Source organism: Kogia breviceps, chromosome 5 (assembly GCF_026419965.1).
Source record: "Kogia breviceps isolate mKogBre1 chromosome 5, mKogBre1 haplotype 1, whole genome shotgun sequence".
NCBI lineage: Eukaryota > Metazoa > Chordata > Mammalia > Artiodactyla > Physeteridae > Kogia > Kogia breviceps.
Window position 1 is genome coordinate 40,111,972 of NC_081314.1, and position 144,179 is coordinate 40,256,150.

General features: G+C 42.0%; 1 protein-coding gene across 5 annotated transcripts; it reads left to right on the forward strand.

Annotated features, from left to right (window-relative positions):
- Window positions 1–10,765: 10,765 nt before the first annotated feature.
- On the forward strand, window positions 10,766–109,476 carry LRRC3B (leucine rich repeat containing 3B). 5 transcript variants are annotated; one of them, XM_067033893.1, is made up of 3 exons: window positions 35,970–36,076; window positions 52,566–52,616; window positions 108,217–109,476. In XM_067033893.1, exon 3 carries the CDS (start codon window positions 108,381–108,383, stop codon window positions 109,158–109,160), a length of 780 nt encoding a protein of 259 aa, XP_066889994.1. In that variant the 5' UTR covers window positions 35,970–36,076; window positions 52,566–52,616; window positions 108,217–108,380; the 3' UTR covers window positions 109,161–109,476. The 5 variants fall into 5 exon arrangements, with proteins under 5 accessions (XP_058921568.1, XP_058921567.1, XP_066889994.1 ...); XM_067033894.1 differs by lacking the exon at window positions 52,566–52,616 and adding an exon at window positions 90,140–90,350; XM_059065585.2 differs by lacking the exons at window positions 35,970–36,076; window positions 52,566–52,616 and adding an exon at window positions 10,766–10,847.
- Window positions 109,477–144,179: the final 34,703 nt, after the last annotated feature.

A 144,179-nucleotide genomic window follows, 5' to 3' on the forward strand; every position in this document is an offset into this window, starting at 1 on the left:
CAGCTTGGTGCTTTGTGACCACCTAGAGGGGTGGGATAGGGAGGGTGGGAGGGAGATGCAAGAGGGAGGGGATATGGGGATATATGTATACGTATAGCTGATTCACTTTGTTGTACAGCAGAAAACTAACACACCATTGTAAAGCAATTATAATCTAATAAAGATTATATCAGAAAAAAAAAAAAGTGGAGATGCCAGGCAGGATCCCAGTGAGAGGCACATGGGTTTGGGGCATTTGACCGAACCGTGAGCTGCTAAGCTTGGCTGGACCTAGAAGAAGGGGGAGCAGTAGAAGGTGAGGCTAATGAAAGAATCAGCAGATAATGAATTTGGAGGCTGTATGGGAAGTGAAGACTTTTATCATGAACCACTGAAGAATTTTGAGCATGGCATGTCACAGTCACATCTGCAGGCTAGAGGGTCACTCCAGCTGCTGTGCTGAGCAGGGAGGGAGGGGGAGATAGCCTTTCAGGAGGGAGTTCAGAGTTCAAGTGAGAAATGACCATGTTCCGAACCAAGACAGCAGCAGAGGGAGCCTGATAGCGCGGTGTAGACCACTGGTGAGCTATTTGGGAGGTACACTTGGTTCTGTTAGGTGATGCATATGCGAGAGAAGAATACGCCTTCCAGGTTCCTTCATTCTGAAGAGATCCCCCCTCGCTGGAATTACTGCATGACTTCTTGGGTACAAAGTTGTGTGCCAGACATATCCAGGAGCCTGTAACTGTAACTCAGGCTTGATTCCTGGTCAAACTCTCTAGCAAATGCCTCTCCCCGCTTAACTTAAGGAATTGAATACCATCACTCACAGAAGCAGAACACTGGCCACGTGTGAATATTGCACTTTTCCTCTTGGGTATGATCTCTATTTTTATTGAACAACTGTCAGTAGACCATGTAGCATTGCCAAAATCACACCGAAAATAGAATGAAGGCAATTACCTCAGCAAAGATTAACACAGAAAGTAAAATTACACTTATGTAATGCTCATCTTCCAGGTACCGAGACCAGCCTGCTGCTGGTTTCTGTGTGTCTGTTTCAGCATCGCAACAGCACCATCCCTGACCACGTCGGAGGGACCGACTCTCTCCACAATTCCCTCTTCCTGTGTTCTCTAAGCCTTTTCTCAGAGCAGACACCGGAACACTGAGTTGCTCCCAGGGATGAGTTCCCATCGAGACGCTTCAAACAGATAAGAGATAATATTAGCTAACAACATTTCAGCACTCCTATGGTGTTTGGCAACTACTTGTCAGTAAACTTCAGGAAAATACTTGTTTTTTTGGAGAACGTCAGGCCTGAGAGGAACTTTGCAGACGACTTAGGCCAATCCTCTCATTTTCCAGAGGAAATCACTGAAGCCTAGGGGATTAAGTGACTTGACTGTGACTTCCTTTGTCCCTTGAGTTTAGAGAGAGGACTGAAATCTCAGCCTCCAACCCAACAAGGGCATTTCCCCTACACCCCTGGCTTCTTGCAAAGAAGCAGGGATGATAGGAAAAGCTTCCCTGTCAAATCCCTAACACCCCCAGTGGGTGGAGAAAACTTTAATACAAAAGAAGGAAATCAACCCCATAATTAGATACAGCACCGACTCCAGACCAACTAGCAGAAATATTGTGCTGGCTTCCATGAGAGCTACAGAAAGAGAAAAGAAAGCCCGATCAACCACTAGAGCCTCACATGTGGGTCTGCTGGAATGATCCCATTTTCATAAAATCCAGCTAATAACAAAAATAGCTACAACTAATTGCTAAGGAGGGCCACTTGGGCACCTATTGTTAAGGTCACCCTGCTTTTTTCCCCCCCAAATCTCTGGCATTGCAAACAGCTGGCTCATTGCAGTCTATTAAACTGTAGTCATAAAATGATTAACCTCACTGCTGGAACTCTGATCACACCTTGTCAGGCCAAATCTTATAGCAGAAAAGTAACCGGGGGACATGGAAGATAATGGAGATCTTAGGAACAAATGGGATACCTGAGACACAGTGATGATTCTGTCCTATGCACCTAGGTCCCTATTATTTTAGTTAGAGAGAGAGAGAGACTATTTGCCAAATACATTGATGTCATATACACTATCTCTTGATGTCATATACACTACCTCAATTAATTCTTAAAACTGCCATATGAGAGGATTATTAGAAAATGTTGTCCCTTATAAGCAGAAAAACTGAGTCAGAAAGGTTTTGAACCTCCCCAAGTTTGGACCTTCTCAAGTTTAGACCCAGTTAAAAAAACTATTCTGCAATCATTTCATATTTACAGAAGAGTTGCAAGTTTAGTCCAGAGCACTCTCATAGACCTTTTACCCAGCTTCCCCTAATCGTAACATTTAGCATCACCAGGTAGACCTAACTTTGACAGGTTTATTGAGATGTAACTCACATACCATATAATTCACCCATTTAAAGTGTACTGTTCGGGGCTTCCCTGGTGGCGCAGTGGTTGAGAATCCGCCTGCCGATGCAGGGGACACGGGTTCGAGCCCTGGTCTGGGAAGATCCCACGTGCCGCGGAGCAGCTGGGCCCGTGAGCCACAACTACTGAGCCTGCGCGTCCAGAACCTGTGCTCCGCGACAAGAGAGGCCGCGATAGTGAGAGGCCCGCGCATCGCGATGAAGAGTGGCCCCCGCTCGCCACAACTGGAGAAAGCCCTCGCACAGAAACGAAGACCCAACACAGCCAAAAATAAATAAATAAATTAAAAAAAAAAATAAAAAAATAAAGTGTACTGTTCAATGGGTTTTTTAGTACATTAACAGATATGGGTAACCACCACTAGAGTCAATTTTAGAACATTTTCATGACCTCAAAAAGAAACCCCATATTTTTAGCTATCACTTTCCTTCCCCATCCTCCACCCCAACCCTAAGCAACCACTAATCTGTTTTATGTCCCTATAGCTCTCTTGGACATTTCATATGAATATGATTATATAATATGTAGTCTTCTGTGACTGGATTCTTTCACTTACCATAATGTTTTCAAGGCCCATCCGTGCTGTAGCATGTACTAGTACTTTATTTCTTTTAATGGCCAAATAATAGTCCACTGTATGGATATAACATATTTTGTCTATTTGTCACTTGATGTATATTTGGGTTGTTTCCACCTTTTGGCTTTTATGAATCATGTGGACCTATTCTAGAATCAAACGTAGAATCAAAATGTCTACTGTATTGCTAACAAAGCTGATTGGAGAACATGATTTCAGATCTATAAGGACCTGGAGGGTGTCCTAATATATCACTTTTGAATTAAATTCACCTATCCATCCAGATGCTAATTAAAGACCTTTCCTTGAGAGCAAGTCCTCAAACACATGGCAGAGGGCAGTCCAAACACACATGGCCTATGGATTTACCATCACCAAAAGGGGGGAATGTAATGGATAATGCTCAGTTTCTTTCTTCAAGTTCATCAAGTCGGTAATTTGACCTTCTCAGGGGGAGGAAGAGGAGGGCTTCCATCCTGATGAGGAGACTTTCCAAGGAGACGTTGATTAGTGAATACGAGAGGCAGCACCTCCGACCTGCACTTATTCACCTGTAAAATGAGGACTCATTCTGTGTTCACTACACCCTTGATAATTGGGGCTGAAATCATTTATGAAGCAATATTCCAGTCCAACCCTACCCAGAAAATATTTCTGCCTATAGATAAATATGTTCATACGTAATTGTGGTGTGGTGGAGAGAGCACACATCTTGGAGACTCATATGCTCCTGGGCGCAAATCTTGACCCCAACATACATCATCTGTGTGCAAACTGAGTGAACAGTTTCGTCTCTGAGAACAAGTTACCTCAATGCAAAGTTGTCCCCCACTTTCTACTCTAAAGTCTGGTAACAAATTACATGAGATGCTTGATGACGTGTGGGACTGTGGCTGCTTTGTCATATGAGTTCAATAAGTAGTAGTTTTTCATACTTCTCACTGGGAGCAAGGAAGAAATACAACAAAGAAATACATGAACTCATTCAACAGATATTTATCAAACCCCTACTATGTGCAGAATTCTATTGTCATTACTGGGGAAAATGACAAAGAATTCAAACCTCTGGCCTCATGAAGCCACCATTCTAATAAATCACAAACACTCGGATCCTGTTTCTGTATGTCAGGTCCTATCTTTATTGCCTAGAAAAATAGGGTTCAATTTATGTTACTCACTGGGCTTTTAACTTCTCAAAACATAAGCTTCATACCAAAGTGTCCCCAAAACGTTCTCTCTCCAACATTTAATCAAATATATTCTAAGAATTGTTTCTCAAATATTTTTTATTTTGCATTGGTTGGAATCCTTTTGGTCCCAAGTGACAGAAACTTTGAGCTTGTTAAAGCAAGAGACAAATTTATTGAAAAGAGACGATGAATAAAAAGCTGTGGCTGGACCTCCAAACAGCTGGACCCAGGGACTCAATTGCTGTCCCTCTCATATCTGTCCCTGTGTGGTAGCTTTATGTCACACAGCAGTGTGGCTTTCTCCACATGGCAGACAGCATTCCTGCCCATGGCTTCTACAATTCACATCTTGTATCGTAAGCAACCAGAGAGTCTGACCGAATGCTCCCAGTTTACTAGTCTAACATTCTGATAATTTCAGCTTGGGACAGGGATTCTCTTGGGTCATTCAGCTTTGTAGTTACATGACATGTCCCATGGCAATTCTATGGCTGGGGGACTAAGAGGGCATATCACTCATATGTGTAATCTAATTTTGCAAAATGATACAACTGAACTATTTACAAAAGAGAAACAGAAACTTATGGTTACCAAAGGGGAAATGTGGCGGGGAGGGATAAATCAGGAGTTTGGGATGAACATACACACACTACTATGTATAAGATAGATAACCAACAGAGACCTACTGCATAGCACAGGGAACTCTGCTCAGTATTCTGTAATAACCTATATGGGAAACAAATCTGAAAAAGAATGGATATATGCATATGTAAAACAATCACTTTGATGTACACCTGAACTAGCACAGCATTGTAAATCAACTATACGCCAATAAATTTTTTTTTAAAAAATAGGGCACTCCTAGAACTCTATAGGTGCCCATACTACCTGTCAAGACATAGAATCCCCAGAAGGCTGATTCTTACATCATGGTCACCTTCCTGGCAGGAAGCATGTATAAATAGCTGCTCTGAAAGCTGGAGAGCTATTCAGTCCACATAAGGTGTCCATCGGTAGAAATGAGCCCACAATCCATTACTACCTGCAAATTTTTCTAGTATGTTCAAAGCAAACACATTAAAAAGGGATTACTCACCATTTATGTGTCAGGGAAGTGATAATAATGTCTTTATCACACATATTAATATTCTTGACTGCTTCAAAAGTACTGTGGAGGGGCTTCCCTGGTGGCACAGTGGTTGAGAGTTCGCCTGCCGATGTGGGGGACACGGGTTCGTGCCCCGGTCCGGGAAGATCCCACGTGCCGCGGAGCGGCTGGGCCCGTGAGCCATGGCCGCTGAGCCTGCGCGTCCAGAGCCTGTGCTCCGCAACGGGAGAGGCCACAGCAGTGAGAGGCCCGCGTACTGCAAAAAATAAAAAATTAAAAAAAAAAAAAAAAGTACTGTGGAACTTAAAAACATTTTCCAGTTTCAGAGAATTAATTAGCTTCCCTGTGGAACAGCTCACGAGCAGTATTGCCATCCTGGAGATGGAATGGTTGAGTTGGAAAGGCAAACGATGCTGAATTATTCATCTTTGCAATAAGGATATATCAGGCATCCACACCATGTGTGGCTCTGGGTTGAGGGTTGTGATGGTGTAAATAGATTGAAATAAAGTCCTTGCTCTCAAGGATCTTACAGTCTAGTTGGGGAGGTGACCTTGTCAACCTCTAGCTCTAATACAAATCAAAACAAGGGGCCCAGAAAGGACAGAGACATGAGAAGCTACAGGAGGCTATGAGGGTATGAGATAGGGCTGGGAAGAAAGTTAAATTGCAGAGGTTCATGAAAGCCATATTTAGGAATTTGGTCTTTCACTATGTGCAGCCACCATTAAATAAGTAAATAAATAAATATTATGAGTTCATTTAAATGGCTTATCTTAAAATTATTGTTATTTTTTTGGTACTAAACAATAAACTCATTACTGCCACCTCCACCAACACCTAAACCCCTGCCTCTGGTAACCACTAATGTGTTCTCTGTATCTATGAGTTTGGTTTTTTTGTTTGTTTGGTTTTGGTTTCAGTTTGTTTGTTTGGAGTCCACATGTGAGTTGAGCTCCTACAGCATTCGTCTTTCTCTGTCTAACTTATTTCAGTTCGCATAATACTTTTAAGATCCATCCATGTTGTCAACATGGCAGGATTTCCTTCTTTCTTTAATAGCTGAATAATATTCCATTATACATATATAAACTACGTTTTCTGTATCCATTCATCTGTTGCTAGACACTTAGGTTGTTTCCATATCTTAGCTATTGCAAATAATGCTGCAATGAACATGAGGGTATAGGTATCTTTTCAAGATAGTGATTTTGTTTCCTTCAAATAAATACCCAGAAGTAGGATTGCTGGGTCTTATGGTAGTTTTATTTTTAATTTTCTTGAGGAACCTCCATACTGTTTTCCATAGTGGCTGCACCAATTTACTTTCCTAGCTAGTCTTCCCATTCTTAATGAAATAATCTCAATACGTGGAATAAAAATGGATCCATTTGCCTAAATCTTTCAAATGATTGGTTTGCCTGGTGAGTTCTGGATGAAAACTTATAGTATCGTGTGAAGACTGGATTGTTTGTATAATGAGCGATTCTTAACATTTCAGATGTTCATTATCCATGGAAGTTCTGACTCCTATGCTCTCTTTGTGAACCATACTGCCACGAAGTGAGCAAATCTATGAGAAACTGTGGAGAGATGCACACAGAGGGGTCAACATGGAAAGAAAGTGAGGACACGGCCCTCAGTTCCTGCCGGATGCCGAGAGCCCAGTGCGGGCTGCCAGGCACGAGAGTGAGCCATTTGGGAAGTACTGAAACTTCCAGCTCTGCGTTCAGTGACCCTCAGCTGACCCAGAGCCGGCGGAAGTGAGCCTGCCTTCCCGAGAGCCTCGTCCAAATTCCAGATTCAGGATAATGAAGGATTGTTCATTTAAGCCAAGAAGTTCTATGGTGGTTCGTCATAAAGAACAGTTAACGGGAACACCTTCCACAAAAGACTCATGACAGTAACATCTTTTTGCTTTGATCCTGTTCACTCCTTGGACAGCAGGGTTTTAGACACCCCAACTATTCAGATTTCAGAAAAGGCTCAGAGAAATGTATTTCAATTTCTGTGGAGAGTTTCAAAGGGAGATAATTAAAAATTCAAGGAATTTCCTTGACATGCAAAATTACTGAAACATATTGCTTCTAAAACAATTGACCCCCTATTTCTAAAACAAGTGAAACTGAAAACACCAGTAAATGATGTTTGCCTCTGTATTTCTGTAACATTTGTAATATACACAGGCAACTTTTAGCAAAGCTCCACCTCTGACCCAGAGGGCCTACTATTGTAGATGTGAAGGTCACAGACTCCCATGGCCCTTCAGTGCCAGGCTTTCTTCTCTGATTCATTAATCAAAAGTTACGAATATAGCTTCTGATCCCTTCTCTCTCCTCTGCTTTTTTTTATTGGCTCTCAAGATAAGGCAGGGGCAGCAACCAGTCAGCTCTTCGTATTAAGCAGCATATTTTGCTGAGCTGGGACTTGACTCCTAGTTGCTACAAAACAAATCTAAGTTTATATGGAAGGTGACAAACTCCATGTCCTGTCATTTATTCTTTTTATAGCATGGGCGATACCAAGAGTCAGCAAGTCTTGTTGATTACATGAATGGACTAGAGCAGAAAGGATCCTAGTCTAGAGATTTCCTGTGTCAACAGTTAGAAATTGTTTGTTTTAATTAAGAGAAAACTAATTCCACTGCTTCTGATTACTACATACATTTTTACAAAGAAACCCATAATCCCAGTATTAACAGGGATTAAACACAGTTTATCCCTCTTAATACTGGAGTGCATATTACTCTAGAGGGGAGTCTAAATACATATAGATGTAATTTTAAAATGCATTATACTTTAAACTCATTTTTAAACATTTAACGATTGCCAAAGAAAAACATATGGAGATTTTACTATGCCCTAGGCACTGCACTAAGTTCTTCATTAATACTATTTCATTTAAAGCACAACACTATGAGATAAATAACATCAACCCAATTATTTGAGGTCACGGTCACAGCTGGCACATTGAAATGTCTGACTCTAAACAGAGATCTGCCCATTCCAGATTTTAATTTTCACTATTCTCATCCCTGCATCTGATTTTTTCAATTAAAATTGTATTATAACCATCATTCCTGACAATATTCACCTATCCACTACAACAACAGTTGAATTTCTGACTAATACTCCATTTATAGTTCTTCAAAATATTTAACCATTTCTCTCTTGTTAAGACATTTGAGTTTGGTTTTGTTTGTTTTTAATGTTCTACTAGTATCAATATAAACAATGGCAATAAATACCCTTGTAGATAAATCTTGTTGTACATCCTTAATGACTTCCTGAGGATGAATTTCTAGAAATAGAGTCATCGGGACAATGACTTACAAACATTTTATGCTTTCAATAGTAAAGTTTCCCTTTACCAAATTACACACCTGCCATTTATTTATCTGTGAATTCATTTAAAACAAAACAAAACAACCCAAATAAACAAACCTACAACCTTTCCTATCTCAGTATCATCTTGGAAATAGAAAATATCTTAGGAGTCTTTTTTTTTTTTCTAATCTCCTACACATTATGGACCTTTTTCACAGTACATACCTGGTCTGGGGTATCTGTCCTATAATTCATAGAAAGTGGAGACAGAAAAGAATGATTTAAAATAGCCCTAAACCAAAAAGCATAAACAGTCAGCAATGAAATACTGCTCTAACAGTTAAAAAATGCATCTAGAATAAGAGAGACTCATGGGGAAATGAGGAAATCTTGGCAGGATTCCAACATACTTGACACAGGTTACAAAATGATAAAAATTTTCTGGTCCTTCTCCACCTGGAATGGGTTTGCTCTAGGTTTTGGCAGTTGAGTATATACCACTTGCCATATGCAGTTGTGCAACAGCTTGGTTTTCTTGGCCTTTGGAAATTCCACAAACAGAGGTGGGGTCGTCAGTGGGAGAAGAAGATTGTTTAGAAACAAAAATGAATTAAATAGTGTTACATTTCTAGGTCATAGGGGCTGTGAGTTTAACTTTCTGTGTCTTCTTTTCCACCCAAACTCTGAAAAATTTCATCGCTGAGTCCCTTTAATTTTAGAGACACTGGGATTTAGCTATGTTTGAAGGAGAAAGTGACCTTCTGCTGGTTAAGCTTTCCTTGAGTACGCTACCCATTAGACACAAAACATTGCTGGATGTTGCAGTGGAAAAAAAAATACAGTCAGTGAAGCAATAGAAATCTATTAAAAAAATCTATAAAAAGTATGTAAATTCTGCAAATGATTGGCAAATACAACTGTGACGGCAAAGAGGAGGGAAAGATTAATTCTACCTGGTGAGGGGATGAGGATAGGGGTGGAAAAGAAAGTGGTATCTGTAGACTGTGGCAAGGCCAGGTCCTCTGGACCTTTTTTTTTTTTTTTTTCTTCTTTTGGTGTAGATCTGATAAAGAATTGAAATCATGAAACAATAACATTATGAAAATCAATAATTTGATTTAATCTTGCACACACTTTCTTCGGGGACATATAGACTCCATTTCGGCTGCACGTTCAAAGTCATCCTGGAAGAGGAAGGAAAAATTGAAATTTCTCACACCTCCTCTGCTTTGGGAAACTGGACTGGTTGGGGGTAGGGCTCAGGATCCAGGACTCAGTCCCAAAACTTTGGGCTTCAGGAGCTGCAGGGGACCATTCCGGGGTCTCATCTTGTAGTCTTCGGGGCGGGGGTATCCCACTTTATTCATCCTACCGCAAAATCGCCTAGTGCAATACTTAGCACCCAGTAAGCAATCGTTTGTCCAAAGGATTTCATGCATCAGCCTTTTTCCCCGTTAGAGGACCATCCCCCCATCAGCACGTTATGCTGCCTCTGCCAGCTCGGTTCATCTCCGATCTCCAGAGTTAGGAAAGCAGGAGAAAGCATCGGCCCGGAGTACCCTGAGAGTGGAGCTCTGCCGGGTGGCGGGGGGGCCTGGGGGGCGGAGGGAGGGCGGCGAAGGCGGTGGGCCAAGCGAACACTCCCACTTCAGCTCCCTCCCCCCGTAGCAATCGCCCAGCCCCCGCCCTCTCTCTCCATCCCGGACCACCGCCCGGGAGGCGGGAGAGCGGCGCCCGCACCGCCGAGGCTGGCCCCGGCGGTCACGTTCGTCCCCTGCAGCTTTTGCAGTCCCCTCCTCCCTCCTCTCCGGCCCGGGGCTGGAGACGATTCCCCTCTAGCGACTGAGCCGAGCGTTTCTGGGCGAGCGGCGCTTCGCCCCCTCCCGGCTTTGTCTCCTCCTCCGGCGAGGCTCGGAGCCCGGCGCAGGGTCTGCAGCGGCCGCCGCAGCGGCGGGAGCCCAGCGGTTTCTCCCGGCGCGGCCGCCCGGGGCCGCACCCTCTCTCGGCGGAGGCGCGGGAGGATAGCGGCCCAGCCACGCACCGGCCGCGTCCCGCGCACCAACGCCGCAGCCGCCGCGGGAGAACCAGCCCACCCGGCCGGCCGGGTCCGAGGCCGGCAGCCCCGCTGGCAGTCGGGTGGGGACGGCGGCTGCTACGGCTCTGGCAGTGCTCCCTGCGCTGCGAGGATGGAGCAGCCACCCCGGCCGCGGACCGGCGCAAGGTAAGGTGCAGCCGCCTGTTGCTTTTCGCAAAGCGCGGCATCGTCCCCTCGGCCCGGGCGCGTAGGCCATCCCTCCCGGCACCGGTAGAGGACAACTATCACCCCATTTCTGAGCCTTGTCCAACCACCCCTCCCGCCCGGTTCCCTGGCGCAGATCCTTGGAGAGACCCCCTCCTGAAGAGTTGGGGGCGGGGGTGGGTGGTCTACCCTCTTTGCTCGCGTGCCGCTGGCTGCAGTGCAACAGTCTGCACAAACTTTTGTGCCCCCTCCCTGTGTGGTGCTCAGCCAGTGCGGTGCAAGTTGCGTGTCCAGTTCTCGCTTGCGCCCTTCCCCCACTCCTCCCCCCACCTCACCCCGAACCTCCCCTCGCCCTAGGCATCTGCCTGTTTCTCCGTGCGTTCTTGCCAGTCGACTTTTCGCTCCCTGCAGCTCCCGCTAGAGAGGCGAGGGTTGGGGACCCAGCGGGGCGGATCCTGCCTGTAGGGCTTTAGTGGGAGCGGAGATGGAGAGGTAGTATAGGTGGGACGTGGGGGAAGGCTGCCCCCGCCCCTGGGGCTCCGTCCGGCGCGGCGGGAGTCGGCCCGCTCTTCCATTTGCCGCCTCCAGCTCGGGAATGAACCCCCTGGAGTAGCTCGAGGCTGTGCGCCGTGGGAAGGCAAGTGCAGCTGCGGGTGGGTGAAGTAAGTGGTTAGGGGAGGGACGGGGTGCTGGTGAGGCGGGGGAGGAAGCTGAGGATGGGGACGGATGTGGTTGAGGGTGGGACCAAAAGGCTCTGCTAAAGGGGGCGAGGGGCCGGCCCCGGGCCGCCTTCAGACATGGAGGAAAAGGAATTTGAGCCTGGCGCGGGGCGGGGGGCCGGGTGCGTACAGACAGATGGCGGAGGGGTTGATACCTGAGAAACTCAGAGGGGCAGACCCGAGCCCTGGAATGCCGGGCCCCGGCGGCCTTGGGAAGGCAGGCTTCTGGGTGCCTGGGATGGGGCGACCTTTCTCCCCGGGAGAAACAGACCTCCCGATTCTGTGTACGGTGGCATCTTGGGCGGTGACTGAGTGGTCAGATCAGGGACCAGGGGAGCTTTTCCCTGCTCGAAGAGGACCCCCGTGTCCCTTCCTTTCTCCGACACCGGCTTCCACACCCTTCCACTTCCCACGCCCACTCTCCCTGCCCCGCGCCGGGGAGTTAGGGATGTTTCCACGGCCGCAGGGTGGGAAGGGGATTCCGGTACTCCGGCGGCAGGCTTGGGCGCTGGGTTGGGAGAGTCCCAGCGCCTGGCGAGTAGACCTCGGTCCCAACTGGTTGGAGGACAGCGCAGGGGGCGGAGGCTGCAGTGGGAGCCCCCGCCCCCCTCTCCCGCCCCTCCCCACCTCGCACCTGGGCGGAGCGAGGGACCCGGGGAGCCCCAGACGCCCGGGAGGCTCGGGAGCGCGGCACTGGAGGGCGTGCGGCGAAACGCAGGGCGCTGGGCTAAGGAGTGTGGGCATCGGGTAAGGGGAGGCCTGGCTCCCAGACCCGGGGCCCCAGGCAGAGGTGCGTCTGCCCACCTCTCAGCCCCGCAGGTAGATCCTCTGGTTGTTGCAGACGCTTTGGCGGAAGCGGAAAGGCTAGGCGCTTTCCTCCTTTGCACCCCAGCAATCTGGAAGGGGGCCTAGACCGCTGTGGCGAGGCAAGGGCAGTCCCTGGGATCCACTGATGCTGGCGGGGAACACCCCGGGCTGTCAAAGGCCTGGAAGCACCTCATTTAACCCTTCTCTCTCTGAGGAGGTGCACGCCCCTCTCAAAGGGGCGCCTTGGGTTGAGAATCCAATTCCCGGTTGGTTCCTCCTGGCTCCATAGGAGGCGAATTTGGAGGTTGCGTGGGTCAGGAGCCCGGTAAATCCCTCTGGTCCTTCCTGTGCAGCTCTCCCACGTGCAGGCTTTGAGGGGCGCCACCGGCTCTGCGGTTGCCCTGCGGACATCTGCTCTCCGGACCCGAGCTGGGAGAAAGCAGAGCTCAGCGCAGTCCCCTTTTCTGGGCCCTACGCCCTGGCCAGACCCTTCCGGAAGAGACATCGACTGGCCAGGGCTCCGGAGGAATCCTGAGTTCGGTCACTCCCATCCGGGCCCCCGCTGCAGCCGCGAGCTCCCTGTCTCCCCACAGCAAGCTCCAGCCCCCAGGCAGCGGACAGGGGATGGCCTTGGAACAGGCTGGGTTGCACCTGCTGAGCGCAAACTCCACACCCTCCCAGGCCAGGCGTCGAGAGCGATAGAGCGTTGGCCTCCTCCGAATTCCCTGGATAACCGAGGTAGGATCCCAGGATTAAGTCCCTGACTTGGCACCACTGAACTTTGGACACCCCAGGACCTGATTCTTTCTGGGTGCTTGTCGCCCGGTTTTGTGCTCGGGCCACTTGCTTTGCCTGTAGAAGTAGGTTGGAACGTGTCCCTTGGCAACTCTTGAAGGAAGACTTAAAATCCACACCAAGGCAGGTTTTTTTTTTTTTTTTTTTTTTTTTTCAGGTTGCTGAGCTATTCTGGGGAGACAGGTAGTAATAATAACCATCAGCACTCTCATTTACTCTGTGCCAGGCTCAAAGATTTCACTCATGGGCACTAGTCCTCACAACAACCCTGGAAGGTAGCTATTACTCCCATTTTATTGGTGGGGAAACTAAGCTAGGGAGAAATTAATTTCTTTGCTCATTCTCACCCAGCCAGTAAGTGGTGGGACTGGTTAGGCTTGTGGGTAGAGAACACTGGTGTGTCCCCTTCTTTGAACCCCATTTGGTACCAAAGAACCTTTGTCCCAGGGAAGCATGGATGAGGCCCCCCCGTTTTCTACTCAAACCCCAGGCCATGCTGGCATCCTTGCCCTGGAGGCCCCTGTAGCTGTGACCCCGGGGAGACCAATGGTGCATATCCCCCCTCAGAGCCCCATAGGGCCCACCTCCAGAGGATGGGATCCTGGACCGGAAACAGATTTAGGGAATTGGCTGCTGGCACTGGATTTCTTTTCTGAATCTTTTGGAGGACATTCCCTTTGTAAACGTGAGGAGAAATGGAAGGGGGATCCGAATGTGAGCAGTGTGTGTCTAGGGACACACACTGTAGACACAGTATTCTGCAAATGAGTCCCTTTCTAGTGACCAAATCACAGAATATTAGAGTCGGCTCAGATATCACCCTTCCCAATCCAGAAGCCGGGAGGGTCCTTCTTGATGTGGTCAAGGCCACGCAGTGTGTTTCTGGTACCACTAGTACTAGAACCACTGTCTTCTGACCCATGGTCAAAATAAGCTCTGTTTATGCATGTATAGATTAGGTTCACTGTGGCTGTTTTTCAGCATCTTAAAATTAATTCATGAAAATTTAATTAGGGAAACGCTTGTTTATTTAAAAAGTAGACCATTTTGCTAATTTCTCATAAATGCCTCCATCTGCATAACCAGAAAAAGCCGCTATCATATAGTGGATAAACCACCACAAATGTGTGTCTTTTGCCAAACATTGCAGTATGCTACTGATAAGCCTTCCAATAAAAGATTAACTAACCATGCAACCCTTTAGATGATTCTAAATAATATTTAATGGATTCTCAACCATTTTAGCCAAGTCCTTCTGTCAAGTTGAGTGGCTCTGTCCTGCCCCAAACCCAATTATTTGTGAAAATAAGAAAATGTTGGACCTCAGAGGGAAAAATCCTTTTGCATCCAATGAGATGATTTGGTGTTATTTTTTCGGGATTTCTGACCATTGGGTTAAACTTTAGGCCGATGTCAATTTGAGGCAAAATCACATCTTTCTAGTGGACACACTTGAGGCTCAGAAAGGGGAAAATAATTCTTTGTCCTTTTCTCACTCGCTGAGTCCCTTTAACAAAGGGCACTTTCTCTAGCAGTTTAGGGATTCCATATGCCCCTAGGCATTCTTGTAGGACAGAATTCTGGTTTCTAAGAGCATCCCATGTCTTTTCTCTGTAGCTACAATACTAGGATGTTCTTCCCCTGGAGCTGAACCAACAAAAAGTCGGTAAACAGGGAGTGGAATTGGGAAAGGCTGTTTCTCAGAGTCACATTGTGTGTGTGTGTGTGTGTGTGTGTTTGGGGGGTGGGCGGTAGCTAAGGGTTACAGGCGGAGGGTGGAAATTTGGTGCCTTATATGTCACCTGGAACAAGATTTCCATCCCTGATGCTGTGCTAACCCAGGACGGAGGCCCTTGGGCAGTGATGAGTGGGGTTTTGGGGTGAAGGAGGAAGAGGTGAGGATGAGGGGGATGGAAAGGAGTCTTGGCTGATGAAGGGCCTTGGGGTGGCAGAGATGACCCCGGAGAGCCTGCACTGAGAGATGCTGTCCTTCCCCCTGCTTCCCCTCCTACCCACCTCCTCAGTCCACCATCTGTGTTGGGTTGACTGATCTGAATCCCAGCGTCCTCAGTGCATCCTCATTTATCTCAGGGGAAGCATTCACTTTCTAGAGAATTCATTAGAAACGCATATTGTTTTTATATAAGGAGGGGAAAATATGCACAGATGCCCCAGTCCTCAGGGAGAGCCCTGAACCTCAGATCATCACAGAAGGGTGATATTCCGAAGGTGGGGATACTGCTTTAGTTGGATTACTGCAGTGTTAGAGAATAAAAGATGTGGTATTGAAATCAGATGTGACAACATCCCAGAGAAATGGTTTGTGTTTTGCGAACCTCAGGAAGAAGAATTCTTTTGCACCTGGGCAGACATCCTGGTTTCCAATTACTAGCTTTTCAGGGGTGACAGGGAGTTAGCTGTATTCTTACCCCATGTGTGTGGTCCATACCCCCTCTACTTACTTACTTACTCATTCCTGTGTGACCCACATAACACTTCTAATGGGGCAATTCGTTGGGGGTATATTTATCTTAAATCATATAAATACACGTTTGTTGACAGAATAGCAATTATTAGCAAGCAACAGGCTCTGGGAAAAGGTTATCAAAAAAACCCTTTTTATTCAGAACACAATGAATAAATATTTGTATGCAATACAGAGTAAGAAGTATTGATAAAATTTTTGATTTTGGTGAGATACTTAAAACAGAATCAAGAACCAGAGCATCTGAACTTGACCAATTTTTAATAACAAGAGAAGCCAAATAATAAGGATCTGTGGAATTTGAAGAGGACAGCAGGGAGAAGAAAAGAAAAAGAAAACATAAGCAAGTAGAACCTGAGAAGCTATTCCCTCATGGATTTTATTTTAAATAAAAACATAATATCTTAATCTATGTTTAGATTTGAATAATCCATAGGATTAATAGCGTTAGTATTTTATCTTCAGATTGTGGCTTCCATGAGCTTTATTCTACAAGTGATCGGGAACCATGATGGCAGCCCTTGTACCTGCCATACTAGTATCTACCTACCTGTGCTTTGTAAAAACCTGGTGAATTAATACATCACAACATGACATATGAAGTGACCATTTGATATAAGAATGAAGTCTGCAACCTTCTCAAGAGCTGACAGGCCTGGAACATATTTTCCCAAAGTGAATAAGCTAAGAGTAAGGGCTGTATAATTCATTTAAAAAAAAAAAAAAAAAAAGGGCTTCCCTGGTGGCGCAGTGGTTGAGAGTCCGCCTGCCGATGCAGGGGACACGGGTTCGTTCCCCGGTCTGGGAAGATCCCTCATGCCGCGGAGCGGCTGGACCTGCGAGCCATGGCCGCTGAGCCTGCCTGTCTGGAGCCTGTGCTCCTCAACGGGAGAGGCCACAACAGTGAGAGGCCTGCGTTCTGCAAAAAAAAAAAAAAAAAAAAAGAATACATATCGAAAAAGAACCACTCGGATAAAAACAAGATCTTTCTCTTTCAGAGGATAAATTAACAGATAGTTAAGTTTATAAAATTTATGGTTTCAATTTCTCCTAAGCTCTCTGAGCTGCTTTTTAATTTAATACTTGTCCAGTGACAGTTTTTGAAAAAGGATTTATGCCTTTTAAAAATTTTTATTTTATTTATTTATTTTTGGCTGTGCTGGGTCTTCGTTTCTGCGCACGGGCTTTTAGTTGCTGTGAGCGGGGGCTACTCTTCATTGCAATGCACGTGCTTCTCATTGCGGTGGCTTCTCTTGTTGCAGAGCACGGGCTCTAGGCACGCGGGCTTCAGTAGTCGTGACACGTGGGCTCAGTAGTTGTGGCTCCTGGGTTCTAGAGCGCAGGCTCAGCAGTTGTGGGGCACGGGCTTAGTTGCTCTGCATAATGTGGGATCTTCCCGGACCAGGGATGGAACCCGTGTCCCCCGCGTTAGCAGGCAGATTCTTAACCACGGCGCCACCAGGGAAGCCCTGTGCCTTTTATTAGAAGTAAAATAGAAAACAAATATAAAAAATAAAATATTGTGAGTCATTCTCAAGTATGAAATAATACAAATTTAGATTGATTTCCTTCTCTTCTTTCTTTCTTTCTTCTTATTCCTTTTTTTTTAGGTCACTGATAGAATTTTCATTCTGCATGTAAATAATCAGTACCTTGCTGGCAGAGACTGCTGGACAAATATGTCCCCTGGTAGTAGCAGGAAGAAGGTACAGGGCACTTGTATATTTGTCCAGAACTAAAGCGCAAAAGTCCTGGCTTCTCCTCTAGTTTTTTAACCTCAGTTCTGGTCTAGAAAAGCAGTCCTTGCATAGGCCTGCATACAGAGGGCTCACCCTGGTAGCAGTGACTAAGCAGTATCCCTTCCTTGGCTACACTGGGAATTTATGCTCTGAGAAGAATCCTGGTCCAGCTTGCTGACCTTCCCTAGATATCTGGTCATGAGCAATTACCAAGCAGGAATGTTTCCCATCCTTTCTACATATTATATTTAAGCTTGGGTTGGCAAAGTTGCATCATCTCCTGCCATGGAGTGTTTTGTAGTCATTTATTTGGGTGGTCGGTCTGTTTTTTAGTTGCTTCTCAAAAACACTTCCTACCAACAAAATTAATACCCTTCCCTAACGAAAGGTATAATGTAGACTCTTGGTGCTCAAAGCATCTGCTACAAAACTCATGAGAGAGGGATGGCTGAGAGCCAGCCAGGTCAGGAGGCCCAGGAGAGAGGCCACAGAGAAGCAGTGGAGGAGGGAGGTTGGTAGGAGAGAAAGGGGGTAGGAGGGGCAAGCATCAGGGGAAACGGACCACCCAAAGGAAGAGGGCCCAGCGGTGAATACAGGAAGACTGAGAGAGATACTTGGTAAAAGCCAAACCCAAAGGATAAGGAAAAAAGGCATAAAAATAAGAGAAGATGAAGAAAGCTAATGGGTGTGATAAAGGCCTGAAGAAGAGGTGTACAAGTTATTAATAATGCACCTAAATAATTCCTCAAGGTCTAGATCAACCCAAAGGCAGGCTGAGACCTCAGCCAGAGGCCAGGCTGTTTTTCCCACACTCCCTGTCCTTGGTTAATGTGGCTTCTCCATCACCAGGCCAAGGGCTCTTAATCTTATTTATGCCATGGTGCCCTTTTGGCAGTCTTGACACATTTAGGGACCCTAGAACGATGTGTTTAGATATATAAATTGCAATACATAAGATTATAACACGAGCTGTATAAACCATTGTGACCTACTAGTGGACGTACAATAAGATCTGATGGTGGACCAGTGAGATAAGTATAATGCTGCTGTGGGTGCCTGCAGACCTGCACCGTGATAGGAAAACACCCCATCTGTATGTTTGTGTGGCAACATCACCGGTCCCGGTACTGTGCTTAAGGTTTGTGGCCTGTATTTGTAATAGAGTGAAATGCTAAATTGTAGTTCAACATTAGTCAACAAATTCATCACTTTTGTCCCATTGGGGTTCATGGATTGCTTGAATCCTGTTGATAGATGCCTTGGAGGTCTGCGACTGGGGTGACCATATCATTGATGACCGGGATACTTTTGACAATGAAAGGGACTATAGTTGTTCCTCTGAGAAGTGGGTGTGAATTGGGATGGGCCCAGGCAAATTGTAGCACAGGGTCCCTCAGCTGTGGAGACCTCCTTGGGGTCTCTTTTCCCAGATCAGTTTTCACTTCTCTGGCCCAAGGAATTGGCATCATCAGCCCTGTTCCTAGGGGTCACCCTTGTAGATGCTGATAGAGAACTACTCTAGCTGAAAAAAGCCACATGTCAGGGCCACAGCCGGGCGATGGGATGCCTTTGTGAAAACTGGAAAATGGGCTTCCTTGGAGCAGCCGCAGCTTCTGGCTCCTGGCTGGGTGAACACTGGCCTGCATTTCATTTCCCACTGGCTGCCTTGGCCACATGTCCTGAAACCTCAGCCAATTTCTCCTGAAGCGAGGTTGAATTATTAGACTACAGTGCATTTCAGCCCAAAGTTTCAACTTCTCCCAACAGTTTTTTTTTTTTTTTTTTTTTTTCAAAGCAGAGCTGCCACAATGGCTTTTCAAGGTTCACTTCCTGTCCCTACCCACTTCTTACTTATCAGGAAGTGGTCTCAGTGCGGGCAGGTGGATGGAGACCCATGGGAAGAGGCCAGGATCTGGAGAATTCTTAAACTGGATCATAAGGCCTCGAGAGACGGAGACGGACTGAGGTCACGGAGTGTTCCCTAAGCACGTGGCTCATATTGTCCTGTGCTGGGGGAAGATGACAGCAGGTCCCTGAGCCTGGGGATCACCGTGCATCGTCTGTACCGACTGGTGAAGTGGAACCTGCTTAGTAGAAAAAAAAAGTCTCTTCTAAGAAAGGCTTTGACTCTGCAGGGGGGATGCAGCATCTCAGGAACCTTGTCTCTATGTGCATGCAGAGTATTGGATCAGGAGCCGGGCAACCAGCTTGGTGGTGATGGGCTGGTTAGGATGACTGCCCTCTGCTGTCCTTCCTCAGACAGAGGATGCTTGGAAACCAGATGGTTTCTAAAGCCCCTTCCAGCGCGGTGGTCTGCAAGGGCATTGTTTTATTTATACTCCATTCGCTGGCCTTCCTCTTTAAGCGGGTCCAGGCTCACCTTCTTGCTTAGGGCTTCCGGACCTTACGCACCACAGATCCAACAATGACAGATGGAGACACTCTGCCATCCTTAGGGTCTGTGACTAGAGTGAGATGATGGGAGTGGGAAGGTGGAGCGAAGAGTAGCCGGGAGGCAAAGAGATAGAGTAGGAAAGGAGTGGACCAACTGATAACTTTCCTTCTGCAACAATAATAATCGCTCAGGAAAGATGGAGGAGTTCCTAAAATTTTGACTGTGTTTTCATCTGTGTCTAACTCTTTATAACCATGTAATCACGTCACTCCCTGCTAAAAACTTTTCAGTTACTCCTGGTCGTCTCCAGGAGGATGACATCCTTATGATGGTTTAATAGGTCCTTCGTCACCTGGTCCTGCCTGTCTCTCCATCTGTCATTTTCCTGGGCACACCTACGCCCTGGTGTGTTCGAGCTGGTGTGTTAGTACTAGTTAGTAGTGACAAGGCTTCTCATTTCTTCTCTGAAGCTCTGCCCTTGGTGATACCACAGGGCAGCCTGAAATCAGCTACGGCAGGGGCATCTACAACACAGAAACTGACAGGCATTATAAAGCAGTGCTGTTTTCCCAGAGAGTCTCCTGTTGAAGCTGACTAGCACGAACCACTGCCCCTGCCTCGCCCAAAGACGTGCACTTCCTGCCACAAAAGCTTCTCTTTCCCATCTCTCCACCTGCTCTTCCTGACTCCTGACAGCTCATCTGTCTTTCTTTCCTTCTCTCTTGCTTTCCCTTCTTCTTTCCCTCCCTCTCTTCCTTCTCAGTGTCCATCCACCTCCTCATCCAGAGGTTGCCAGACTCCATTCTCATCCCTCTTCCACCACTTCAGAGTTGAGTGAGTGAATCTGGCAGAATTTCCTAACTTTTAACAAGCCTCAGTTTTCTGTACGTAAAATGGGTATAATCATTGGTCATTGTGAGGCTTAAATGAGTTAATACATATAAGGTACTGTGAATAGTATATGATAAGTACTATTTAAAAGTCTTTGTTTCTAGTATTGATCACAACATTATGGATCGCTTGCTATGTACCGGGCACTGAATATTGCACATAGGAAGAGAGGTTCAACAAAACAAGCACAAGACAATGTTTAAGAGCCTTGAGCAAAGCCTGGTTAGTTCTTCCAGGCATATCAGAATGGACTTCATGGATCCAGGGGCATTTAAACTGAATCCTGAAAGACTGATGGCAAAAACCCACCAAACTGGCAAGACAGACAGGGGCATCTCAGGAGGAGGAGAGCCACATGAACACCTACACACAAGAGGGAAGAGCATGGTCTATTAAGTTTCTGTGTAGCTTAGCGTGAGAGCGTGGAGGGAGAGGGGCTCTGATCATACCTGGGTTGTGGTAACATCCACAGGGAAGTCAGCTGCAGTCTCCTCTTAGCTCTGCCTTTCTGTTGCCTGCAGCAGTGCGGGTCTGAGCTTCGGATTTGCCAAAAAAATGTCAGACATCCAGATTTGTCTTCGAAAGCTCCTAATGGTTAATGGTAGAACTCATTCAATTAAAAAATAAACAAAATTAACAAAACAAAGCCTATCCAGAGGCTGTATCCAGTCTCCTGTGGGAGAATGGGATTCTAGGTCCTCAAGCTGTGCCAGGATAAGGTCTGCGGTTGAATACCTGACTTCGAATGTGGTTCTGCTGGGCGCTGTGTGGCCCACAGGTGAGAGTGCCTCAAGGTCTCGGAGCCCTGGTTTTCTGCCAAACGGCCTTGCCCCAAAGAACCTTTTGGCTTATGGAGATAAAAGCCCTTGCAAAGAACCCGACACGTGTTAGAATTTTTCCCAGACCCCACAGTCTGTGGCAGAGATGTCCACTCAGTACAGCCCAAGACTGATCTCAGTCACCCAAAGATACCCGGAAAGCCTTACCTGCCTTTTTAATTTTAACAATAGATGGGGGAAGAGAAATGTAGGAGTATTTTTTCCCCCTTCATTCTGTTAAAAACATCACAAGGAGCTTGACATTCTACTTTGGAAGGCTGGATGTCACAGATCCCGCTGAGAGCTATTGATTCTGCTTGGATTTAAGATCCTGGGGAAAAGGTGCACTCAACTTCTATGTGGTGTGTGTTGATTGTTCCTTCGAGGCGGGGGAGATTGTCTGAGAAGCAGTCAGCTGCACCAGGTGTTAGTCGGGGTCCTGTCAAGATCTGCACTTAAACGTTTGTGAAATTTCCCCTCTTTTGAGTCCTTTCCATTCCAGGCTGGCTTTGATAGAGCAGGGGTTTTTTTGTTTTTTGTTTTTGTTTTTGTTTTTGTTTTTTTTGTGGTACGCGGGCCTCTCACTGCTGCGGCCTCTCCCCCTGCGGAGCACAGGCTCCGAACGCGCAGGCCCAGCGGCCACGGCTCACGGGCCCAGCCGCTCCGCGGCACGTGGGATCCTCCCGGACCAGGGCACAAACCCGCGTTCCCTGCATCGGCAGGCGGACTCCCAACCACTGCGCCACCAGGGAAGCCCGATAGAGCAGGTTTTAAGAAAATGGTCAAACCTTAGAAGAGTGGAATTATTTCTAGTTGAGGGAGCTTGGTGGATGCTGGCTTCCGTAAAGTAGAGAGGTGGCTACGCCACCAGCCTGCTTCATCAGGCTTGATGAAAAGCACTCTGTAATGGCAGCTTTGTGATGATAATACATTGAATCCTGGTGTTACTCTGATTTTGGGTTATCTGTATTTGTTTCTTTGTATTGCCTGATTGAACTTGATCATGAGAAGCTTCGGAGTTGCAGGCAGGCCTTGGAGTAAGGACACCTGACTTACAAAAGCACATCAGATCTGGATTCTGGCCTCACTGCAGAGCTCCTTCCATCTCTGCTCCAGGAGCTGATCTGAGCTTCAGAGTCTGTCTCACTCGCTTCCAAGCCCTAAGCCCCCTGGGCCCTCAGGACTGAGGTGTCTGGTGCTGCTGTAGCTCTCACCCCCTGTTGGTGTCTGGGGTTCTGTCCCATACCAACCACTTCAGGAACCAAACCCCAGAGAAACCAAGGTCCTACTCTTCTGAGGTGGATTTGAAACACTTAAGTTTATTGAGTTAACATTATGGGTCAGATAGCACATGTGCTGTGAAGGAGGTGTTGAAGGCCTAACGCCTAGTGTGATGGTGTTTAGAGACGGGGCCTTTGGGAGGTGATTAGGTTTGGGTGAGGTGAGGAGGGTAGGGCCAGACACCGGAGAGCTTGCTTCCTCTTTTCCAGGCACACATACCCAGGAAAGGCCACATCAGGATACAGCAAGAGCATGGCCTTCTGTAACCCAAGGAGAGGGCCCTCATCAGACCCTGACCATGCTGGCACCTTGATCTTGGACTCCAGTCACTAGAACTGAGAGAAATAAATTCCTGTTGCACCAGGTCTATGGAATTTATAGCAAAATTAACAGGCAGCCTGAGATGACTAATATAGGAGATTATTGTAATTTAGCCTGGCACCTAGCCACCTTGTGAAACATATCTGGGCAAAGATGTGCCTTTTTCATACCATGGTATCTGACGCTTACCACCAGCCTGGCACTTAGTAGGCACTCAGTAACTTCTTGTTGAATGAAAGAATGAGCAAACACTAGTGAATGGGGTGGGAAACATCCAATTTATAAACAAACATTTAGAAAACAGTTAATTTGAGTGTTGGAAATTTCCTGCAACTGTGGTTTGGAGATGAAGGCAACATAAATTCTTTTAGAGGAGAAGCTGTTAACACCCTGAACTTTTTACTAGTTCACCCCACATAGGGTGTCCTGGAGCAATTCTCCATAAAGAGTTGCTGAGTTGAGCTGCTGGCCTACCCAAAAAACATAATTAACTTAATTTTAGTAAAATAACAAAGAAAAGTCATTTCTTTATAAACGAGTCATAGAACCTCAACATTGGAAAGGACTTGTGAGGTCCTTTTTCATTTTAAATACCCAATGGGCAGGTTGCCATAGAAGGAAGTGATTTTTTTCTGACAAAATCGTGGCTTTCGGGGTCTTTTTTGTTCCTCTGAGAGAGCCTTCAGACACTAGGAGGACTTTGCTCCATGGCTTTTGCAATTTGAGAATGGAGATACTGTTTCCTCAAGATGCTATTCATCTTTATTCATATCTGGGTGCAGATGAGTTAAGAGTGTGTGGGTGTGGGATTTGAAGAGTCTGACGCGCTTAGGTAACAGTTGGCGTGCCAGTTGTATAATGAAGAATAAGTATTGACAGTGTTAAATTGTGGCTGAATCTTGGTTTTGGTGTTTAAAAAAAAAAACAGAATAAAATTTCTAAAAGTGACAGCGTTGTTTTTATGCCAGGGGTGTTTTCTGAATGTTGGGACAACAGTGCTGAGAAATGTGGGCCTCCCATACGTGTCACTTTCTTCTGCCTAGCCTGGTTTTACTACTACCCTGCATAACTTTCTTTTTAATTGGCAAGGGCTGTACTGTATCTAAATATACATTTGTGTTGTACTCGATGGATGGAGGGAAATAGCTTTGGAAATAACAGGTAAAATTTTAATTCACTTTTCATATTGAAGGTGGAAGAGCCAACTGGTTTCTCAGGAAAATTAATGGCATTTTATTGAGTTACTAGGTAGTTACTGTTTGCCTCCCCAGCTCCAAAAACTCTAAGTCTTCATCAGCTTCCAGAGCTTTCTCAGGTGAAGCTGTGCACCATTACTTCTTTAAGAAGCCATGTTCCTTTCTCCACCTTTTCTGTGTGCTGACAAGAATAGAGACAGAAATACAGAGACTTTTTGCTACTCACTTGTGGGTGGAGTAAGCAGTGTGAGTGTTACCTGACAGCACTAGGTAACGTTGTGGACTCTACTAGATACAGGTGCCTCTAGTTAAAAAACATGGATATTCAGAGTCCTGGATTAATAATGTAATGCTTAAGTCAGGCGAGTTTAACCATAACAACCTGCTATGTATCCTTTTGGCAGTCTAGTGAAACCTATGTATCTCTTCTTATTTTTTAAAAACTTTATTTAAACAAATTAATATTGGTTTAAATAAAATGTTTAATATTAATAAATATTAATATTAAAATTAATATTTTTAATTTGTTTAAATAAAATGTAAAAAAATTTTTAAATGTAAAAAGTGTGTAGGATTGGGCTTCCCTGGTGGCGCAGTGGTTGAGAGTCTGCCTGCCCATGCAGGGGACACGGGTTCATGCCCCGGTCCGAGAAGATCCCACATGCCGCGGAGCAGCTGGGCCTGTGAGCCATGGCTGTGGAGCCTGCGTGTCCGGAGCCTGTGCTCCACAATAGGAGAGGCCACAGCAGTGAGAGGCCTGTGTACCACAAAAAAAAAAAAAAATTAAATTATGTAGGATTACAAAGAACAAAAAAAAAAATACACAAACACAATGATTTTCACAGAGCTTACAAATATATGCGTGACCTATATCACTGCCCAATCTGTCAACAATATTTTTAAAATTACTTTAAGTAACACACTTTAATAGTTAGCTTAACCATCAGATGTGTCTGAACTTGCCTGTTATAGACCTGCAGCCCACATGCCTCTCATATTTCAAAAGACAGTGTTAACTTATGAAGAATTAAAAAGTTCTCATTTGAACGGTCCAGTTTTGTGAAACTCTAACAAATAATTTAAATAGCTGATTTCTTCCCACGTATTCATGAAGGACAAGCAAGTGTAGATACGTAAGACTAGAAAGCATCCTAGTTGTCTGGTCACTAGGTGGAGAATGCACCTTCCCTGTTTTGTAGCTGAACAATGACCAGATTAGAAATTGACTAAGAGTTGCCTCTGTATAGTATGAGGGGCTATAGTCAGGAAGAATTAACTACCATAAAGTTATGATGCACATAAACGATATTTCAGGATTTCTGGAACAACTGTGTTGTCATGTGGAAAAAAGCTGTGATTTTTTTACTGCTCATGTCACAGGTACCAATAATACTAATGTAGTTTGTTGCTTGCCTTGAAATTTGAAGGAAATGCTAAATTCCAGTTGGAGATCAGTGGAGAAAAAAAATCAGAAAAGACCTTCCACGGTTGTGGATCCCTTGTATTCTAGCTATGGCCACAATATAGGGAGGGATAGGGCATGGACCCTGAGTTAAAAACCTCTGTCTCAAGGTGTGAGTAAACACCTGATAACAAACAAAGCAGTTTTCAGATGGATGAGACCCATTAGAAGGGATTATAAAAGAGTGTCATTTTCTGTTTGGTAGTTTATTTAACAAACATGGCTAAGGAGTGTGGCTGGCCTCATAACTGGTCCCTGCAGAGAGACACGCCATTGATTGGATCTAAAATAGTGTTGGGTCTTCTTTGAGAGCAGGGAGTATAATATTTTGAATATTTTCATCAGTGTTAATTCTTAAACCGTTTGGGGGTGGTTTGAAATAAGCCAAAGTTGTTTGAAGTAAGGCTGTTGAATGCAGAGGGTGATCAAGGTGTGTAGACACCAGAGTGGGACTTGAAAATCCCAAAGTTTCTTTTCAGAGAGAACTCACCAGCTACCCTGAAGGCTGCTCCATCACAGGTAGAGGTGGGGTAGGGAGATCCAGAAAAGACTGTGTTTCTAAAATGATAGCATCTTTGGAGTCAGCCTTTGGTCCTCTGGGGTGACAACTTTACACATTCACTTCACTCTATAGAGTAACGTTCCAAGACGGTTTCAAAATATTGAGTGACAATATGCAGTGTCACTAAGTGTCATTGAATTGTGACAGTGACACTAAGACAGTTTACACAGTCTTGACTAGAACGGCACTGTCCAGCAGAAGCATAATGCTAGCTACCTATGCAATTTCACAGGTAGCTACACTACACTTGTAAAATATGCAATTTCAGCTTTCCACTAGCTACACCATACATGTAAAAAGAAAAAGGTGAAATTAGTTTGAATAATATATTTTACTTAACCCAGTATCTGCAAAAGTATCATTTAAACTTAAAACCAAATTAAAATTTATTAAATATTTTTCACACTGAGTCTTTGAAATCTCGTGTGTATTTTATACCCGCAGCACATTGCACTTTGGACACTGAATTTTCATCAGAAACACTTGACCTATATTTAGATTTCATAAAATGTACTGTTGAAAAATCAGATTTACATATCCAAGTTGTAGCAAATATACTTAAACATTTTCCAATAACTGAATGAGTATTCGTTTTTAAACTTTAAATAAATCACAATTAAAATTCAACCTTTAGCTTCTCAGTCTTGCAGGCCCATTTCCAGGGCTGAGTGGCCACACGTGACTGCTGGTTACCGTACTGGATGGCGCAGGTCAAGACTGTATGGGGCTATATATACAGTAGGACCTACTATATAGCACAGGGAACTCTACTCAATACTCTGTAATGGCCTATATGGGAAAAGAATCTAAAAAAAGTGGATATATGTACATGTATAACTGATTCACTTTGCTGTACACCGGAAACTAATACAACACTGTAAATTAACTATACTCCAATAAAAATTTTAAAAAAAAAACTGTATGGGACACCACTGGAGAGAAATCCATAGGCACCAAGCAGACAGTCAAAACTCATTGGCAGGGCTTCCCTGATGGCGCAGTGGTTGAGAGTCCGCCTGCCGATGCAGGGGACACGGGTTCGTGCCCCGGTCCGGGAAGATCCCACATGCCGCGGAGCAGCTGGGCCCGTGAGCCATGACCGCTGAGCCTGCGCGTCCGGAGCCTGTGCTCCGCAACGGGAGAGGCCACAACAGTGAGAGGCCCACGTACCGCAAAAAACAAAAACAAAACAAAACTCATTGGCAGATTTATGGAGAGAGGCTTGTCTTTGCAGTTGTCCGTCCTTTCTGTGAATCAGTCCTATTAGTCTTTTTGTTAATCCAGTATTTTTCCAGAAGCTCCTGATCTTTTCTTTAGAATCTTTCATATGACATGCCCCCACCCGCAAAAGGGTCTTTTCTTAGGACTATTGATCCCCTCCATCCAGGGGCATCCTATGGCTTCTGCCTCCTAGAAGGAAGGTTCAGGGTTCAGGGTTCAGGGTAGGTGATTAGCTGAAGACAGGAACCTCATGCCTCTGCCCCAGGTTCTCAAGACTGAGAGTACAGTTTTCTGACTCTGAGCCCCACTGGATGTCCAGTACCTCTGATTCTGATTCTGAAAAATTGGGGTGGAGCCCAGGAAACTGCGTTTTTATCCAGTCTTCCTTGCTCTCCCTACCTTCCCCCACCAGGTGACTCAGACAGCTTAATTTAAGAACTGCTGACCTAAGCATCCTTCCTCCCACATATTCTTTTTGCTGGTGGTTCATAATGTGTGTTCTGAGGACCCTCTTCATCAGAAGGCCCTGTGTCTCCTTAAACTGAAGAGTTGTAGGCCCTGCCCCAAACCAGCTAAATCAGAATATCTGAAGGTGTGACACTAGGAATTGGCATTTTTAACAAGCTCCCCAAGTAATTATTATGCCTACTAAAGTTTAAAGACTTTAAACCTTATGCATTGTGACCACCTATAGGGGTGGGAGGGAGACACAAGAGGGAGGGGATATGGGGATATATGTATACACACAGCTGATTCACTTTGTTATACAGCAGCAAGGAACACACCATTGTAAAGCAATTATACTCCAATAAAGATGTAAACAAACAAACAAACAAACCTTATGCAGACCTTCCTGCTTAGAAATTTGGAATTCTTCAATTCCATCCTTTCTCATTCACCCTTCCCCAATGTCTGACCTTTAGAAACCCACTTGCCATATTTCTTCTACCTCCTCTGTGTTAGGGTTATTTAACGAATATGCATTTGTTCCAGGGACTGGGGAAAGAAAAATATAGATCGTGAGATCCTGTCTCTGACTGCAGAGAGCTTGTAGACGTAGGAGGGAGAGGCAGATTTATGGAAAACTGAGGTCATAAAGCACTACAGGTGGAGCGCCACATATATGTGCTGGGCACCTTGAGGACACGAAGAAGACAAGAGTCATATATGCACCTGGCTCGGGAGTTGATGAGAATGGCTTCAAAAGGGCTTCAGAGACCTGCTACCAACCACGGTTCTTGGCCTCCTTAATCAGTAGAAATTGATCAGAGGCCAGACAAGAAATCCAGGCAAGGCTTTACTGGGGCCCCTGCTGCAGCAGAGGGGAGTGAGAACAAGTAACAGCTTCCCTTGCTTGCTCCCCGACCGGGGTGGGGGGGGGAGGGGGGGGAAGGGGGGAGGGGGGGAGGGGGGGGGCTGGTTCCTTATATGGGGTGAGAGAGGGGCGTGTCCAGGGGTCGGGCCAGAGGTGTGGCTTAGGTGGTATGCCCACCCCCTTTTGGTGGTGTGGTGTGCAGGGGGCATGCACAGTGCCCTGCTTTTGCTCCTGGCTCTTCAGAAGTGGCAGTGGCTTTTGGGGATTTTTTTTTAGGTCTTTTTGTATCTTGTTGTTCATAATATTCCCCAACTGCACATGCCACAGAGCTGTCCAGTCTGATGCTGTGGCTTCACTTCCACTGCTATGGTTCACACAGATTTCTGCTCTGGTTGACCTTCACTTGAAACCCACAGGCAAGGGAACTCTGGCCAAACAAGGCCAAACAAAGCAAAGTCACTGCAGCTCCTTGGGACTGCTCTGCTGGGGTTGGCTCCATGCAGGAGGGAGTGGGGTGATGGGTGGGATGTCCAGCCTCAAGGGCCCTGCTAAATCCATAAGGACTTTACCTCTGGATAGCAATGGCTTATACATTGGAGGCGTGACCTGATAAATGAATTTTCTTTACGAGAATAACTCAGGCAGTGGTTCTCAAATTTCTAGCATCAGAAACATTTTAGACTCTCAACCATGATGGAGGATCCCAAAGAGTTTTTGTTTACATGGGTTATATTATCCATATTTACCAAATATGTGAAATTAGAAGTTAATACTGAGAAATTTTTTTAAAGTTTGCTAATTTATTAAAAATAACAATAGTAAGCACATTTTGTGTTAACATAAAAACAATTTTTTGTGAAAAATAATTTATTTTCCAAAACAAAAATTCAGTGAGGAGAGTGGCATCATGTTACGTTTCTGCACATCGCATTAATACCTGATTCCCACATCTGCTTCTATGTTCATTCTGTTGTGATAGCCCATGGTGGAAAACCCTAGTCCACTTGTGATAAGTGAAGAGTAGAAAAGACAAGTCATGTCTTTAGTGTCGTGTCTGTGGTATTATGGAAATATTCTATATCATAACTGGAGTCAAGTCATATCTACAGAATTATGGAAAGAATCTTATCCTCATCGGTCCCTGGGAAGGGCCTCAGGAACCCCCCAGGAGTCCCTGGACCATGTTTTGAGAGCCATTGGTGAGGAGGGTGTCTTGGAGAGCAGGCAGTATGACCAGGATACGGGGAGGAGACCTCGTAACAGTGTCAGGAGAGGTGAGGGAGGGCCTGCATCAAGGTGTATCAGCAGGGATGAGAAGGGAGGGTGAGGGAGAGATGCTAAGGAGACAGATGCCACAGAACCAACCACGTGGATATGGGGATGAAAGAGGGGAGAGGCTCTGAGGATGTCCTGGGTCAATGGAGATCCACTAGCTGCTGTATCCAGCCCTGAGCTGGCCAGGCCTCTGTTCCTCAGGATCACAGCTGAGGGGGAAGGGAGGTGTCAGGTCCAGCCCTAAAGTAATTGTCTGCAGGTCTAAAGCTGCCTTCTATGGTATGATTATACATTGGCAGGAATGTATCTTTTAGGATGGGCAGAGTTCCTGAAAGCCTTCCAGGCTGCGTGGTTCATGTATGCAGGGATACAGGGAGAGAAGGCTGTTTGGTGAGTAGCAAAGATGACAAGAGTTGAGGTTTGGGGAATGCCCTTCTCTTTGGGACTGAATGCATTTGTGGTGAAAGAGCATTCACAAGGCACTCAGGAAGCCATAACGTGGTTTTACACAATGTAAGTGTGTGTGCGCATGTGTATATGTGTACGTGTATACGTGTGTTCTATATATATGCGTATAAATATGGTTTTATATATGTATATGGTGTGTATGGTTTTATATATAAATAGCTATATAGGCTCAGGGAGCTGCATGGGGAATTCTGGGGGATGAAATGAACTGACCTGGGCATCTGAAACTGTGGATGAAGGTCTTGGTTTACCACCAACTCCCAGTGTGACCCTGGACAACCCACTAGGCATCTCAGGGTCTCGAGCTCCTTGTCTGGGAAACGTAGAGGGTGTGAAACGTAGGAATCGTGTGATCCAATCCTGGTATTTTACAGGCCACAAAGTGATCTTCTGGAGGACACAGCGATTCCATCAGTGTCAGCATTTGCTCAAGTAATGTTTTCCTGGCCCCGTTTTCAATCTCACCTGCTGAGGGGTTGGGAAATGAACAGAGAAGCAATCCATCTGGTGTCAAGGGACAGCAGCTGTGTCTCTCAGGAGCTGCAGGTCTTGTCATTGGTTTGAATGTGGTCCCCTGCTTGGCCTGGCAACCTAGCCCCCTCTTGTTTCCTTAGTCCTTGAGAAAGCCTTTTGTGCTACTTCTGTCCACACACGTGTGCACACAGAGCAGTTTGACCCTACTCTGCTCAGTGATTCCCCAAGTGTGCAATGGGAGGTGGTTTTAGATGTGCACAGATGGTATTTATGTATACTTTGATAGTATAGAAAAATAGAGCAAGCATAGCAAAACCATTTATATTGGTATTATTTCATAGGCTAAGAAAGAGTTTAAATAAGTAAATTGAATTTTAAAAAGATTGCATAAATGCTAATGCAGGAAAAACTTGAATGTACAAAATTCTTTTTTAAAAAATTTATTTATTTATTTATTTATTTTTGGCTGCGTTGGGTCTTTGTTGCTGCGTGCGGGCTTTCTCTAGTTGCGACGAGTGGGGGCTGCTCTTCGTTGTGGTGCGCGGGCTTCTCATTGCAGTGGCTTCTCTTGTTGCGGAGCACGGGCTCTAGGCGCCCAGGCTTCAGTAGTTGTGGCACACGGGCTCAGTAGTTGTGGCTCACACGCTCTAGAGCTCAGGCTCAGTAGTTGTGGCACACGGGCTTAGTTGCTTCACAGCATGTGGGATCTTCCCGGACCAGGGCTCGAACCTGTGTCCCCTGCATTGGCAGGTGGATTCTTAACCACTGTGCCACCAGGGAAACTCTGTAGCAAAATTCTTGAAGGTAGAATGTGAGTGACTAATATGTGAGTAACATTAACTTAATCATATTAATGAGGCTTTTAACAAATTCAGAAAAGGAGATGGTCTTATCAGGTGATCCCTGATCCTGATACCTGTGTTGGAAGTGTTTTTATTTTTCATGGATTTGATATTTCAGCCTAAAAATTCCTTCTGGGGACCTGAGCTTTTTATATCTACTTTATATTTGTCATGTTAGGTACTTAAAATGTTAGATTTTAACCTGGATTTAACTAAGGGAAAGAATCAGGCAAATTAAAATGAAGGGAAATTCTGTAAAACGACTGACCCTGTACTCTAGAAAAATGGCAATGTCAGAAACACCACGCCTCTCCAAAACAAGCAAAAAGAAAGCCATGGCTTGGGGACCATTCTAGACTAAAGGAAACTAGAGGTTTGACAACTAAATATAATGCGTGATCCTTGATTGGACCCTGGATCAAAAAATAAGAAGTTATAAAGGACATGTTGGGACACTTTGGGAAATTTGAAAATCAACTGCTTATTAGACAAGAATAGAATTATCGATTTTAAATTTCCCAAGTGTGATAATCGTCATATAGGGGACTATTCTTGGTCTTAGGGGACTCATGGTGAAGTACTAAGGGATGAAGTACATTAATGTCTACAACTAACTCTCAAGTAGTTCAAGCCAAAATATACATACATTCACATATACCCACATGCATACATAATGCCCATATACACACGCAGATACATACACACAAAAACACACGTGTACGTACAGACATAGACATGCAGACATACATGCCCATATACACACAGAGACACACTTATGCACACACATAGACATGGACATGTAGACATGCATGCCCAAATACACATAGATACAAAGACACACTTATGCACATACATAGACATAGACATACCTGCCCATATACATAGACATACATGCATACCCTAACACATACACACTCACATATGTGCAAGGAGAGGGAAAGCAAGTGTGACAGAAAATTAACAATTGGCTCATCCAAAGTGCCCATTGTGCAACTCTTGTACCCTTTTCATAGATTCAGACTTAAATTTTTTTCAAAATAAAAAGTTGCAGAAACTATTAGACTTTGTGAAGTAGAGAAATCTCAGCGATAATCTAAGACTTTCATCAAGTAGATCAAGACATAAGTGTTGAGAATGTGAATAACAGTTTCTAGAGCTTACTACTGTTACCAAACCAAACTTGGGTCCACTCCCCCGCACACAGTAAATCCAACCTACTGACACCAGGTTGTGGTGAAGAAAGTACAGCATTTATTGCAGGCACCAAGCAAGGAGAACAGGCAGCTCTTGTTCCAAAGACCTGAGCTCCCCAGTGGCTTTCACGGAAGGGGTTTTAAAGGCAGTGGGAGGGAGGGGGCTGTAGGTGCGTGATTAGCTTGTACCCAGTTCTCAGACTGGTTGGCATCAAGGTGAAGTTTCAAGAATCATTGACCTTCTGGTTTCAACCAGTCTGGGGTCTCTGTTCTTGCAGTCAGCAGTTTTCATCTGGTGGGTTCTGCTTCCTGTACAAACAACTTAGGAAGATGTGTCAGGCCTTTATCCATAGCTTTCAGGGAACTGGGAGTTCGGTGACTCTGCGAAGTGGCGGATTTATAGTCTAAAGCGTTACCAGTTCCCCAGACCAACAACTATTCTTTGTTTCTCCATCTTCACGTTTCCCATCATTAACTCTCGATTCAGCCTTTTACTTCAAAAGACAAGGAAACAGGGGCTTGTGCACGGTTTCACTAAGGAACGTGCTTCCATAGTGCATAGACCTACAGCTGCTCCACAGCTAAGATTCCCTCCTCTGAGTAACCGTTAGACATTGTTGGTCTCTGATCAGCAGAGCCAAGGGTGGTTCAGGGTGACTGCCTGGATTCTAGTTTGCACAGGCTTTACTATGACCGCTGATCAAACAACACTGTTACGTACAGAATAGCCTCTGGTATAATAAGAATTTTGTGAATTCAGAAGTCCTTCACTAAATACTCATCAAGGACTTCCATGCTCCAGGCATTGTTCCTCGGGGCTCATGGAAGACCTTTGAGACCCTGCTTCTCATGGAAATTGTGCTCTAGGTGGGAGGGATAGAAGTAGCTAAGCAAGGAATGAGATGGACTGGGTGATTTCAAAAATTGCTAAGTCTTGTAAAGAAAAAGACAATCATGAGGGTAACAGGACAGAGAGTGACGAGGCAGGTGTGACAGGATAGTCATGACATGAAGCCTTCTCCAAGGAGGTGACCCATCATCAAGCTCACGAGGAAAAATGTTTTATTTTACATGTCTCTGTTATTGACTCCTCATTCCGCCAGACTTCACGTTTGCCCTTGATGTGAAAGTCAAGGATCTTCTGAAACCTGAGTTCCTGCCGGGCTGCCATGGGGTCTGTTCCTCTGGTTTATCCATGCCAAGTGACTGCAGGGTGTGCTCGTTTCCTCGTTCTCTTGTTTGATGAAGGCGGATGTTCTCTGTGCACTTTTCATCTTTATGATGGACTTTTAAGGAAGTTAAATCTAAAAACCACAGAAAGCCCGTCGTTTGCTCACACTGACACATGGTGATGAAAGTGAGTTATTGTCCCCGAATAATGCTGCAGGAAGTCTTCAAACCAGCAGTTTTCAGGAACGCCGCACTGGCACCCCTCTGAATTACTAACTGCTTTTGCTAATTCACTATGACAGGTTTCTAAAGCAATTCAAGTTCATGTAAAAGCGGTGACAGAGAGATTATTCAAACTTGCGTAAAGGAGGGTGGAGGAAAAGAACTATATGACATTCTCCTTGTAGCACCAAGCAAGATCCATTGAGATTCATTTCCTGGAGGCATTAAATATGTTTTATTTTTTCCTTTTCAGCCACCTTTTCAGTTTCATCTGATAATTATATTCTATCTGCAGTGCTCGAATTTATCCCAGAGCATAGAACCAGTCAGCTGATTCTGTAGCCCGGAGGCCACCAAGGACAGGAAGTGAAGACAGTATTCCTTAGTATTAGAGAAATTCCAATTTTTAAAACTCAGGCCAAAATTATGTCCCTCATATAAAATCACTCAGGAGATAGGCTGGCAGGTAAAAAAGATCCTACGTAGGATTCAAGATATCTGTATTCCTTTATTTCCCGTTACCACCTAGGTGAACCAGAGCTGGCCTTCGGGATGGCAGGGTGTGGGCCATAGCACAACACATAAAGGATCTGGAGTCCAAGAACCTCGTCCGAGGTCCAGCCCCTCCACTTACAACTGTGAACTTGGCTTGAGGCCTGGCCCAGAGTAAACACTCAGCAGACATGAACCTGCTTCCCTCCCCTCCACCCCCCCACCGGCTTCTTTCTTTATGCCTGGTGGCTCACATTCCCACCCACCTTTCACCATCCACCCGCTCAGCCCCGGCCAGTCTGCTGGCCTTCCTTCCCATGCTTAGCTCTCAGCTCAGACGTCACCACTCAGAGCAGCTCCTATCCTCGATCACACCAACACATTACCCTGATGGGTTTTCCTTATGGCTTCTCTCCCTCTCCTAAGTTATCTTGATGCTTCTTTTGCTGGTTTTTATGATCTTTTCACCCTGAGCTCTGTGGGAGCAGTAGCCTTGACTACTGTGGGTGCACCAGCCCCTCCCTGGCATATACTAGTTGCTCACTAAATATTAGTTGCATGGGAGTTACGGGGGACTCCTTGCGAGGTGGAGGAGCCTCGTGGAGCCAGTCTGAAGGTCAGATGGTACGAGGTTTCTGAGAGGACTTTAGAAGTTATAAAACTCTATGCAAATAACACATCGTTCAGTCTTCCCTCCCATGGAAGCACCCCTTTCCCGTTGCCCCAAACTAAGGCATACTCTTCATATTCTTGCAGCATTTTCTGTAAAGATCTGGTATTTCTGACACATGCCTTAACTCCTGATACATCTCATTAGCAGGAGTTTCAAATGAAACTCGGAGGAATTTGAAGCAAGAGGAAAAATTCTCCGGCTTGGAAATTGGTCATCAGCAAGCCGTTCCCAGGTGCAGCTTCGGTGCCGGAGAGCACGCAGAGCCTGCAGCATTGCAGTGATACCCAGCATTCAAGCTCCACACAGCTTCCCTGTGCCAAGTTTGTCTTCACGATAACGGCATCCTGTGCCTGGCTTGGGGAGGAGGAGACAAATGCACAGATTTCAGCTCAGAGGTGAGCACAGCCCTTGTTCCTTGTGTTTCTTCAAGAAAGTAGTGCTGTGATCCAGGAAGGCAGCACTGATCATGAGTCTCTGTAAGCACATCCTGCCTGGGTGCAGTGTAAGGACTTTTTCTTCCCCATCTACCTACCTTTGTGGAAAATTTTCAACCTTTACCGTTTATAACCTTTTCAGGCTTCAATCAAGATGTAGTATTTAGATTCCATATATATGTGTTAGCATACGATATTTGTTTTTCTCTTTCTGACTTACTTCACTCTGTATGACAGACTCTAGGTCCAACCACGTCGAGACAAAGTGAGAGAGTGGCATGGACATATATACAGTACCAAATGTAAAATAGATAGCTAGTGCCAAGCAGCCTTATAACACAGGGAGACCAGCTCAGTGCTTTGTGACCACCTGGAGGGGTGGGATAGGGAGGGTGGGAGGGAGATGCAAGAGGGAGGAGATATGGGGATATATGTATACGAATAGCTGATTCACTTTGTTATATAACAGAAGCTAACGCACCACTGTAAAGCAATTATACTCCAATAAAGATGTTTAAAAAAAAATGTAGTATTCTGGCTTTGAAAGAGCTTCATTTAAATTGTGGAAGGAAAAGAAGGGGGTTTCAGAAATCTCAATCCATGATTCATGTTTAGAAAGATGTGTTGTTTTGGAAGTGTGAAAATCATTCTGAGAGAGACTGGGTCAGGCAGTGGACAGCGCTGATTTTGGATGGCCAAAGCCCTTGTAGACACAGTATGCAAGGGTCCTGTGCCTTTTTCTCTCCCCACTCCCTCTCAGGTTTTCCAGGAAATGAAAAGGGATTCAAGTTTCGGTGGAAATTGGAATCTCTAGTTTAAAAAAATGAAAACAAACCTTGAATTTGGGGAAAAAAATTACTTTATCTGTGGCTCTCAAGATGGATAGTCTCCCTCTTTATTGAAGTGTAAAGATTTTGGTAAACTGGGTCAGAAAAGGAAATTGCACATCCACTCTGTTCCTCTCCCCTCCCAGAGGACCAGATCCTGCCCACCTCCTGGGTCATGCGGTTTCTTTGTCAAACTCATCACATAAATGTCCATATCTACTGAAAAAAAAAAAAAGTATATAGCACAAGGATGTTGAGGCTTGATGCAAAAATATTTTAATTATATACTTTTAAATTTTTAATTAGAATGAACAATGCAACACAAAATTTCTTTTTTAGGCAAAAATTTCCCTAGCTTTATTGAGATATAACTGACATATAACATTGTGTAAGTTTAAGGTGTACATTATAATGATTCAATATATGTGCACATTGTGAAACGATTACCACAGCAAGTTTTGTTAACACATTCATCACTTCATATAGTTATAAAAGTTATTTTTGAGAACTTTTAAGATCTACTGTCTTAGCAACTTTTAAATATACAATACAGTATTGTTAACTATAGTCACCAGCTGTACGTTATATCCCCAGAATGTTTTCATCTTATAACTGGAAGTTTGTACCCTTTGAACACTTTCATCTATTTTCCCTATACAATGAGTAAACTTGAAGAATGGACAATATCTGTTCTTAGAATTGAACCTCGTTTTAACAACATCCTGAGCCTAACTTATCTGTAATAATTAACTGAGCATAGGAGAAGTGATTAAATTTTTTATCAGTATCTAGAAATAAATACTTGAAACTTTAAACTTTCTTGACAAGAGCCACACTTCATCTCCTACTAAGTAGAGGCTAAGACTATTACAGTTTACAGATTCTGTCTTACAAACATTACACCATTAGACAGGTAGACTGCCAGTGTTCATGAGAAGCTAAGAGAATCCAGGGACATTGAAGGTCATGGCCATGGCAACACCAAATTTGTAACATGGACTATGCCTTAAAATCAGCAAATTATCTGTAATAAGGATAAATATAGTGACTTTATAAACTCTCTTAAACTTACATTCCTCCCTTAAGTCAACTCATAAATAAGAATGGGGCACTTTTCTCTTCTGGAGAACTTAAGGGTTCTTATATGGAGCTTTAAAGAGGAAAGTTGAATTAATTAGCACAGAAGCCATCACAAATTAAAACAGCTCTGAAATACGGCTCATTCAGAGGATTAAAACACACCTCTTTTTTCAATTGAAATTACGTATGTTTTCAAGGAAAGAATTAGAAAGAGAAGGTAAATCCTAAATTCCTAAGGGACTAAGGGTTTCACATTATCTGACTCAAGGCCAGGTTGCCTTGGGTGAGGCCAACCACCAGATAGAATGTTCCTGAACACTGTGCAAGTGATTCTTTTGCTTGTTTGCTTGTTTTCGAGGATGGAAAGTTTTTTACTGGCTTTTGTGGAGAAACTAACATTTGAGCTCTAAAGCTCAAAGAAAATTCTTTGTTCCTCAGACGTCTCTGTATTGCTTCTTCGGGAACCTTTAGGTCAGAACATTTCATCTTTGATTCAGAATACTGCATCAATGAATCGAAAGGAACTTTCCTAGATGCCAGTTGTGGGACTATTTTCCCCATACCCTTATCTTCATGGTCTCCAAATTAAAAATAAATTCAGACTCTGAGTTTGAATTTGCGGTGTTTGATCCCTTGTCTAATGTCATATATTTCCATTCTATTTGAAGAAGAATTTCCTCAGTTTGGACCTTTACCACTTTTTGCCTTTATGTATCCAAATTTGCTCCTTCTTTCCCCCCTTCCTCAGCTCAGTTCTTACTTCATATTAACACCAGATTCGGGTTTTTTTTAAATACCACTTTGAGTGGGTTACCTCTTTGCTTAAAGCATTTGGTGACTCTCAGTTGTCTATATCGTCAGATTCCTAAACCTGGCATGCGAGGCCCCCGTGGCCCTATTTTACCCTCCTGATATATTTCATGGTGCATCTCATGTTGGACTGTCATCCAAACTGTCGTTTGACTCTTTAACACACTCTGCATCTTCTCTCTCCTCTTCCTCTTTACTTATCCAAAGCCATTGCATCCTTTTGAGACCTGGGTCAAACACTAATGCAGAAGTTTTCCTTCCCCACCCCTGATTAAAGTAATCCCTCCTTTTAAATAAACTTCTATCTCTTGAATTTATTTGCTCTATGTTTTTTGCCTTTCATAAGCTGTGTCCAAGACTATATGTCTTAGGGTCCCAGTCCATGTCTCATAACTTTGTGTACCCTTATTCACTACCTATCTCACCAACTTACACATTATAAGTATTCAGTAATATCTGTTATTTGCTCTCAAAAGTGAGGTAATGAATGCTCTTTCTAATAAACAGGAAGGCTGGGTGGCTTCCATTTTGAAGGAGTCCAATGAGCTTTTCTGTTGAGCTTCAGCAACCATGTCAGATCACTATACTCGCAGGATGCGGGCTGCTGTATTCCAGATTCTGAAAGGCCCATGAAGGAAAGTGTGAAACATATTTGGAAGAAGGGATCCTGCTAGATCTGGAAATGAGGAGAGAGGGGTCACGCATCTCAGCCCATCGGTGGCATCTCTAGGGGGCCAGTGGGAGTGGAACATCCTGGGGGCAGGTAATAATAGCAGGCACATAGAGAATTTAAAACTAATGTGAAATGGACTCAGTTGTTTTGTTTCTTTTTTTTTTTTTTTTTTTTTTTTGCGGTACGCGGGCCTCTCACTGTTGTGGCCTCTCCCGTTGCGGAGCACAGGCTCCGGACGCGCAGGCTCAGCAGCCATGGCTCATGGGCCCAGCCGCTCCGCGGCATGTGGGATCCTCCGGGACCGGGGCACGAACCCGCGTCCCCTGCATCGGCAGGCGGACTCTCAACCACTGCGCCACCAGGGAAGCCGCAGTTGTTTTATCATCACCAAACACTAGCGTATCTAAATAATGTCAGTGATAAAATACTCTTTCTTCCCCAAACTATGTTGTTGTGGTTACTGTTAAATTTTAATAATATATGTAAGCTCCAAATTAGCACATTGTTATTATTATTTAATAAACGCTGTAGTCTACGTGGAAGTTAATTCCAGGGAGAAGTCCCGGCTATGCAGACTGCTCCGGGTCATCCCGTGTGTCGCAGGACACGCCCGTTCTGGGACCTTTCTCCTGCTTCAGGCACAGCTCAGGTCTCCAGAACCTTTGATATTCTTGCATTTAAATAGTAGCTTTGGAATAAACTGCAAGAACACAATGATTATAAGAATGAATGAACCTTGAGTTACAGGCATTCTGTCATTCTCTGAGGCCATTTTTCATTTTTATTTGTGTTTATCGTTTGGATACTTCACGTATGTGATTTCGTTTGGTGAGGGCACATTTCATGATTATCACTGAAAATCACTTTTTCAGAGAGAGGAGGGGTATGTTAAAAACGAATTACTCTGAGAGTACTATATAGTAAGAATTTCTGTGTATCAGTTGTGCTCCTTTTACTGAAGAACAGTTTCCAAAGAGGTCTCCAGAGAAGGCTCTGCACAGATGTCAGAGAGGCCTTTTCTATCCAGCATCTGCAAATGTGATCACTCCTCTCCCCTCTCCTGCCCGATCTCTAGCATTCTTACCCCAGTGAGTTTTGCTCCATAGCACTTATCACCTCCTGATATATTATACATGAGTGTGTGTGTGTGTGTGTGTGTGTGTGTGTGTGTGTGTGTGTGTGTGTTCGCTTGTTAGTATTGTCGCCTCTGCTAGTCTCAGGTTCCATAGGGTCAGGAAATTTGTTTTATCGATGCAATATCACAGGCGCCTGTCAGATGGTGTGGCGTGTGGTCGATGCTCAATCCATATTTGCTGAGTGAATGAATAAATGAACGAATGAGAGAAGTGTCAGAATAAATCCCACAGAGGCCTTTCGTTTATTTTCTTCTCTCCGGAGCCCATCTGAAGTGGGGAGAATGAACAGAACTTCAGACGGGTTCCAGAAGTACCTTTTGCCGATCTTAAAGAACGTGGTTTTCTTGAGGTAGGTGGAAAATTGCCTCAGCTTCCCTCCTCATCCGTTTAACCTGTAAACTTAACTCAGAAGGTGGCAGTATAATAACTGATCCACTTTGTTGTAAAGCAGAAACTAACACACCATTGTAAAGCAATTATACTCCAATAAAGATGTTAAAAAAAATGACCATATATTGACAGTGTACTATAATTAGGCCCTTTAAAATGTCTTATCTCAATGAATTCTCAAAAAGCCATTGTATAGATGAGAAAATGACGCCACCAGCATGGTCCTCTGGGCCTGCCCGGTCCCCCCGTCCCCAGGACCAGGGACCGGGAAGGAAGAGCAGCTGGGGCCCGCGAGGCAGAGCCCGGCCCTTCGCAGGATCCTCTTCATCTCTCACAGCCTCTGCTGCTTTGGCACCTGCTCCCGCCAGCATATGCTACCGCGAAGTGTTAGGTATCACCGCACAGCTGGGAAGTGGGGCGGAAGAGAGAAGCAAAAGGAAGAGCGCAGCAGAGCCGGGGAGCGTAATGCAAGGCTTCAGAGAAGTGGGAGAGCGGTGTCAGCTCAAATCCTGCAAGACACAGAAGACGGTCCTCTGGGGAAGGATGTGTAAGGAAGCCTTTATTCCAGAGAGTCACTGTGCGCAAGGAAGACGGGCCATTTTCAAACATCCATGTACTAGATGAAGTCTGCCTCTGCAAAAGTTCTCGTTAATTCCTGTCTCACTCTTTGAATTCCTCACCCTAGAGCCCTGCTTTTTTTTTTTTTTAACACTCCATAAATGTTTTAGAGATAAGTCACTTTTTTAAAAAGTGCATGCTTTTTTAAATTCCAAAGTTGAAAATTCTACTAACAAAGTGATAACAGCACTAGGGAAAGTAAACAAAGCATCTACACACAGCACTACAAAAGATTTTCCATTTTTTCTGGGTCTTTTCCTTTCCAGTCATTGTCCATATGCACTCCTGCTTTTATTATGGCATATGCTTCTATCTTTAATGTGCTAGGATCTGTTTCCAGATGGAGTTGTTTCCACGGCTACCAGTACAAGCAAGGCATCACCAGGGCCAAGGATGAACTGAAGGGGTGAGAGCATCCTTGGTAGATTCACACTTAGGGAGAGGTCTCCCCCAAACCAGAGGCTGAGCTTGTGAGATAAAAGAATGAAGGAGGTATCAGAGAAGATTCTAAGGAAGAGAGAACAAAGGGCCTAAAAGACTGAATATAAAACATGGAACATAGGTGGGGACAGAGAAGAATGAGGGGAGGAGAACATATTAGTGGGAATTAATGAAAGAAAAATGACTTGCATCTCCCTGACATTTAGCTCGGCTGACTTGCACTAGCCACAGTCTCTATCTGGACAGTTTCTCTGTGAAATCTGGAATGTCTGTCATTTTTCTACAGGCAGAGTAATGAAAATGGCAAAGAATGATTTAAAATATTCTCAAAGATGCACTTGGATATACATGTGAGTTCAGATGTTGCAGACCTTGGTCTGTCATTAATAATGTTTTAGGAGAAACAGACATGCTATTTCTCACTGATTTCAGAACCTGGGAGGCTGAGAGAGATGGAGTATAAAACAAAACCTGTAAACTGTCAGAAGAACTCACAGAAGAAAAGCTGACAGTGTCTTTGAAACAACAGTAAGATAACCTGAAGTCTGGCAGAGATTGTGAGAGCTCTTGATCTTGATTTTAGGCTCTTAAATCATTTCTCTGGTTACAACTCATGGCCAGGTGTTAGATTTTACCATGACTTATAATGGCACCCATTTAAACTCATTCTGAACTGTTTCTTCTGGAGAACAGTCTATCCACACCTGTATTCCATGAGGGAGTTAGGCCCAGCCATACTGAGAGATGCCATATTAAAAACAATACTTTCTCTAATCTATAGCATTTAGTTTATAGAGGTGAATTATATCATGTGGAAATCGGAGAAAAAAAATTTAGTGTCCATACTTGGTGGCACCAGATGGCTATTGTTTTTTCCATGTTTAATTAACAACCTAAAATAGCCTGCATGATACTTTTCCTAGATGTGGAAGCAGTCCAATGCTTGGCTGAATTGTGCTGCCTTCCTGTTCCTGGTGATCTGTTTTTAATAATGTGTACAATAATGTAATAGAGTCATGATTGAAAAGCCATCAGAGATTTGGGTGTCCTGGAAGAAGACCAGGGTGGACTTAGTAAGCCCAGGCCCAGATGGGTTCAGGACACTGAAATGAATGCTCAAGCCTTTCTCGGCCATTCCATCCATGCCAAGGTGAGCAAATATGAGACTGACCATCCAGTTGTAGGGGCCTGGAGAAGATCACAAGTGTCTATAGCAATGGTTCTCAAACTTTGCTGCAGACTGGAGTCTGCTGCAGAGGTTCTACAGTCCTCCAAGGCCTGAGCTCTACTCTAGAAACCAGGATTTCTAAGGCTGGAGCTAAGGCATCAGTAGTTTAAAATATCTCCCAGGTGGTTCTGATACATGGCTATAAAATAAGGTAAGGTAGAATAATGCTCATGAGAAATGCAGATAGCTCAAGGAGTACTTCAAAGGGAAATAGCAAAGACTTCTTTGGCAGGGAGTAAGGTAGGGATGCTAGGTGGAAGGTACAACCTGGGCAAAAACAGAAATAAGAAAGCAGGTAGTGGGCCGGTGTGAAGTTCTTGTTGGCTAGAGCATGGAAGCGTAAAGGAAGAGCAGGGGAGAATGTCAGGGAGCATCAGAATATGCTGGAAAGGGGCTTGGATGCCAGGCTGATACCATCTTAGTGGAAAACTGGTATCACTATTCATACATAGAAGTTTAACCTTAGGAACCAGTACCATAAAAATAAAGTTGTTTCATGTTAGATACCATCACCTGCCAATGATTCTGTCTTTAACACCTTTAACTCTTCGCAAGAGGAGATTTGCAAGTGGTGTTAAAGATGGAATAGCACTGAGTGAGGTGGTGGCAGTGAGGATGGAGGGGAGGGGCCGGGGGTGAGACAGCTCAGGGACAGACACACCCAGGCTTTGGCCAGTGACCCTTGTTGGCTCTGCCCGGGTTGATGGGCATTTTGTCAGTGTTGCCCCAGAGAATCCAGAGTCTGCCGTGTGTCAGCTTGAATGCTGAGATACCTGCAAGGGGTTGGCTGAGAAACATGGTAAAAATCACAACAGCAAATCTCTGAAAGTGCTTTCAGATCTAATCATCAGCTTTTATTCTGCCTGCAGAAAAGGCAGCTCCCAATGGTTTGATAATCCCAGGAAGAATGTACTTGTTCTCACTGTGAATGAACTGAACTGGTAACATGTAATTTAACTCAACATACTTGGATTTAGAGAGTGTCATTTTTTAAATGCAATATTGAGTAACATAAGAATTTGAAATGTCATGGAATTTGAAAAACGTGTACTGCATGGCTCTTGTTTTATATGGGCACATTTTATTTTGGTGATGGTTGGATTAGGTTTGAAGCAATGGGAAAATTGTTGTGTCCATATGTGCGTGTGAGATGGTCACGAAGCACTAGGGTAAATGGGAATTTTCCAGAGTAAAGTTTTGAAATGACTAGCCAAAGAAAGTAATGAAAGAAATAAGCCTGCAGTCATAGAACAAATATTATGACCCTATCTTTAAAGTCAGTGGCCAAGAGTTAAGGAGATGTAATTCTCTCTAACCCTCTGGAGTTCTCTTAAGGACTCTGGGAGGTGTAATCATGTCTGTGTTTGGGTTACATGATGCTTTGATCACGTAGACTATTAGTAAAATCCAATGCACAGCCCCCTACGATGACGTGACTAAGTCATTTTGCTGATCGTAGATCTTACTTGGCAGGGTGACCTAGAATTGTTAGTGGAAGCTGGTAGTACTGACGACAAATACACTTCTGCTCATTTCACTAACTCATCTGTCCCAGTGGCATCAACAGCACTCACCTTTACCTTTTTAATTATCTTAACTGTCTTTGGTAGCTGCATCCTCTTTAGAATAACAAATGAAGAGCTGTAGTCTCTACTTCTCCACTATTAACCAACCATATTACCCTCAGCTACAATTCTACTGGTGTTGTGGTGACAGAAAAGCTCAGCAGTGCACAAGCTGAAGATGAATAATGCCTACTGGTGACCAAATATCCTTTATGTACCAGGGTCTGTGCCGAGCATGTCACTTAAGTCATGACATAGCTGAAAATTCACCATAACATTATTGCTGTTTAGTATTCTATGTTACAGATGAGGAAACCAAGACTCAGAGAGGCTATGGGAGCAGCCAGGATTTGCGTAGCTAATAAATGATAGAGCAGGACTTCAAACTGAGGTGTGTTCACAAAACCTGGTCTCTTCTGCTTCTCTACACTGCCTCCAAATGGCTCTGCCTGCTTGCTCGGATCCCCGAATGCCCTGAAGAATCACAGCAGGGATGGATTTGATAGTCTCTAAAGTAGAGGAGAAGGCATGGAGCTGCTGCCCCACTGAGCTGGCATTCACTACAGCTTGTGTATCACAGCCAAGAAAATCCATAACTGATCCACCAAAACATGTCATGACTCAACACAGTGAAAGTTTCTTAATCACGTGATTGTCCAATTTGAGGGCAATTTGAGGCTGGTGGTGAGGTGGGAAGGGGACTTTGCTCCATGCATTCAGGGACCGAGAGGGACTATGGCACTGTTATCATCAATACATAGCTTCCAAGTTTGTCACTGTTGTCTCCCTTGCACTCAGCCAGGAGCAGAGCAGGCTTAGAGGTGTGTACCTGGGAAACTTTTACGGACCAAGCCTTGGAGAGGCATACATGCCTTGCACTCCCATTTCATTGGCTAGAATTCGGTTGCATGGCTATCGCTAATTGCAAAGAAGGCTGTGAAATATAGTCAAGCCAGGTATGCAAGAAGAAGAGGAAATAGATTTTAGAGAGTATTCATACCAGGGAAGAAGACGAAAGCTCCTGTCAGGAATCCAAAGATTGAGGTTTCAGTCCTGATGACCCACTGTAGAGCCACTTGATAAGTTTTTCATCTGAAAATCAGAATCACTGTCCCCTGCTGCTTTCTACTGCATAGGATAATTTAAGATCGAAATTAGAATTAAATAAGATATGTGGGCATGCTTTATAAGCAACTTAAGACTTAGCATGGGTGAGTAGACAAAGTTCTAGACTGGAACATGGAATCCAAGTTGATATTCTTTTTTCCACTACTCCGTGGTCATGCCAGCATGACTCATTCATTTGAGGTCTCTGAGCTGGAAATCCTTTTCTGTTAAGTTAGAAGGAAAAGCACTTACCTTATCTTCTTTATAGGGATCCAGAGCATATACAAATCAGCAGCCTGTGCAAAAGTGTTTGAAAGTCATTAAATGTCAAATTTTTGTTTTTGATTATCACTGGGGACTATTTTACTTGGAGAGTGCTTTCTGAACCCAAACTCCCTGCTTTATCCTCTCCTGACTGAATGAAGTAGGACATTTATGCACAAAATATTTTTTTCAAAATATCAAAATAGATGTCTCAGCACACACCGTGAGTGACCATAAATTTCTGAGGGAACAGCCTGAATCACCTCCATGTTTGAAATTCCCATCATGCCAGGTGTGTATAGTCCCTGCCCAATTGATACTCACTGAATTACATCCAAGTTTCTTTCTTTTTCTCTTTTTATAAACAAGTCAAATGTAAATAGTGTGCATTTTTGGGTTTTTTTTTAATATATTGGAGTACAGCTGATTAACAATGTTGTGTTAGTTTCACGTGTTCAGCAAAGAGATTCAGTTTTACATATACATGTATCTATTCTTTTTCAAATTCTTTTCCCATTTAGGTGATTACAGAATATTGAGTAGAGTTCCCTGTGCTGTACAGTAGATCCTTGTTGGTTATCTATTTTGAATATAGTAGTGGGAATTTAAATTTTAAAAATTAAAAAATGATACAAATGAACTTATTTGTAAAACAGAAGCAAACTCACAGACTTAGTAAACAAACTTATGTTTACCAAAGGGGAAAGGTGGCGGGAGGGGGATAAATTGGGAGCTTGGGACTGATACATTCACGTTTCTTATTATTTATTTATTTATTTATTTATTTTTGGCTGTGCTGGGTCTTCATTGCTGTGTGCGGACTTTAGTTGCAGCGAGCGGGGGCTACTCTTCGTTGCGGTGCACAGTCTTCTCATTGCGGTGGCTTCTCTTGTTGTGGAGCATGGGCTCTAGGTGCGCAGGCTTCAGTAGTTGTGGTGCGCGGGCTCAGTAGTTGTGGCTCACGGGCTCTAGAGTGCAGGCTCAGTCGTTGTGGCACGCAGGCTCAGTAGTTGTGGCACGCAGGCTCAGTAGTTGTGGCGTGCGGGCTCAGTAGTTGTGGCTCACGGGCTCTAGAGTGCAGGCTCAGTCGTTGTGGTGCATGGGCCTGGCCGCTCCGCGGCATGTGGGATCTTCCCGGACCGAGGCTCGAACCCGTGTCCCCTGCATCGGCAGGCAGACTCTCAACCGCTGTGCCACCAGGGAAGCCCCTGAAGTTTCAAATAGACTATCTGGCAGAAGTCAAAGTGACCAAGGGGCCTGCACAGTAATAGTTAGTGACACTGGCAGTAATGTGAAGCTCTCCTGCTGCCATTCTGTCTTTGAAGGGAGGGTTTATCCTGACTGATCACATTCCAACTTTCTTATTTGCTAAGTCACTTCTCTGAATATGATAACAGTCACTTAAACAGACTCATTCTTTCTGCATTGAGTGGTTCCAGAATTAGAGTGATTCATTAAGTTATCTCCCTTTCCCTCTTTTATTTCTCTTGTTGGAGTCTCTTGAAACTTCTTAATTCCAGCCAAGGCACTGATTTCCTTCCAGGTTGCCTTCTGAGCCGAGTCGTGCAGAGAGATGATTGTCTGCCCTGCCTTCTCATTCACTTCTGGGCTCAGTCAGCTATGAACCGACAGGCAGAGCTTGCTCTGCTAATTGTGGCATGGGATGATTCACTCTTCCATTTTTCTGGGTTGTTGCAGGTGAGGCTGCATCTGCTTTTTTCAAGCTTTAATAAGTAACAAGAGACAGTAGAGAAAATCAGGAAAGGACTGGCTGCCTTCAGTTTTAGAATGGTTGCTGAAGTGTAGCACTGACAATCCAACTTAGGCTAATCTTGACTTTATCCATCCACGGAACAACTAGCAGCATGTCATTCTGTAAATGACCCCTCCAAGAAAAGAGAAATTGCAAATAAAGCACTTGCAGAGAGGGAACTCTGTACTTCTCAAACTTTCACGTGCACAGGAATCACCTGGGATTTTCCTACCATGAAGATCCTGATGCATTCGACCTGAGGTGGGACCAGGGGTTTGGCATTTCCAACAAGCTCCCCAGGGATGCTGCTGGTCCAGCTACCACACTTTGAGGAGGGGGAAGAGTGGTTGAGGAAGGGCCCATTCGTACCAAGGCCTCATTCTTCATACATATTTTCAGATGATGTAGTTTCTGTAATAAGGAGTAATATCCACGCTGCACTTGTAGAAACAGATAAGAAATTGCAATCAGGAGGAAAGTGGGATCTTTTATGTCTTTTCAATCTACAGTATTTTACACAGTTCCTCCTCTGGGTCATTGTGAATTTGCATAAGTTAGGCAGCGCCAATTCTAAGATTGCATTTACACTGACAGTGAACAGGAAGGTAACATCCCATTCCATCTGAGTGATGGTATGGGCGTCACTACTACTAATTACCCGGCAGAAGGGATCCTTAACTATAAAAGCAGGATGTATCAGGATCACAGGAAATTAAGGATCTGGGTTGGGCTCAGATGCTGACTTGCTAATAATTTTGCACAGACATTGGGAGTTTTGGGATATCCAAAAATAAATGTTGGGAACATGACTTTACAAATATATTTGTATGTTTAAAAGAGGAGGTGGAACCAGATACCTGTACTTTATTAATAACAGCCACATGTATGGTGCTTCCTGGGTGCCGAGCACTTTGCAAATATCAACTCATTTCATTCTGACAACAACCTTATGAAGTAGGTACTGTTATTGAGTCTATAGATAAAGAAATTGAGTCACAGAAAGGTTAAGTACATTCTCCAGGTCACCAGTGTTCAGGTTTTGAATCTGGGTAGACTGGCTCTTATCATGCTTTTCCTGGACCCACATACCATGAGGACATGTGAGTTCGAGTTCAGACTCTGCCATTTGTACTTGCCCTTGAATAAGCTCTCTAGTCTCTCTGTCCTCATGATGCCCTGGGAACCTCTCAGGACTGTTGGGAAGTTAAAATAAGACAATGCACTTGAAATGTTATAAATTATATACAACTGTACAGACAGATTCAAAGATTAGATGGATGCATTTGATTACTATTGTTATATTTTGAATAGTATTGTATAAATAACCAACTTATGTTTCTTTACTCTCTATGTTTATATTTCTGCTGCTTCCTCGGAAGAACTAGTTTTGCCGGGAATCTTAAACGAAAAGCAACAACAACAAAAATATTTTTGGATTTGTTTTCTTAGGTTTTCTGAAAATAGACTATTCTGTAGAGGCTAAAAACCAGTTGATGGCCTATCAGCTGATTTCATTCATTCCTATTTTGTGATATTATTCCCTGGAGGTACTTCTCCGAAGTGTTAGCCCATCTGGATTGAAATGATTTTCCAACGCCTCTTGCATTTACTTCTTCATTTGGAAAGGTGTTTTGTGATGAAATCAATTTCACCCTAGAATTTTGCACTTGGATGTGGATCATTATTTTTTTGTTACCTTGTCTCATTCCAGTATAGTTATCATTCTTCAAAAACCCTCACTTTTCTTATAGTTTTATGTTCCAGATGCACACATTTTTCTCCTTCTGAATCTTAGCGGGAATTAATATAGGGTTTCCCTCAGCCCAAGAATTCAAGGGACTTATGAAAATATGGAACTGTGAGAAGGAAGGATGACGGGGGTTTGCTTGTGTTGCTGGGGCCAGGATTTCTGTCTCTGGCTCCTCGATGCAGGTGATGGAAGTGCCTCCTAATTATTAAATTATGAAAATTATAATTAGAGATGAATTTCCTTTTCTTTTTGTCAGAAATCCATGGAAGTAAATTATTTTATTTTTAAAATTTTTATGTTGGAGTATAGTTGATTAACAATGTTGTGTTAGTTTCAGGTGTACAGGAAAGTGATTCAGTTACACATATAAGTATATCTATTATTTTTCAAATTTTTTCCCATTTAGGTGATTACAGAATATTGAGTAGAGTTCCCTGTGCTATACAGTAGTAGGTCCTTGTTGGTTATCTGTTTTCAATATAGTAGTATGCGCTTCCCTGGTGGTGCAGTGGTTGAGAGTCCGCCTGCCGATGCAGGGGACACGGGTTCGTGCCCCGGTCTGGGAGGATCCCACATGCCGCGGAGCGGCTGGGCCCGTGAGCCATGGCCGCTGAGCCTGCGCGTCCGGAGCCTGTGCTTCGCAACGGGAGAGGCCACAACAGTGAGAGGCCCGCATATCACACACACACACACACACACACACACACACACACACAAATATATATATATATATATATATATATATATATATATATAGTAGTATGTATATGTCAATCCCAAACTCCCAATTTATCCTTCCCCCATGAAAGCAAATAAAGTTTAAACCAGAACTTGATTCTATTTCATTCATTTTAGCCAGTCAGAATCTGTTTCCTTTTCGGCAAAAGATCATGATAAGTCTTTCAGAGTAAATATTAGAGCTGGATACAGTTAGCTCTCTTAAATAAATTAACAAATTCAAACCAGAACAAAGATGCAGTGAGTTTTATGCATGCAAATAGGTAACATTTTAAAGCTGATTTAATAAAAGGAGACGCGTCAGACAATTGCGTCATCATTTTCTTTCAACTGTGGCTTCTAAGATAGGGTTCATTTAGGTTTCTGGAGTGGCTGGTATAAGCAACTCCAGTAGTTAATACGTGTGTGTCTTCCAGAACGTTGCTTGTCTTCTCCAGTATGGTTCTAGAGCAAACATTGATAGAGAAGGATGGTCTGTGAGGACCAGCAACTTCCAGGATATCTAGGTCTGTATTTCTGGTATCAAAATATGCAGACAATATAGATTGTGGTCAAAGAGGCAGACCTTGAGGTCAGAGAGTATGCAGCTCCATTTCTTAGCTGTGTGACGCTGAGTGAGTCACGTATCTTGCCTAAGTGTCTGTTTCCTCATCCATACGAGGGGGATGATAGTAGTACCTACCTCAGGGCTTTGTGGTGTGTGACATATCATATATTTCTTAAAAAAGATGAGTTAACTCATCTTGTTAAGATGAGTTAATTTTGGAAAAGAATCTGAAAAAGAAAAGAATATACGTATGTGTATAACTGAGTCACTTTGCTGTACACCTGAAACTAACACAACATTGTAAATCAACTATACTCCAATAAAATTTTAAAAATGCTTCTTACTCCAGGGAGCCTATTCTTCTCTCCAAAAAAAAGTTAATTTTGATATGAATTTATCTTTGACCTACCATTAATGCATGTGGGATCCTACCAGCTCCAATAAATCTTCTTAGACTTTTGAACAATTTCAAAAACACCCTGAATGGATTATGAGTGTCTTTCAAACAAACCCATAGAAATGCTGACCCCAGAGCTGTGTGCATCTTTAATTGAAACCCCCTCACTACATACACACACACACACACACACACACACACACACACATACACACATATACCCACGTATATATTGGCCTTTGTTTAGGGGAAGGTCTTGTGCGAACAGCATGTGAAATGTTATAGCTTCTACTATGGAGCCAAAAGGGTAATTCCTCTCTGAAGGCTACACTTACTACCCACAGAACTAGTAGAAATTCCTACACTTCATCCAAAGCACACTACTGTTTTCAATTCATTTTGTTATTACATGGTTATTTAAAGTAAATTGGGAAAATACTAATAAAAAGGAGGATGAAGAAATGACACTCAAAATCTCAGTCCTCACCCCTGAATACTGTTAATATTTTGGTGATTTTTATGACTTTAGGTGGTTTTTTGTTTTTATTTGTGATCATACTATACAGGCAATTTTATATCTTTCCTTTAATTTATATATATAAATGCATTATTGCAAAGTTTTTATAACATAATTTTAATGGCTGTGTAACATCACCCTGTACGATGTGTTGTTGATTATCTAGCCAACTTTGTAAACGTTTATGCTTCCCCTGGTGATTGCTGTCATACACACTGCTGCCATGAATGTCACTGTAAATACCGATGCTGTGGCATTTATGGCAGTGGTCACCCGAGCCCTGTGTGCGCCAAACCTGTGACAGTCATCAGAGTTGGAACTTGTGAAGCCAAATCTGGCCCTTATATGCTGACGAATTGAATCTCAGAGACAGAGGTTTGGGTGAAGTAGAAAAGAATAGCTTTATTGCTTTACAAGGAAAAGGGGGCCACAGGTGTGCCCCCTTTGAGACGTGCCTTCAAAACTGTGTGTCCGAACTTGGAGGGGGTAGTGAGGAGTTTTATAACAATGGTTCAAAGAGGAGGGTGTGGTCAGCTCGTGGACATTCTTCTGATTGGTTGGTAGGGAGGTAAGCGGGAGTCAGCATCATCAACCTTCTTGTTCCAACAGGTCTGGGGTCTACATGCCTGTGTGCAGCATACCTTTAACTTCTCCCACCTGGTGAGTGTTTCAGTATCTGCAAAACAGCTCAAAGATATTGTGATGTGTATCCCTTGAGGGGGGACCAGCGCCCTGCCCTGCCCCAAGGCTGCACTGTTGTGTCTTGACTGCTGCTCCCTTGTCTCTGCATCCCCTCCCTTCCCTGATTAGCAACTGTTTGAACCTGCCCTTTGGAACTCAGGGGAGGTCATGTAGGCTGAATGAAACCTATTTCCTGCAAACAAGAAATGGGGGACACAGAAAGGCTTTTGTGCCCAGGAGCCCCACAGGGTCCTGCTCGGTTTCACCTGGTTGATGCAGCCACCATCAATTTCTTACACTGCATTTCCTGATATTCTTAGATTCCTCAGCCTCAAGATCAAAGTCCAGAGTGGATCTCAGACATTTCAGTTCTTTTGAAAGCCTGGAAGGTCAGGAAAGTGCAGAAAGGTTCAGAATGGTGAGAGGGTATTTATACCGCTCAGATAAATTGTGCTGATCACTATGTTCCTGGGGTTACAGGTGCTGTCCTTGTGACCCCCTCAGAAACTTCTAGTAATTATCTGAGGATCCTGTGGCTCCTCTGAGAAATGCTATTGTCCTTAACATATCTCCCCAGCATTCCCTTGTCTGTCCCAGCAAACAGTCATACTCACCTCACCTTGAAAGAAATAAACATTTCAGGTCTTTTCATGAAAGTCTTCCTTTATCCATCTCTTGAATTAGATAAGTCCTTTCTTCTAGCTATTAAAGTTAGCCTGTCCTATCTTTTTTTTTATACATCACTGTAGTCAGTTTAATTCATTACTGTTCTTAGACTCTCTGCCATGCCCTAATCATACTCCACATTCTGGGATTTATGGAGTTTAATACAAGGAAAACATTCTTGTTTGCTAGGACTGATTGTCATCTGATAGACATGGTACCAACATACCAATTGCTGAAATATTGAAATGCATTAGTACAGATTAATAGTTTCTGCCACTATGTCCCCTTAAAGGGCCCCCATTCACCCCTGAACTTCCTCCCACTCCCACTATGCCCTGGCAAAGCCCAGCCCCCTCTCTGAAATTTCTCTGCCATCCAGCTCCTCAGTGATGCTATACAGTAGGTCCCCTAATGCAAACCTTCAAGTTATGAACTTTCACAGATGTGAACATGAGTTCGCCTGTCCAATCACGTAAGTTAGTTCATATGTCTGGTGTATATTGTCACATGTGTGCATCCTCTACAAGTGGTTGTGCTTTTGTGTACTTTACCGAACAGTGCTGTAGAGAGTACAGTAGTACAGTGTCTTTATTTCAAGCCCAGAACCTGTGCCATCCACATCAGGCGTGAGTGACGCTGCAGCTTCCCCTCCGTCCCCTATTGCTAACGATCCTCACCTCTGCCATCTCACACCTCCCCTCCCTCCTCCAGCCAGTAACTCTTCTTCTTCTTCTTCTTCTTCTTCTTCTTCTTTTTTTTTTTTTGCATGCCTGGTCCTTATTTTCCAGCCCAATGGTCACTTCCTAATGAATACTTTAAAAATTTTTTTTAAATTTATTTATTTATTTTTTATATAGCAGGTTCTTATTAGTTCTCTATTTTATACATATTAGTATATACATGTCAATCCCAATCTCTCAATTCATCCCACACTCCCCATCACCACTTTCCCCCCTTGGTGTCCATAGGTTTGTCCCTACATCTGTGTCATTTCTGCCCTGCAAACTGGTTCATCTGTACCATTTTTCTAGATTCCACATACATGCGTTAATATACGATATTTGTTTTTCTCTTTCTGACTTACTTCACTCTGTATGACACTCTTTAGATCCATCCACGTCTCTACAAATGACCCAATTTTCTTCTTTTTTACAGCTGAGTAATATTCCATCGTATATATGTACCAAATCTTCTTTATCCATTTGTCTGTCGATGGACATTTAGGTTGCTTCCATGACCTGGCTATTGTAAATAGTGCTGCAATGAACACTGGGGTGCATGTGTCTTTTTGAATTTTTCTCTGGCTATATGCCCAGTAGTGGGATTTCTGGGTCATACGATAATTCTATGTTTAGGTTTTTAAGGAACCTCCATACTGTTCTACATAGTGGCTGTATCAATGTACATTCCCACCAACAGTGCAAGAGGGTTCCCTGTACTCCACACCCTCTCCAGCATTTGTTGTTTGTAGATTTTCTGATGATGCCCATTTTAACTGGTGTGAGGTGATACCTCATTGTAGTTTTGATTTGCATTTCTCTAATAATTAGTGGTGTTGAGCAGATTTTCATGTGATTCTTGGCGATCTGTATGTCCTCTTTGGAGAAATATCTATTTAGGTCTTCTACCCATTTTGTGATTGGGTTGTTTGTTCATTTTAATATTGAGCTGCATGAGCTGTTTATATATTTTGGAGATTAATCCTTTGACTGTTGATTCATTTGCAAATATTTTCTCACATTCTGAGGGTTCTTTTCATCTTGTTTATAGTTTCCTTTGCTGTGCCAAAGCTTTTAAGTTTCATTAGGTCCCATTTGTTTATTTTTGTTTTTATTTCCATTACTATAGGAGGTGGATCAAAAAAGATCTTGCTGTGATTTATGTCAAAGAGTGTTCTTCCTGTGTTTTCCTCTAACAGTTTTATAGTGTCCAGTCTTACATTTAGGTCTTTAATCCATTTTGAGTTTATTTTTTGTGTATGGTGTTATGGAGTGTTCTAATTTCATTCTTTTACATGTAGCTGTCCAATTTTCCCAGCACCACTTACTGAAGAGTTTGTCTTTTCTCCATTGTGTATCCTTGCCTCCTCTGTCATAGATTAGTTTACCACAGGTGCGTGGGTTTCTCTCTGGGCTTTCTATCCTGTTCCATTGATCTATATTTCTGTTTTTGTGCCAGTACCATATTTTCTTGATTACTGTAGCTTTATAGTATAGTCTGAAGTCAGGGAGTCTGATTCCTCCAGCTCCGTTTTTTTTCCCTCAAGACTGCTTTGGCTATTTGGGATCTTTTGTGTCTCCATACAAATTTTAAGATTTTTTGTTCTAATTCTGTAAAAAATGCCACTGGTAATTTGATAGGGATTGCATTGAATCTGTAGATTGCTTTGGGTAGTATAGTTTATCACAATATTGATTCTTCCAATCCAAGAACATAGTATATCTCTCCATCTCTTTCTGTTATCTTTGATTTCTTTCATCAGTGTCTTATAGTTTTCTGAGTACAGGTCTTTTACCTCCTTAGGTAGGTTTATTCCTATGTATTTTATTCTTTTTGTTGCAAGGGTGAATGGGATTGTTTCCTTAATTTCTCTTTCTGATCTTTCATTGTTAGTGTATAAGAATGCAAGAGATTTCTGTGCATTAGTTTTGTATCCTGCAACTTTACCAGATTCATTGACTAGCTCTAGTAGTTTTCTGGTGGCATCTTTAGGATTCTCTATGTATAATATCATGTCATCTGCAAACTGTTACAGTTATACTGCTTCTTTTCCAATTCCTATTCCTTTTATTTCTTTTTCTTCTCTGATTGCCATGGCTAGGACTTCCAAAACTATGTGGAATAATAGTGGTGAGAGTGGACATCCTTGTCTTATTCTTGATCTTAGAGGAAACACTTTCAGTTTTTCACCATTGAGAATGATGTTTGCTGTGGGTTTCTCATATATGGTCTTTATTATGTTGAGGTAGGTTCCCTCTATGCCCACTTTCTGGAGAGTTTTTATCATAAATTGGTGTTGAATTTTGTCAAAAGCTTTTTCTGCATCTTTTGAGATGATCATATGTTTTTTATTCTTTGATTTGTTAATATGGTGTATCACATCATTTGATTTGCGTATATTGAAGAATCCTTGCATTCCTGGAATAAACCCCACTTGATCATGGTGTATGATCCTTGTAATGTGTTGTTAGATTCTGTTTGCTAGTATTTTTTGAGGATTTTTGCATCTATATTCATCAGTGATATTGGTCTGTAATTTTCTTTTTTTGTAGTATCTCTATCTGGTTTTGATATCAGAGTGATGGTGGCCTCATAGAATGAGTTTGGGATTGTTCCTTCCTCTGCAATTTTTTGGAAGAGTTTGAGAAGGATAGGTGTTAGCTCTTCTCTAAAAGTTTGATAGAATTCACCTGTGAAGCCCTCTGGTCCTGGACTTTTGTTTGTGGAATTTTTTTTTTTTCTTTTTTTTGTGGTACATGGGCCTCTCACTGTTGTGGCCTCTCCCACTGCAGAGCACAGGCTCCGGACGCGCAGGCTCAGTGGCCATGGCTCACGGGCCCAGCCGCTCTGCGGCATGTGGGATCCTCCCAGACTGGGGCACGAACCCGTGTCCCCTGCATCAGCAGGCAGATTCTCAACCACTGTGCCACCAGGGAAGCCCTGTTGGAATATTTTTAACCACAGTTTCAATTTCATTCCTTGTGATTGGTCTGTTCATATTTTCTATTTCTTCCTGGTTCAGTCTTGGAAGGTTATACCTTTCTAAGAATTTGTCCATTTCTTCCAGGTTGTCCACTTTATTGGCATAGAGTTGCTTGCATTAGTCTCTTAGGATGCTTTGTATTTCTGCAGTGTCTGTTGTAACTTCTCCTTTTTCATTTCTAATTTTATTGATTTGAGTCCTCTCCCTCGTTTTCTTGATCAGTCTGGCTAATGGCTTATCAATTTTGTTTATCTTCTCAAAGAACCAGCTTTTAGTTTTATTGATCTTTGCTATTGTTTCCTTTGTTTCTATTTCATTTATTTCTGCTCTGATCTTGATGATTTCTTTCCTTCTACTTACTTTGGGTTTTGTTCTTCTTTCTCTAGTTCCTTTAGGTGTAAGGTTAGGTTGTTTATTTGAGATTTTTCTTGTTTTGTGAGGTAGGATTGTATTGCTACAAACTTCCCTTTTAGCACTGCTTTTGCTGCATCCCATAGGTTTTGGATCATCATATTTTCATTGTAATTTTTCTCTAGGAACTTTCTGATTTCCTCTTTGATTTGTTCAGTGATCTCTTGGTTATTTAGTAACAGATTGTTTAGCCTCTGTGGGTTTGTGTTTTTTAAGTTTTTTTCCCCTGTGATTGATTTCTAATCTCATAGCATTGTGTTTGGAAAAGATGCTTGATATGATTTCAATTTTCTTAAATTTACTGAGGCTTGATTTGTGACCCAAGATGTGATCTATCCTGGAGAATGTTCCATGTGCACTTGAGAAGAAAGTGTAATCTGCTGTTTTTGGATGGAATGTCCTATAAACATCAATTAAATCTATCCGGTCTATTGTGCCATTTAAAGCTTGTGTTTCCTTATTAATTTTCTGTCTGGATGGTCTGTCCGTTGGTGTAAGTGAGGTGTTAAAGTTCCCCACTATTATTGTGTTACTGTTGATTTCCTCTTTTAGAGCTGTTAGCAGTTGCCTTATGTATTGAGGTTCTCCTATGTTGGGTGCATATATATTTATAATTGTCATATTTTCTTCTTGGACTGATCTCTTGATCATTATGTAGTGTCCTTCCTTGTCTCTTGTTACATTCTTTACTTTAAAGTCTATTTTATCTGATATGAGAATTGCTACTCCAGCTTTCTTTTGATTTCCATTTGCATGGAATATCTTTTTCCATCCCCTCACTTTCAGTCAGTGTGTGTCCCTAGGTCTGACTTGGGTCTCTTGTAGTCAGCATATATATGGGTCTTGTTTTTGTATCCATTCAGCAAGCCTGTGTCCTTTGGTTGGAGCATTTAAACCATTCACGTTTAAGGCAATTATTGATATGTATGTTCCTATTACCATTTTCTTAATTGTTATGAGTTTGTTTTTGTAGGTCCTTTTCTTCTCTTGTGTTTCCCATTTAAGAAGTTCCTTTAGCATTTGTTTTAGAGCTGGTTTGGTGGCACTGAATTCTCTTAGCTTTTGCTTGTCTGTAAAGCTTTTGATTTCTCCATCAAATCTGCTGAGATCCTTGCTGTGTAGAGTAATCTTGGTTGTAGGCTCTTCCCTTTCATCACTTTAAGTATATCATGACACTCCCTTTTGGCTTGTAGAGTTTCTGCTGAGAAATTAGCTGTTAACCTTATGGGAGTTCCCTTTTATGTTGTTGTTTCTCCCTTGCTGCTTTCAATAATTATTCTTTATCTTAATTTTTGTCAATTTGATTACTATGTGTCTTGGCATGTTTCTCCCTGGATTTATCCTGACTGGGACTCTCTGTGCTTCCTGGACTTGGGTGGCTATTTCCTTTCCCATGTTAAGGAAGTTTTTGACTGTAATCTCTTCAAATATTTTCTCGAGTCCTTTCTCTCTCTTCTCCTTCTGGGACCCCTATAATGTGAATGTTGTTGTGTTTAGTGTTGTCCCAGAGGTCTCTCAGGCTGTCTTCATTTCGTTTCATTCTTTTTTCTTTATTCTGTTCTGCGGCAGTGAATTCCACCATTCTGTCGTCCAGGTCACTTATCCATTCTTCTGCCTCAGTTATTCTGCTATTGATTCCTTCTAGTGTGTTTTTCATTTCAATTATTGTATTGTTCAACTCTGTTTTTTTGTTCTTTATTTCTTCTAGGTGTTTGTTCTTTAATTCTTCTAGGTCTTTGTTAAACATTTCTTGCATCTCCTCGATCTTTGCCTCCTTTCTTTTTCCGAGGTCCTGGATCATCTTTACTATCATTACTCTGAATTCTTTTTCTGGAAGGTTGCCTATCTCTTCTTCATTTAGTTGTTTTTCTGGGGTTTTATCTTGTTCCTTCATCTGGTATATAGTTCTCTGCCTTTTCATTTTGTATATCTTTCTGTGAATGTGATTTCTATCTCACAGGCTGCAGAACTGTAGTTCTTCTTGCTTCTCCAGTCAGTAATTCTTCTTGCCTGTTCACTCGGTGCCAGCCCTTGTATGCCAGCTGTTGTACTGCACTACTGTACCTTTCAAGGTACTGTACTGTAGGGTTAAATATGTCTTCTTTTTTTGTGTGTGTTTGTTTGTTTCTGTATTATTTGTGTGAAAACTGTTATAAAGCTGTTACAGTACAAGACTCTATAGCTGATTGTGTTAGTTGAGTACCTAGGCTAACTTTGTTGGACTTACAACCACATTGGACTTATGAACATGCTCTCGAAATGGAACTCATTTGTATGTAGGGGACTTACTGTAGCTATGACATTGTCCACACTGATTGGTTTCTGTCTCTGTCTTAAGATAAACAGACAGATGTGTGTGTGTGTGTGTGTGTGTGTGTGTGTGTGAATACCACCCTTTGCTTTATTCAAATTGGGATTTGAGTCTGTAACTATAAGTTTCTTGGAGAGAATCTACCTACTCTGGTGGTAGTGATATCATTGATTCCTACCACTTCCTCATGCTTTTACTCAATCCTTTACTGGAAGCCCTTTCTCAGATTGATGGTGGGTGATGAGGCCAATTGGCATCTCCATTATTTTTAGGAAAGCCTGAAACTGGTCTTTCCTGTTGATATTTCCCTCATTTTGGATACCAAATAGTTCAAGTCAAATAGAGCAGAAAGAAAGATGTGAGTGTGTGCATCTTTGTTACTCCAGTGGCCTTTCTAGGAATCAAGAGACAGAACAGTTGGGCAGAAGGGGAACTGGACTCTTGCTCTGGCTCTGCCATTCTGTCCCTTTTCCTCCCAGGGCATCAGGTGCAAGAGGACAGTGTAAACTGGGTTGTGCTGTGACCCCTCCAGGCACAGTGACATCAGTAAACAACCTCTTCCAAGCCATTTCCCCAGGCTTCCCCCTATTGGCAGCAGCTTTTGGCTTGATTGGGTTCTGTCTCTGACAAAGGGGCACATTTAATGGTTAGTCTTTATGAACCATAGTTAGGGTTAGGGCTAGGGTTAGGATTAAGGTTAGGGTTGTGTTTTGCTTCCATTCAAATAGGAATCTGTGGGACTCATTTTGCAGTTTGCTTGCTGACAGATCCCTCTGATTATGTTTTTGCTCCCCACCCATTACTGTTCATTGTACCGTTTCTTCTTCTAGTAAACTTCTGCATGTCTTTACATCTACTTTTATCAAGACTTAGAATTTCATTAATTAAATACTGAAAAATTTCATAAGCTTTCCATTTAAAGTGATCATCCGTAAATTGTGTTTAACTGAAAAGTCTTGTGTATTAATTGTGCCTGGTGTTTTGTTGATTAAGCAATTCTGTACCAGCACTAATCAGAGCTGCCTTATGTCTTTTGGCACTGATGAAGTTTGGCAAAATAGAAAAGATTATGACTCTAAGTTAATAGCAACACTCAAGCCAGAAACCTGGGTTTGTCCTGGTCTCACTCCTCCCTGTCATTCACTACTACATTTATTCAGTTGAAGTCCTGCCAGTTTCACCTCCTAAATCTTTCCTGGGTTCCACATTCTCCTCAAGTTCAGGCGCTTGTTATATCTTGCCTAGACTATCACTGTAGTCTTTGACTTGGTCTCCTTGCTGACAGATTGCCCTCTTAATTCAGCCAGGAGAATCCTTATGCTGAAAACCCATCAGCAATGCCCATCATGCACAGAATAAAGGCCCCACTAGTTAGCAGGGCATAGAAGTCTTTCTGTGTCTCTATTTTTTTCAACTTCATCACCTGCCGCTCTTCAATTTGAATTTAACACCAGAGGAATGCCAAGTGATGCATGGTTTTCTCTGTTCCTCACTTCCATGTTTTGGTCCATGACTTTGGCAAGAATATTTTGTTCACTTTCTGTATCCTAACTCACTGATCCTCAACCACACTTCAGCAGTTAGCTTGGCCTACTACCTCTTCCAGGAATTTTTGGGGAAATGTTTTCCCAGCACTGTTGAGAATTTCAATATTGTTCTATTGACAAGATCCATTCACGTGTATGCTCTGCACCATGACTCCACTAGCCCTAAGTGCTGTGGGGTCAGAGAGAGTTCTAACCTTGTTATCCTCAGACTCTATAGTTAGTACCTAGTCTAGAAAAAATTGCCAGGGCACCAGGCTGTAACCAATGAAGTTGAAGTTTTCACGGAAAGAGGTATGTTTGGTTTGGTTCCCTAGAAGCAGACTCTGAGCTGAAGATTCCTGTGAAATTGATTGATTAGGAAGTGGTCCTAGGAAAAGCTGGTGGGGGAGTGGGAAAGTGAGACAAGGAGTTGAAAGGAAGGAGGCCAGGTGAGGTTGTGCTGTTGAGTCTCACAGAGGGTAACTGTGGCTCAGTTCTGCAGGGTGTTCTGGAAACAGTCAGGGCCCTACCAGCAGTGAGGCAGAGGGGTGTTGATACACCCACTGTGCCAACATTGGCTCAGGTCTGTCTCTCCCCAAAATATAAACTCCCAGTCACTCAACTGCCCATGTAGATAGGTCAGTGGGGCTCAACATTTAGCATGTGTCAGAAAAACCTAGGGGGCTTATTAAAATACAGTTTGTGGCACTATTTCACCTTTTTATGGCTGAGTAATATTCCACTGTATATATGTGCCACATCATCTTTATCCATTCATCTGTCGATGGACACTTAAGTTGCTTCCATGTCCTGGCTATTGTAAATGGTGCTGCAGTGAACATTGGGGTGCATGTGTCTTTTTGAATTATTATTTTCTCCCAGTATATGCCCAGTAGTGGGATTGCTGGATCATATGGTAGTTCTATTTTTAGTTTTTTGAGGAACGTGCATACTGTTCTCCATAATGATTGTATCAATTTACATTCCCACCAACAGTGTAGGAGGGTTCCCTTTTCTCCACACCTTCTCCAGCATTTATTGTTTGTAGATTTTTTGATGATGGCCATTCTGACCAGTGTGAGGTGATACCTCATTGTAGTTTTGATTTGCATTTCTCTAGTAATTAGTGATGATGAGTATCTTTCCCTGTGTTTTTTGACCATCTGTATGTCTTCTTTGGAGAAATGTGTGTTTAGATCTTCTGTCTATTTTTTGATTTGCTTGTTTGTTTGTTCGATATTGAGCTGCATGAGTGTTTGTATATTTTGGAGATTAATCCCTTATCAGTTGCTTCATTTGCAAATATTTTCTCTCATTCTGAAGGTTGTCTTTTTGTCTTGTTTATGGTTTCCTTTGCTGTGTAAAAGGTTTTAAATTTCATTAGGTCCCATTAGTTTATTTTTGTTTTTATTTTCATTAATCTAGGAGGTGTGTCCAAAAAGATATTGCTGCAATTTATGTCAGAGAGTGTTCTGCCTATGTGTTCCTCCAAGAGTTTTATAGTGTCTGGCCTTACATTTAGCAACCCCACTCCTAGAGTTTCTGATTCAGTGGGTTTGGGTGGGATCCACGTTTGCATTTCTAATGAGTTCCCCCGTGATGTTGCTGCTGCTTGTCTGTGGATCACACTTTGAGGAGCACTAATTTAAGTTTACAGCAACCCAAGGGTCATCCTACAATAAATGTATGCATGCAGGCCCTTGGGAATGAAACACACCAGAAGCGGTCATCAAGGGATCCACAGAGACAAGGGTAGAGCGTCACCAGCACCTGCTTCTGGGGGTGGGCTCTGACTAATGTCCAAGAGGATTTGAGGTCTCGAGAGCAGAGAGCTGCTGGCCCCATTTATAATCCAAGTAACTCAGGTCCCAATTTACAGGACTGACTCAGCTGAGTATCCAAATTCAAACCAAACTTCACTTTGCCGTGCTTGAAAATCACACTTCCTAAACTATTTCTTTTTACCATCTTTGGTCATCTTTTATCCTTCCTCATTCAGTTCTGCTAAAAATATTTCCTGGAGGCACCACTGCTTTGTCTTATTGACATGTTTTTCTTCCCAGCTGAACCTTTGTGTGTTCTTTTATTATAATTGACCCAAATTTCAAAGTGTTGTTATTAGAAAAAGGTAGAGTTCAGTCCTGATAAGTATAGAAAAGAGAGTTGAGGCAATAAATCATGAAAATATGTACAGTGAAAGAAATAAATAGCCATCTACCAAAATTGCTAAATGAGCAAGAAAGAACCTAGAGGAACAAAACGTTGTTGATTTGTCAGACATTCTTTGAAAATAGGGAGGAATTTTTTGGCAATTGTGGGAATTATGGTCAAACCTTAAGGTATGTTTTTATTTTACTCAGAGAGTTTCCATCTCCTTTTCCTCCTGGTTGATTGAAAGAGTTCATGAAGCTCCCAGAGTCACCTAATGTTCACAAGAGGAGCTCATGCACTGGAAAACCTGTTTAACTTGGTGCTTTGAAATAAAGATGAAAGAGCTAAGTGTTTCGTGTTGTAATTAAATATAACATCATGCTGGAATGCTTGCAAAGGTAATAAATCATTTAAAAATCATGAAACGGTCCTTTCATTATACTTGATGTTCAGTAATTTAAGTCAAGTTCACAGAAACATACTGAGAACCTACTCGGTATAAAACTAATTCTGTCATGCCTAGAGTGTGGCCTTCCTTCATGGACCAGAAGGGAGGGAAGGGAGGGGGAATCCCCATGGAGAAAAGGAACTTTGTCCTTAGGACACTTCTTATGGGACTTCCTTGGTGGTGCAGTGGTTGAGAATCCGCCTGCCGATGCAGGGGACACGGGTTCTTGTCCCGGTCCGGGACGATCCCACGTGCCGCGGAGTGGCTGGGCCCGTGAGCCATGGCCGCTGAGCCTGCGCGTCCGGAGCCTGAGGCCACAACAGTGAGAGGCACGTGTACCGCAAAAAAAAAAAAAAAAAAAAAAAAAATCTGCCTGCCAATTTAGGGGACCACGGGTTTGAGCCCTGGTCTAGGAAGATCCCATATGCTGCAGAGTAACTAAGCCTGTATACCACAACTGCTGATCCTGTGCTGTAGAGCCTGCAAGCCACAACTACTGAGCCTGCATGTCTAGAGCCTGTGCTCTGCAACAAGAGAAGCCACCACAATGAGAAGCCTGTGCACTGCAATGAAGCGTAGCCCCTGCTTGCTGCAACTAGAGAAAGCCTGCTCACAGCAATGAAGACCCAACACAGCCAAAAATAAATAAACGATTAAAAAAAAAAGACACATTATGTGGATCCTAAATCTAGTCTATGTGTGGAAATTTGAAAGACTACAGAGAGAAACCTTCAAGGAAGTGTATGAGGAAAAGCTGACAACAAATACCTTAGTCATGGTGGAATAGGAAATGGCTGGAAAATATACAACCCATCTTCAAATTCGTGAAAGTTTATGACAAGAGTGTAAGTTGTTCAGCCAAGACAGAAGTACATGTCAAAGAATGTATCTGATAAGTTCAGTTAAATGATGAAATCGGTGGTTTAGTAGGATAGGTTAGTAGGTTAGTAGGATAGGATCAGGCAGTTTGGGTGACCATGGTGTTACCGGGCTTCCCTGGTGGCGCAGTGGTTGAGAGTCCGCCTACCGGTGCAGGGGACACGGGTTCGTGCCCCGGTCCGGGAAGATCCCACATGCCGCGGAGCAGCTGGGCCCGTGAGCCGTGGCCGCTGAGCCTGAGCGTCCGGAGCCTGTGCTCTGCGACGGGAGAGGCCACAACAGTGAGAGGCCCACGTACCGCAAAAAAAAAAAAGTTAATGGGGTGGAGCTTCCCTGGTGGCCCAGTGGTTGAGAGTCTGCCTGCGGATGCAGGGGACGCGGGTTCATGCCCCGGTCGGGGAGGATCTCACATGCCGCAGAGCGGCTGGGCCCATGATCCATGGCCGCTGAGCCTGCGCATCCGGAGCCTGTGCTCCGCAACGGGAGAGGCCACAACAGTGAGAGGCCTGCGTACAAAAAAAAAAAAAAAAAGTTAATGGGGTGAAGGACTTAAGCAGAAGCATGACAGGATTACTTGTGCAACGACAAGGTAGTTGTTCTTGCCAGAAACTTAGTTTTTGTGGAATATGTCATGATGGTAGAATGAACATTACAGTTTCCATAATTTCCTATGTCACTTTGTAGAAATGGGTCCCCCGGATGACTGGGAGCAGATATTAGGGACATTTTCCAAGAATCTGAGTTTTTGTTTTTTAAAAATTTTTATTGGAGTATAGTTGATTAAAAAATGTTGTGTTAGGGCTTCCCTGGTGGCACAGTGGTTGAGAATCCGCCTGCCGATGCAGGGGTCGCGGGTTCGTGCCCTGGTCCGGGAAGATCCCACGTGCCGCGGAGCGGCTGGGCCCGTGTGCCATGGCCGCTGGGCCTGTGCGTCCGGAGCCTGTGCTCCGCAACGGGAGAGGCCACGGCAGTGAGAGGCCCGCATACCGCAAAAAAAAAAAAAAAAAAAAAAAAAATGTTGTGTTAGTTTCAGGTGTACAGCAAAGTGATTCAGTTATACGTATACATGTATCTACTCTTTTTCAAATTCTTTTCCCATTTAGGTTGTTACATAATATTGAGCACAGTTCCCTGTGCTATAGAGTAGGTCCTTATTAGTTATCTATTGATATTTTATATATAGTAGTATGTATATGTTAATCACAACCTCCAAGTTTATCTCTCCCCCACCCCCAATAACCGTAAGTTTGTTTCCTACATCTGTGACTCTTATCTCTCTTTTGTTAAGTTTACAGACTACTGCTGGGGCCTTTCTGATCAAGTGGCATGGAGCCCTTTTGTTGTTTCTTTGTTTTGCTTTTTTGTTGTTTGTTGTAAGGGATGAATAATTATTCCTGAGAATTTGGAAAACACAGCAAAGCAAATAAACCTCCCTAAACTATTCTAGTCAGCAGTAAATGTTGTTCATTTCAGTGTGTGATATTCCGGTTCTCTATTAATGCATATAGGCTGCAAATTTTTGCAGGATAACATGCTGGAATACCTTCCAAAGTCTATTTTTAGACCATGGAGTCTTTAGTAGAAGAGAAAGGTTCAGTAGTTCTCATCTGGCAGCTGAAAATCCTGGGGAGGCATGGATTACTTTATAAGGGTCTTCAAATCCACACGCTTATCAAACATTGTCTGTAGATTGAACAACTTAATATGTTGCACACACATTCAACCATTGGGTAAACATACAAATATGCTATTCATTGAGATTAATACATGCAAATGCATTCACAAGCCCCACTGAATTTAGAGTAGCTTGTTGCCATTAGTTATTTCTTTCAGTCAATGAATATTAAATAACTTCAACGGTTTTATGGGTAACAGATGTGCTGATGTTCCAAAGGGGTTCTTGTGCTTATAAAGGTGAAAACAAAAATGCAATGAGGGAAGGAGTGCAGAGTCATTGCTGTTTCCACCATGTCATACTTCAGCCCACACTGGTCACATGTGCCCAGGACACCTCTTTTGCCTTGGATTTTCCCATTTAGATCCTTTCATTAAGAGGGAGCAAATTGCTCACATTGTTGGGTGATCCTTCTTCCAGTTGGATTAAATTTAACTGGCTTAGCTAAATCCAGAAAAAGAAAGATTTGATTATCAAAGCAAAAATATCATATAAATATACCATTAATTGTAAAATACGGAGATGGTGATTTTTACCTTTTTGCCCCACAGTGACCCCAAGGATACTATGGCTGAACCCCAACCTTTGCTACTTACTTGAAATGTAGTCTTAAGATTTACTCTCTTAGTACAATCTGTCCTATTTGAAGAGAGCAAACCAATAACTTGGAAAATGAAAGGGGTTTCCTATTTGCCATTCTAAAGAAAAAGTTATCTCACACTTCATTACTTTTCTTTCTCCAAAGTTGACTCTTACTTGAAATCATATGGTTGCTGGTGAAAGATGATTTCCTGAATATTCCATAAGCAGGATGTGTTAAAAGATACCCCTTCCCAGCCAATTATTTTAGTTTAGTTTGTTTTAGTTTGGCTTCTGTTACTTAGGGGCGGAAACTGGCCCTCAGGTGAAAGATAAAGCTCTCCTCTTCCACTCCAGTAAATTCCAACTTTAAGCGCATTTTTAAAAAACATCTTTATTGGAGTATAATTGCTTTACAATAGTGTGTTAGTTTCTGCTGTATAACAAAGTGAATCAGCTATACATATACATAGATCCCCATATCTCTTCCCTCTGCGTCTCCCTCCCACCCTCCCTATCCCACCCCTCTAGATGGTCACAAAGCACCGAGCTGATCACCCTGTGCTGTGCAGCTGCTTCCCACTAGCTATCTGTTTTACATTTGGTAGTGTATATATGTCCATGTCACTCTCTCACTTCGTCCCAGCTTTCCCTTCCCTCTCCCCAAGTCCTCAAGTCCATTCTGTACATCTGCGTCTTTATTCCTGTCCTACCTCTAGGTTTTTCAGAACCTTTTTTTTTTAAGATTCCATATATATGTATTAGCATATGGTATTTGTTTTTCTCTTTCTGACTTACTTCACTCTGTGTGACAGACTCTAGGTCCATCCACGTCACTACAAATAACTCAATTTCATTTCTTTTTATGGCTGAGTAATATTCCATTGTATATATGTGCCACATCTTCTTTATCCATTCATCTGTCGATGGACACGAATGTTGCTTCCATGTCCTGGCTATTGTAAATAGTGCTGCAGTGAACATTGTGGTACATGTCTCTTTTTGAATTATGGTTTTCTCAAGGTATATGCCCAGTAGTGGGATTGCTGGGTCGTATGCTAGTTCTATTTTTAGTTTCATTGTAGTTTTGATTTATATTTCTCTAATGATTAGTGATGTTGAGCATCCTTTCATGTGTTGGTTGGCAATCTGTATATCTTGCTTGGAGAAATGTCTATTTAGATCTTCTGCCCATTTTTGGATTGGGTTGTTTGTTTTTTTGATATTGAGCTGCATGAGCTGCTTGTATATTTTGGAGATTAATCCTTTGTCAGTTGCTTTGTTTGCAAATATTTTCTCCCATTCTGAGGGTTGTCTTTTTGTCTTGTTTATGCTTTCCTTTGGGTGCAAAAGCTTTTAAGTTTCATTAGGTCCCATTTATTTATTTTTTGTTTTTATTTCCATTTCTCTTGGAGATGGGTCAAAAATGATCTTGCTGTGATTTACGTCATAGAGTGTTCTGCCTATTTTTTCCTCTAAGAGTTTTATAGTGTCTGGCCTTACTTTTAGGTCTTTAATCCATTTTGAGTTTATTTTTGTGTATGGTGTTAGGGAGTGTTCTAATTTCATTCTTTTACATGTAGCTGTCCAGTTTTCCCAGCACCACTTATTGAAGAGGCAGTCTTTTCTACATTGTATATTTTTGCCTCCTTTATCAAAGATAAGGTGACCATATGTGTGTGGGTTTATCTCTGGGCTTTCTATCCTGTTCCATTGATCTATATTTCTGTTTTTGTGCCAGTACCATGCTGTCTTGATTACTCTAGCTTTGTACTATAGTCTGAAGTCAGGGAGCCTGATTCCTCCAGCTCCGTTTTTCTTTCTCAAGATTGCTTTGGCTATTCAGGGTCTTTTGTGTTTCCATACAAATTGTGAAGTTTTTTGTTCTACTTCTGTGAAAAATGCCATTGGTAGTTTATAGGAATTGCATTGAATCTGTAGATTGCTTTGAGTAATATAGTCATCTTCAGAATATTGATTCTTCCAATCCAAGAACATGGTATATCTCTCCATCTCTTTCTGTCGTCTTTCATTTCCTTCATCAGTGTCTTATACTTTTCTGCATACAGCTCTTTTGTCTCCTTAGGTATGCTTATTGCTACGTATTTTTATTCTTTATGTTGCAGTGATAAATGGGAGTGTTTCCTTAATTTCTCTTTCAGATTTTTCATCATTAGTGTATAGGAATGCAAGAGATTTCTGTAAATTAATTTTGCATCCTGCAACTTTACCAAATTCATGGATTAGCTCTGGTAGTTTTCTAGTAGCATCTTTAGGATTCTCTATGTATAGTATCATGTCATCTGTAAACAGTAACAGTTTTACTACTTCTTTTCCAATTTGGAATCTTTTTATTTCTTCTTCTTCTCTGATTTCTGTTGCTAAAACTTCCAAAACTATGTTGAACAATAGTGGTGAGAGTGGACAACCTTGTCTTGTTCCTGATCTTAGAGGAAATGCTTTCAGTTTTTCACCATTGAGAATGATGTTGGCTGTGGGTTTGTCAATATATGGCCTTTATTATGTTGAGGTAAGTTCCCTCTGTGCCTACTTTCTGGAGAGTTTTTATCATAAATTCGTGTTGAATTTTGTTGATAGCTTTTTCTGCATCTATTGAGATTCTCATATGATTTTTCTCCTACAATTTGTTAATATTGTGTATCACATTGATTGTTTTGCATATATTGAAGAATCCTTGCATTCTTATGATAAACCCCACTTGATCATAGTGTATGATCCTTTTAATGTGCTGTTGGCTTCTGTTTGCTAGTATTTTGTTGAGGATTTTTACATCCATATTCATCAGTGATATTGGCCTGTAGTTTTCTTTTTTTGTGACACCTTTGTTTGGTTTTGGTATCAGGTTAATGGTGGCCTCATAGAATGAGTTGTGGAGTGTTCCTCCCTCTGCTATATTTTGGTAGAGTTTGAGAAGGAAAGGTGTTAGCTCTTCTCAAAATGTTTGATAGAATTCACCTGTGAAGCCATCTGGTCCTGGGCTTTTGTTTGTTGGAAGATTTTAAATCACAGTTTCAATTTCAGTGCTTGTGATTGGTCTGTTTATATTTTCTATTTCTTCCTGGTTCAGTCTCAGAAGGTTGTGCTTTTCTAAGCATTTGTCCATTTCTTCCAGGTTGTCCATTTCATTGGCAAAGAGTTGCTTGTAGTAATCTCTCATGATCCTTTGTATTTCTGCAGTGTCAGTTGTTACTTTCTTTTTCATTTCTAATTCTGTTGATTTTAGTCTTCACCCTTTTTTTCTTGATGAGTCTGGCTAATGGTTTATCAATTTTGTTTACCTTTTCAAAAAACAAGCTTTTAGTTTTATTGATCTTGGCTATCATTTCCTTCATTTCCTTTTCATTTATTTCTGAACTAATCTTTAGGATTTCTTTCCTTCTGATAACTTTGGAGATTTTTTGTTCTTCTTTCTCTGATTGGTTTAGGTGTAAGGTCAAGTTTTTTATTTGAGATGTTTCTTGTTTCTTGAGGTAGGATTTTATTGCTATGAACTTCCCTCTTAAACTGCATCCCATAGGTTTTGGGTCGCCCTGTTTTCATTGTCATTTGTTTCTATGTATTTTTTGATTTCCTGTTTGATTTCTTCAGTGATCTCTTGGTTATTTAGTAGTGTATTGTTTAGCCCTCATGTGCTCATATTTTTTACAGTTTTTTTTCTTGTAATTGATATCTAGTCTCATAGCATTGTGGTCAGAAAAGATACTTGATACGATTTCAATTTTCTTAAATTTAACAATGCTTGATTTGTGACCCAAGATATGATCTATTCTGGAGGATGTTCCATGAGCGCTTGAGAAGAAAGTGTATTCTGTTGTTTTTGGATGGAATGTCATATATGTATCACTTAAATCCATATTGTTTAATGTATCATTTAAAACTTGTGTTTCCTTATTTATTTTCATTTTGGTTGATCTGTCCATTGGTGGAAGTGGGGTGTTAATGTCCCCTACTGTTATTGTGTTACTGTTGATTTCCCCTTTTATGGCTGTTAGCATTTGCCTTTTGTATTGAGGTGCTCCTATGTTGGGTGCATAAATATTTACAATTGTTATATCTTCTTCTTGGATTGATCCCTTGATCATTATGTAGTGTCATTCTTTGTGTCTTGTAATAGTCTTTATTTTCAAGTCTATTTTGTCTCATATGAGAATTGCTACTCTAGCTTTCTTCTGATTTCCATTTGCATGGAATATCTGTTTCCATCCCCTCACTTTCAGTCTCTATGTGTCCCTAGGTCTGAAGTGGGTCTCTTGCAGACAGTCTATATACAGGTCTTATTTTTGTATCCATTCAGCCTGTCTATGTCTTTTGGTTGTAGCATTTAATCCATTTACATTTAAGGTAATTATTGATATATATATTCCTATTACCATTTTCTTAATTGTCTTGGGTTTGTTATTGTAGGTCTTTTCCTTCCCTTGTGTTTTCTACCTAGTGAAATTCCTTTAGCATTTGTTGTAAAGCTGTTTTTGTGGTGCTGAATTCTCTTAGCTTTTGCCTGTCTGAAAAGGTTTTAATATCTCCATCTAATCTGAGTGAGATCCTTGCTGGATAGAATAATCTTGATTGTAGGTTTTTCCCTTTCATCACTTTAAATATATCCTGCCACTCCCTTCCGGCTTGCAGAGTTCCTGCTGAAAGATCAGCTTTTAACCCTATGGGGATTCCCTTGTATGTTATTTGTTGCTTTCCCCTTGCTGCTTTTAATATTTTTTCTTTATATTTAATTTTTGAATAGTTTGATTAATATGTGTCTTGGCATGTTTCTCCTTGGATTTATCTCTGCACTTCCTGGACTTGACTGACTATTTCTTTTCCCATATTAGGGAAGTTTTCAACTATAATCTCTTCAAATATTTTCTCAGTCTCTTTGTTTTTCTCTTCTTCTTATGGGACCCCTATAATTCGACTGTTGGTGTGTTTAATGTTGTCCCAGAGTTCTCTGAGACTGTCCTCAATTCTTTTCATTCTTTTTTCTTTATTATGCTCTGTGGTAGTTGTTTCCACTATTTTACCTTCCAGGTCACTTATCCGTTCTTCTGCCTCTGTTATTCTGTTATTGATTCCTTCTAGAGAATTTTAAATTTCACTTATTCTGTTGTTCATCATTGTTTGCTCTTTAGTTCTCCTAGGTCCTTGTTAAACGTTTCTTGTGTTTTCTCCATTCTATTTCCAAGATTTTGAATCATGTTTACTATCATTCCTCTGAATTATTTTTCAGGTAGCCTGCCTATTTCCTCTTCATTTGTTTGGTCCGGTGGGTTTTTACCTTGCTCCTTCATCTGCTGCATATTTCTCTGTCTTTTCTTTTTCTTAACTTACTGTGTTTGTGGTGTCCTTTTTGCAGGCTGCAGGTTCGTAGTTCCTATTGTTTTTGGTGTCTGCCCCCAGTGGGTAAAGTTGGTTCAGTGGATTGTGTAGGCTTCCTGGGGGAGGGGACTGGTGCCTGTGTTCTGGTGGATGAGGCTGGATGTTGTTTTTCTGGTGGGCAGGGCCATGTCCGGTGGTGTGTTTTGGTGTGTCTGTGAAATTAGTGTGATTTTAGGCAGCCTGTCTGCTAATGGGTGGCGTTGTGTTCCTGTCTTGCTAGTTGTTTGGCATGGAGTGTCCAGCACTGTAGCTTGCTAGTCATTGCATGGAGCTGGATCTTAGCGTTGAGATAAAGATCTCTGCGAGAGCTCTCACTGTTTGATATTATGTATGGCCGGGAGGCCTCTGGGGGTCCAATGTCCTGAACTCAGCTCTCCCACCTTAGAGGCTCAGGCCTGACACCCAGCTAGAGCACAAAGACCCTGTCAGCCACATGGCCAGGTACGTGGGGAGTTTCTTGCTTTTGGGGAAGCCTGAGGTCTTCTGCCATCACTCAGTAGGTGTTCTGTAGGTGTTGTTCCACATGTAGATGTATTTCTGATGTATTTGTGGGGAGGAAGGTGATCTCCATGTCTTAATCCTCTATCATCTTGAACATCCCTAAGCACATTTTTTAAGCTTAATAAAACGCTCTTTACCCCCTCTACACCTTGCTTAGCTTTCTCTTTGTAAATTACTTGAGTTAATATCCCTGACCCTCTCTGTGCCTGAGTTTGCTATCAGTTTAGAGCCTCATCCTCATCATTTCTCTCCTTTGACCCATTCATTTTTATTCTGCATGTGCTGTTCATTGCACATGCAATGAACATTGCACGTGCAATGTTCATTCTCCTGTGTTTCATCACAGGAGAAGTGAGGGTGGTTTAGAGAATGATGGACATTTCCTGGAGTATGCTCAGCTCCAAAGAGAAGTCATTTCATCCCTTTTACTTTCAGCATTTAGAGATGGGAAGCAGTCTCCTAAAATGTGGAGACACAGTGAGTTACTCAAAATAACTCAAGGGATTTGATTTTGAGGCCCATTCCCTCCTTCCTACTTGCTAGAGGGGCACAGTGGATGATACAGGGAATTTTCATTCTGTTATTATTCTGAAGGCTTGAAGTCTTGTTTCTTCTTTCTGAGCTTTTTTTTTTTTTTCCTTTGACCCCATGGCATATGTGGGAATCTTAGTTCCTTGACCAGGGATCAAACCTGGGATGCCCCTTGCATCGGAAACATGGAGTCTTAGCCACTGGACCTCCAGGGAAGTTCCTGAGTTTTGAGCTTTTTAACCTATAAAATGGAGCTAATGTTATTCCCAGGTTGTTTGGGTCATGAAATATCACACGTGCTATAAAAATATCAGGAATTCTTACTGCATCAAAGATTTTGTGAGAAAGCTGAAGGCAAAAGCCATTTATTTTATTTTATTTTATTGTTTTTTTTAATTTTTATTTTATATTGGACTATAGTTGATTTACAATGTTGTGCTAGCTACAGGTGTACAGTGAAGTGATTCAGTTATACATATACATATATCTATTCTTTTTCAAATTATTTTCCCATTTAGGTTGTTACAGAATATTGAGCAGTGTTCCTTGCGCTATACAGTATGTCCTTGTTGTTTATCTATTTTATATATAGTAGTGTGTATATGTTAATTCCAAACTCCCAATTTATCTCTCCCCCTCCACCTCTTCCCCTGGTAACCATAAGTTTGTTTTCTATGTCTATGAGTCTGTTTGTTTTGTAAATAAGTTCATTTGTATCTTTTTTTTTTTTTTAGATTCCACATATTATAAGCAATATCATATGGTATTTGTCTTTCTCTGTCTGACTTATTTCACTTAGTATGATAATCTCTACGTCCATCCATGTTACTGAAGTGGCATTATTTTGTTCCTTTTTATGCCTGAGTAATATTCCTTTGTATATACATACCATGCCTTATTTACCCACTCCTCTGTTGATGGACACTGAGGTTGCTTACATGTCTTGGCTATTGTGAATAGTGCTGCAATGAACATTGGGTTGCATGTATTCTTTCAAACCATGGTTTTCTCCAGATATATGCTCAAGAGTCGGATTTCTGGATCATATGGTAACTCTATTTTTAGTTTTTTTTTAATTAGTTTCTTCATTGTAGAAGGAGATCATGAGTCCGGGTATGGATTCCCAGCCATAGTAGCTAACTATATGACCTTGGGCAAGTTATTTGATCTCTTTGTATCTCAGTTTCCCTGAGCATAAAATAGAGATGATCATAGTAACTACCTCATTAGGTTAGGAGAGTGGAAAGCAACAATCCACATAAAGAGTTCAGTGTGGTATTGGGAGAATAGCAAGCTGCACTTGAGGTGAGGTGAGGATGCTGGGTGAGAGGTGAGCTAGTTACTCACTGTCCAAAACGTCCACTCACCCAGCCTCATAGCACTTGGGATTCCAATTCTAGCCTCAGCATCTGTCAATGTTGCCATGTGAAACAAACCTTAGTGATCACTCCTGAATTGTCCAAACAAAGGTGTGTTGTGGTGGTGAGCCATCATTTCTGCACGTATGTCAAATCAAAAAAAAAAAAAAAATCAAAGTGTTCATAGGTTGCTTTCATTTTTTTCCTAGAAGTCATAACTTAAAAAAAAACATTAAAAGAATGTGAATTGTCTAAAACTGAGCTTACACTCTCTTTTATTTCTCTTAGGCTAAGGTTTTCATTTCAAGCAGTAACTGCAGTGCTGTGTCTTTAGATGTACCTGTGTGAGATGAAAGCCCATCTACATGGAAGGGGGCTTGTGGAATTTGTAGATGGGGAGAAAAACTTGGCACCAGATTTGAGCCACAGTACAATGAAAGTCTCCTTTTGTTAAGGTTTTTCTCAGCTGCCTGGGGTGGTTTTGAGGGGCAGTCTTAGGAAATGGGGCAGCTCCATGGGGTGGGGTGGATACTCAGACCTACTAGTGAGTGCTTGCCTGTTCCATACCTGATTCCAGGCTGTAACACAGCAGAGAGAAGAACCCAGTGGTCCTGGTCCCCCAGTGTGGGGTGGGTGGGAGCAGTTCCCTCAGCCTTTCTTCCTGGTATGCGTCTCTCTGGCTTCTCTTCCTTCTATGGTGTCATAGGCCCTGTGAGGTCTTGGCCACCACCTCCCTGAGAATGTCCCCATCCCTGTTTCAGTCCTTGGATAGCATCCTTCTCAACCTTCTTAGTGAAGAGTTACCAGGTCTGACACCTGGGTGTCAGCCTAGACCAAGTTCTACCCATCGTCCCTCCTGACTATTTATAGGAGACTATGTGCTCAAATACAACTTAAAATGGATTCAGAGTAGTTTATATAGGCTCTTGTGTTGATGTCCCATGACTTGACTTGAAATAATTGGAAACATCCTGGGATTTCCCAAGCAGAAAGGACAAGAATCCTCCTCTCGTCATTTTCTAGCTTGGACGTATGTTTTCTGTGTCCTGTAGTACGATGCCTTCCCTATGGAGTGCTTTCCCACCTGATTTCAGATATAAAGGTGGATGAACTCTGCTAGTGCCAAAGGCGTTATCTAAACACAGCCACGTGACTTGGTGAGTGATACTCACCCTTCTCCACTTTACTCTTCTGAATTCCTTGTTCCTGGGTTGTGCACCACATCAGAAAGCTAAACAGGCTGCAAGAGACCCAGTTTCATCCCCTGGCCTTCTGTAGATGGTACATAACAAGTAATAATAAATAATAAACAAATAGATCTGCTGGTGAAGGGGTTCTGAACTAAGTCAACTTCATGATTTGAGAGAAGTCATATAAACCACTTGAATTTTTAGAGCAAGCATACTCTGCATTTTACAGGAGAGGTTACATTGAGTTAGTTTTTGAATTAATGGTGCAGCACTGTCAGAAATGTGGCTATGACGTTTACCATATCCCAAAGTTAATTGATGGAGATTTTTCTGAAGTCTGTGGGATGTTAAGTATCTCCAATTCAACAGGTTAACTATGCACATTTGGTCAATATATGTTGTCATGCTGTCACAGGACAAAAGCAAACACACGTACTGATGAATGAAAAATATTAAGATGGAATTAAATGGACCAAAATAAAATGTAAGCTCTTGACTAATGTAGCTAGATCAAAAGAAGAAAAGTAAAATGTGGGATTATGCAAATTACAGCACTTGGCTTCTATTTCTGTTTTCTCATAAAAAAAGAATGAAGGATGCTCTTTAAAATTTCCAAATGAATGGTATATTTTAAAACAAGTTTTCTCAAAGAATATAAAATGCTCTCAGTTACCTCAGAAATTATTGCTGTTAAAATCCAGATTCATTGTGAAAGCAGTGCCCATGTTCTTTCGTACCCATATACCTTGCACAGAGTTTGCCATTCAGTAAATATATATAATAAACATTTTTAGATAACTAGGTGGATTTATAAATGCATACCAGACCTCACAACCTGGAAGTCCCACAAGTACTTCAAACTGAGCGATTTTTAAAACTGAACTCAAATTTGCTCCTTTTTTATCTGCTCCTTCCATATTTTCTCAGTGAAGAGTCACCAGGTTTGACCTGAGTGTCAACATGGACTGATTCCTAGTCATTGGCCCTCCTGACTATTTCTCAAATAGCATGTGCTTAAATAGAATTTAAATAGGTTCAGAGTAGTTTTTTTGTTTTTGTTTGTTTGTTTGTTTTGGTACGCGAGCCTCTCACTGTTGTGGCCTCTCCCGTTGCGGAGCACAGGCTCTGGACGCGCAGGCTCAGCGGCCATGGCTCACGGGCCCAGCCGCTCCGCGGCATGTGGGATCCTCCCAGACCGGGGCACGAACCCATGTCCCCTGCATCGGCAGGCGGACTCTCAACCACTGTGCCACCAGGGAAGCGCCAGAGTAGTTTTATATTGGCTACTGTGTTTATGTTTCATGACCTGACTTGAAATAACTGGAAACACCCTGAGGTACCACAAGGAGAAAGGACAAGAATCCTCTTTAATGCTGATTTGTGTATGTTTTCTGTGTACACTAGGAGAATGTCTTATGTACAGAGTTCTTCCCCGATTTCTATTGCGTATAAGTAATAGGTTGGTAGATACCATTCAGGTAGAAAGAAACTTGTGTCATTTTCTTAAAATAAATGGCGACTTTCAGGTATAGCCTGGAAACAAAGCCAGAGATTCTCACAGTCAGGTCTGCAATGTGATACCGTGATCAATAACTTGCAGCTGACAGACTGGCAGGACTGTGAGTCTGGCTGGGGCTCTCAGCCCTGGGTCTTTGCAGTGGCTCTGGGTACCACATCCCCCTTCTTTCGGCATTTGCCACCTTCAGCCAGATACACAATCTGCCAACTACCCACCGCCTTCCTGGCGCTCCAGAAAGAGAGATGGTCAGAAAAGCAGCTAGTGGCATGGAATCGATTAATCCCCAAATTCGTTTGCCCAGAATATTCCAAGCTGTGTGAAGAAGCCCCAGTGAGGGTTGTTTCCATTTTTGCCAAACAGAAATGAGACTGGAGGTTTGATAATGATAAGCATAAAAGTAAAGTTAAATGGAATATTTTTCCTTACCTTGTTGAATATATATGTATATATATTATATGTACATATCTACAGGTACTGAGATTGACAATTAATAATTATATACAAAGCATACAGGAAAGTTATTTTAATTTTTCTGCATTTAAATTCAAAAATATAATTTATATTTTTAAAAATAGAGTGATATAAAATGCTTTCATGGTTGTTTCTTAGGAAGGGCTAAGCTCTTACTCTTAAGTGTTCCCCTTCTCATTTTCATGGTGAACACGTCACCTTTAGGAAATAATGGTGGTAACTGGCTAGGCAAAATGTAGCAACCCTATGTCAGTCCTTGGTCTGCTTCATTTCCAAATTGTACTCTGCTGTGAACAGTGGGCTAGAAGCATGGTTTTGAAAGGTGGTGGTCTAGGCTTCATTGTAGGCACTGCCCTGGATTCACGTGTGGAACGGAAATGTTTGCCACTCAGAATCACGGTATAAAGTAGGAGCTGGGTAAGGTGTCGGAGTAGACTAGGAATGACACTAGTCTAGGAGTCAGGGAGCATGGATCCTCATTCTCGCTCCATCACTGATTGGTCATGAGAAAAATGTATATTTTTCTTATCTCCCCATTAGAAACAAAATGAAAACTAGAATTCCTCTTCCATAAATTTGTGGGTGGACTTTCTATTGACAACATGTCTGCTGGCCTATAACAAGTCCAAATAGAGTTGATGAGAAAAGCTTTTAATGAATATGGGATAACATTGGATTCTTGGCCTTGGGGAGCCAAAATCTGGACCACTAGAACCATTCACTGGCATATGCATTCAGTCATCAAACATCTGAACAGGAAGGCACAAAGTCCTCAAGGATGGACATTCTGTGGTATTGTAGGTTTTTGTAGGAGAGATGATGGCAGGTGGTGGCCTTGGTGCGATCACAACAGCCAGCATGACTTTTCTAATGAATAAATCAGACCATCTTGCTTCTCTGTGTAAAATCCTACAATGGCTTTTTATCATGCTTAAGATAAACCCCAGCCCCCTCCATGTTCTGTGAGGACATCCGTGGTCTGGCCCCCTCCTGACCTCCCTAAACCTCACTACCACCCTGCCCCTGCCCACCTGGCTTCAGCCACACTGGGCTTCTCACTCTTCTCAAAGAAGCTGAGGGTGTCTCAGGATCTTAGCACATGCTGTTCCTTCTGCCTGGAACACTGTTCCCCCCACCAGCTTCATAAATCATTTCTCTGCTCAAAAGTTACCTTCTTGGAGAGGCTTCTACCAACCCTTCTATCTGAAATAGCACCCCAGAACACTCCTTTTATTCTGCTTTATTATTTTATGGAAGAAATGTCAAATATGCTTAAATAGCCCATATTTTTAAATTGAGAAAGGGATGCACAGAGCTTTAGTATTAACTGAAATTGATGGGGGAGCCTTAGGTTTTTTCCATAGGAATCTGAATCTCCTGGTTCTTACCATTTCAATTTTTTTCTTCTTATATGAGTCCAAAGTTATCAATAAATTGTGGCTATTGTCCCAAAGTTTCAAGAACTTTCCCAGTAAAAATATTCATGGAGAAAAAAATGACATGCATAAGTGCTCTTTTTGAAGTTTCTATGTTTAGGAATCCTGCTAAGTTGCATTTTGAAATGTATGTCTTCTTTATTTAGGGATTGACTATGTCTTTATTTCTCAAATAAATAAAAATAAGTTCTGATGGGAATTTCTCCTGGATGAGGTCTAATGCCATGGGCAGAGATTGTAAATTTCCCAATGGGTCTGGGACGTAGGATTTTACATTTTATTCGTTTGCTGGAAGGGTATCCCAGAAATGTCACACACACATAAGGTACTTCTGTAGTTTCCTTAAGCCTCTCTCACCCCAACTCACAAAAGTGCAGTTTCTACTCCACAGCTCGGAGCTGTTCAAACAATTGACCTTTTTACACCTTCAAAGCAAATGCCTGCCAAAAGCCTATGGGTAATATGCAAACATTCTTTGGGCTTTGCATTTGGTAGAGGAAACTATAGGCGGCTTCTCCCTCTTGGTTTCCAAGAACTTTTATTTCACTGTGATCAAAAGAATCAAAGTATGTTCCAGCCCAGAGAGAGAACCTATTTTTGCATATCTCAAAACACAGATTTCCAACAATTTCAGACAAGTATCCTAATCTAGAAAGATGACTTTATCTTTCCTACTTCATTATTAATCATCGAGTTTTCTTTTGGAAGCTAAAACCCAGAGGTAACATTGGACAGGTAAGAGAAAATCTGTTCTTTTGTTCTCTCAAAAATGTGTTTTTGGGCTTCCCTGGTGGCGCAGTGGTTGGGGGTCCGCCTGCCGATGCAGGGGGCGCGGGTTCGTGCTCCGGTCTGGGAGGATCCCACGTGCCGTGGAGCGGCTGGGCCCGTGAGCCATGGCCGCTGAGCCTGCGCGTCCAGAGCCTGTGCTCCGCGGCAGGAGAGGCCACGGCGGTGAGAAGCCCGCGTACCGCAAAAAAAAAAAAAAAATGTGTTTTTGTCACTTACATGCTACACAAGACAATTTAAATACTGTGGTCTAGATCAGGCTTTTAAAAAAATAGCTTTTAAGGGAGTGAGAAAGAAGTAGGGAAAGATTGGAAGGTGAGATATTAATATATAGTTTCTGTTCTCATTGGCATTTACTTGTTCTTTTTATTGTTCTTTTGTGTTTATGGAAGTTCTTTTTGACAGGTAATCTGAGATCACAGTAAATTGTGTTAACAAATGTAATTATAGGTGTTGATTTTATGGTTAAAAACGTAATATTGAATATGTAGTTTTAACAGGGAAAGCAATTTGAAAATGAAGGCTGAATTAAATGTACTTATGAGAACATGGTAGCACGTGAAATCTCTCTTCCTCACATCTATTCTTGCCTATTGGATATTGCCTATCCAATAGGCAAGAATAGATGTAAACCGCATCAATTCCACTCAGCAAGAGATGATATTCCATAATGTTGATGAACCCAAGATTATGGATTGGCAGATATGGGTCAAAATCAAGGCTGTGTCACTGACTCAAGCAAGCTTTTCTGAGCTTTCATTCCTTCATCTATGAAAGGGAAGACAGTCGTTCCCACCTCTCTGGGTAGCTCTGAGGGTGGGATAGGATGATGCAATGTGTATAGAGCATCTGGTCCAAAGTAAGGGCTAAATAACTGTCAGCCACCACAATTATAATCATCATTGTCATCACTATATTATCATTAATGTCAATCACTGTCTGATACTAGAGTAGAAACCAGCTGGCTGATGAACCTGGTATAAACAAAAGTATTTCTGAAATGGGCAAAGGCTCTTCAAAATGTAAACAAAATGATTCATTTAATAAACCAGTCTGTGCAATGTGTTTACCAGAGTTAGCAGTTAACCACACCCATTTTACACCATAGCCAAGTTATACAGTTAATACCGAATCCATTCTCACTCGGGACTTGGCAAAAGTTTTGTAACCACTCCTTCTTCTTTGTTCAACCCATTTATTTTATGTTCATTTTTTTTTCTCACATGCTACCTAGAATTTAGATCCCTCTGGACATTACCTGTATCCAAGTATCACCACCTTTCCCTTGCAAACTCTAAATGCATTCTCTTTCTCCTTTGCTCCCCTCCCAGTGCATACACACATGTCACCTGCAGAAGAGAACGTCTTTGGTTGCTCTCTAGTCACCTGGTTTTCTGCATGACTAAATTTCCTTTTGTTTTTTTTCCTGGTGGTGAGGAAGAGCTATTTATTTTCCCCCAGGAAGTCCTGTCCTTGAGATGGGAAAATACGCTTCCTGGCCGAGTACCTCTGGAAAGACAGTCCCCAGCCTGGAGAAGAAGCAGACACCCCCATTGGTGGTGGCACTGTTCACTCTAAAGCACCCCTGGGCCCGTGCACTGCCCCCACTCAGGACACTCACACCGGGGGCATTGCTACCCCAGTGGGGTGGGTCTCCCCTTCCATTGCAGTTGCACGTGGTGTCCACCCACAGAATGTCAGCATCAAAACCTTGCTGTTTTTCCTCCTTCTACATCAATTATTTCCTATTTCTCTTTTCCATTGTGTTTACCCCAAACAATGCAAAATCTGAGATTTCCTAATTGACACCCTGTGTTTCTCTACACAGGCGTTCTGCAGCGTGTACGAAGAGCGACACACTAAAACAATCCTGGCTGCATTTTTTTTTTTTTTTTAATACCAGTTCAACCTGGGCAACTCACTTTGGGGGATCTTTTATATTCTAGTCATACTTGGTTCCTAGGCATGCTGAGGAGTCAGCTACACCTTTGGGAAATGGGAGGAGAGTCGGAAAGACCAAGATCTGGGAAAGGGAAACTCAGGAGGCTCTGAGGCTTCCCTTGACCCATCCAGGAAGGGGACGGCAGTTCAGGCCACACCTATAATAGGGGCATGGCAGACACTGGATTGACACGGGGTGGCATTAGCGTCACAGCCATCTCGTCTGTTGGGTAAGTTGCAGCACAGGAGGCAGCTGGACTCTAACTGCTGGCAAAGCCAGATGTGAGCATTTGCAGCACCTCAGTTCCTGGGGACCCAGCAGAAGCTCTAGCAAGATCTAGAAATATGAAGAAGGGCAGTGACAAGAGTAATCCGGGGCTTGCATCCCCAAGGAGCAGGGAGGTTCCTGGCAGGGGTGCCCCAAGGCTTTGTAGAATGCAGATCAGGAATGAAAGCGCAGCCATTTTCAAAGGTCTGGTCCAACGTGGACGGGCTGTGGCTATGGGGACTCATGGGTGCCGGAGGCTTCTGCCTGTTGAAGCAGAGAATGCATTCCTGTCCAGCCCAGGGGTCATCAGTTCTTCTGGGCCAAGAGAGAAGCCACTCCGGCTTCCATTTTGTATCCTAACACTTATTTTACAGAGTTGGGATGCTCACTTTTACTAAAATACCTGCAACAGAATTTCTGGGGAATAAACCTCTGTTCTTACCTTATGACACTTTGCCAGACACATCTTGGTGCCGGCTCTTCGGGCTGTTTTCTGAGTGTCAGGCATGGTGAAGTCTGACAGAGGCTGAACCTCTGCCCACATGGCTTGTTCCTCTCAGCATTTTCTCAGGATCCTTCTAGCTGAAGCACCTGTCGTGGCCTTGCCCCATTTCTGCTGGTGAATCAGCCAATGTAGACAGTTTGCCTAAGTTATTCAGAGGGATCATGGCTGGACGAACAATTCCCTTAGGAGCTCCCGCCAACCTTTTAAAAAATAAAGTTGGGAAAGTGCCAGCCCTCTCTGTGAAGGCTTTGCATTTTCTGATGGTGGCCAAGGAACCAAAGGTGAAAGCAGATTGCTTGGAACTGGTCAGTGGAGCTGGTTCCCATGGCATCAAGTCAGAGAATCAGTCCACGTGCCGTTTAAAAGACCAGACAGTGTCAGGAATTGTGTGAGTTGGTAGGAAAATCTTGACGGTGTCCTGGCCTTGAGCATGACGTGTGCTGCATCCGTGCTGACAGTTTTCTATCTCTTTTCTGACAATTTCCAGTCCTTTGCTCCAGCTTTCTTACTGACATATTTAGTTCAGAATGAACTTGATATTCATGTGAAATTCAGAACTCTGATTTTCCCTGTCAGCAGCTCTCCATTCCCCACACTGGAATATTTACAGTGGCTCAAATGTACTCTTTTGCCTTCTTGACTTTGCTGGAGTGTGTGTGTGTGTGTGTGTGTGTGTGTGTGTGTGCTTCCTAAAATGATTCCTCTCCTGAGTCTCTGCTTGTCAAAGGGCTTCTCATCTTACTAGCCTGTATCCATGGACAAATCATTAAGCTTCTCTGAACCTTAGTTTCTTTAGCTGTAGAAGGAGGCTAAGCAATTTACAATGGTGAGGATGGGCTTGGTAATGCTGCATTAATAAATAATCCCCAGATCTCAGTGGTTTAAAAGGACAAAAGTTGGGGAATTCCCTGACAGTCCAATGGTTGGACTCTGAGCTTTCACTCCCCGGGGCACAGGTTCAATCCCTGGTCAGGGAACTAAGAACAAGCCACGTGGTGCAACAAAAAAATAAATAAGGACAAAAGTTTATTTCTCATTCATGCTATGTGTCCAGTATGTATCAGTGACAGGATCTGCTTTTCCCAGTTACTTATTGACCCAGGAAGGTGGAGGAGGGGATTAAAAGGGTCCTTAATTCTCATTGAAGTTCTGCTCAGAATTCATTCACCAAAGTGATCACATGGCCACAACTAACTGTAAAGAGGGTGGGGGCATGGAGCCCTCCCCCTCCCTCAAGGAGTGCTGACGATTTTCTGAAGCACTGTGATGACAGCACACCTCCATCAAGGCACATGGTAAACCCTAGAATATCATTCATACATCTGTCAGGCAGAGTCACTATACTTCCTCTTTGCAAGGGCCAGCATCAATCTGGAGATAAGAGAGAGACAGAGCATACACACACACACACACACACACACACACACACACACACACACACACACACACACAGACAAAGAAGTAGCTAGCGTGAATTCTACACCAGTTCAAATACTACCTTAACCAGTTACTAACTCTGTGATCTTGGGCAAATTAACGTCTCTGGGCGTCAATTTCTTCACCTGGCAAATGGGGACAGCAATTGTAAATTCCTCCAGAGGTGATTATACATGTTAAATGTTAGTGATTGTGGGCTTCCCTGGTGGCGCAGTGGTTGGGAGTCCGCCTGCCGGTGCGGGGGACGCGGGTTCGTGCCCTGGTCCGGGAGGATCCCACGTGCCGCGGAGCGGCTGGGCCCGTGAGCCATGGCCGCTGGGCCTGTGCGTCCGGAGCCTGTGCTCCGCGGCGGGAGAGGCCACAGCAGTGAGAGGCCCGCATACCGCAAAAAAAAAAAAAAAAAAAAAAAAAAAAAAGAAAATGTTAGTGATTGTGAAATTATCAGATAGAGTACCTGATGCCATATATGTATTTACTTATTAAATAGAATACAACTGGCTTTTTTTTCTTTTAATATTAAGATGTGGTAGACATATATATATATATTTCCGTGTGTATGTTTGTGCTTATATGTGTGTGTATTCATCTTGTTTTTAAACATAGCTACATACTATTCTGTTTTTTGGCCATATCTTAATTGCCGTTCAATTGATTAAAACTTCCTGTAGTACAATTCAAGAAGACCATGGTTTCATGCATCTCCATTCATTGACCTGTTTCCTGCCTTACCCCCCTCAGACGTAGGGTCTAAAGACTGTGTCTAATGCCATTTGGTGGGGAAGTATGTCCAGATTTACTGATAATTTAGTCCAGTCTCTCTGTTATGACATCTTTATCTGGTGGCAAACATTCCCTTATGGTTGTATTGCCAAAACTTCCCCCAAATAGAAAGTACCATGTTCTTAGGTTTGGCCCCAAATGGTCACTTTCCCATTAATGGACTCAGCTGTGGTGTAGGAGCCACACAGACTCTACCCCTTGCCCTCACCAGGTGAACGCCACGCTTGACCCCTTCGCTGTTCCTTGCAAAGCTTGGATCTGATCTGGGTGCCATAACATTTGCTGAATGATATAGCTGTGACTTCTTAGTGCTCCCTGTTCCTTAGGGTCACTTCACCTGCTTCTTTTAATTTTCAATTTGAAGGCCAATCTCATTATCCTGTTTCCATTTCACTCATGCATAGCCTTTTTCTCTCCTGCAACCCCCATCTCCCCAACTTATATTTCTTGTTTTATGTGCTTTATAGCTTCTCCTGTATACACCAATATCATAACCACAAGTAAATCTTTTAGCTCAGAAAAAAATGATCAGCTGTACATCCCAGGCAGGATGATCACTTGATGAGCTTTCAGGGGAGAAGACTCTGGAAATGGGACTCTATACTCAAGAGGTTTATTAAGAAGTACCTTTGGGCTCAACATTTGTGGATGAGATGGGATGGGCTGGAGAGAGGAAGAAGTTTAACTGTGATGCACGCCCTGCAGCAGCCTCAGCCAGCCCCATAGCTGCTCAGAACTGTCCCAGATTGGGCCACTGTGACCAGGACTTTCTCTCCTACATCGGTCAGTCATTGGATGTAGGCTCTTCCTGGAAGGCAAAGTCACTCTACCATGGACACAGTCCCCAAAGGGGAACCTGTCCATTGGCATCCCAGTAGCTGGGACAATCCCTCCATTGCAGGGCCGTGTGGGTGGCACATCACAGGGTCCACTGCAGAGCAGGACAGGACATTGGGAACCAGAGTCCAATCCCTTCCTCTTACATAAGCTCAGAGAGAAGAGGACATTCCCCGCCCTCTCCTGCCATCCTACCTGTGTGGGTGATAGCAGGGTTAAAGGTCTTACTGTGTTTTGCTTTCCTTTCATTAGCCTTTAAGGTTTTCATACAGTCCTTACTTGTTTCTGCTTTTGCTGTCCTTGCCATAATCTTTTCAGAATACTTTCTTTTTGTTGCTATGACAATCCATGCATCTTCTGTATTATAATTTCTCTCAGTATGGTCTCAGCATCCCTTTTCCTCTAGCTCTGAGGGGATAAGATGAGTCCAAACATGAGCTTGTTTAATAAAATTCGGGCTACTCTGTGTGACACCCTTTCCCTTTTCTTTGAAGAAGTTGCTTTTGGAGTGGGCGTTCCCCCTGTCTTTCTTCTGTCATCCCACAGATCATCTCCATCCTTCCCACTCAATATTGCCTGGCAGCAAGGGGGACGGGAATAGCACGGAGAATGGGAACCCACAGAAGAGCTGCAGCCTCCTCCCCCTTGTATACTTGCGAGCTGAGCTGCTAACAAGTGGCAGAATTGATTCATTTGAATTTCATCTTCTTTCATTTCCTCTGCCTTCCCTCTGGTGCTGGTGATAATAAGGGGTGAAAAATGACCTGGGACCCAGGAGGTAGATGAAAGAGAGAACCGGGGTTGAGAGAATCCAGAGTCTGACTAATCAAACATTAGCCCTTGGCTCCTGTACCCTCCCGCAGGTGTATCACCTTGTGGCCACGGAGCAGAGCCTCCAAACAACGAGACATTCCCAAAGCCGTCTCAGAAAGGATGCCTGTCAGGGTGTTAACGCTATAGAGACACCTCATTGAAGCTTCCATCCTGGTCACCGCAGAAAGAGGGTCAGGTACCCCAGGTCACCTGGGAAGACATAACATGGAAGTTTTGTGATAGATTAGGAGGAAAGAGGTCTTTAAAAATATGTCCACAAACAGACACCCAGGTATCTGCCCTTCTCAAGTCAGCAGATAAGAGTAGTTCTTCCCTGCAGAGGATAACAGACATATTTTTTATTTTTATTTATTTTATTTTATTTTTTTATTGAAGTATTGTTGATTTATAGTGTTGTGTTAATTACTGCTGTATAGCAAAGTTATACATATATATATATATACACACATATACATTCTTTATATATATATATTGTTTTCCGTTATGATTTATCACAGGATATTGAATATAGTTCTCTGTGCTATACAGTAGGACCTTGTTGTTTATCCATCCTATATATAATAGTTTGCATCTGCTAACCCCAAACTCCCACTTCATCCCTCACCCCTCCCCCTCCCCCTTGGTAACCACCAGTCTGTTCTCTATGTCCATGATTCTATTTCTGTTTTGTAGATAAGTTCATTTGTGTCATATTTTAGATTCCCCATATAAGTGATATCATATGATATTTTCTCGGTCTGACTTACTTCACTTAGTACGATAATCTCTAGGTCCATCCATGTTGCTGCACATGGCATTATTTCATTCTTTTTGATCCTGAGTAGTATTCCATTGTCTATATGTACCACATCTTCTTTATCCATTCCTCTGTGGATGGACATTTAGGTTGTTTCCACAGACATACATTTTAAATAAAGGATCACAGAAGGAAAGGTGCTTGCTGCTTTATTGTGCTGGGGGAAAAGTCAAGTCTCATCAGGGAATGTCTGCCAGCATCAGCAGAGAATAATGACCTTTTCCAAACCACCCCAATCATCACTGCTGAGAGTAGACTTTTCAGTCACTCTCTCCTACTTCTGCCTACAGAAAGGCAAGCACAGCCCCTGCCATATATAATTGCTGATCTGCTGGAACAGATCTACCTGGATCCCCAAAGAGATAAGAACCTACTACGTGGCTACTAGAAGAGTCAGCTCTTCCTGTGGTCAAGGCCTCGGTTTTCCCATCACGGGATGAGTGCCATCTGCTTCTGCAGCTGGAGAGAGCTCAGTGTCTCAGTCCTGCCAGGGTGGCCTTGATTCCGGGGAATTCCCTGCCGCTGAGCAAAAGAAGACCTCGTAGACTCATAGACCCTTCATCTCCCTCAGGGCCGATGATTAGGTGAGACACGGCACAGGCAAAGAGGGAAATGCTGCGAATTTGAAATGAAAAATACAGTTGGTACAGATTCAGTCTCTGTCTGCCACTGCTTCCCCAGAAATATTTTACCTTCGTGTTTTGACTATGTGTTTCCGAAACTCGTAGGCCAGGCCAATGTCACAGGCTTCATGACAGTGTGTCTGGGAGACTGGGCCCCATCTCGACGTGTTAAACACAGTGAGCCCTGCCAGGGCCCCACCTCCTGCGACTGTGGCCGTGCCTGGTTGTCGTCCTCCTGATCTTGCTAGATGCTGGTTTTCTTTTTTTTGTTGTTTGCTTTTGTTGTTGTTGTTTGTTTTTTTTTTGCGGTACGCGGGACTCTCACTGCCGTGGCCTCTCCTGTTGCGGAGCACAGGCTCCGGACGCGCAGGCTCAGCGGCCATGGCTCACGGGCCCAGCCGCTCCGCGGCATGTGGAATCTTCCCGGACCGGGGCACCAACCTGTGTCCCCTGCATCGGCAGGCGGACTCTCAACCACTGCGCCACCAGGGAAGCCCTTTTTTGTTTGTGTTTTTAACATCTTTATTGGAGTATAATTGCGTTACAATCGTGTGTTAGTTTCTGCTTTACAACAAAGTGAATCAGCTATACTTATACACATGTTCCCGTATCTCTTCCCTCTTGCGTCTCCCTCCCTCCCACTCTCCCTATCCCACCCCTCTAGGTGGTCACAAAGCACCGAGCTGATCTCCCTGTGCCATGCGGCTGCTTCCCACTAACTATCCACCTTACGTTTGGTAGTGTATATATGTCCATGCCACTCTCTCACTTCGTCCCAGCTTACCCTTCCCCCTCCCTGTGTCTTCAAGTCCATTCTCTATGTCTGCATCTTTATTCCTGTCCTGCCTCTAAGTTCCTCGGAACCTTTTTTTTTTTTTTTAGATTCCATATATATGTGTTAGAGGCTGGTTTTCTTGAATTGGTCACTGTCTTCTCCATTTCCTCAATGTGAAAAGCTACCTGTTTTCATTTTGAGCCTGACTGCAAGAGAAGCAGCTTACACTTAATGGTGCTCTCTCTCTTCCTGCGTTTCTACATGGGTTGCCATGTAGATGAAGGTGGGGGGGAGTCTGCACCCCATCAGGCTCTTAGGTTCTTGAGAAACTTCTGCTTTGTTTTCAGCCATTCAGCCCTTCACTGAGCAGAGAGGTCCTGAGCACCTTCTGTGTCATTGGCCCCAAGACAGCCCTGGGGATGATTACACCCACCCACGCCTGGGCATTTGCTCTACCCTGTCCACCCTCCCACCTGTTACTTTAGGAATTGCTGAGGTGGAAAGGGTAAAAAGGAAAGAAGTGCTTGGTATGTGGAGGGGGGGAGTGGTGTCCCCCTCATGCTTAGATCAACTGTTTCTATGTCAGGGAGTTGGGAGACCAGCCCAGACTCCCGTCCCTCCCACTCTTACATCCCGAGACCCTATGCAAAGCAAAAAGCCGCAGGTGGGGTAAAAAGAACACACTGTCACCTGACCAATCATTATTTCAGCTGAATATGTATAAAACTTGGTTTAATGCAATAGCAGTTTGGTCACAAGTCCTGAAACCGTCCTATAGGCAATGAAGTTTGTGACTGCAGCTTAATATTATGACGGTTTACATTTTTTAAACTGTGCAAGCATTTAGAGGAGACAAAATGGGAATTTGTTATCTTTTTCTGGGAGTGCCTTTCTCTTCTCTGCTTGACTTTCTTATCTTCGCCTGGACTGATTCTTACCTTTTTTACTTATGTTACCTGGCTGGCTGGTTGGCTCCCCAAGATAGAGTGAATGCTAGGATGGAGAACACAGATTCCGTTTCATTTACATTAGCATCTATGTCTAAGCGAGAGGAGATGGGGAAGTCTTACTGCATCCTTCAGACAATTACATGAGTTTGGAAAGTTTGCATTTGGTTTGTTGTTGACAAAAACTAAGTCCCTGGATGGCTGTTAATTTTTCTGGGAAACTGTAGAGGAAACTCCAGAGGAAACTCCAGAGGAAAACCAAGCCGACACAGAGCCCTACATTTCCCTATGGAACTTCGGTGAACTACGTAGTATGGCGATCTCCGTTCTGATTTCCGTTTTTTGTTTTGTTGAGTTTCCTTACGTAAAAGGAAGTTTTGGGGAAGAAACCTATGTTTAACTGAGAAGATAAAGGACTCAGGTGGAGAACAGGAAGAGGTAAGAACAATTCTAGACTAGATCCAACCCACTGATCTAAAAAGCACTGCTTCATTAACCCATTGGCGTAATTTCATAAACAGGAGGTGGTCTGTCTGATGATCTTTCTGTTAGGATTAAATTGTCATCAGTAATATCCGAGCAAGTTCTTTGTATGACTTTGCGGATATTGGTTGTTTTTTCCATTTTATCTTCTTCTTTAAGGAGGACTTAAGTTTTTTTTAATGCAGATTAGCATATTTATTTATTTTAAAAAAATTTAATTTTATATTGAAGTATAGTCAATTCACAATGTTGTGTTAGTTTCAGGTGTACAGCAAAGTAATTTAATTATACATATTCGTATATCTATTCTTTTGCAGATTCTTTTCCCACGTAGGTTATTACAGAGTACTGAGTAGAGTTCCCTCTGCTACACAGTAGAGGACTTAAGTTTTTTGAAAAACATGTATCACAGGATAAAATTAATGAGGAAAAGTTACATATTTGCATGATTCCCCGTGTGATCACTGAGAAGATGGAATTTGAAAGTAGGGTACTTAACAGAATGAAGACTCGAAGTCTGAAATCGAAGGCAAATCACATGAAGACTGAGGATGATTTATACACCACTTGGTTTTTGCTAACAGATTGGAGGGGTGGCAATTCTACTTGGTTTGACAGACAGTCATTCTGGAAAGGAAAAATTATTAGGTTCTAGAAGGAAGGATAATCTGAATGCAAACGAGTTCTCTGTTCACCTTAAATTGAAATCAGGGCTCAGGTGTCAGCCCCAGGGTATCAGCCTGGATTATTCGGTGACAATTTATGTGAAGTCACAGGTCTGGTCAGGCTTGCCGATGGGTGAATGGCCAACCTGAAATTGAAGAAAACAGTCCCTTGGGGTTCTACCTTCAGGTGTCTGTAATGGAGAGCAGGTTTCATTTGATGGGAACCTTTTACAAACAATAAGTGAGGATCTCAGAGTAACTACATGCTAGCAGTAGCTCCTGAATTAATAAAACATTATTTATTTCAGTTGTTTCATCACGATTGTTAAAACATGACATTTAAATTCTTCACTGAATTTCTAGAAACTTTGGTTTCCCTGTAGCTGTCTCTTTGATATTTGTCTCTGTGTCTGCATGCTAGTTTCTGAAGCCTGGCAGAACCAGCAAGCACTAGCATGGCTATAACACAAATGCCCAGAACTACAGGCTCCTTCTCCAGGAGTAGGTTTCAGGCAGAAATCACTCAACAAAGAGAAATAACTAACATCTATTGTGCACTGACTTTGTGCCAGGTACTATTTTAACTGCTTTGCCTAAATAGTCTCAATCCTCACTACAAATAGAAGTAACTATTGCTTTTATCCTCATTTACAAATGAGGAGACTGAGTCAGGCGAAGTCCTGGACAGAACTGGGGTTCCATCTCAGACAGTCTGACTCCTGAGTCCCTGCTTGTCGCCGTCAGGCTACACAGACAGAGCACTGACTTCATGCTGGCCACAGAGCCATAGGCACCAGGGATATGGGAGCAAACAGTATTTAGATGTATTATTCAGATTTGACCCTGGCATTGGATGGATATCTTTCATCAATGTATCGGTTTTCCTGGGCTACTGGGAGGATTCCATAACAATTTGGAACATTGTTAATGATCACGGTCAGCAGATAGAATTAAATAATTTGGTTTCTACTGATAATGTAACTGCTAATGTCCTTCAGCATTGAGCCATCACATTCTTTTTTTTTTTTTTTTTTTTTTTTTTTTTTTTCGGTATGCGGGCCTCTCACTGTTGTGGCCTCTCCCGTTGCGGAGCACAGGCTCCGGACGCACAGGCCTAGCAGCCATGGCTCACGGGCTTAGTTGCTCCATGGCATGTGGGATCTTCCCGGACCAGGGCACGAACCCGTGTCTCCTGCATCGGCAGGCGGATTCTCAACCACTGCGCCACCAGGGAAGCCCCACAACATTCTTGAATGAGGTTTCTATGAGACTTTAAGAAGTTTACTCTTCTAACAGTTGTTGGTATAAATCTGTTAAACATAAATCAGGCCTTGTGATGATTAACATAACTAATATGTTATGATTAACATAAATATTAACATAAATATGTTAGCTTTTTAAACGGTTAGAAACCCGTGAGATAGGTATTATTCTTATTGATAGTTGAGGAAACTGAGACTCCAAGCAGTTACTCTGTTTGCTCAAGATCCCCCAGCTGGTACCCAAACTGAAAGTTGACCCTAGTTTTATCTAACTTCAGGCCTAGGGTGTGTCCTGTAGCCTTTGCTGAGATTCAGAAAGTTTAAGTGACTTTTTAGGATGACTCAGCTCGTCAGAAGAGACACCATGTCTTACATACTTTTGTAGTCCCTGTAGCTCCTAAGAGAAAATATCTTCTCAGTCAGTACCTACAGGCCAATCCCCTTTTTTATTACCTAGTTATTATTATCCTCATGATTATGGCAAAAATTGCAATAGTAGAGAAAAGAATAAGATAAAAAGTAAAAATTCTCCATACCATCAGCTCCAGAACCATACTCTAAAGATAAGACTATTATCCATTTTGTATATGTTCTTCCATAACATTTTAATTATACAAGTGTGTGTGTGTGTGTGTGTGTGTGTGTGTGTGTGTGTATCCTTCTGTTTTGTTTTACACAGATGAGATCATATATGTACATTTTTCACTTAATATATCTTTGAAACCTTTTATTAAAATATAACTGATGGGGGCTTCCTTGGTGGTACAGTGGTTAAGAATCCACCTGCCAATGGAGGGGACACAGGTTCGATCCCTGGTCCGGGAAGATCCCACATGCCGTGGAGCAACTAAAAGCCCCTGCACCACGACTACTGAGCCTGCGCTCTAGAGCCTGTGAGCCACAACCACTGAGCCCAAGTGCTACAACTGCTGAAGCCCGTGTGCCTAGAGCCCGAGCTCCTCAACAAGAGAAGCCACCGCAATGAGAAGCCCACGCACCACAAAGAAGAGTAGCCCCGGCTCGCTGCAACTAGAGAAAGCCTGCGCACAGCAACAAAGACCCAACACAGCCCAAAATAAATAAATTAAATAAATAAATTTTGAAAAATATGTAATTGATGTGTAACATTATTTCAGATATACAACATTGATTTGATATTTGTATATATTGCAAAAAATTGTTACAAGTCTAGTTAACATCCATCATCATGTATAAATAAATTAATCAACTAGTTGATTTACAGTATTATATTAGTTTCAGGTATATAATATATTGATTCTATATTTTAATGGATTATACTCCATGCAAAGGTATTATAAAATATTGGCTATATTCCCTGTGCTGTCCATTACATCATTGTATCTTATTTTTTTTAATACCTAGTAGTTTGTTACCTCTTAATCCCCTTTCCCTATTTTGCCTCTTCTCCCACTCCTCTCTCCACTGTTAACAGTTTATTTTCTGTATCTGTGACACTGTTTCTGTTTTATTATACTCATTTGTTTGTTTCAATTTTTTAGATTTCACATACAAGTGAAAACACACAGTATTTGTCTCTCTCTGACTTACTTCACTATGCATAATACCCTCCAGGTCCATCTATGTTGTTTGAAAAGGCAAGATTTCATTCTTTTTTATGGCTGAATAATATTCCACTATCTATACATATACCACATTTTATTTATCCATCCTTTATGCAAGTGTTGATGGACACGTAGTTTGTTTCCACATCTTGGGTAGTCTAAATAATGCTGCTGTGAACACTGGGGTGCATGTAACCTTTCAAATTAGTGTTTTCATTTTCTTTGGATATATACCCAGGAGTGGAATTGCTGGTAGATTCCACTACCATATGGTAGTTCTATTTTTAGTTATATGAGGAACCTCCATACTGTTTTCCATAGTGACTGCACCAATTTACATTCCCACCAACAATGTACTAAGGTTCCTCTTCTCTAAATCCTTGCCAACATTTATTATTTATTTTTTGACAACAGCTATTCTGACAGGTGTGTGGTGATATCTCACTGTGGTTTTGACTTGCATTTCCCTGGTGTTGAGCATCTTTTCATGTGCCTGTTGGCCATCTATGTATCTTCTTTGGCAAAATGTCTATTCAAGTCTTCCCTGTTTTAATTGAGTTGTTTTTTTTTTTTTTGATATTGAGTTGTATGAGCTGTTTTTATGTGTTGAATATTTACCCCTTAATGGTCATATCATTTGCAAATATCTTCTCAAATTCAGTAGGTTGTCTTCTCATTTTGTTAATGGTTTCCTTCTCTGTGCAAATGCTTTTAAGTTTGATTAGGTCCCATTTGTTTACTTTTGTTTTTATTCCTTTTGCCTTAGGAGACAGATCATATATATATATATATATATATATATATATATATATATATATATATATATGGCTACTGTTTATGTCAAAGAGTGTTCTTTCTATGTTCTCTTCTAGGATTTTTATGGTTTCTGGTCTTACATTTAGGTCTTTAACCCATTCGGGGTTTTTTGTTTGTTTATCCTATGAGAAAATGTTCTAATCTCATTTTTTACATGTAGCTGTCCAGTTTCCCAGCACCACTTATTGAAGAGACTGTCTTTTCTTCATTGTATCTTCTTGCCTCCTTTGATGTAGATTAGTTGACCATAGGCACATGGGTTTATTTCTGGGCTCTCTACTCTGTTCTACTGAGCTATGTGTCTGTTTTTGTACCAGTACCATAGTGTTTTGATTGCTGTAGCTTTATAGTATAGTCTGAAGTCAGGGAGCATGATACCTCCAGCTTTGTTCTTTTTTCTCAAGATTGCTTTGGCTATTCAGGGTCTTTTGTGGCTCTATAGGAATTTTAAGACTATTTGTTCTAGTTCAGTGAAAAGTGTCATGGGTATTTTGATAGGGATTGCATTAAATATGTAGACTGATTTGGTTAACATGGATATTTTAACAATATTAATTCTTCCAATCCATTAACACAGGATATCTTTCCATTTCTTTGTATCATCTTCAATTTCCTTCATCAGAGTATAGTTTTCAGAGTATAGGTCTATAACCTCCTTGGTTAAGTTTATTCCTGGGTGTTTTATTCTTTTTGATGTGACTTTAAACTGGTTTGTTTTCTTGCTTTCTCTTTCTGCTAGTTCATTTTTAGTGTATAGAAATGCAACACATTTCTCTATGTTAATCTTGTATCCTGCAACAGTCCTTTGGTGGAGACTTTAGGGTTTTCTATATATAGTATCATGTCATCTGCAAATAATGACACAATATTTTTTCTTGGGAAGAGAACTTTTAAGATCTATTCTCTTAGCAATTCTTAAATGTATAATGCAGTGTTATTAACTATAATCACCATGCTATACACCCCAGGATTTATTTATTTTATAACTGAAAGTTTGTACCTTATTTGGCATCATTTTTGTCAGGATTTGTAGATTGTTTCTTTGTTTTGTATTGATGTACCATATTTATTTAATCAGCCTTTGTGTGATGGATTTTTAGGTTCCTTGTAGGTTTTTTATTTATTCATTTATTTATGTATATATTTATATATTTTTGCTATAATAAACAGTGCCTCAATGAAGAAACAATATTATACATATATCTTTGCACAGTTATGTTTTTAATGGAAAACAAAACAAAAAAAAATGCAGGGTACCATATCATAGAAAAATAGTGTACTATTGCCAAGAAAATATTATAGGAGCTGTAAATAAACAACGTTTTTTTAATACACAATTTTGACCAAAAATTAGTATCCTGTTTATCTGGTGGGCTGGGCTCTTACCAGGGAGCAAAATGACTGAGCCACTGGTCCCATTAGGTGCCTTTATGACCAAGATCAATGATGGCTAAATGAGGAGAAGGCAACTTAGCCTCCTGGAGCTGCTACCTTCTCCACTGGACGGCTCTGTATGGTTTGTTTTTGATGCTGTAGACACAGATGCCACATGCATTGGACAGATGTAACCAACTTTTTTTGTCATTTTAAAGACATTGCTCATTATGTAATGCAATGGCCCTTTCAATGATGTAGACCATGAACTGAATTCAGATGACAAGTTGAGAATCCTTTAACCCTATTAATTTCAACTCTAGGTATTTATCCAAAAGAGATAAATGCATTGATGCAAAACATTCTTTTCAATTCCACATTGTTTATGAGAACAAAAATGGGGACAAAATCCCAAAATATCTAACAAAATTATAATTAGCTCTTAGATTTAACATATAACCCCATTCACTGGGGCCTCTTTAGCTTCAAACATAAGGTGAAATTTAAAAGATAATATCCCTTATGCTGTATGGTAACCCTTTCACAGGACCTTCTAAAAATCCTGAAATTTGAAAAAGTTTATCTCTGCCAATAACCAGTCATCCTTCACTGTATTAGACAATTACCATTTTGTAACAACATTATTTATCTTCCTCTGGCTACCTGGAAACTCAGAGCTAAGCCAGGTACTTAGTTGCAGCAAAAGTCCTTAATCCAGTGTAATGGGGAGTCAGAAAGAATGGACTTCGAGTTCTGTTTCCCACTTACTCTACTGTATTGGTTTCCTATGGTTGCTGAACAAATTACCAACAACTTTGTGGTTTAAAAAAAACACATGTATCTTATAATTCTGGAGGCCATAATTTTGAATCAGTCTTTCTGGACCTAACTCAGTCTGTTGGCAGGGCCATATCTCCTCCAAAGGCTCTAGGGAAGAATCCATTCCCTGATGCTTCCAGCTTCTGGTGGCAGCCAGCATTCCTTGACTTATAGTCACATCACTCCAAGCTCTAACTCAGTAGATGTTATGCCTTCTCCTTTTCTGTGTCAACTGTCCCTCTGCCTCCTACTTAGAGGGTCACAAAGATTATTCAGGATAATCTCTCCATCTCAAGATCCCTAGCTCAGTCCCATCTGCAAAGTCCCTTTTTCCTAAAGTAACATTCATGGGTTCTAGGAATTAGGACCTAGATTTTGGGGGGGCATCTTTTAGCCATCTACAACCTACCTTATGGCCCCTGAAGATTTATATTCATCCCCATTCAAAATATATTTATTCTACTCCAACATTCCCCAAAGTCTCAATCCATTATACCATCAATTCAGAATCCAAAATCTCATCTAAATAGCATCAACTTTAAAGTCCCAAATGTCATCATCTAAATTATTCAAAGTAGATATGGGAGACTCCAGGTATGATCCACCCTGGGGCAAAATTCCTCTTTATTTTTAAAGTAAAGCATTTGGTTCAGTGCCTTGCATGTAGTAGAAATGTTAGCCACCATCAGAATTATTCCCTTCATTGCATTAAGGGGAGGGTAACTCTTGTAGCCTCCACATTGCCCTAGCAGAGAGAAGACAAGATATAAAATCATGATAATGATAACAATAACAGTAGTAGTAGCAGAAGTGGTGGTAACATAACTCTTGCTGAGAGTTTTTCATGCAACCGAAGGTTTAAGTTTTTTTTGTTTTTAATTTTTATTGGAGTATAGCTGCTTTACAATGTTGTTCTAGTTCCTGCTGTACAGCCAAGTGAATCAGTTATACATATACATATATCCTCTCCTTTTTGGATTTCCTTCCCATTTAGGTCACGACAGAGCACTGAATAGAGTTCCCTATGCTATACAGTAGGTTCTCATTAGTAATCTCTTTTATACATGGTATCAATAGTATATATATGTCAATCCCAATCTCCCAATTCGTTCCACCCACCCTTCCCCCCTTGGTATCTGTAAGTTTGTTCTCTACAACTGTGTCTGTATTTCTGCTTTGCAAATAAGTTAACCTGTACCATTTTTCTAGGATCCACATAGAAGAGATACCATATGGTATTTGTTTTTTACTTTCTGACTTACTTCACTCTCTATGACAGTCTCTAGGTCCATCCACATCTCTGCAAATGCACTATTTTGTTCCTTTTTATGGCTGAGTAATACACGTTATCTAAATTAATCCTCATGAAACCCCTTTAAGGTATGAACTATTATTACCCCCATGTTCATTTGAGAAAACTGTGGGTTAGAGAGGTTACATAATTAGTAAGGAGCCAAGCCATGATCTCCATGCTGCCCAATTAAAACTAGGTCCACCTGACACATGAGTCTTATGTCAGTGTACCCTCCTTTTTCTAGTCTTGATATTCATGAAATGCAATTTTAAAGAATCGCTGCTCCTTTTGCCTTGGGTTTCCATTTTGTGTATCTCTGAGGAGATAAGTCCAACTCTGATTAGCATTCCTAAGATTCTCCTGCTTTACCAGGAAGGGGTTTCTTCTCCTCTTGAAGTTCTTTTTTGTTGTTGTTTATTTTTAAAACATAGAATATCCCCTCTAAATTTTCATTTGGAAAAATTCAAAACTTTCAGATAAGTTGAAAAATTGGTATGATGAACACATTCGTCCCATCACTTTCCATTTACCAATTGTTAATCTTTTGCCACTTTTGTCTTTTTCTTTCTACATATAAATATAGTTTTGTTTTTGCTGGACAATGTGAAAGTTGCAGTTCTCATGACTCTTGACCCCCAAATCTTGTACCTTCTAAGAACAAGGACTCTCTCCTTTCTACTTACATCATGATAAAACAAAATAAATTTAAATTTGATACAATAATAGCTAACATTGTTTTTATACAAAATTTCTCCCAACCGTTCCAATAATGCCCTTTTGTAGCATTTTTTTTAATCCAGAAGTCAATCTCTCACAATGCCTTTGTTACCAAGGTTGTTGCCCCAGAATCATACCCCTACCCCTCCCTCGAATGGAAACCAATTACTCTTACTTAAGTTTAAGGAGGAAGCTGCAAAGAGGAAAAAGCAAGAACTGGTTGGAACCTCCTGGACCCAAGATGGCAGAGAATTTGACTTCCAGTGGGTCTTGAGCCTCATTATGTGCTCATTATATTAGCTAAATGACACTCCCACCAGCACCATGACAGTTGCCAGTTGTTATGACAACAGCCAGAAAAGCCCATATAAGGACTGAAAAGTAGTGTTGCCTCAGGTCTTAACCACACTCCTGTTCCCAGATAACTCACAAATATTCTTCCCTCTCTTTCCAAACCCCTCCCTTTAATGTGAATCTCCTATATATTTGCTGTCTCCAAATATACAGGAGAAGTTGACTTGCTAACTAAGTTCCTGCTCTCCATTCTTGGCCATTGAATAAAGCTTGTGCTGTTCCAGTCTCAGAACTACTTTTGTTATTGGCTGTGCAAATCTGATCAGAAAAAGAACCTCCTTGGCGGAGACAAAGGGACTCAGCCCAGGCTCGGACCCCAGTGTGGGTTCAGGCAACTAATTCAGTAACATTTTTAGTTGTCACATCTCTTTTTTCTTTAATCTAGAACAGTTCTTCATCCTGTTCTTATTTGATTTTGGTTTTGTTTGTTTGTTTGTTTTTTCCCTTCAGTGGCTCTTTGAAGAATCCTGATCAGTCACCCTGTAAAATGTCTCAAGTTCTGGATTGGTCAGGTCGTTTCCTCTTGATTAGATTCAGGTTAAATATATTTTGGCATACTGCATCTACTGAAAAAAAAAAAGCACAACCTAAAAGTTGAGATTTATGTTTTACTTGCGGACAACACTGAGGTCTTAAGCCCGGGAAACAGCCTTTCAGATCGTTCTGAGGGACTGCTGTGAAGAGGTCAGGGGGGAGCCAGGATATATAGAAGTTTTTGCAACAAACACCAGGTAGTTGGAACACCAAAAGATTACTGTTCATTAAAGAAGACCAGACATCTCAAGTTAAGGAATTTAGTGCTTTTCTATATATGGAAAGATGCAAGACTCTGGGCTTGTTGAAATCATTCCTTTGATATGCACCTCAGCTTTCTGGAACCAGTATCCTGTGTGTTCACATCCTGAGTCTTGTCAGGGTGCACAGTGTGTGTGTGGTGGGTGGGAGAGGGTGGCTGCAGCAGCTGGTGGCCTGATAGAAGTCATCCAGTTTCTATCCTGAGTTCCCTCAGGGCTCACCTGGCGGCTGTAATGTAATGGCTGCAGCATCCTTTGTTTACTGATATGGTAGCAACATTTTTTCATTGATAGCTGTATAAGTGATGTGAAAACGATTTCATCGTTGATTATGCTTAAGAAAAATAAATGTGAGGCTTTGGAAAAAATGATGATTGATATTTGAGATAAACAACTAAATACTAAAACTCATAATAGAGCATAATCTTTGAACAGTCATTGACAGTTTCTGAAGCACATTTCACATATATTTATTTTATTTTATCCTTATAATTATTAGACCAGTGAGGTGGATATTATTGGTCATAGTCCTAAGGCATCTAAGGCATGGGTGTGTAAGTGAGTCAGTAAATTCCTAGAATTCAAGGAAGCTGGACTTTGAATCTAGTTTCTGGACCTTGGGTTTGGATCTGAATCCTATACTTTTGCCACCAAGTCATTGGCTAGGGTGAAGTAGGATAAGTTTTTCAAAAATGGTAACAATCATTTACCCCACTCAGAAGTACAACTGAATACAGCATACGTTAGTGCTATCTAAAAGCAGCTTTCAAGTTGCCTCTGGACCCTGGAGCATCTTTGGGACCCTACATTTATGTACTTTATGTGTTAAGAGTTTGCAAAGCTCTCATGGTTGTACATGCCTTAGGCACTTACTGAGAGATAATAACAGAGAAGCAGAAGGAAACTGAGACAGATGGGTTCCCACTCAGCCTTCCTATAAACTTGCAGCATGTTGAATAATATATACAGATGTTAGCCAAGATGTAATCTTATCTTTAATCTTTGTTAGTACCCAGAGAGGGATAGATCCTGGGTTCAAAAAAAAGGTGCTGTTTATTTGTTAGTGTCAACTGGAAAAAAAACCAAACACAACCTAAAAGTTTCCAGTTAAGTTTTATTCGGGGACCTTACTGAGGACTATAGCCCAAGAGAGACATAGCCTCTCAGGTAGCTCTGAGGGACTGCTCAGAAGAGGTGAGGGAGGAGCCCAGATACATAGGAGGTTTTTGCTGAAAAAGAACGAAAAACAAACAAAAAAACCCCAGGTAGTCAATCAAAAGATTACTGTAGTCACAAACAAACAAAAAAACCAGACATCTCAAGATAAGGATTTTTAGTGCTTTTCTATATATGGGATATGGTTTGTGGTAGAAGAGAGGTTGTTGGGTGGGGTGGAAGGGTGAAAATGATTTTGCTTTTAGGGATGCCCAGTTTGAAGCCCCAGTGGAATCTTTTGGTGATAGATGTTACCGAGTCCGAGCTTGCTATGCTCACCGTGCAACAGGCCAAGAAATCAGGAGACGAGGTGTTGAGGCAAGGAATAGTGACTGTATTCGGAAAGCCAGGCATCTGAGAAGATGGTGGTCTAGTGTCCTAGAGTACTATCTTATTGGGGTCTGGATGCCAGTTTCTTTTATAGAGCAGAGAGCGGGAGGAGGTGAGGAAGTAAAGTAAAAAGGCCATGAATCTTGCAAAATATCTCCTGGTTTTGGCCAGCCTCAGGGAGGGGATGTGTTAATTTCTTCTTTTCTACAGCCATCCACAGGTGAGTGGGGTCTGGGGGTTTCCCTGTGACCTGAACAAAGGCATTTTGGTTTAACATTCAGGCAGAGGGGCAGGGTTCCCTGAGGCAGGCCATTATGTATGCCTATAGCTATAGACAGAACAAAAGCAATGGAAAGCAAAGGTCAAAGTAAAAGAAACAGATCCAACATGGGGCCAGATTTTCTTCTTCCCTGTTACAGTAGGTGGCTGTGGATGGAAACGTAGAACTGAAGTTCAAGGCAGGGCTCTGTGCTAAAGACGTGGAATAAGGAGTTGTACATACAAACATGGCCGCCAAGAGCAGTGGCGAAAACTACCTCTGCAGTTCATTCACCTGAATTATTCAGGTCCCAACTCACTTCCCCTAATTTTTGGTCAGGAATTATGAAGATTGATGGCATATGCAACCCATGCTTAGTTGATAGAGAATAAAGAAATTGGGATATAATTTCTCTAATAGGTTGGAAAGCTAATTTTGGAAATGTGGCATTGAAAATATCATGTACTCAAACGTTACTCTTTTGGAAACAAATGAAAACTGACCAGCTGAGAACAAGCAAAGGCTATTTATTCAGCACTTTCTATAGCTAGGGTGTCAACCACCATCTTCTGCATTTGGCAGAGATTCGAATGCAGGCAGGGGTGTGTAAAAGCTTTATAGTGGAAAAAAAGAAAACCTTCAAATATGCCCTGATTGGAGGCTCTTGGCGTGGGCAAGCTAGAGGTGGGCAAAATAGAACCAGAGCATCCTATGTGATTGGTTATGGGAGCAGATTTGGTTTTCCCTGGTTTGGTCCTACATTGGAAGCAGGGACAAAGATCAGGGAAGCTGGAATTATTGATCAAATACTGGCGATTTTTGTACAAACTACAGGTCGTAGTTTAACTTTCCAGGCTGGTTGCTGCAGGTTGTGGGTGAGGGTCCTCTTTTTATATAGGATTTCACCACTGTCCCTTTGTATATTCAGTCTTTCTTGTTGAAAAATGTTCAGCTTTTCAAAATTTATCATCTTCTCATTTGCCTATCCCTCTGGGCCACCACTGTTTTAACTCATGTGCTCAAAACTTGCTTTCAGAGGCATTACATTTGGATTGCTTTTTTCAGCTAACCCCTGGTCCTTTTGTATTCAATCAGTTAAATCTTTATTGTAAAACAAAAACAAAAGCAAACAAAACACCTTTATACCATAAGAAGTTAAAACTGTACAGAAGGGTATAAAACAAAAAACCAATTCCTCTTCACCCCCTGACAGCCCCTAAACTATTCAGAGTTAACCACTATTAATAGTTTCTTATACATCCTTTCAGAAATGATCTATGCATATGTAAATGTATAAATTATATACCTGTGGTTGCATATTTACCTCCTCTTTATAAAAACTTTACACAAATGCAATTATACTATAATCCCTTTTCTATTAACACTTTTTCAAGCTGTTTTTGGAGGTCATCTTTGGAGATCTTTACATCAGTACAAGTCAATCTAACTTGTTCTTAAATTTGAAATAGATATTCCTAAATTGCTCCTACAGAAAGAGTGCCCCATTTATTCCCTCATCAAGTGTCTGAGAGTGCTTTGTTCTTCACCCTTTCATTGACACTAGATAGTCTTCCTAATTTTAACCAAAATGAGAGGTACTTTAACTTGAATTCATTTTACTGTCAGTGAGATCAATAATCTTTTCATATAATTTATTGTCCATTTGTATATATTGTTTTTCTGTCCATTTTTCTATTGGATCCATTTCTTATTCCTCTGGGAAGACCTTCTTGTATATTAGAGAAATCAGCCTTTTGTTTTATCATTGGTCATTTCACTTTGTATATCTGCCATACTGAAGTTTTAATTTTAAGTACTTACTTTTATGGTTTTTTATTGGTTTGAATTTTATGTCCTAAATTGAAATACATTCCTATTTTTCTATTTTTAGCCTTTTAATCAAATCCTTCTGTTTGGTAGCAGAGTTGCATGGAAGGTAATTGAAAGAAATTGGTGTGTCTGGTATTTCTCTCTGAATCAAGGCATATAGATATCTCCAAAGAGTTCATGAAGCCCTGAGTGTCCCTGGGTATCCCCTAATGATGAGAAGAAAGAAAAAGGAAACAAGACAGCAGCCACTGAAAAAACAGTCTTCTCAGGCAGGCTGCCAAGTGCATTTTTTTTTCTTCTGGAAACAGTAGTTGATGGTTGACATCCAATCCCAGAATTAATTGCTGTAGCTCTGAAACTCGTGTGACAGGGAAATGGGAGCAAGACACGGATATAGGGATAAAATGGCCCTCTTTGGGGGCTCAGCTCAGACCTGAACAACACATCCAGAAATCCTGTAGCTTCCTGGTTGCCCCAGACATATTTGAAAGGAATGAGGGTATGAGGATAGGGTAGTATAGAAATTTAAAGGGGGAGTCAAGAGGTAGAAAAGATGCTGTTTAATTTGGGCCGTCCTCTTGGTGGGTTTTCTTCCTTTTCAGGAGGGCAGGCAGGAATTGCAGCCACCACTGTGGCATCACCAGTGTGACCCCAAGCCTTCACTGTGTTCCACCCGCTCATTCTGAAGTTAGCAGGGAGGCATTTTTTCCAATGGCTTGTTTGCTACTTTGGGTTTGCGGGTAGACCTGATGACAAACAGAGCAGAGCGAGCTTTAGGTTTTCAGTCTTCTCCTTAGCTCTGTCCTCTGCTGGATGATCACTGATGTCTGCAGAATGCCCGGTGTTTTACTCTGAGGCACATCTCCCCAGGGCTTCCTTTCCTAGGAATCACTGTTTCCCTTTCCAGTACTTTAAGGCAATGCCAAGCTGATAATCCCTTTGGAAAATAGTAATTCAGCACAATAGAGTAGAGAGGCAGCTCTTTAGTCCTTCCTGATGAAGATAACCTTGATTCGATGTATTTGGACATTTAAGGGCTCAGCTCTGTACATCCTGCATTTTTTGTCACTTTATACTGGATGAGAGTGGAGGCTCTAGAGGCTGTCATGGCAACCCAGTGATCCAGCCAATCCCAGAAGATTTTATTCCCTTTTTATGAATCATAGAGAGAAAATGAAATAGTTTGAGTCCAACCTCTTTGAACACAAGGAATATTCAGTATTTGTACACCCAATAGTCATTCCATCCAGTGTTCAGGTAGACCATTTGGGGCATGAAGGATTTCATCTCAAGAAACTTTGCACCATTTCTTGTCTGTGACCATGACCATTGGACTGATCATTCTGGAGAAACAATAGATTAAGTCTAGAGACATGTACTGGGAAAAAGTTCTATTCTTCAAATAGGAGTGTGCATTTGTGATTTTTCCAGAGGCCACCATTTTGACATGTAAAACCAACAGACATTTGATGAGCCAGTGCTTATGTTCGAAGTAATAAAAATAATTACCATAGGGAAGAAAAACCACAGCTAGATTGCTCAATACTTCATTGGTTCATTCATACAATAGATATTTATTTAGCCCTTCATACAGGCCAGGCACAATGCTAGGAGTTTGGAATGTATCTGGAATAATAATAATAACTCTAGCTAACAAATATTGTGCACTTAACTATCTATCAGGCATTGTGCTAAATGCTTTACATGGATTATCTCATATAATGTTCAAGTCAACATTGTTATTAGATGCTTTTATAATCTCTATATGAAGAGAAGGGGAGTGAGGTTTAGATAGCATAATGCTCATCAGGATTAGAGCTGAAATACAAACCCAGTGTACTTTTTACTTCTTAATTGTTTACTATTGTCTCTACACAAGGTAGAAACAAGTCCCTGCCCTCACAGAACTTAGAGTCTAAATTAGAGAACACTTTCCTCCAGATAGACTTGGAATCAGCCTCTAGAGAGATGTGGAGTGTCCTCCAGAGAAGGCTTTCCTTCTTTCAGCACATACTCAGGTGATGGAAATTGCTTGATGACAGGGACTCCCTTTGTTTTCTCTAATCACACTCATCTCTCCCATCTCCTGTGTCCTTCTCATGTCCTCCTCACAGCCACATTTGTCTTGTCCTACTGCCACACTCTTTCTTCTCTGAGTGTCCTCCCCTCCACACCTGTCCATGCTTTTTCTCTCCCATCTAGACAATTACTCAGTCCCCAAATGCCATGCGATGAAGTTTTGAAGGAAGGAAAACATGGAAGAGAGGTAAACTTTCACTGCAGATGAAATGAGCTGTTGACACACGGCCTAGTATGCCTAGGGGTTCATCTCTAGCATCTCTGGCATTGGAGGGACTCAGAATTCCAAAAGCACATTCATTGCATTCTGCTGTTGCTAATCTTATTTTTTCCATGATGAACAACCCAGTTCATTATGTTTTCAGCTCACATTAATCTTCCTTTCTGTGAGTTTGGTAACATTTGGAGTCATTTCCCTCTGTATTTATCCATCTGGGATCTTTAGAAAAGACAAGTTTGCAGAGAGTCATTTGTTGCTCACTGCTGTAAGAGGAATGAATGTTCTCCTTGCCTCTCAGATCCTGAGAGAGAATCCTCGGAAGTCAGGCACGGGTCCCCTCCACAAGGCAGAGGGCCCCCTTCCTGGGATCCGATGGGGTCCTCAATGTGGGATGGAACAGCAAAGGAATAGCATCAGAAGTTACAGAAATCCCTGGATTCTGTTTGCCCTCATGGAGCGGATGGAATTGGGAAAGAGGGGTAGTGGAAAGAATCGTGAGATTAATGAGTCAGAACAAAGTCTTTGGCTTGATTCCTGTCTCTACCACCTGCAAGCTATTTGACCTTGGACAAGTCACATAATCTGTCCAAGATCCACTTGCCTAACCTGTGAGGATGCCTGTCCTCTTTACATGAGAGAGTAGTTTTGAATGTTCACTTATGTTCTCATCTCCATTTTCGGGTAAGTTCATAACCTTTCTCATATCACTAAAGTTTTGCAATTACTTTTGGCCTCTTTCCAACACTAATACATGTATATATATATATATATATATACACACATGGATTACATGGATTATCTCATATAATGCTCAAGTCAACATTGTTATTAGATGCTTTTATAATCTCTATATGAATTTATATAATCTTTATATATAATATAATATATAATAATATTTACTATTTAATATTATATAATCTTATATATTATATTATATATAATATTATATAATATCTATATAATCTCTCTATATATATATGATTAGAAAGAAAAATAAGTTATTGAGGAAGTCTTAGAGCCTAGTATTTCTTTTTTGGGGGGGGTTAAATTTTTGTTTAATTTTAGAACATTTCCCTAGAACAGATTACTTGAAAGAAAATTACAATGTCAAAAGATATATATATATAGAGAGAGATGTATATGTATATAAAATTTAATGTTCTCAGTAGATATTGCCAAATTTCTTTCCAAAACATATTCTCAAAAGATGTGTTAATGAGGATGCTATATTATACTATTCTTATAAGCATATGGATGGTATTTTCAAAAATTATATTGATAGAAGAAAAACATTCATATCTCATTTTATAGTTGCATTTCTTTGGCTGCTAATTACATCATTTTTTTCCAGTTTCATTGACATATAATTTTCATACAGCACTGTATAAATTTATGGTGCACAGCATAATGATTTGACTTACGTACGTATAAGAGGCTAGTATTTCTTAATTCTCTTTTTATACTAAAAAAAAAGGCTTGGAGGTGTGTGTGTCATATTTAAAAATCTGTTGGAGAGGGGATACATTGTTTAGAAAACAGAGAGAATCCTTTGGAAATTCAGTTAAGGACATCCTTCTGGGTATAATGTAATCTTAAGAGGTCACAAAGGAGGCAACCCTTTTGGAGAGTCCATGCTGTAGGTCCTTAGCAACATTTTGTTGTGAAGGATGGAATGCACTCATATGTTCCGTAGTTCAAGTAAGAGATTCCTGTAGAGAAAATATTCCAAACTGGGCATCCATTCAAAAGCCATGAAAGATATTGTTATCTATGGTCATTAACTGTAAAATATCAGTATGATTTCTCACTGCTGCCCAAGTGAAGGGCTCAGTTGTCTTGATACCTCTGTTATAGTAGGAAGAAGCAAAGGTAATTAAATCTTATTGCTGTAAAATATACAAAGGGTTCAGGATGTGGTGAAGGCCAATGGAAATGAGAGAAATCTGGACTGTCTGCTCCAATTCTGCACAACGAACAACAAGTCAACATCCTTTGGAAATGTCATTTATTGACAGTCCTCTCCCCCAGGACCTAGGATTTGAGCAGGAGACTCCCATTACACAGATAACTCCCAGTGGTGTTGATGGAAATTACCTGCATAATCAACTCTCCTGCCCACATAAAAATGCCAGATGCCTGAGAGCATTTTTAATTGCAATGTACCTCCCTTTTGCAAAAGAGCTAATTGCATCTGCTTTCCTTTCCTTTAGGTACCCAAGCATGGACCGGAATAATGAAGAGATACGTGTATTAGCTGCAGCCCTTTGAACCACACAAGAAGGAAGTCAACAGTGTGGACAGGGCTGGAAGCGTTACCACACTTGTTTGTTGGACTAAATGAAGAATGGGCTTGTGATTATGCTGACATCCCAGCATGAATCTGGTGGACCTGTGGTTAACTCGTTCCCTCTCCATGTGTCTCCTCCTACAAAGTTTTGTTCTTATGATACTGTGCTTTCATTCCGCCAGTATGTGTCCCAAGGGCTGTCTTTGTTCTTCCTCTGGGGGTTTAAATGTCACCTGTAGCAATGCAAATCTCAAGGAAATACCTAGAGATCTTCCTCCTGAAACAGTCTTACTGTATCTGGACTCCAATCAGATCACATCCATCCCCAATGAGATTTTTAAGGACCTCCATCAACTAAGAGTTCTCAACCTGTCCAAAAATGGCATTGAGTTTATCGATGAGCATGCCTTCAAAGGAGTCGCTGAAACTCTGCAGACTCTGGACTTGTCTGACAACCGGATTCAGAGCGTGCACAAAAACGCTTTCAATAACCTGAAGGCCAGGGCCAGGATTGCCAACAACCCCTGGCACTGCGACTGTACGCTCCAGCAAGTTCTGAGGGGCATGGTGTCCAATCACGAGACAGCCCACAATGTGATCTGCAAGACCTCCGTGCTGGATGAACACGCCGGGAGACCATTCCTCAACGCTGCCAATGATGCTGACCTTTGTAACCTCCCTAAAAAAACGACTGATTATGCCATGCTGGTCACCATGTTTGGCTGGTTCACCATGGTGATCTCGTATGTGGTGTATTATGTGAGGCAAAATCAGGAAGATGCACGAAGACACCTTGAATACTTGAAATCCCTGCCGAGCAGGCAAAAGAAAGCCGATGAACCCGACGATATTAGTACAGTGGTGTAGTGTCCGAACTGACTGGCATGGAAAAAGAAATCCGTTTGGGATTGCAGTAGAATAAGTGGTTTACTTCTCTCATCCATTGTAAACATTTGAAACTTTGTATCTCGGTTTCTTTTGAATCATGCCATTGAACTTTTAACAAACATGACAGCATAAATCATTGTCGTTTAGGTGATCACCCCTCAGTTGTACTCCTGGTGGTATATTCCTGAGTCAGCTACTTCTCTGAACCTTAGTTCTATCCATCTCAGTATTTAATAATGAAATTTATTTTTTTAATTTGAAACCAAATAAAAGCCTAACTTTGAACCATGAAAAACAGAGTGACTTATTGGTCCAGAAAACAGTACAGTCCTTCCATTGCTTTAAAGAGAAACAGACAACTCTTGTGAACCTAAAGAATGATCACAGTGAGAGATGTTATTAAGTTCTACTGTACACTGGGGCACCATAGCTGAGTTATCAGCCAAGTAAAATATCTTTCAGACTTCAAAATACTAAGCCTTAGTAAACTTAAATGATAATACATAGTGTGGCAACCTGCAGAGGCATAAGTTGGGATGTCTCCAGGTGTTTGCTACCTAAAAGTCGGTGTGGGGCTTCCCTGGTGGCGCAGTGGTTGAGAGTCCGCCTGCCGATGCAGGGGACACGGGTTCGTGCCCCGGTCCGGGAAGATCCCACATGCCGCGGAGTGGCTGGGCCCATGGGCCGTGGCCGCTGGGCCTGTGCGTCCGGAGACTCTGCTCTGCAACGGGAGAGGCCACAACAGTGAGAGGCCCGCGTACCACAAAAAAAACAAAAACAAAACAAAACAAATAAATAAATAAAAGTCGGTGTGTTTAGCAAAACACACTACTTCTACTCTATGCTAGACACATGGAAAAAAAAAAAGGAGCACATATTCTGTCCTCAAGATTACCTTCCGGTGGACAGAGGTGTGTGACCAACATAGAAATAGCCATGCCAAAAAGGAAGGTCTTAATAATCATGTAGCATCAACTGTGTGCAAGCATGGTGCAAGGCATTTGTATACTATGTCTCCAAACTCTGACTCCCAGAGGAGAAAGTGACAACCACCCCATCTGCAGAGGAGGAAGCCATGCACGAAAGAAGTCCAGTGACCTGCCAAGTAGAAAGTATCAGAACTCGAACTTGAACCAAGTCTCCCTGACTCCAAAGACTGAGGTCTTCTCATTATATTCTAACTGGGTTGGCTGATAGAGGTATAACTTACATATTAAAAAATGCACCATGTTAAGTGTACAGTTCCATATATTTGACAAATGCAAACACCTGTGTATCAAGATAGTCTGTCCCTGATATTGTTCAGAGATAGGAGAAAGCTCATTTGGTGCATGGAGGAGGGAATTGTGTTTCTTAGGGTTTAAGCTGCAGTTAAAGGTCCTCCTTGAGACTTGGGTGGGATCTCATCAGATGCTGTAGGTGAGGAAGGTAAAGGAAGCAGAACACAGGGATAAAAGTAGGGAGGTGTGGGGGATGAAGGGGTCTATGTAACAGGAAGCGAGAGACAGGGCTGGAGCCACATCATGGGGACTCGACCCCAGACTCAGGAATAAAAGTAACTAATACTGTTTATGGAACACTTACTATACACCAAGCACTTTCTTTGGGTTGTCTTGGTTAATCCTACCATTACCCTATGAGATAGTCTTCTGTGAATGACGAGTCAGAGATGCAGGAGTTTAAGTAGTTAATTCAGGATGAGAATTATTATAGAGAAGTATTAAAGCTTGTAAGAAGTATTGCAGATATTGAAACCCAGTCAGTCAACTGCAGAACCAACGGACCTCTTAGCTGCTATACTGTATGCTTTGCAGCTGTAGACTTTTACCGCTTCAGGTTGCTGGTTCGCCAGACCTAGAGGTTTGCAGACTCCCAAGTGATGGTTTCATTAAGAAATAACAGCAAAAATAGCCCTTTGAGGGGATTAAGTAGGAAGGAAGGATCCTTTGCCATTTTGACCGACATAGCCTTCTCCAGCTCATATGAGGTTATCTTTGGGCCTTCAGGAATCACATTACTGCCCTTGGAAAGCACCATGGTTTCTATCCATAACAATAGTGTCTTGAAAAGTTTAGCAGTGTGAACCCTGAGGGTCTGACATTCAAAGCAGTATGGCTGGGCTCATGGCATGCACCACTTGGCCACCGGCTTTTCATGCCTGCGTTAGCCTTACTAAAAAGTATGAAGTCTCGTGTAGAAGCCTGAGATGTGAAATTCAGGATGTGAGCCCAAGAACTCCTGCATCCCCGTGAGAAGGAAGCCACATTGTCTGCCTGTGCTAACTGGATTTGAACGCCTTTCAGCAACACTGGAGCTTTGCTGAAGATTTAACTCCCCCTGGAGGACAACCTTATAATATATCTCTGTGAGCATTACCATAGAAAGATGCCTGACAGAAGATGCTTTTTTTCTCTCTAAAGAGTAGAAAAATCAAGGCTTTGCTAAGGTAACCTTTTAAAATAGTCAATAAATTAATTGTGTTTATCTGAGTGTGTGAATCACATTCAATTTCGAAAAGCTTTCATAAATCACATAATCCATTTCAGGTGGCTTCTTCCAAAATAATCTGTATATTCTTAGGAATAAGAGCTTATTTTCCTACTGCCCAATTACATGAGTCAAGTGAAAGTACCTGTCAAGGGAAAAAAACCTCTGAAATGTGTCTTGTCCAGATGTGGCCAAGTTCAATTCCCACATTTTAGTTTGTAATTCTCCACATACGTAGAGTTAAAAGTGCATCCTAGGTTAATCCCTTTCCCTGCCTGTATATTTCCAGTTAAGACTGCCATAAGCGCAAGTGCTTAAAAAAACCTAATGTTTTAAATTGCCATGAATTGGAATAGATAAGCCATTGGAGGAGAAAATTAATTCTTTTTTTTTTTTTAAACAAATAACAGGCTACAGGACCCCTTCAGGGCCAAAACTGGAAGGAAATACTCTTCCCATCAGCCTATAGGAATGAGGCCAGGGAGTACAAGGAGCTTCCTGAAGCTCTCGGCTGGCTATATAGAAAAAGGCCCAAAGTGCACACTCTGGTTTTGATCCCAATGTGCTCCTTAATTTCCAAACCCTTGCGCATGTTTACGTTACATGGAGAGCAACTTGTTTAAGGCTATAAGGTTTTTGAAACGAACTGTTATCTGAGGCACATGGCATCTTCCCATCTAAATACTCTACAAAACAGCTTCTTTGCTCAGCTCTCTCCTTTGGCATCACTCTTTTAACTTAAACCTTTATTTTATTTTTTTTTAATTTTTAAAAAAATTTTATTTTATATTGGAGTGTTGTTGATTAACAATGTTGTGTTAGTTTCAGGTGTACAGCAAAGTGATTCAGTTATACATATATAAGCATCTATTCTTTATACTCAACAAAATGCGTTGAGGAAAAAAAGGAGAGATTTGAGTTACACAGTTTTACAATGTACAGGGTTGGGAGTAACTCAGATCAAGTCAGAAAATTTACTTTCTATCATTAAATATCTGGAGTTTGTTGAATGAATGGACACTCTTTCCAAACCAAATTTCTTCCCAGAATTCAACTTAAACTAAGTGAATTACAACGTGAAGCTTTTCCTGAGGAGCTTGGTTAGTGTCTTGGAAGCTTGTTTGGTATTCAGGAAATACTTTTAAAAAATTCTTTTTATACAGCAGGTTCTTATTAGTTATCTATTTTATACATGTTAGTGGATATATGTCAATCCCAATCTCCCAATTCATCACAGCACCACCACCACCCTTCACCGCTTTCCCCCCTTGGTGTCCATACGTTTGTTCTCTACATCTGTGTCTCAATTTCTACCCTGCAAACCGGTTCATCTGTACTATTTTTCTAGGTTCCACATATATATGCAGGAAATACTTTTATTTCTCTCTTGCATCTGCCAGAGGAATGGGTTGACCACTCACAGGCCTTCATAGATCTGTCAAAGCTCATCTTGCCCAGGCTTAGAGACCCCCTTCCGTATGATCTTGGTCAGTCAGAGGTGGCCACCTAAAGGCTATCACAGCAGCAATGCAGCCAGCAGAGGCTACAGGGCAGGAACTCAGCCCCAGTCTCAGACAGTCCTAGACTGGAGCCCAGTGGTCTCTGAACCTCCTCCCAGGGTTTAACATGGGTTGAAACATCTGCAGCTGTTGAATAATAATGGTTATCTCAGCAGTTGTTGTCACAAAGTATCAATATATATGACAGAGATAAATATCTCAGTAGTTCTCAATGTCTGGTGGGAAACTTGAGAAAGTTACCCTCATGTATTTTTTTTTTAATTTTTATTGGAATATAGTTGATTTACAATGCTGTGTTAGTTTCAGGTGTACAGCAAAGTGGTTCAGTTATACATATACATGTACCTATTCTTTTTCAGATTCTTTTCCCTTTTGGGTTATTACAGAATATTGAATAGAGTTCCCTGTGCATACAGTAGGTCCTTGTTGGTTATCTGTTTTATATATAGTAGTGTGTATCTGCCGATCTCAGACTCCCAATTTACCCCTCTCTAACCTCAACCTTTTACATGAAAAAAATACCTGGGAATTTTAATCTAATCGTTGACAAAGTGCTTATCTCTGAAGCAAGGCAAATCATAAAACGCGCCAACCCGACTCAAACATTTTTCAGAAAGTGATAAAAAGTTATGTAATGGAAGATTTAACTTTCAAGAATGCACTGGCAACTCATAAGGCACTGATATACAAAGTCTGCCATGTACATGTTCTTTTTCATGTCCTTCTTTGATTACCCACAATAATTCTTGTTCTGACATCCACCAGCATAAGGCAGCCTGGGGTGTGGGTAGGTTTTTCTTATTGGCTCATACAGTGAGTTCTCTCATTTGTCTGGCACAGTTGGAGGGTGGAAAATTCTGCTTAATTAAATGTTCACGTTACTAGAGATAGGTGAACTCCTAGAATGTCAGGAATGGAAGAGTCCTAGAGATGATCTCATCCACTGCTTTCTCAGGTGTTGACATTGAAATCCCTACAGGCTTGGGGATTAGCGCTCACATCTCCAAATACCCGTGCAGTGTCCCTAATAGGACACTGGCTGCCTCTCCTGATAAACTGCTCCTCAGTCTTCAAAGAAACAGAACAACATAATATTACACACTGTGAAAACATCATTGGCTATCAGCAGGTTTCTCTGAGGATTTGGAAGTCACTTAAGGTTCCTCCTACATTGTCACAGAGTTGTAATAAAGAATATCTATGAATGTTAAGATATGATGAGAGGTGTATTTTCCCTTTCACAAATAGGCCCTGGATAATGCGCTGTGTGCTGTGCATGATCTTTCTTCCCCATAGAGAGATGGAGAAGATGATCTTGATGCACCTTCCTGGGTAGGGAGAGATGATTAACATTTGCTTCTTTGAGTAGCAGCATAAACCCAGGGTGGTCAAGTACAGCCCTGCCGGCAAAAGGGGAGTGATTGCCCTTATGTGACGTTCTACTCTGTTTCCAGAGCTGTTGTCAGCCTGGCTTCCCAAAGTGGTACCACTGATTCATCAAGGTGGCTGGGTCTGACCCAGACAAAGTGAACCCGAGGCTAATTCATTTACCACACATTTGCAAATGCCCTCCGCAACCCTTTCCAAATCCAAATAGGTGAAGTAGGATTTAGGGAAAAGGAAGACCTGAATTCCTCACCCCACATTTGCCCAGACTCATTATATGGATGGTCCCAAATACACCCAATGAATTAGTGGGTCACATAGACCCAGCAGGAGGCATTCCCCAAAGTCCACCTTTTCCGTCCAACCAAGAGAATTTATGATCTTGAGGCCACAAGACCACATAGAGACCTCATAGGGCCACATAGAGCCCTATGTTTCATGGGTGAGTGATAGTAAAAGGAAATCCATTTCTCTTTATGGTTCTAACTTCCTCAACATTAAAAGAACCGGAAGCTGGTGTAAATCGCTAAAGAAGTGTGCTCTCTCACACGTGCATGCATGCGTGCGTGTGTCCACTTGCACGTTGGGGTAATATGCGGAACTGGGTCCCAAAAGCATCGGGAAAAGAGATAGTGGGAGCAATGAAAACAAAACCTATCTGTCAGTCATTTGATCTAGAGATAGCCCAGGTTTGGGTTTTCTGGGGAAATTATTAGATGTATTTTCAAGACTGTCCCCACGTTCAGTGAAAACATTTACACTTGTCACTAATGGCAACTGAGTCGATCAAGTTTGTGAACCATACTCTTTCTTTAGCTGATGGATCACCTGCATTTGGTCACTATTTTCAAAAAAGAATCAATGCATTTACTTTCTTTGCCTGTGGCCATATGAGCTTCCAACTGACAAAAGTTTTCTGGATCTGACCTTGAAAGCTAAGCCTGAAATGAATACATTGTGGGTTTCTCTGGGGTTGGGACCAAAATTCTCTATTTTTCTTTTATATTTCATTTATTTTTTTTCCTCAGAGAAGCATTTGCAAAGTGAAAGGTGATCTAAAGTCTGGCTGTTGGGCTAAAGATGAACAAGCCAGCTATTGAGCTAATGGCATTGCTTGTTGAATAGATTTTAAAATGAAGTGGCTCATAGATAACCAACAAGGTTCTACTTATATAGCTCAGGGAACTCTACTCAATACCCTGTGATAACCTACATTAGAAAAGAATCTGAAAAAGAACGGATATATGTATACCTTTACATACATATATCTGTATCTGTACACCTGAAAATAACACAATTCTGTACATCAACTATACTCCAATAAAATTTAAAAAATAAGATAAAGTGGCTCATAGGGAGTAGGATGGAGTTAATTTACACAAATCCAGCTTCCTTAAGGTTGTCCACATTTCTCCTGGAAGAAAGATATAAGAAAGACGCTGGTCTGCTCTCAAAGTCTTTCATCCTCACCGACAGTCATGCTGATTACCTGGCTCTCTGAGAAACAAGCTGCAGTGACAAGAGGAAAATGAGAAGTGAAGAAAACTCGGGAAAGTTCTACCTGGAAGCAAGGCTCTGGGGGGACAAACAGGACGGACTTTAACTGACATTGACAAGACATTTCATCTTCATATTAAAACATGGACTGAGGAATCCCTGTGTTTAAGTCACAGATAAAGAACCTTATATAAAATAGGAGAACCCTTCATCAAATAGTTTTACCTTTCTCTCACTACACGTATCATTTACTCGGCATAGTACTAAGTTCTGTTTGTACCTTCCGTCGTTCTCACGACAGCCCTGCCAAGTAGATACTATCACTGTTCCCATGACACAGATGAGGAGACAGGTTCAGAATGACCAGGACCATTCAGCTGATGTGCAATAGCAGAGCCCAGGTCTAATCATCTAGCCACAGTGTTTAGTTATGCTGCATCCTTTCATTTTATGAAGTCTCACCTTAAATTTCATGAGGATAGATGGAGGAGAATAGAGCAAGAGATTTTTCTTAATTGGCACAAGGGAGAAAGGAAGTTCAAAAGAAAAGAAGCAAGCTTTTTCACTCAGCCGGTTAGCAGAGCCTGTGCTTGGGAACCGCATCGGTTCATCCACTTTTCACACCCATCCTTCCGTGCCCAGCCCTGAAATCGCAGGGACGCATAAAGGAAACCACGTTCTTGGCGGAACAGATGCATGTGTAGCTCTCAGTCCTGGGAACGAGGACCCTCAGTTACTGGGTTGCTGCTGGGACGGAGTTCAGGGAGGTGCTCAAGGCCCTGCTTTGTGGAGCCGCGTCTCCCTCGGTCCTACCATATTCATCTGCACCAGGCAAATTGCCCTGGAAGCTCTGGCAGGCATTCACCAGAGAGTTTTCTCTGGCTTCCACAGCACACTTTGCACTTACACAGAAGGTTGCAGGCACCAGGAAGCTGCCACCTTCTAGGAGTGGCCCACAAGCAACAACTCCTGGGGACTTGGTGGGTAAACACCCCGCCCCTCCCTCGCCAGAACGTGCGACCCACTCTGGGTCATCAGAGTTTGTGCTTCTCAAAACTTTGCTGCCACAAAAAGTCAACTTCTTTCCTGTCATGCAGAGTGTCATATGAGCCCATAATAAAGTTCTCCTTTCCGCTTCACATGCCAGGAAATTAAGAGAAAAAAAAGAAAGAAAATCCGTGCTGCTAATTTAGTAACTATAGAGGATCTCATAATCCATCTAGCTGCAGTTTAATCTCCTTTATTTTGACCTGCTGTTTCATGTAAGTTGTCATTTATTCTGACTGGTTTTAATTTATTATTTGCATGTTTTTATTTTAAGTATCTCCTTAAGACCCCTCAAACCCTTGATGTAATTAAACAGGGAAAACATTTATGTTTATTTCCCACCTTTTACATTTCTCTCAAATGTATAGATTGTTTTTTAGGCTTATTTCTTTCTCTTTTTAAATTGAAGTATAGTTGATTTACAATGTTGTATTAGTTACTGCTGTACAGCAAATCGATTCAGTTGTTCATATATATATATTCTTTTTTAATATTCTTTTCCATTTTATTATATGATATTGAATATAGTTCCCTGTGTTATACAGTAGGACCTCGTCTATCCATTCTATGTAGAAAAGCTGACATCTGCTAACCTCAACCTCCTACTCCATCCCTCACCCAATCCCCTCCCCCTTGGCAACAAGCAGTCTATTCTCTATTAGACTAATTTCTTATTCTGTGTTGCTTAAGTTCTAATTATTTTTATCATTTCTTTCCCCTTGCTTTCATGTCCCCCAAATGTGTGATACCCAATCATCCTTTGCTATGAAACTACATCTGCCCGTATCAACAAGATTCAGAATCAAACATAAGTTCACGCCTCACAAACTCACAGCCCCCAGATGGATTTTGTTCATATAATTCCCTCACCCTCCTTGGAGAGAAGGAGGTACAGGGTAGGAGAGCATTATTTTGCAAAGGAGGAAACTGAGACCTAGAGATGCTAAGTGACCTGCCAAGGTGTCTCCAGGTAAGAGAGCTGGGACTTGCAGGAAGCTCTATCCACCTCTCCTGAGCACCTTTGCAAGGAGAGGAGTAATGATCTGGTTCAAGAGAACACTTGACTTTTGGGGGGTTTTGAAAAAAGTCCATATTCATCTCTACTCAAAGTTGGTAGATCATATTGTCATTGTCACTGTTATTTTAAGACAACAAGTAATATTTTAGTGCTTTATTGTTTGTTTCCTCCCTTTGTGCTTTCCAACTGATGCCATATGTTATCAGCTGAGTGGTGTTCCCTCCAAAGTTATATGTTGAAGTCCTAACCCCCAGTATCTCAGAACGAGACTGCGGGGGTTTTTTTGTTTGTTTTTTGTTTTTTCGTCAATGCCATGCGCCTTGCAGGATCTTCGTTCCCTGACCAGGGACTGAACCCGGGCCCAGCAGTGAAAACGCCAAGTCCTAACCACTGGACCACCAGGGAATTTCCTGAATGCGACTGCATTTGGAAATAGGTCTTTAAAGAGATATTTAAGTTAAAATGAGGTCTTTAGGATGGGCTCTCATCAATCTGACTGTTGTCCTTGTAAGAAGAGGAGATCAGGACACACAGAGAGCAGGGATGCATGTGCAGAGAAAGACCACAAGAGGATGCAGAGAGAAGGCGCCGTCTGCAGTCAAGAAGACAAGTCTCAGGAGAAACCAACATGCTGGCACCTTGATCTTGGACTTGCAGCTCTGTGAGAAAATACACTTCTGTTGTTTAAGCCACCCACTCTACGGTACTTGGTTATGGCAGCCCTAATAAGCTAAGACATCACATTAACTCTTGATTCCCAGGGAGAATTTGAGGGTTTTCTTGAGAGGCACTCAGAGAAATTTGAAGAAATGCAATCAATCAATGTATGCCATCGCCTGTCTGGATCTTCCTGTGTTGCTCTTAGTTTTCAGGGAGAATTTGGTTTTTGAAATGGGTCTACCTCTGTCCTTTGGACATGCCGCAGGGCTGGAAAGTAAGTATAACAGCTCTAAGAAATGAGGACTTTCGTGTGGATGTGCAGGAACAAGAGACAGAGTAATATGTGACCAGGTTGTGCTGGCTTCATTTCCAGAAAACAAAGACTATTTTTAAAGGGGAAAATGGCCATAGGTGATAAAACAACTTAATTGGAAGAATGACATAATCATCTGTGTGTCCCCTATTTGATCACATCTGAATTCCACCTCCTGTCCAAGCTTCATTAGAAAATTTCCCCAGAGTTAAAAATCCCAGGCACTCCATTAAACTAGTTGTCCTTAAAAGCAGGGGCTGAAAAGTGGAAAGTTTTTTTGAGAAACTACAAGTCCTAGTGTATAGCACAGAGAACTATATTCAATAGCCTATGATAAACCCTAATGGAAAAGACTATAAAAAAAAGAATGTTTGGGCTTCCCTGGTGGCGCAGTGGTTGAGAGTCCGCCTGCCGATGCAGGGGACACGGGTTCGTGCCCCGGTCCGGGAAGATCCCACATGCCACGGAGCGGCTGGGCCCGTGAGCCATGACTGCTGAGCCTGCGCGTCCGGAGCCTGTGCTCCGCAGCAGGAGAGGCCACAACAATGAAAGGCCCGCGTACCGCAAAAAAACAAAAGAAAACAAAAAAAGAATGTGTCTCTGTGTGTGTGTGTAACTGAATCACTTTGCAGCAGCAATTAACACAACATTGTAAATCAATTATAGTTCGATTAAAAATATTGATTACAATAAAAAAACATTTAAAAATGGAAAGTTTTTTTGATCCATTCCTTTCCAGCCATTTTCAGGGTAGGCTGGCTCAGTTTACAACTTCAACGATCACGTCTTGATGAGGGGCTTAGAAAACTGCAACCAGTACTGTACATGAAGACCCTTACCTTTCACAGAGCAATACAGACACTGTCACTGGAGTTGGCTTACCTTTTGTCAGTGGTGCACACAGCCGGCACCAGTTAGCTACAGACTCAAAAGACTTTTCTATAGGCAAGAAACTTAGACACCAGGAAGCCCATTAGAAAACAGTTAATTGTGCCCCAGATTCAGGTGCTGTGAAGGCATAAAGAAGCAGAGAGGCCCAATTAAGCCAGTGTTTTAATTTGCCTTGTGGTATGGCAAAAAGGGCACAGGATTTATTTCGCTTACAAAATAAAAATAACTTGTGTTTAAACATCTGAGAAGACAATCATGTAGAAAATGAGAGCAGTATTAAAGAACATGAAGCAAAACGTATAAAGTAGTCCAAATCCCACCACTCAGAACTCCTGTTGATATTTTCAGCTTCCCTCTGGACCTCTCTGTCTGTACACATATGCAGGAAGGGGACATACTACGCTTGCTGTGCAGATGCATGTAGTGACTTCCTGTTTCCCCTCAACCATGGCAAGACCAGGCCCCTTAATGCTAACATGGCCCTTCCTGACCGCCTCTGTCCGGTTTTCCAGAATGATCTCTTGCCTCTATCCCCCAAACCCACTAGGCTTCTGCCTTTCCCATCTTGAAGTGCCTCTTGTGGGATCCTTTGGAGAGTTCAAGCCCAGATGAGAGGGTAGTCAATTTTTGCATTTCTGGAAGACACCTAGCAGAAGTGGTCAGGATGAATTGTCAGGAGTGGTGGGATGATTGCGGATGAGGGAGCACAGGTATTTATTGCACCAGATCCAGGTAGAACATGCTGATGAATTGGGCAGAGATGTGGCAGCGGAGATGGAGTTTCAGTGACTTGGAGAGAGGTTAGGGAGATGATCGTGGTCACCGTCATCATGGTCACTATCGTCATCAGAGTCGTTACTGCTGGGGTCGTGCTCCAACCCTAAAGTCGAATGAGTACACATGAAAATAGTGCAATCAATGAAGAGGCTTCATAAAACCAGCTTAATTATCCTAGCCGGGCCACATGTTTCACTGTCACGTTCAACCTGATGTAGCCAAAAATAGGTTTGATTTCAACTGCATTGCAGATTAAATGGTCTTACATTTTACCTTCTGGTTGTCATAAAAGGATGAAGTTCACTTCGTTTGAAGACCTCTTTTAATGAAGGCTTTAAATCAAGAGCTGTAACTGCTTGTCACCTTGCAGGGAGATGACTGAGCTCCGGCTGGTGCAGTTTATTAAATTCCTTATCTAACAAACACTTGACCTGAGAGCCGCAACCAGCTGGAATCTCTGTCTTTTTAGCTCCTCCCACACACGTGGGGACCTGCTTCTTGGGAGACCTGGGCAACCTCTATATTTCATTCAGGAGAGTAGAGTTCATGAGATGCCTATACCTTGAGCTCACCCACGCCACTCAAATGGCATCTCATGGAGTCTAAAAGGCCAATAAAAAAAAATGTTCTGTTATAAAGGTAATCCTAGTTGCCAAAAAATAAGATTCAGTGCAATGTTTTTGAGACTCAATATAAGAAAATTCTCCCCGGGACCCTTTTGTGTTGCAGAAATTTAACATCTACCATAAAGTAATGAAAATTTGTCACTGTCAGCTAATAACATTTATTAAACAATTATTATATGCTAGGTATCATGCTGAGCACTTCCTGGCCTTCCTTGGTTACTCTTCAGAGCAAGCTTCTGAAGTAAATACGATTTTTAAAAAAATTATTTATTTATTTATTTATGGCTGCATTGGGTCTTCGTTGCTGTGCGCAGGCTTTCTCTAGTTGCAGTGAACAGGGGCACTGTTGCGGTGTGTGGGTTTCTCTTTGCAGTGGCTTCTCTTGTTGCAGAGCAGGGGCTCTAGATGCGGGCTCAGTAGTTGTGTCACATGGGCTCAGTAGTTGTGACACATGGGCTTAGTTGTTCCAAGGCATGTGGGATCTTCCAGGACCAGGGCTCAAACCCATGTCCCCTGCATTGACAGGCGGATTCTTAACCACTGCGCCACCAGGAAAGTCCCTGAAGTAGAAACTAGTATGGTTCACATAATCGTTCACAACAGCAGCACGGAGAGAGCAATTAACACACTGAGGCCACGACTTCTCCAAGGTACAGCAGGGATTTCAGTACCATGATCGACTCCAGCGGCAGCCTCACAATACTGCTCCATGCCAGGCGAACACGTGTCTCCATGTTTGTCATCCTCATGATAATTAACACGTGGGTTAATTCATTTAAGCCTGAGAACCTTATATATAATTATTATCCTCATTCTCTACATAAGGATTTATACCCAATACCGTTTAGTGACTCACCAGGTCCCACGATTTAGTTAGGCAGAGTAGAGACCTTAACCACGGTCTTCTCATACACAGAGGGCTAGGCTGCCTCTTCTTGTATCAGTATACGTCATTCCAAGCCTGTGTTGTCACTCCTGGAATTAGCTACCGCCTGTCATGGGGAGGCCTTGCTGGACATTTTGTGAATTAAGCGACACTGGACTTTATCCAAGTTAACAATTTGTATGTCTTAACCAAGCTGCCAGGATTTAATAACTCTTGTCCATCATAAGGAACAGACTATACAATTTAATAGCTACAGGAATATTTGATTTTCACCTATATTATAGTACCTGTCAGTACTGAGAAAGTGCCAACCATTTTGAGAGTTGACAGCTGAAGTTAAGGTAAAAGGTCTTAAGATAATAAATTACAGTGGGTACATGCTGAATCCCAATTTATTAATGTTCCAATTGCTCTTCTCCGTGACAGATTGGGTGCTGTTAGCTATAACACACACTCTTTTCCTTGGGAAAGTATGCAGTAAATTTAGTTTCTCATTTTTCCTAAACAGGAGAGATATCATCAAAACACAACTTAGTGATCCATCTAAAAAAAATCAAAAGTAAGAAAAATAAGCCGTTTGGGGGATGAAGCAGTCCCTGTATGATTTTAATCTTCCTTTTCCTGGAGTTTTAGCTCTGCCTAAACTAAATGACACTTTGAAGTGGCCTTTCATATACATAATATATTATTCAGAAGGCACAATTTAAAAAACCAATAGGAAGAAAACAAATACTCCTGTGGTACATCGGACCATGCTACCGTCACATCTTATCTGCGGCCATGTGACGGGTACTACCTCTTTCTGGAAAGACTTAACAGTGTGCTGATTTAGAGTCTAGGCCTTAAAAGACATCAAATACTTGTGCTCACCCTCCTGTGCTCGGGCTACTCATCATGAGAAAAACATGCGTCAGGTAGCCACTGGCCCAAAGAAGATGAAAGACCCATGAAGCAGACTCCCTAAACTTCCTGAAGCAGATCATCCAGTAGCTTAAAGCAGAGTCACCCCTGCTGACTGTCGGAGATAAGAGCAAGAGAAATCAATGTTTCCTCCTTAATCTGTTCAGGCTGCTGTAACAGAACACCATGGACAGGTTGCCTTAAAAAACAAACACAGTTTGTTATTCCTCACAGTTCTGGACTCAAGGAAGTCCAAGATCAAGGTGCTAACAGAGTCAGTGTTTGGTGGGAACCCACTTCATGGTTCACAGATGGCCATCCTCTCATGGTATCCTCACATAGCAGAGAGCAGAGAGAAACAGGATCTTTCAGGATTCTTATAACAGCACTAATCCCATTCATGAGGGCTTGGCCCTCGTGATCTCATCTGATCCTATGTCCCAAAGGCCCTACCTCTTAATACCACCACATTGGTGCTTAGGGTTTCTACATATGGATTTTAAGGGGACAAAATTCAGTCCATAACTCTCCTTTAAGGCACAGATTTTTTGGTTGTTTGTTATGTGGTATTATGTCACTATAGCTGACTACTACAAACCCTAAGAAATAACCCTAAAAGTACACCAATAGGGATGAGCAAAAAGGTGCCCTCAAGGAATCTGCCTACTGCTATAGGTGAATGGTCCCCAAGATCAGTGGGGAGAAATAGGTCAGTCCTACTGTATTCTAAGACCGAGGACACACTTTATTTCAAGGGGAAATAAACTATGCATGTGTTGTGCATAGAAAAAAGTCATGCCCTTACTTTGTGAAATTCTTTGGGCAAACCTTTCATCAATATCAAAATGCCACTCTACTGTGTTCAATCTGATTCTCATATAAAAAGCAAATAACTGTAGGTATGAATATCAGTAAATATTTAGCTCATTTCCAAAATTCACCATAGATAAAGTTGATTAGAATCATTCCAAGTCACATGTCTACATTTTAAAGTGTCTCCCTGAGATTGGCCTGAAAACTTCATAAAACTCAGAGGACACTGAACCCATGGGGAATGGAATGGAGGTTTTATAAGATAATTAGCACTTTGCTTAAGGACCAAGGTATTCACTGTATCCAAAGGCGTCCCATCATTGGGGCTGCAGCTCATTGAGAAGACATTATGTACATGGCAGAAGCATCAAGAATCTCCCCTTCACTTTCTCGTTCACATCATGGTGTCAAAATGTGTTCTTAGTTGGAAGTATGGCCTGGTATTCTTTATTAGCAAAGAATCCCTCAAAGCTGTATTACTGCATATATCACAGCCATAGTGTAATATCTAGCTTTGAATCTTGGATTTTCCATTTCCCGAGAAGTCACCTGAGGTGACTTAAATTCTATGAACTTCAGTTCTTTACTGTAAAGTAAGAAATAAGAGTAACTGCAGGAGTTATTATGTAGGTTAAATGAGATATTGTGTGTCAAGCTATAATACTGAGATATAAGACCTAAGAATAAGTAAGTTTCAATATTATGTGCTGCTTTGACAGCTGGTGAAATTGGGAGGGACAACAAGCCAATCACTTCTTCCTGTGGGAAGCAGGGGTTCCCCACCTTCTTGGTGATAACGACCAGGATTCTTGGCCTCCTTAATCAATAGAAATTGATGAGGCCAGCCAAGAAATCCAGGCAAGGCTTTACTGGGGCCCCTGCTGCAGCAGGGGGGAACGAGAACAAACAACAGGTTCCTTTGCTCACTGCCCGAGCAGGGCGAGCTGGTTCCTTATATGGGGTGAGGGGAGGGGCGTGTCCAGGGTGGGGCCAGAGGTGTGGCTTAGGTGGTCTGCCCACCCCCTTTGGTGGTGTTGTGTGCATGGAGCATGCGCAGTGCCCTGCTTTTTCTTCCAGCTCCTCAGAAGTGCAAGTTGGGCTTTTGGGTCTTTTTGTATCTTGTTGTCCATAATTTGCCCCATCTGGACATGCACACAGTTATTTTTAGTCCCTTATAGTTTCTTTGTATTTTGTTGCTGGAGGAGACTTTGTCCACGTGCAAGCACTGCAGCCAAGGGGCCCAGGTCCCAGGTCCCAGCGTGTCTCACTGGTACCATAAAACCTGCCTCCACAGCCCTTGTCTGTTTACTCTGTTCTTCAGCGCAACCGCTATTTAACTCGGCACACAAGCAGTGTTTGCCTCCCTGGACTGTGAGTACATGTGACTAAGAAATATAGGTCAACCTGATCTGCCCATTGTCAGATGTCTTCTGTTTGGCCATCCCTACAAGGTAGGAATCTCTCTCCACAATGTGATAAAGAGGAGACAATGAAAACAAATACCTAGCACACTGCAAGTAATAAATGGTAAATAATGTCATAGTTTTTGAGAACAATAAACCCTAGAACTGCTCTCACCCTCTTAGAAACCTCTTTAATAAAGTTGCCCTTCTCTAAGACATAGAGGGGCTCATCCTCTATCTGTCATTACCCAGAGCTGACATTTGAATACTGGGGCCAAAGGAGAGGAGTGAGCACCACAATTGGGGAGAAATCAAGGTGCCTGCATGATTGATTCCTCCTCGACATGACCCATAATGTAAAGGACACAGGAATGAAAAGTCAGATTCCATCCATGAGAATTATCTCAACATTTCTAGGGTGTCTTGCCCCACTGTGATCTGATAGGACCACACCCACATGCCAGGCTGTGTCTCAGCATCCTGAGACCTTCTTGGTCTGTGAGCCTGAACTTATACCCCCCAGTGAAGCTTGAGTGTAAAGAGTTCTTAGAGGACAGAAGTGGAGATGGCACATCTTCTGTTGCTGGTTGCTACAGTTCCCTAAGGGATACTTCTTCCTGAAGTTTCAATCATTCTACTAAATAAGGTGTAGTGACTGTGCTGTCCCCTGTTGCCTTCACTGTACTTAGAGGAATGCCTCCCATTCAGAGGACTCTCCACAAACATGTGTTGAATGAGTTATTGATTCAATGAATGCAAAAGTCAACTGAATTTGCTATGTACCTAACACACTGTAAGAGTATGAGAATTGTGAAACAAGGTCCCTAAACTTCAGGAGACTACAGTCTATCTGAAGAGACAGTAACTGGGAAGGAAGAGCTGGTGATGACTCCTTGAAGAAGGTGGGGATTAGACTGAGTCTGAAAAGGGAAGGAGAGGAAAGCAAGGAGTCAGCCAGGAGTGAGGAGGGTGAACAAACTCCTATGCTATCTCATTGGAAGCTGGCCTCCACATTTTTTGCCCCCTGTTTCCAGAAGAAGGAAGCAAAAAATGTGACTGAATGGGTCTATGTTGTCATGCAGGAAATGCTTGTGTGCCTTTAAAACAAATTGTCATACTCAAAGAATGTAAATTAAATCAAAGGATTTCTTGTATAAAGAAAGAGACAGCAATTTTTTTCCCATTTAGCTTTCTTTTGAACAGAAACATTATCAATTTTCATTGTTCTCAGCTGTGGAATTTGCTGTACCCAGTGTACTACTAAAATATCATTGATATGATGTACATAAATTCCAGCCTCAGGACAAACTCATGGAAAGTGTCGATTCTCCCCTGATGTTTTTTTTTTTTTTCATTATGTACAGAATTAAAAGGGACCCATGGTGTAATGAAGGCTTGACAAATATCTGTGACATAAAATATGATCACTAGAAGATAATAATGGTACCTTTCAAACTTTCTCCCCCAAATCCCATTATAGAAATAGGAAACCAGGAGTCATGCTTTTAGGAAAAGAATTGAAGCCAAAATCTTTCTCTCCTATTCTGGGAGTGTGGTTCTATGTCAAAATATTAGAATTAGAAGTTGAAATATAGTCTCAAAAGCCTGGATTAATGGACAAAATCATATTACCAACCTAAAAAGACCTGCTAAATTTCAAAATAAAATAGTTACATTTTGAGATTTTATCCCAACTCTATTGTAGATAGGAAAGATATAGGCCATTTACTGATATTTTTTAAATGTTTTATGGATGATATAAATAGCTTCTGAGTATTAATGTTTAACATGCACAGACACAGAGCTCCTCAGTTATTATTTTGGAATAGAGGTTTCATTTTTAAGCCAAACTGACAATGTTATCTGCTTATGTCTGATGTGTTTGTGTCTCAGTATCTCACAATTTCCAAATAATCTGAAGCATGTGATTCCTTCCTTTAGTTAGAAACTCTAGATGACTAACATTCTGTGATGTTGACTGAGCATCTTCCAGGGCTTAGGTATTTGTGATTTGGGTTTAGAAAGTCTTATTGTCATGGTAATTTGGGATGCTTTTCAATAGAACTCAGGGAAACTGGTAAATGGTTTCTTCGGAATTATAAGGCCAAGCTATTAGTTCATAAGAAAGAAAGTCAAAGTTAATATGAGGAACAGTTGTGGGGTTTTTGTTTGGTTGGTTTTTTGGGTTTTGTTTTGTTTTGTTTCATGTTGTCCAGACTTGGGAATCCAGGAAGGAAATTAAACTTTGCAGTCATCTGATGTGTTTGAATTTAGATACTCCTGGAGAGAACCATCCATTTCTTGGAGAAGAACAACCTTCTCATTCTTTCCCTCCCCACTTCTGTACTTCCCCACCCTGAATGCATGGGAGCTGAAATCAACCTCTTCGCTGTGTGAGTCTTGGACATCAAGACCAGAGCAATAGAAACCAGGCAGAGGAGAAAAAGGACGGACAACCAATGTCCAAGATTATAAAACTTACAGGACATTAGGAGAGAGAGATGTGGGGAGAAGGGATAAATTAGGAGCTAGGATTAACATACACACACTACTATACATAAAATAGATAACCAACAAGGACCTACTGTATAGCACAGGGAACTGTACTCAGTATTCGGTAAGAACATAAATGGGAGAGGAATCTGAAAAATAATGAATATGTCTATGTGTATAACTGAATCACTTTGCTGTACACCTGAAACTAACACAATATTGTTAATCAACTATACCTCAATAAAATAAAATTTTTTAAAAAAGGAGAGAGAGATGGAGGCTAAGATTTCCCCATGTTCTTGGTAAATCTGGTGATTCCCCAAAGAAAAAATGGACAACGGGACATGAATGAAAAAGTGTGGGAAAAGTTTATGGGAAAAAGTTTAGGAAGTGGGAAGAAAAAAACAAACAAGTAACAAGGAGGTCCATGGCTGACACCTCCTTTCTGAGTCTTGCAGGGTATTAGCTATTTCATGTGCATTTCGCAGAAGTGGGTGTAGGATGGGTTGCCATACCCTCCATCCTCCTACCTCAGCTCTCTACTCCTTTGGGGTAATCCCCCAAACCCCTTCGGTTAAGGACGTTTTTAAGCCCTCTTTGGGATCTACTGAGTGGAGAAGCTATTCCCTTCCTTTCTGATCACTGGTGAGCAGATGTAACTCCCTAGACACAACATGGGAAAGGAAGGAGCTTCTATCTGAGACCAACTACCTGGTGTGAAACACACAAAGGCTGAGTCCCTACAACCTGCCAGCTTCTCCTCGCACAGATCGTAGCTAGAGAGCCTAACTGAGGGCAGAAAAACAGGAGCAAGACAGGGCTTCTTCTTCGGTTAATATTTCAGTTATGTTTTGCAGTTACAGAACTGACTGTATAGATATGAGACAGTAAATTAAAGAAAGAAATCTGGGCATGATGTGTAGGATGACCAAGAAGTCAAAGAGCTGGTGAGAACCATGCCTGGCAGCCAACGCCTTCCGTCAGGCCCCATGAACTGAGCGCCCAACTTACTCCCGATGGAGACAAAGTCTCTCTAGCAGTTTCTTCATTTGAGTCTGTCATGTCAGTCCCTGTGAAAATGTAGAAGGGGATGGAGATCGGTAAGAGGGAGTCAGGGAGGAGGGATGAGGGCAAATGATGTGAGCTCTGTGGCCTTTAGAATCTGGTCCAGGGAGGCCCTGTCTCAGCTGCACTTTACCAGTCACCTGGGAGGACATTAAACGTCCTGGTGTCTGTGCCTGGACCAAGTAGCTCAGCATCTTCACGGGTGGGACCCAGGCATCAGTATTTTTTAAGGTCCCCAGGTGATTCCAACATGCAGCCAAGATCGTGAATCACAGCACTGGTACATTTTCATGTCAGGAAGCTACCAGGAAGCACAGATTCAATCCCTCAGCAGCTTAGGAGTTTTGGGGACCCCCCTGTGGTAACGTGTAGGTCTACAGAAACTATGCTGTGGATGACAATGGTTCTCAAACTTTTCTGCACATGGGGGAGACTTCTTTTTTAAAAAAGTCCACTGGCCAGGTCACAGACCAAACAAATTAAGTCAGAATTGTATAGGGGCAGAACACAAGTATCAGTACTTTTTAAGCTTCTTGGGTTATTCCAGGTCCCATTTCTATAGCTTAATTTCTTAGCAGTTTTATAGGCAGGGAAATCACTGGTAGATGTTGACAGAATCAAGACTCGGGTTCAGCAGGTCTGGGCTGGAGCTCAGGCTTCTGCATTTCTCCCGAGCTCCCAGGTGATGCTAATGCTTCTGGCCATGGACAACACTTGGCTTTAGTCTATTTTCTTGTCAGGAAGCCACCAGGGGCACATATACAAGTCAGCAGCTGCCTTAGGAGTTTCAGAGAGGCCCCTGTGCTCTTGCCAGTGATGAGAGGGAGAGAGGGAGAAGGCAAAACCCCAAAGTCATCATTTCACAACATATACATTATCATATACAATATTATGTTTTACGCTTTAAACACTTATAAAGTTATATGTCAATTATATCTCAAGAAAAATGGGAAAAAAATCATGGCCTCTCTCAATACCACATTCTTTCATAACCAAGCCTAAATCCCCTGCTCACAGGAGAGAAAACATGCTCACAATTTTGTGGTCTGTGGGTCCTCATGACTTTTTTGCATTAGGTCTTACTTTTGCTAGTTATGCTGTGGCTAATAGAGCAACTTTCTACCTTTCCCTGACCATGCAACTCCAAGAGGTGAGTTTGGAACTCACCTTTAAGAAGGTGTTGTTTGTAGGTGCACAGGGAAAACATAAGGAAAAGGCAGGATTCCCAAGAGTGGGGATGAAGCTAATTCAATGAAAGACAATGCTGGGTTCTCCAGCTGTCAAATCGCCCCAGGAACACACTGCAATGTAACCTGTGTCAGGTCCTCCTTCCTTCAATGGAATGGTGGGGAAAGGGACACCATGAAGTAGCTAGCCCACAATTGTCCAGTCATTGAAAAGTGTGCAAGAATTCGGAAGCAAAAGACACAGTCCATTAGATCAAATCTAAAATGATAAACTGTAATGTAATAAATGGAATATTCCACACCTTAGGTCCAAGAAATCAATAGCCCAAGTTTGGGTTGAGGAGATCTGAAATAATAGGACTAATGAATATAAAATACGTACACATTTTAGCTGAAATGCAAGTGCAAATTCAGTCAATAGAGTAATGTTGCTGTTATATATTCATTCAATTATTCAGAAGAAATCTAGGTCAAGTCCAGTGTTAAACCCTATGCATACAGAAAATCAAACAGGATCTCTGTCCTTCATCAATTCATAATCTAGCCATGAGAAATGAAGCACAGAGTCTTGAGCCAAAGCCATATTTGCTCACTTCTTCTCTTCACAAGGAGCATGTTTGTTTCTGGAACAAATGCCTTAAGAGGAACATTGACAAAACCCGTATCTTTAGGAGGCTGTCATTAGAACAACACATCTACACATACAATAATGTTTGAAAAACAGGGGAAATTTTGCTATGATTTTCAAATATGGGAAGAGTGATTATTTAGAAGTGGGTTGAAACTTATTTCCTCAAGCTCCGGAAAGTCAGCTCAGCGCCAGGTGGTGACACTTACTGGGAGGCAGATCTGGCTCAGAAAAGAGCAGGCTCGGAGGGGACTCACAGCTCAGAGATCCCCGCACACACACTGAGTGTCGCTATGCAGAGCAAGTCCCTCATCCTCTCGGGGGCCTTCACATGGGCAGTAGGTGACACTTTGTCAGGGGAGATCTAGGAAGATCATGGCTGTAGGTAGGAGCACAGGATGACAGACTCAGGAGAACTTCCAAATCTGAACACTCATGGGTACATTACAGGCTACATGGTCATTGTCTTGTCTATGATGAAAAGAATAATTTAAAGGTGACTCCAGATTTCTCAGATCCTCTTTTCTCTATAAAGCCACACATCTAAATGGAGGCAGGGGCTGAATGCGCTCATCTAGAGACTGGGGTACAATTGACAGGAGTCACCCAGAGCCTTGGAGGTAAAACGTCCCAGGGACATTCAGAGAAACTGATAGGAAAGGATCACAATCAGGACTTAGGAATAAAAAGGAAGATTGAAGAAAGAAGTGGGCACTGAAAAATAAACTACAAGATGCAAAAATAAAGCCTTGGAAACATGATCAGTACCTCTCCCCCTCACCTCCAGGTCAGTAGACTGGAAGAGATGTGTAGAGGGTAGATTTGGGTAAATTACTTTGGATCAGACTGGACAGCTTTACATGTGGCCAGCCATGTGACTAAGATGCCCGCTGGTACTGGAGAACAAGACATGTTGCCTTAGCCCAGACCCTGGGACCACCAGCTGGGCTTCGTGTCCATTAAAATGTGACCAAGGTGAACTGGTTTTCTTGTGGTCCTTCCAGGGCAGGGCAGCAATTTCCTCCTTTAGTTATTCACAGGCTTGATGAATCTCAGCCAGATAACTAGGGCTGCTAACTAGAGCACACACCCTCCCAGTGTGCTACAGAGTGGACAGTAGTTAGTGCTGGCCTGGGTGGGAAAGGAGAATCAAGTTTTCTCATATTTCTAAAAATAGCATCTTTGAAAGAATTTTAAACTTTAACATCCTTTGTGTCATTTTTATGCTTCAGTCATTCTGTCCAAGTGAAGCTCAGCTTGAATTTCCTAATGATATCCTATTCCACGTTAGTTCTCATAACTATTACATGTGGGTCTCTAGTGATGCTATGAGACATTTGTAAAAAGTTAGTTTCCTTGAAATTACTGTAAAACTATTCTGGAAACAGTACTATTTTCACTAGAATTAATAATGAATCCCTCACTCAATCCACCAGACTTTTTTTTTTATTCTCATTGTAGCTCAGTTCTCACTGTAGCTGAGACTCAATGGCTGAGTCCCAGGCATTGAATTCTGCTCCTTAAGTCACCAATGGACAAACTTTATTTGATCATTCTAGGATTGGGGTTTAAACATTAGGTTTCATTTTTAAAAATAAGGATGAAATAAGAAACCATTCCTTGGCTCAGCGAGTTGGTTGCGGATAATTCGATTGCGAACCCTTCTGTTAGGTGCAGATTTGCAAACCTCAATCAACACAAAGGGAGCCTTTCATAAAAGCTTTCTCTGCCACAATGTTTTGCTACCTTTTTCTCAAAAAGCAAGCCTTCTATGAAGCTGCCTAACACATTACATGATTTAAAGTGTTTATTATCTCACTTAAAATATTGCTGCATTAAAAAATAAGATCAAGGAATAGTAGGTGTCACAGGGATAAGGTAATTTTAAAATTTGTCTTGGGGCTTCCCTAGTGGCGAGTGGTTGAGAGTCCACCTGACGATGCAGGGGACACGGGTTCGTGCCCTGGTCCGGGAGGATCTCACATGCCGCGGAGCTGCTGGGCCTGTGAGCCATGGCCGCTGAGCCTGCGCGTCCAGAGCCTGTGCTCTGCAGTGGGAGAGGCCACAACAGTGAGAGGCCCGCCTAGCACAAAAAAAAAAAAAAAAAAAAAAATTGTCTTATCCCTGTAATTACCGATTTACCCTATTACTTCCCTTCTTTGTGTTTGTCATCATCTTTTCATGTTTTCAGTTCTTATTCTTTGCTCTCTGTTTCATCAACCTTTCCTCCCTTTACCCCTTTTGCTTCCCAGGGCAGACCACCCTAACATATAAGCCATAGGACATTTCTAGAGAAATAGATTTTTCATGAATTTTCAAAGAGACAGATTCTTTTTATGCAATCATACCTCCTTTGCAACGGAAGGTGCAAGTGGGTTATAAGATGCTTCTAGACTTCTCAGCCTCTTTGGATCTGGAGATGAAGGGGGAGAAAAGTTTTCTATTTTTATCTGTGAAACTTTCACTTGACATCTACAGCTCTGCTTGTAGATGATTTTTATCACTTTAAAAGTTTAAAGAGGACAAAGACTGATCCACTTCTTTTCTAAAGAAAAAAACTACAGCAATTGTGATAATCTTGTAGAAATAATGCCCTCTCAAGGAAAAATTGTTTTCAACTGAGAGGTTTCTGGGATTCTACAGCATTCTTCTGGAAGAATGAGCAGGTGTCCAAAGGATGGAGATTTTTATAACTCAACTGGAGTTCATACACCAGGAAAAATAAGTGGTCAGCTCCAGAAAGATCCATCACTTTGGAATTTGGCAGATGACATCAGTTTAGCCAAGGGCTGTAGTTCAATTCAGGGTCAATATATAGCCAATCCACATGAATTCCTATTAATCCTACAAAACCCTACTTTTATTCTTATTTCTCCAGTGCTGAACTTAGAGCCTGGCTCAAACTAGGCTCTGAATAAATATTCGTTTTAAAAAAAAAGTAATAAATATTTGTTGAGTGAAGGCTTACTGGGACTCTTTTTACTGTGAAGGAATAAAGGGGGAACCATTCATATAAATACAAACTCTAGTGGTTCCCCATGGCAGTGACATTAGCTATGGTGGTCTTAGGTCCATCTCATGAGCAACTCTTTGAAGACACCCAAAGCCTTGTAAATCAGGAGGCTCAGGACCTTGTAAAATCCATCACTGACATAGATTTACATAGGTGGGTCATGGTCTCCAATATATGAAGTCAGAGCTGTCACTTTCTGATGGCTTTTTAGTAAAGTTATGTAAAATTTGAATTGTATAAAACACCTCAAGGCTAAAAAATACTAAGGAAACCTTTTTTTTTTTTTTTTTTGTATCCAGAAGTGTGGATCAAATGTCAGTACTGACAGGGTTTAAGCTCTCAAATAATATTGACAGAAAAATATACGACAACCACAGACAAATGGAAAACAAAAACATTAGTTATGATTCTTGTTGAGACTGATTTCTCTATATTGAGCATATTTATCATACATGTCATGGTGCTTTTGGAAGTGGGGAGGAAAAAACACAGGAGAAATAAAAATCAAGATGGCAGAGTAGAACAACGCTAAGCTCACCTCCCCTCATGAACACATCAAAAATACATCTACATGTGGAACAATTCTCACTGAAAACAAATTGGAGATTGGAAGAAAGACTCCTATACAGCCAAGGCTGTAAAGAAAGATTCACATGGAATCAGGGAGGGAGGGAAGAAAGCGATCAGGTCAGAACACACACAGAAGAGCAGGGGATACCCCAGGTTTGGGGATCCTCCCTGGGGAGCAAGGGGTTTAAACGGAGTATAATTTATAAAAACACTGAACCATCAATATGTTCCACACCTGAAACTAATATGATATTCTAAATCAACTATACTTCAATATAAATACATATATATATATACATATATAAACAAACAAAATTCCTGAAACAAAACAAAACTGACCTCACTTTTAAAAGCCTTCTTAAATAATACCTTGGATATTTATTTATTTTTTGTGTGTGGTACGCGGGCCTCTCACTGTCGTGGCCTCTCCCGTTGTGGGGCACAGGCTCTGGACGCGCAGCCTCAGCGGCCATGGCTCACGGGCCCAGCCGCTCCGCGGCATGTGGGATCTTCCCGGACCGGGGCACGAACCCGTGACCCCTGCATCGGCAGGCGGATTCTCAACCACTGTGCCACCAGGGAAGCCCCCAGCTTGGATATTTAATTACAAATCCATGTGGTAGGTAAGGGTGGGTGGATGAAGTACTAACTCTTTGGCTTTATGTCATTCATTTGTTCTTTTATTCACTTACACCATCGGTCATTTCAAAAATGACAGCTTTTCAAGCTTTCAAGGAAGCTTGAAAATATTTAGACAATACAGAAAAGTAATGTTTTATCTGTTTAACAATTTACTTTTGGGGTAAATCATTACATAGAAATAACTGAATGAGGTCACTAACCATCACACAGGAGGGATCTTTCCTGAAAATAGGTAGGGGAAAATAGCGTAAATGCTGTACATTGAAGAAAATGAAGGTAAATTTTGCCTCCCTTATTGAAAAGGAAATTTCTTTGGCTTTCTATCTAGCGTACAATTCCTCTTATAGCCAGGCAGCATCCTGTTACCACAGTTGTGGGTTCCCTTGTGTCCTGGGAAGGGCAGTTCATTGGAGACAAGATGGTAGGTGGAATGGATGGATGCTGCATGGGCCAAGCACTCAGAAGAGCAGGTCATGGGTTGAGGAGTATGAGATGGGCCCTCTTTCTCCTGTGATCCTACAAAACTCTAACAAACACAAGCTGGCTATCTTAAGAAGCTATCAGGACTGGCAGAGTGAAGAGTTCAGCAGCAAAACTAGAAGTAAGAGGTGTCTAAATTGAACATCTAAAATACAGGGTCAAAGTGGAGGGTGCCAGGAGGATTTGACTGGAAATCTTCAGAGGTCTCAGGACAGCCACATTTTTCAAAATCTCTGATGAAGTAAGGGCCTGGGTGACAGGTTCGGTATGGCTGCAGAGTCAACAGCAAGCCACCATCTGCCTTCTTCCCCTCTACTCCATTATTGCCCCATTCACATCATCATTCTTGCATCTTTGAGCCATTGATCGATGTTCTGGAAGATTACTATGTGATCCTTTCCTATTGACTTCATTCAGGGTCTTCTTACATTTGATTCACTGAAGCTAACACTTACTTAGCTTCAGTAAATTTATGCATCAGAATTCACCTACTGCTTAAAAATGTAATTGACTCTTCTCTTCCAGGGAGGAAATTTTTAATTGTGTTAAATTGTGTTAACTAGATACTTGTGTCTCATTGCTATTTCTCAATTTTGCCTGAAGGTCTCAGGTTGGTATTTCACTAAGTTCTATTTTTAATTCATTCTCCTTGAAGGAGATATACCCCTAGATGGGGTCACCCATGGGGCCAGAGCCCTGGGAGAAACGGAAGAACATAATATTCTACAGGCATAAAAGTCTCCCTTCAAACCAGCTTCAAGAACTGCCCTGGGAATTCCCTGGCAGTCCAGTGGTTAGGCCTCTACGCTTTTACTGCAGGTGCTGCAGGTTCAATCTCTGGTTGGGGAACTAAGATCCCCCAAGCTGCACAGCCAAAAGAAAAAAAAACTTCACCTTCACCAAAAACACAGAATCTCTGTGCTAAGGAGAATCCCCTCATCTAGTAGGGAGTAGCATCTTGATGTTCATGACAAATGGCATCATCTTTCTGTATCCACCTGGGTCACTTTGAGCTCAGGCCCAGCACCCTGCCCAACAATTCTCTGAGGCAAAGGGAAGTGGTACCTTCGGGTGATGAGAGCCCATTCGAGGCTCACTCGCGTGTTAGTCCATATGCTGGCTGTAGTCCTTGTTTGCTGTGACGGAATGTAGAAAGCAAATAAAATAAACAGACTATAATGGTGAGGAACCAGCTTTGTCTAGGTCACATTGCCCCTCATTGTAATTCTAGCTCCAACCCATCAGGCATTTGGGAATTAATGTGAACCATGTAGTACAGCAAGTCCAGAAATCAGAGGCCTGGGGTCCTACTCACTAGCGGGGTGGCCTCAGACAAACCATTGCCTTGTCTGTCAAGTAGTCCCTCAATGAAATAGAGACTGGGGCAAGATCATTCTGGGGGCTCCTTCCTTAGCAGAGGTCCTGGGGACTCCATTCACAAGTCCTATCTTCTTTCTGTGGTTTATGAAATAAAGTTCAAATGTATCAGCTTGGCTTTCCACGCCCTCAGTCCTCTGACCCCAACTTAGGCTCATGTCCTTTCCTCCATGCACACCCAATGCACAATACATTCTACAGAAGGTGGGAGAGGAGTGTGCTCAGCCTGAGCTTCACAAAGCCTGTGACATCTGTCGGCCTCCCCAGAGTGCCTCCCAGGAACTAAGCCTTTTTTCCCCTTCACTGAGTGCCCAAGCTAGCCCAGAACGTGGCCTCTTCTAATTGCTCAATAAACACTTGTAAAATGAAGGAATTCCATGTGTTGCTCTTCCCAAGGTGATTTGTTTTTCAAGTGGTGACGTGCAAAGGTTAAAATGGCTGATTTTCAAGTACCAGTAGCTAGTGAGCACATTTCTGAAGGATAGGGGAGTCTACTGATACCCTTGAGGGTTTATCTGGTAGGTGCCTATATACCCTATGTATCCCCCCACTTCTGTCCTTATTCTCAGTCCTTTTTTTTCATGCATTTTCTGGGTCCTGGCAGGGCTTTCTCGCTGCCTCTCATTTTTCCAAGCCCTGTACCACCTGTGAAGTGTTCTCAATCTCCAGGCCCATATTTCTTTCCTCTTCTAAAGTCCTATATGGCTACCATTCACCTTTTACTTATTAATATGTAACATTTCACAGGGAAAAGCACAGAGATCAGGAGACTCAGATTCTTGTCCTAAATCAGTACTGAAATTATGAATAAGTGTCTTCACTGAGCCTAATAATGAGGAGGTCTGATGAATCTGGCCTCCAGATAAGTTTCAACTTTTGTGCTTAGTGAATGATAGGGTCCATGTGGAGCAGGGTTCTGTAAAGATTTCTAAGGCAGTCCTTGCGATCGGTGGGAAAGAGCTTAGTTAGCACCTTTTACTGTGGCCAGAGCAGGAATGGCGTCCGAGCGCAAGACCCAGGACTAATACTTCAGGAGTCTCAGGGCACGTGCCGTCTTCCTTGTGAGGTCCTAACATTATCTTTGCCTGGTCCTCCTCTGAAAGGGCTCTCCTTTGATAACAGCTCTCACGCAGACCTTTGCTCAGTATCCTGCACATAGTAGCTACTCCATTAAGATATTTTGAATGAAGAAAGACTTAAACCTTGAAAAATTCTGCAGGTAGCCATTTTAATTAAATCAAAACACATTGAAAGAAATACACAGATTTGTTTTTCCAAAGCATATTTTTTCAAGAGTTTATTTTTACTTCACTCTTTGAAGACTTAAATGTAGGTTTCTCTAGAAAGAATGCTATACATCCAATGTGATGCTGAAAAGCTCTTAAATGCTACAAGAAGCTTATAGCCACGTGCCTGATGAATTCTGTATGATAAAGTGACTGAGTGTTTTTGTATGCAGCATTTATTTTTATTTTTTTTACCTAACAGCTTTATGGAGATATAATCACAGACCATAAAGTTTATCATTTTAAAGGGTAGAATGTGACGGTTTTTAATATTTTCACAGTGTCTATATTTATCAGCACTCTCTAATTCTAGAGCATTCTAATAACCCCCAAATAAGCCCCATATCCATTTGCCATCATTCTCCATTGCTGTTCCCCCTAACCTCTGGCAACTACTCAACTACATTCTGTCTCTATGGGTTTGCCTGCTTTGGATATTTCATATAAATAACATCATACAATAGGTGGTTTTTTTGTGTCCAGCTTCTTTCACAGAGCATCATGTTTTCAAATTTCATCCATTTGTAGCATATAACAGCACTTCATTTCTTTTTATGACTGAATAACATTCCATTGTCCATTCATCGAATGATGGGCATTTGAGTTGTTTCCACTTTTTGGCTATATTTGAATAATAGCCAAATTGCTGCTGTGAACATCTTTAGGTTTTGTGTAGTGGGGGAATTGGGTCAAATGGTAAATTTTAAACTTAGTGAGCAACTCCCCAAACTGAGATATTGGGGGATACACAGGTATCAACCGTATTTTAATTATATTGTTCCCAAACAATAAGTTCTAGCTTATGCCTCCACTCTTACAATCAAGCAACTTAGTGACACACTTGATCAGTAGCAGGGACACTGAGGAGAACATTGGGCCTGAGTTGTGAGTAGAATGATGTAGCACACAGGGGAAAAGCCTCATGATAACGCTGTTCCTTGCATACCTTGAGATACTGATGCCAGTTTCCAGAAATCAGTGGGGCAGGAAATTTCAGCAAAGAAAGCAGTTATCTATGAGACCTCTTCAAGGGACTGGGTCCTGAGTCTGATAGACACAGCACAGCCACCCTCCTTTCCACAGACTCTGGAATTTATCGCCTGTGGGATGCAGTTCTGAGCCTGGGCCCTTACCTGTAATAACACCTACCCTGGGGGATTGTTTGGAAGAAATGTGGGATAACAAGTGAAAGTGTCTGAGATGGTGCCCAGTACATAGAACATTACATACGAGTATTTCAGGTGCTAACCCTTCTCTTCCATAAAATGCAAATGTGAGTGGTCCGAAAGGCTTGTAATTAGAAGATATGGATTCGAGTTTTAGTTTTGCTATTTGCCAGCTCTATGAATTTGGATAACTCAGTTTAAGCTGAACTTTCTCTGTCTTTAAAATGAAGATAATCATGCCTTCTTTGCTTTGCAATTGCTTGACTTCCAAGACTTTTAGGAATGTACGAAGAAGTGCTTTGTAAATGTACGTGTGCTCAATGAATATGTATTAACACAATTTATGGCCTCCATTCCGCCTGACAAAGTTCATGTTTGATTCCTGTCCTCATTGGCAACAAGAGATCAGAGGGAAAAAGATCACACCAGCCTCCAAGTGTGTGCTGCCATGGGCTGCTATATTCAATCATGCTATGACACAGAGATTCCATAATATTTGGGATCAAAACTCGTCTTCTTCTGATTTTGGAAACTCAGGCCTGAGATAAACATAATGCTGCACTGAACTGAATATAAAATCATCCAGCCTGGGGCAGCAGGAAGTCTCTAAGTTTCACAGAGATGCTAAAAATCACTGTGAGCCTTGCACAGGTCAAGGGTACCCAGGGTCCATGTAATTTCTATTACTGACCTTCCATCTTGGCAAAAGTACACAATGCCCCATACATGCCCCTACGTCACATGTAGGGAGAAAAAAAAAAATCTCCAAAGAAGAAAGTCTAATGCTTATGGTACATACCATAGATTGCTTGACTCAACAAATTCTAGCTCGCTTTCCTGAGCTATAGAAACTGTCACACTAAATATTGTATTTTAAAACTGTCAGGGAATTCCCTGGTGATCCAGTGGTTAGGACTCCATGCTTCCACTACAGGAGGCAGGCACTCGATCCCTGGTCGGGGAAACTAAGATCCCGCATGCCTCATAGTATGGCCCAAAACAAAACAAAACAAAACTATTATGAAGGTAGAAATCCACAAGTAAACTAAATTGCACCACACAGACACAATCCCACATGTCTTAGCAGGTAAGAGAGAAAATCGAAGCAGTGCCCCACATTGAGAAGATCCAAGTTTTGGCAAGCAGGGCTATAGTTATTCTGGACCATAGGGTGTGTTCTGAGGTCTAGGCATATGGCATATATGCTAGGGTGGCTCTGCCTTGGCATCTGGTAGGGGATGTCAGTACTGATGTTTCTAGTGAAGAGCTTCATTGCATCTGGCTTCATTGTTCTTCACCTAGTAACATCTAAGACCGAAACCCTGTGAACTGCTTGAACCAAATCACATCTCTGTCTGATTAATAGCTATAGTCAATTCTGTTGTCAGTGACTAAAAACCTCAACCAAGAGTACTACATCACAACACCCTAATGAGAATGAAAAAGAACCATGGAATTCAGATTTGACAGAGTATTTGGAAAAGGTGATAAGAGGTGTTATTTTTAAAAATCAACTTTTAAATATGTAATACCTCAAATATTATGAAGTTGAGAGAGAAACAGAGTTCTTTTTTCTGTGATTGTAGTCAATTTAGTGCTATAGGTATGCAAGTTTTATATAGTCATAAAGTCTGTAGTTGCCGTTGTTGTTGTTTTTGGTAAAGTCCATTTTTGTTTAATATTTCCAAACCTTTCTTCTAAATCTGTTGTCCTCAAGTTAAGAATAGCAGTTTCCTGCCAAAAGTTAATAAAAATATTTTAATTAATGTTGGGAAAGTTTCCTATTTTGCAAACACAAATATTTTAGAATTATGATTTATAAAATTAGCACAGTGTTAACCATATTTTGCCCTTCTAGGGACCTTCTGCTGGAGGACTTTTAGTTTTTCAGGTCTAGGATCTTGAGGTACTACATATAAATCATTGTTTGAGTCTTAGAATAAATTTGAGAGGCAGAGACACCTTATTGTAGACAAGAGAGCCAGCCAAATGTTATTCTAACAACAGTCTACTGCCTTATTCTTGCAAAAAAGAAAAAAAAGGAAGGAAGAAGAAAGGAAGGAAGGAAGATAACTTCATATTACCCTCTAGTTCTAGGAGCTGGACATTTGTCCCATTTCTTCTAAATTGGAACCCAATTTTATTCTTGCTTGAATTCTCCAGACTGTAGTTCTTTAAACTTTAATCATTTTGCTAGGGAACAGTACTCAGTTGAAAAAATTCAAAGATGATCTTCCTGTCTACCCAGGGAAATGCTTGTTCTCTTTTCATAGTTAATTAATTCATCTGCTATATATTCACCACAAACTTTTTCCCCTTTGTGGTTGAAAGAGTAAGCCTCCCCAAAGATGTCCAAGTTGTCTACATCCTAATTCCTAGAACCTGTGAATATGTGACCTGACATAGAAAAAGAGAGGAAACTTCAGATGTGATTAAGTTAAGGATCTTGAGTAGGGAAGATTATCTTACATGATCTTCATGGGCCAAATGTAATCACAAGGGTCTATGTAAGATAAAACAGTGCGGTCAGAGCAAGAGAAGGTGATATGATGACAAGAACTGAGGTCAGATGAGAGATAGAGATTGAAGATGTTATACTTATGGCCTTGAAGATGCAGAAAGGTGGCATGAACCAAGACATGCAGGTGGCCTCCAGAAGCTGGAAAAGGCAAGGAAACAGATTCCCCTCTGGAACTTCCAGAAAGAATGTAGCCCTGACAACACTTTGATTTTAAGACTTCATACCTCCAGAACTATAAGATGATAAAGTTATTCTGTTTTAATCTACTGAATTTGTGGTGATTTGTTAGAACAGCAATAGGATACTACTACCTTCCTCTTAGGTACACAGTTAGACTGCATTTCCTGTCTTCCTCTGAGGCTAAATGTAACTGAGTTCTGGCCAATGGAATATGGAAGAAGTGAGGCACGTCACTTCCAGGCAGGGCAATAAAATCCTTTCTCATGATCATCCATGATCTCTTCTTGTTAGATATATAAAAATGGTGCAGCAGAGCCTGCCTAACTCCCAGGCCAATCCCCTGCCCTCCAAACACCCCTCTAGGCCACGTGGGTCCTTAGGGGCATAGGAGGGAGGCTGGGGAGATCAGGAGAGGCAGGCAGAAGTGGCCATCCCAGGCCCCAGACCAGAGGAGCAGGAGAGGAGAGGAGGGCCTTTGCTCCACCCACTTGAGCTCAGGAAGCCTGCTGGACTCCCAGGTGAGGTCCCCTGCCCTCTGAGACCGGGTTGGGGGGCACACCTGGGCCTCTTCTTTTCCTTGAGCCTAAGCCCCACCCCCTACAGCCCCCAGGGCCTTTTCCAGCCCTGTGGGTTCTAAGCATAGGCTGCACCCACCGCCCAAACCTCACCCTTGCTTAGGCCCCGCCCTCCACAGCCAAGGCCTTTCCATCCCACCCTTCTGTTTTTTCCCTTTCCCTCCTTTTTTTTTTACTACTGTGGTACTGATGTACCTTCTGGTTGTGGATTCATCTATATTTTAATTTTTACATTCTTTCCAACATATCTGTTAGCTTCCTAGTCTAATTTTATTCTTTACTTCGTTATTTTTCTCTCTTTTTTTTTTTTTTTGGCCACTCCACGCAGCTTCCAGGATCTCGATTTGTGAGCCCAGGGTCTGTGGGAAGCTCCTGCAGTGGGAGCTCCAAGTCTGAACCACTGGACTAACAGAGAACCTCAGACCCCAGGAAATATTCATCAGAGTGAGGTCTCACAGAGCTCCTCATCTCAGCACCAAGACCAAGCTCTACCCAATAGCCTACAAACTCCAGTGTTGGAAGCCTCAGACCAAACAACCAGTAAAACAGGAACACAATCCCACTCATAAAAAAAAAAAAAAATAGATGGCAAAAAAATATGTCACAGATGAAGGAGCAAGGTAAAAACCTACAAGACCAAATAAATGAAGAGGAAATAGGCAATCTTCCTGAAAAAGAATTCAAAGTAATGATAGTAAAGATGATCCAGAAACTCAGAAATAGAATGGAAGCACAGATTGAGAAAATACAAGAAATGTTTAACAAAGATCTAGAAGAACTAAAGAACAAACAAACAGAGATGAACAACATAATAACTGAAATGAAAAATACACTAAAAGGAATCAATAACTGAGGCAGAAGAATGAATAAGTGAGCTGGAAGACAAAATGGTGGAAATGAATTACAGGATAAAAACTTTAAAAATCACAAATACATGGAGGTTAAAGAGTGGGATACTAAATAACCAAGAGATCACTGAAGGAATAAAAGAAGAAAATTTAAAATACACGGAAACAAATGACAAGAAAACATGATGACCCAAAACCTATGGGATGCAGCAGAAGCAGTTCTAAGAGGGAAGTTTACAGCAATTTAATCTCACCTCAAGAAACAAGAAAAATCTCAAATAAACAATCTAACCCTACACTTAAAACAACTAGAGAAAGAAGAAAAAGAAAACCCAAAGTCAGTAGAAGGAAAGAAATCATAAATGTCAGAGCAGAAATAAATGAAATAGAAATGAAGAAAACAATAGCAAAGATCAATAAAACTAAAAGCTGGTTCTTTGAGAAGAGAAACAAAACTGATAAACCCTTAGCCAGACTTATAGAGATAAAAAGGGAGAGGAGGCAGATAAATAAAATTAGAAATGAAAAAGGAAAAGTCACAACTGATACTGTGGAAATACAAAGGATTATAAGAGACTACTACAAACAACTATATGCCAATAAAATGGACAACCACGAAGAAATGGACAAATTCTTGAAAAGGTACAAATTTCCAAGACTGAACCAGGAAGAATTAGAAAATAAAAACAGACCTATCACAAGTAATGAAATTGAAACTGTCATTAAAAATCTTCCAACAAACA

Bases quoted from the DNA above. Each gene is read 5' to 3' on its own strand.
- LRRC3B (XM_059065585.2), top strand. From the start codon at position 108,381: ATGAATCTGGTGGACCTGTGGTTAACTCGTTCCCTCTCCATGTGTCTC.